The 144,179-nt window shown below is 42.6% G+C and overlaps 1 pseudogene; it reads left to right on the top strand.

The window, feature by feature from the left end:
- Positions 1-87,765: 87,765 nt before the first annotated feature.
- LOC125537229 (arabinogalactan O-methyltransferase 2-like) lies at positions 87,766-88,376 on the top strand (annotated as a pseudogene).
- The last annotated feature ends 55,803 nt before the right edge of the window (positions 88,377-144,179 follow it).

Here is a 144,179-nt window from a genome sequence, read left to right as displayed (position 1 = left end):
TGAACTTTAAGCAACTTGATCATTAACATGTTGCACAAGCTTGGGAGAGAATGAAATTAATGATACGTAATTGCCCTACTCATGGTTTAAATTTATGGGTGATTACACAAAATTTTTATGCCGGATTGAATTTTGCTTCTAGAAATCTTTTAGATTCGGCCGCGGGAGGCACTTTTATGGAAATCACCTTAGGATAAGCTACTAAACTCCTAGATAATATTATGGTTAATTATTCTCAATGGCATACTGAAAGATCTACTAATAAAAAGGTGCATGCGATAGAAGAAATTAATGTTTTGAGTGGAAAGATGGATGAACTTATGAAATTATTTGCTAATAAGAGTGTTTCTTCTGATCCTAATGATATGCCCTTGTCTACTTTGATTGAGAATAATAATGAATCTATGGATGTGAATTTTGTTGGTAGGAACAATTTTGGTAACAACGCGTATAGAGGAAATTTCAATCCTAGGCCTTATCCTAGTAATCCCTCTAATAATTATGGTAATTCCTACAACAATTCTTATGGAAATTATAATAAGATGCCCTCTGATTTTGATTCTAATATTAAAGAATTTATTACTTCACAAAAGAATTTTAATGCTATGATTGAAGAAAAATTGCTTAAGATTGATGATTTGGCTAGGAACGTTGATAGAATTGCTCTTGATGTTGATTCTTTGAAACTTAGATCTATTCCACCTAAGCATGATATCAATGAGTCTCTCAAAGCCATGAGAATTTCCATTGATGAGTGCAAAGAAAGAACCGCTAGGATGCGTGCTAAGAAAGATGCCTTTATAAAAGCGTGTTCTTCTAGTTCCTATGAAAATAATGATGAAGATCTAAAAGTTATTGATGTGTCTCCTATTAAATCTTTGTTTTGCAATATGAATCTTGATAATGATGGGACTGAATATGATCCACCTTTACCTAGAAGGCGTTCCAATAATTCTGAATCTTTTGATCTTGATGCTAAATTTGATAAAAGTGGGATTGAAGAAATTAAAATCCTAGATGTTGCTAAACCCACTATTATGGATTTCAAGGAATTTAACTATGAAAATTTCTCTTTGATTGATTGTATTTCCTTGTTGCAATCCGTGCTAAATTCTCCTCATGCTTATAGTCAAAATAAAGCGTTTACTAAACATATCGTTGATGCCTTGATGCAATCTTATGAAGAAAAACTTGAATTGGAAGTTTCTATCCCTAGAAAACTTTATGATGAGTGGGAACCAACTATTAAAATTAAAATTAAATATCATGAATGCTATGCTTTATGTGATTTGGGTGCTAGTGTTTCCACGATTCCAAAGACTTTGTGTGATTTGTTAGGTTTCCGTGATTTTGATGATTTCTCTCTAAACTTGCACCTTGCGGATTCCACTATTAAGAAACCTATGGGAAGAATTAATGATGTTCTTATTTTTGCAAATATGAATTATATGCCCATAGATTTTATTGTTCTTGACATAGATTGCAATCCTTCTTGTCCTATTATTCTTGGTAGACCTCTCTTAGAACGATTGATGCAATTATTGATATGAAGGAAGGAAATATTAGATTCCAATTTCCATTAAGGAAAGGCATGGAAAACTTTCCTAGAAATAAAATAAAATTACCTTATTAATCTATTATGAGAGCCACTTATGGATTGCCTACCAAAGATGGCAATACCTAGATCTATTCTTGCTTGTTATGTCTAGCTAAGGGCGTTAAACGATAGCGCTTGTTGGGAGGCAACGCAATTTTATTTTTATTCCTTGCCTTTTGCTCCTGTTTAGTAATAAATAAATTATCTAGCCTCAGTTTTGGTTGCGTTTTTTGTGTTTAATTAGTGTTTGTGCCAAGTAGAACCGTTGGGAAGACTTGGGGAAAGTCTTGTTGAACTTGCTGTAAAAAACAGAAACTTTAGCGCTCACGAGAACTGCTGTCATTTTTATTTAGAAAGTGCCATTTAGTTAATGACTTTTGCAGATGATTAATAGATAAATTCCTCACGTCCAGAAATTTATTTTAGAATTTTTGGGGTTCCAGATCTTTTGCTAGCTACAGATTACTACAGACTATTCTGTTTTTGACAGATTCTGTTTTTCGTGTGTTGTTTGCTTATTTTGATGAATCTATGGCTAGTAAAATAGTTTATAAACCATAGAGAAGTTGGAATACAGTATGTATAACACCCATATAAATAAATAATGAGTTCATTACAGTACCTTGAAGTGGTCTTTTGTTTTCTTTCGCTAACGGAGCTCACGAGATTTTCTACTTTAAGTTTTGTGTTGTGAAGTTTTCAAGTTTTGGGTAAAGATTTGATGGATTATGGAACAAGGAGTGGCAAGAGCCTAAGCTTGGGGATGCCCATGGCACCCCCAAGATAATCTAAGGACACCTAAAAGCCAAATCTTGGGGATGCCCCGGAAGGCATCCCCTCTTTCGTCTACTTCCATCGGTAACTTTACTTGGAGCTATATTTTTATTTACCACATGATATGTGTTTTGCTTGGAGCGTCTTGTATGATTTGAGTCTTTGCTTGTTAGTTTACCACAATCATCCTTGATGTACACACCTTTTGAGAGAGCCATACATGATTTGGAATTTGTTAGAATACTCTATGTGCTTCGCTTATATATTTTGAGTTATATAATTTTGCTCTAGTGCTTCACTTATATATTTTAGAGCACGGTGGTGGATTTGTTTTATAGAAACTATTGATCTCTCATGCTTCACTTAGATTATTTTGAGAGTCTTAATAGCATGGTAATTTGCTTAAAATCCTAATATGCTTGGTATGCTAGATTAATAATAAAACTTTCTTATGAGTGTGTTGAATACTAAGAGAAGTTTGATACTTGAGAATTGTTTTGAGATATGGAGATGGTGATATTAAAGTCATGCTAGTTGAGTAGTTGTGAATTTGAGAAATACTTGTGTTTAAGCTTGTGATTCCCGTAGCATGCACGTATGGTGAATCGTTATGTGATGAAGTCGGAGCATGATTTATTTATTGATTGTCTTCCTTATGAGTGGCGGTCGGGGACGAGCGATGGTCTTTTCCTACCAATCTATCCCCCTAGGAGCATGCGCGTAATACTTTGCTTTGATAACTTGTAGATTTTTGCAATAAGTATATGAGTTCTTTATGACTAATGTTGAGTCCATGGATTATACGCACTCTCACCCTTCCACCTTTGCTAGCCTCTCTAATACCGTGCACCTTTCGCCGGTATCATACACCCACCATATACCTTCCTCAAAACAGCCACCATACCTACCTATTATGGCATTTCCATAGCCATTCCGAGATATATTGCCATGCAACTTTCCACCGTTCCGTTTATGACACACTCCATCATTGTCATATTGCTTAGCATGATCATGTAGTTGACATCGTATTTGTGGCAAAGCCACCATTCATAATTCTTTCATACATGTCATTCATGCATCACTGCATATCCCGGTACACTGCCGGAGGCATTCACATAGAGTCATATTTTGTTCTAAGTATCGAGTTGTAATTGTTGATTTGTAAGAAAAATAAAAGTGTGATGATCATCATTATTAGAGCATTGTCCTAGTGAGGAAAGGATGATGGAGACTATGATTCCCCCACAAGTCGGGATGAGACTCCGGACGAAAAATAAATAAAAGAGGCCAAAGAAGCCCAAATAAAAAAAGAGAAAGAAAAGAGGCCATAAAAAAGAGAAAAGGCCCAAATACAAAATAAAAATAAAATGAGAGAAAAAGAGAGAAGAGACAATGTTACTATCCTTTTACCACACTTGTGCTTCAAAGTAGCACCATGATCTTCATAGAAGAAAGTCTCTCATGTTATCACTTTCATATACTAGTGGGAATCTTTCATTATAGAACTTGGCTTGTATATTCCAATGATGGGCTTACCAAATTGCCCTAGGTCTTCATGAGCAAGCAAGTTGGATGCACACCCACCGAGGGAGTCCTGGATTAGGGGGTGTCCGGATAGCCGGACTATACCTTCGGCCGGACTCCTGGACTATGAAGATACAAGATTGAAGACTTCGTCCCATGTCCGGAAGGGACTTTTCTTGGCGTGGAAGGCAAGCTTGGCGATACGGATATGTAGATCTCCTACCATTGTAACCGACTCTGTGTAACCCTAGCCCTCTCTGTGTCTGTATAAACCAGAGGGTTTTAGTCCGTAGGACGAACAACAATCATACCATAGGCTAGCTTCTAGGGTTTAGCCTCTCTGATCTCGCGGTAGATCTACTCTTGTACTACCCATATCATCAATATTAATCAAGCAGGACGTAGGGTTTTACCTCCATCAAGAGGGCCCGAACCTGGGTAAAACATTGTGTCCCCTGCCTCCTGTTACCATCCGCCTAGACGCACAGTTCGGGACCCCCTACCCGAGATCCACCAGTTTTGACACTGACATTGGTGCTTTCATTGAGAGTTCCTCTGTGTCGTCACTTTTAGGCCCGATGGCTCCTCCGATCATCAACGACGATGCGATCCAGGGTGAGACTTTTCTCCCCGGACAGATCTTAGTATTTGGCGGCTTTGCACTGCGGGCCAATTCGCTTGGCCATCTGGAGCAGATCAAAAGCTACGCCCCTGGCCATCAAGTCAGATTTGGAAGTTTGAACTACACGGCCGACCTCCGCGGAGACTTGATCTTCGACGGATTCGAGCCGCAGCCGAGCGCGCCGCACTGTCACGATGGGCATGATCTAGCTCTGCCGCCGAACAGTGCCCTGGAGGCTGCACCTGCATCAGCTCCGACCCTTAATTCGGAGCCAACTGCGCCAATCGAGGATGGGTGCTTGGACACCGCCTCGGGGGCTGCAATCTCTACGGCGATCGAGCCGAACACCAGCCCTATTCTCTGCAAAGCCCGTGACTCCAAGGAGCCGGACTCCTCTCCAGACTCCGAGCCCTCCGCGCCCCTACCGATCGAACCCGATTGGGCGCCGGTCATGGAGTTCACCGCCGCGGACATCTTTCAGCACTCGCCCTTCGGCGATATTCTGAATTCACTAAAGTCTCTCTCTTTATCAGGAGAGCCCTGGCCGGACTATGGTCAACAAGGTTGGGATGCGGATGATGAAGAAATTCAAAGCCCACCCACCACCCACTTCGTAGCCACTGTCGATAATTTAAACGACGTGCTCGACTTCGACTCCGAAGACATCGACGGTATGGACGACGATGTAGGAGATGAACATGAACCAACGCCTATAAGGCACTGGACAACCACCTCATCTCATGATGTATACATGGTGGACACACCCAAAGGAAGCGACGACGAGGAACATAGGGATGCAACGAGGGATCGTTCACTCGAAAAGCAATCAAAGCGGCGACGTAAGCGCCGCTCCAAGCCCCGCCTCAACAGAGACAGCAGCCATACAGACCCAGCCATAGAGCAGGACGAGCCGGCGGACGACGAACATGCCTTCGAGCAACCATCCGAATAGGGCAGCTTGGATAAACAAACCGAACACCCCGTCCCCGGCGAAAACAACAGTCTGGACGACCTTACGCTGGATAGGCTCATGGAGCAGAAGAACCTCCACGAAGGACTCGTCGCCACTGCGCATAGCCTGAAAAAGAAGAAGCGGAAGCTCAAAACTGCGGAAGATGCACTCAGAATCAGATGGAGCAAATTACGCAACACCGCAGACAAATATGGCTGCAGTCGCCGCACAAAAAGCTATCCAAAGCGAAAGCTACTGCCTGAATTTGACGAGGAAGCCTTAGAGCCCCCGCAGTCAAAAAATAGGAAAGCCACCCGGTCGGATAGACGACCGCATGGCCAGCATGGAGCGGCAAGCGGCGACGCACACAAGCCGGCACGCGATCCACCAAAGGATCCGCATCAAAAAGATGGCCCAGCCAGATCTATCTACGGGCCAAGAAAGCAAGCCCTAGTAAGCAATGCAACACAACAAATATCCGACATCACGGCACACCCAAATACAGAGGTGCCACACACCCCCTATGTTTCACCGATGAGGTGCTGGATCATGAATTTCCAGCGGGATTCAAGCCCGTAAACATAGAGGCGTACGACGGAACAACAGACCCTGGGGTCTGGATCGAGGATTATATCCTCCACATACACATGGCCAGAGGAGATGACCTCAACGCCATAAAATACTTACCCCTCAAGCTTAAAGGGCCAGCCCGGCATTGGCTCAAAAGCCTTCCCAAAAACACCATTGGAAGTTGGGAAGAGCTTGAGGATGCTTTCCGGGCAAATTTTAAAGGGACCTATATCCGCCCTCCGGATGCAGACGATCTCAGTCACATAACTCAACAGCCCGGAGAGTCAGCCCGAAAATTCTGGAACAGATTTCTTGTTGGGTAATGTAGTAATTTCAAAAAAATTCCTACGCACACGCAAGATCATGGTGATGCATAGCAACGAGAGGGGAGAGTGTGATCTATGTACCCTTGTAGATCGACAACGGAAGCGTTAGCACAACGTGGTTGATGTAGTCGTACGTCTTCACGGCCCGACCGATCAAGCACCGAAACTACGGCACCTCCGAGTTCTAGCACACGTTCAGCTCGATGACGATCCCCGGACTCCGATCCAGCAAAGTGTCGGGGAAGAGTTCCATCAGCACGACGGCGTGGTGACGATCTTGATGTACTACCGTCGCAGGGCTTCGCCTAAGCACCGCTACAATATTATCGAGGACTATGGTGGAAGGGGGCACCGCACACGGCTAAGAATATGATCACGTGGATCAACTTGTGTCTCTAGGGGTGCCCTCTGCCTCCGTATATAAAGGATCAAAGGGGGGGGTGCGGCCGGCCAGGAGAGGGCGCGCCAGGAGGATCCTACTCCCTCCGGGAGTAGGATTCCCCCCCCCCTTTCCTAGTTGGAATAGGATTCGGGAGGGGGGAAAGAGGAGAGAGAGAAGGAAGGGGGGGCGCCGCCCCCTCTCCTTGTCCTATTCGGACTAGGGGGGAGGGGCGCGCGGCCCAGCCCTGGCCACCTCTCCTCTCTTCCACTAAGGCCCACTAAGGCCCATATGCCTCCCGGGGGGTTCCGGTAACCTCCCGGTACTCCGGTAAAATCTCGATTTCACCCGGAACACTTCCGATATCCAAATATAGGCTTCCAATATATCAATCTTTATGTCTCGACCATTTCGAGACTCCTCGTCATGTCCCCGATCCCATCCGGGACTCCGAACTCCTTCGGTACATCAAAACTCATAAACTCATAATATAACTGTCATCGAAACCTTAAGCGTGCGGACCCTACGGGTTCAAGAACAATGTAGACATGACCGAGACACGTCTCCGGTCAATAACCAATAGCGGAACCTGGATGCTCATATTGGCTCCTACATATTCTACGAAGATCTTTATCGGTCAGACCGCATAACAACATACGTTGTTCCCTTTGTCATCGGTATGTTACTTGCCCGAGATTCGATCGTCGGTATTTTAATACCTAGTTCAATCTCATTACCGGCAAGTCTCTTTACTCGTTCTGTAATACATCATCTCACAACTAACTCATTAGTTGCAATGATTGCAAGGCTTATGTGATGTGTATTACCGAGAGGGCCCAGAGATACCTCTCCGACAATCGGAGTGACAAATCCTAATCTCGAAATACGCCAACTCAACATGTACCTTGGGAGACACCTGTAGAGCTCCTTTATAATCACCCAGTTACATTGTGACGTTTGGTAGCACACAAAGTGTTCCTCCGGCAAACGGGAGTTGCATAATCTCATAGTCATAGGAACATGTATAAGTCATGAAGAAAGCAATAGCAACATACTAAACGATTGAGTGCTAAGCTAATGGAATGGGTCAAGTCAATCACATCATTCTTCTAATGATGTGATCCCGTTAATCAAATAACAACTCTTTTGTTCATGGTCAGGAAACATAACCATCTTCGATTAACGAGCTAGTCAAGTAGAGGCATACTAGTGACACTCTGTTTATCTATGTATTCACACATGTATTATGTTTCCGGTTAATACAATTCTAGCATGAATAATAAACATTTATCATGATATAAGGAAATAAATAATAACTTTATTATTGCCTCTAGGGCATATTTCCTTCAGTCTCCCACTTGCACTAGAGTCAATAATCTAGTTCACATCGCCATGTGATTCAACACTAATAGTTCACATCACCATGTGATTAACACCCATAGTTCACATCGTCATGTGACCTATACCCAAAGGGTTTACTAGAGTCAATAATCTAGTTCACATCGTTTATGTGATTAACACCCAAAGAGTACTAAGGTGTGATCATGTTTTGCTTGTGAGATAATATTAGTCAACGGGTCTGTCACATACAGATCCGTAAGTATTTTGCGAATTCTATGTCTACAATGCTCTGTACGGAGCTACTCTAGCTAATTGCTCCCACTTTCAATATGTATCTAGATCGAGACTTAGAGTCATCCAGATCTGTGTCAAAACTTGCATCGACGTAAATTTTTACGATGAACCTTTTGTCACCTCCATAATTGAGAAATATTTCCTTATTCCACTAAGGATAATTTTGACCGCTGTCCAGTAATCTACTCTTAGATCACTATTGTACTCCCTTTCTTAACACAGTGTAGGGTATACAATAGATCTGGTACACAGCATGGCATACTTTATAGAACCTATGGCTGAGGCATAGGGAATGACTTTAATTCTCTTTCTATCTTCTGTCGTGGTCGGGCTTTGAGTCTTACTCAATTTCACACCTTGTAACACAGCCAAGAACTCTTTCTTTGACTGTTCCATTTTTGAACTACTTCAAAATATTGTCAAGGTATGTACTCATTGAAAAAACTTATCAAGCGTCTTGATCTATCTCTATAGATCTTGATGCTTAATATGTAAGCAGCTTCACCGAGGTCTTTCTTTAAAAAACTTCTTTCAAAACACTCCTTTATGCTTTGCAGAATAATTCTACATTATTTCCGATCAACAATATGTCATTCACATATATTTATCAGAAATGTTGTAGTGCTCCCACTCACTTTCTTGTAAATACAGGCTTCACCGCAAGTCTGTATAAAACTATATGCTTTGATCATACTATCAAAGCGTTTATTCCAACTCCGAGAGGCTTGCACCAGTCCATAAATGGATCGCTGGAGCTTGCACACTTTGTTAGCTCCCTTTGGATCAACAAAACCTTCTGGTTGCATCATATACAACTCTTCTTCCAGAAATCCATTCAGGAATGCAGTTTTGACATCCATCTGCCAAATTTCATAATCATAAAATGCGGCAATTGCTAACATGATTCGGACAGACTTAAGCATCGCTACGGGTGAGAAGGTCTCATCGTAGTCAATCCCTTGAACTTGCCGAAAACCTTTTGCGACAAGTCAAGCTTTGTAGACAGTAATATTACCGTCAGCGTCCGTCTTCTTCTTGAAGATCCATTTATTCTCAATTGCTTGCCTATCATTGGGCAAGTCAACCAAAGTCCATACTTTGTTCTCATACATGGATCCCATCTCAGATTTCATGGCTTCGAGCCATTTTGCGGAATCTGGGCTCACCATCGCTTCTTCATAGTTCATAGGTTCATCATGATCTAGTAGCATGACTTCCAGAACAGGATTACCGTACCACTCTGGCGCGGATCTCACTCTGGTTGATCTACGAGGTTCACTAGTATCTTGTTCTGAAGTTTCATGATCATTATCATTAGCTTCCTCACTAATTGGTGTAGGTGTCACAGAAACAGATTTCTGTGATGTACTACTTTCCAATAAGGGAGTAGGTACAGTTACCTCGTCAAGTTCTACTTTCCTCCCACTCACTTCTTTCGAGAGAAACTCCTTCTCCAGAAAGTTTCCAAATTTAGCAACAAAAGTCTTGCCTTCGGATCTGTGATAGAAGGTGTATCCAATAGTTTCCTTTGGATATCCTATGAAGACACATTTTTCCGATTTGGGTTCGAGCTTATCAGGTTGAAGCTTTTTCACATAAGCATCGCAGCCCCAAACTTTCAGAAATGACAACTTTGGTTTCTTGCTAAACCACAGTTCATAAGGCGTCGTCTCAACGGATTTTGATGGTGCCCTATTTAACGTGAATGCGGCCGTCTCTAGAGCGTATCCCCAAAACAATAGCGGTAAATCAGTAAGAGACATCATAGATTGTACCATATCTAGTAAAGTACGATTACGACGTTCGGACACACCATTACGCTGTGGTGTTCCGGGTGGCGTGAGTTGCGAAACTATTCCACATTGTTTCAAATGTACACCAAACTCGTAACTCAAATATTCTCCTCCACGATCAGATCGTAGGAATTTTATTTTCTTGTTATGATGATTTTCAACTTCACTCTGAAATTCTTTGAACTTTTCAAACATTTCAGACTTGTGTTTCATTAAGTAGATATACCCATATCTGCTTAAGTCATCTGTGAAGGTGAGAAAATAACGATATCCGCCACGAGCCTCAACATTCATCGGACCACATACATCTGTGTGTATGATTTCTAACAAATCTGTTGCTCTCTCCATAGTACCGGAGAACGGTGTGTTTGTCATCTTACACATAAGGCACGGTTCGCAAGTACCAAGTGATTCATAATCAAGTGGTTCCAAAAGCCCATCAGTATGGAGTTTCTTCATGCGCTTTATACCGATATGACCTAAACGGCAGTGCCACAAATAAGTTGCACTATCATTATCAACTCTGCATCTTTTGGTTTCAACACTATGAATATGTGTATCACTACGATCGAGATCCAACGAACTATTTTCATTGGGTGTGTAACCATATAAGGTTTTATTCATGTAAACAGAACAACAATTTATTCTCTTACTTAAATGAATAACCGTATTGCAATAAACATGATCAAATCATATTTATGCTCAACGCAAACACCAAATAACACTTATTTAGGTTCAACACTAATCCCGAAAGTATAGGGAGTGTGCGATGATGATCATATCAATCTTGGAAGTACTTCAAACACACATCGTCACCTTACCCTTAACTAGTCTCTGTTCATTCTGCAACTCCCGATTCAAGTTACTAATCTTAGCAACTGAACTAGTACCAAATACAGAGGGGTTGCTATGAACACTAGTAAAGTACACATCAATAACATGTATATCAAATATACCTTTGTTTACTTTGCCATCCTTTCTTATCCACCAAATACTTGGGTAGTTCCGCTTCCAGTGACTAGTCCCTTTGCAGTAGAAGCACTTGGTCTCAGGCTTGGGACTAGACTTGAGCTTCTTCACTTGAGCAGCAACTCGCTTGCCGTTCTTCTTGAAGTTCCTCTTCTTCCCTTTGCCCTTTTCTTGAAACTAGTGGTCTCGTCAACCATCAACACTTGATGTTTTTCTTGATTTCTACCTTCGTCAATTTCAGTATTACGAAGAGCTTGGGAATCGTTTCCGTTATCCCTTGCATATCATAGTTCATCACGAAGTTCTACTAACTTGGTGATGGTGACTAGAGAATTTTGTCAATCACTATTTTATTTGGAAGATTAACTCCCACTTGATTCAAGCGATTGTAGTACCCAGACAATCTGAGCACATGCTCACTAGTTGAGCAATTCTCCTCCATCTTTTAGCTATAGAACTTGTTGGAGACTTCATATCTCTCAACTCGGGTATTTGCTTGAAATATTAACTTCAACTCCTGGAACATCTCATATGGTCCATGACATTCAAAACATCTTTGAAGTCCCGATTCTAAGCCGTTAAGCATGGTGCACTAAACTATCAAGTAGTCATCATATTGAGCTAGCCAAACGTTCATAACGTCTGCATCTGCTCCTACAATAGGTCTGTCACTTAGCGGTGCATCAAGGACATAATTCTTCTATGCAGCAATGAGGATAAACTTTAGATCACGGATCAAATCCGCATCATTGCTACTAATATCTTTCAACACAATTTTCTCTAGGAACATATCAAAATAAACATATGAAAGCAACAATGCGAGCTATTGATCTAAAACATAATTTGCAAAATACTACCAGGACTAAGTTCATAATAAATTTAAGTTCAATTAATCATATTACTTAAGAACTCCCACTTAGATAGACATCCCTCTAATCCTCTAAGTGATCACGTGATCCAAATCAACTAAACCATGTCCGATCATCACGTGAGATGGAGTAGTTTCATTGGTGAACATCACTATGTTGATCACTATGTTGTCCGCCGTACTCCACATCCGGTCTAACGGAGCATGTTTAGGATCACAGAACTTCCTCCGCAGCATCAAGGGCTTTCCAGCCGCGATCTCTCCGGCCTGACGCAGCTCCTCCTTCATAGCTCTCATCGCAGAGCGAGCATCCTTGGCATCGGCAACGGCCTTCTCCAGGTCCGTCTGTTCCGCCCGATCTTCTTTTTCAAGAAGCTTGCAATGGTCAGCAGCGTTCTTCAGCTTCACGGCCATCTTGGCCATTTCCTTCTTGCTTCGGCAGTGAGCAGCCTATTCGGCTTTTAGCTCTTCAATTGCCTTTAAGGCAGCCGCATCACTTTTCCTGGCTTGCTCCTTGGCTCAGGCAAGTTCCGCCCAAAGATTCTCCATGGCAGCAGCACCATCTGCATCAAGCGCACACATTGTAAGATACTGGCATAAAGCTCCTCTTACCAGGTGCCGCCGGAGGAATTACATACCTTGTGCCTCATCAAGCCGCTTGTTAACAAGCGCGATGTCGGCATCTGCCACATCAAGTTGCCGCTTTAGCTCGGCAACTTCACCAGTCCGGCTGGCCACCGGACACTTCGCCACCTACATATGAAGGCGGCATGTTAGACCTGGGATTATGATCCTCTGCGTGCCGTCACTTTTGACAACGCACAGAGTCTCAGGGGCTACTATCTACACAGGGCGCATCTTATTTATGCACAACTGTCCAAAAAGGGTACATTATTTCGCGTACCTCAAAACCTGTCAGTACTCAGTAAACTCCTGACGGCCTCGTGCAATCCGCTCTCCGCGGATGAAATCCTCTCAATCACCATACCCATCAATGCACGGTGCTCCTCTGAGATAGATGCTCGCCCTAGCAGATCCTTCAGCTCCTCCGACCGCGCACCAGACGGCGCCGGACTCGTCCGATGGCCCTTTTCAAAGGCCAGACGCGGAGGGCTTTGGGGGGCCATATGACTACCTTCCGGCCCTGTCGGATTCGGAGAAACCCTCCGCGTACCTCAAAACCTGTCAGTACTCAGTAAACTCCTGACGGCCTCGTGCAATCTGCTCTCCGCGGATGAAATCCTCTCAATCACTGTACCCATCAATGCACGGTGCTCCTCTGAGATAGATGCTCGCCCTAGCAGATCCTTCAGCTCCTCCGACCGCGCACCAGACGGCGCCGGACTCGTCCGATGGCCCTTTTCGAAGGCCAAACGCGGAGGGCTTTGGGGGGCCATATGACTACCTTCCGGCCCTGCCGGATTCGGAGAAACCCTCCGCGACGATACCTCAGGGTCGCCCGCCTCGCAAGGCGGTACGGCAGGGGGAGGCGTTCCGCTCTCCATCATCTCTGGAAGAAGATCCCCCGAAGACGAGCTCTGCTGAGAAGGGCTAAGGTCCGAGATACAAGGTAAATTTTCGATTACTTTTCTCAGATATAAAGCAAGGATTTCTCTCGTTTCTTAAAAAGAAAACTCCTCTCTACTTACGGCTCGGTGGAGGGCTGATCCCCTTGAGGGCATAATTTGGCCGAAGTATCCCCCAGCACAGGACCCTCTGGCGAAGATTTCTTCCCCCGCTTTGAGGCCATGGTCCCTGGGTCTTCAGAGGCGGTCCTCTTCTTCCCCCGAGGAGAGGAATTTTCGATTCCTCCCTTCCGGACAACCTCCTTCGAGGAGGCTCTAGCTTCCTTGTCCCCTCCCTCGCTTTCCTTTGAAGGCACAACCTCCAACATCCTGACTAGCACAGGACCCGGTGTGGTCTCGGGGAGGGGGGCCGGACACCGGATTAGCTTTGCTTTCGCTATCCACTCCTATTTAAAGGACAGCTCTTTTAGGGGCAATTTTATGATAAATATACGGATTGCGAGTCCGGGCACAAGGCTACTTACTTGAGTATCCGGACGATTGCAGCTCAGACATGCGTCCTCCGTAGAATCCGGATACACTACTTGTGGTCCGAAGAACAATTTGTACATCTCCACGGGCGTCATGCCAAGAAAATGTTGGAGAACTCGTGGTCCCTCCGGGTTGAAGTCCCACAAGCGGAGGGGGCGATGTTTGCAGGGCAAAACTCGGCGAATTAACATAACCTGCGTCACCACAACCAGACTGATGTCTCTTTCTAGCAGATCTCGGATGCGGCCCTGCAACAGGGGCACGTCCTTTGCCGACCCCCAGTCCAGCCCCTTATTGACCCATGATGCCAGTCGTGGCGGGGGACCCGAGCGGAAAGCAGGCAGCGCCACCCACTTGGTGTTCCTGGGAGCTGTGATATAAAACCACGCTCATTGCCATAAGCTGGACTCCCCTTGAAAAGAGTCCTCGGGCCATGGAGCACCAGCATTCTTGCTTATAAAAGCACCTCCGCACTCCGCGTGCCGTCCCTCGATCATCTTCGGCTCTACTTTGAAGGTCTTGAGCCATAGTCCGAAGTGAGGAGTAATACGGAGGAAGGCTTCACACACGACGATGAATGAGGAAATATGGAGGATGGACTCCGGAGCTAAGTCATGAAATTCCAGCCCATAATAAAACATGAGCCCCCTCACGAAGGGATCCGTCGAGAAGCCTAGCCCCCGAAGGAAGTGAGACATGAACACCGCACTCTCACCAGGCTTGGGAGTGGGAATGACCTGCCCTTGAGCAGGCAGCCTATGCAAGATTTCGCCGGTCAAGAACCTGGCCTCTCTCAACTTTAGCACGTCCTCCTCCGTGACGGAGGAGGGAATCCATCGGCCCCGAAGGTCGGAACCGGACATTGTCGAAGGTCCGAAGCGCCTGAAATCTGGAGCCTTGGGTGTTGGAACTCGAGGCGAAGGGCGAACTCGTTTGAGATTGAAAGAAAGGAGTAAGGCCTTGGTCTCTTTATAAGAGGTTGAATACCAAGGGCCCTCCCCGTGACCGTTTGGGACTTGCCATTGATCGAGAAAACATACCAACGGGTACGGTTGGGTTACCCACGCCCATATTGATGAGAATCCCGGAATAAGGGGACACGATCTTTGTTTTGACAAGACGTGCCAAGGAAACCGCCTCGCTAAATGTGCTGAGGTGGGACAGTAAAATGATTCAAATAAAGACTTGGCCGTGGTGATGTCATGCTACGGAATACGTCAGCAGATTAGATTTGTGTAAATATTATTCTCTCTATGGCAATACGTGGAAACTTATTTTGCAGAGCCGGACACTACCTTTGTGTTCAAAATCTTCTATGAAGTACTTGGAGGAGGAACCCGCCTTGCAATGCCGAAGACAATCTGCGCGCCGGACTCGTCGTCATTGAAGCCTGGTTCAGGGGCTACTGAGGGAGTCCTGGATTAGGGGGTGTCCGGATAGCCGAACTATACCTTCGGCCGGACTCCTGGACTATGAAGATACAAGATTGAAGACTTCGTCCCGTGTCCGGAAGGGACTTTTCTTGGCGTGGAAGGCAAGCTTGGCGATATGGATATGTACATCTCCTACCGTTGTAACCGACTCTATGTAACCCTAGCCCTCTCCGGTGTCTATATAAACCGGAGGGTTTTAGTCCGTAGGATGAACAAAAATCATACCATAGGCCAGCTTCTAGGGTTTAGCCTCTCTGATCTCGCGGTAGATCTACTCTTGTACTACCCATATCATCAATATTAATCAAGCAGGATGTAGGGTTTTACCTCCATCAAGAGGGCCCGAACCTGGGTAAAACATTGTGTCCCCTGCCTCCTGTTACCATCCGCCTAGACGCACGGTACGGGACCCCCTACCCGAGATCCGCCAGTTTTGACACCGACACCCACTTAGTTTCTTTTTGAGGTTTCATATACTTATAGCTCTAGTGCATCCGTTGCATGGCAATCCCTACTCACTCACATTGATATCTATTGATGGGCATCTCCATAGCCCGTTGATACGCCTAGTTGATGTGAGACTATCTTCTCCTTTTTGTCTTCTCCACAACCACCACTCTATTCCACCTATAGTGCTATATCCATGGCTCACGCTCATGTATTGCGTGAAGATTGAAAAAGTTTTGAGAATGTCAAAAGTATGAAACAATTGCTTGCCTTGTCATCGGGGTTGTGCATGATTTAAATATTTTGTGTGGTGAAGATAGAGCATAGCCAGACTATATGATTTTGTAGGGATAACTTTCTTTAGCCATGTTATTTTGAGAAGACATAATTGCTTTGTTAGTATGCTTGAAGTATTATTATTTTCTATGTCAATATGAACTTTTGTCTTGAATCTTTCGAATCTGAATATTCATACCACAATTAAGAATAATTACATTAAAATTATGCCAAGTAGCACTCCGCATCAAAAATTCTATTTTTATCATTTACCTACTCGAGGACGAGCAGCAATTAAGCTTGGGGATGCTTGATACGTCTCCAATGTATCTATAATTTTTGATTGCTCCATGCTATATTATCTATTGTTTTGGACATTATTAGGCTTTATTATCCACTTTTATATTATTTTGGGACTCACCTATTAACCGGAGGCCCAGCCCAGAATTGTTGTTTTTTGCCTGTTTTAGGGTTTCCAAGAAAAAGAATATAAAACGGAGTCCAAACGGAATGAAACCTTTGGGAACATGATTTTCTCATCGAATACAACTCAGTAGACTTGGACCCTACGTCAAGACACGTAACAGGAGGCCACGAGGTAGGGGGGCGCGCCTAACCCCCCAGGCGCGCCCTCCACCCTCGTGGGCCCCCTGTTGCTCCACCGACGTACTTCTTCCTCCTATATATACCCACATACCCCCAAACGATCAGATACGGAGCCAAAACCCTAATTCCACCACCGTAACTTTCTGTATCCACGAGATCCCATCTTGGGGCCTGTTCCGGAGCTTCGCCGGAGGGGGCATCGATCACGGAGGGCTTCTACATCAACACCATAGCCCCTCCGATGAAGTGTGAGTAGTTTACCTCAGACCTACGGGTCCATAGTTAGTAGATAGATGGCTTCTTCTCTCTTTTTGGATCTCAATACAATGTTCTCCCCCTCTCTTGTGGAGATCTATTCGATGTAATCTTCTTTTTGCGGTGTGTTTGTTGAGACCGATGAATTGTGGGTTTATGATCAAGTCTATCTATGAATAATATTTGAATCTTCTCTGAATTCTTTTATGTATGATTAGTTATCTTTGCAAGTCTCTTTGAATTATCAGTTTGGTTTGGCCTACTAGATTGATCTTTCTTGCAATGGGAGAAGTGCTTAGCTTTGGGTTCAATCTTGTGGTGTCCTTTCCCGGTGACAGTAAGGGCAGCAAGGCACGTATTGTATTGTTGCCATCGAGGATAACAAGATGGGGTTTTCTTCATATTGCATGAGTCTATCCCTCTACATCATGTCATCTTGCTTAAGGCATTACTCTGTTTTTAACTTAATACTCTAGATGCATGCTGGATAGCGGTCGATGAGTGGAGTAATAGTAGTAGATGCAGGCAGGCAGGAGTCGGTCTACTTGTCTCGGACGTGATGCTTATATACATGATCATACCTAGATATTCTCATAACTATGTGATACATCTCCGTCGTATCTACTTTTCCAAACACTTTTGCCCTTGTTTTGGACTCTAACTTGTATGATTTGAATGGAACTAACCCGGACTGACGCTGTTTTCAGCAGAATTGCCATGGTGTTGTTTTAAGTGCAGAAAACAAATATTCTCGGAATGACCTGAAACTCCACGGAACATCTTAGAAAAAACAATAAAAAATCCTCACCAAAGATGAAGACCAGAGAAAAATCAGAGAGAAGAAATCATCACGTTTTATGATACGGAGCCACCACCAAGCCCTAAACCTCTCGGGAGGGCTGATCTGGAGTCCGTTCGGGGCTCCAGAGAGGGGGATTCGTCGCCGTCGTCATCATCAACCATCCTCCATCACCAATTTCATGATGCTCACCGCCGTGCATGAGTAATTCCATCGTAGGCTTGCTGGATGGTGATGGGTTGGATGAGATTTATCATGTAATCGAGTTATTTTTGTTAGGGTTTGATCCCTAGTATCCATTATGTTCTGAGATTGATGTTGCTATGACTTTGCTATGCTTAATGCTTGTCACTAGGGCCCGAGTGCCATGATTTCAGATCTGAACCTATTATGTTTTCATGAATATATGTGAGTTCTTGATCCTATCTTGCAAGTCTATAGTCACCTACTATGTGTTATGATCTGGCAACCCCGAAGTGACAATAATCGGGACCACTCCCGGTGATGACCATAGTTTAAGGAGTTCATGTATTCACTATGTGCTAATGCTTTGTTCCAGTTCTCTATTAAAAGGAGGCCTTAATATCCCTTAGTTTCCAATAGGACCCCGCTGCCACGGGAGGGTAGGACAAAAGATGCCATGCAAGTTCTTTTCCATAAGCACGTATGACTATATACGGAATACATGCCTACATTACATTGACGAATTGGAGCTAGTTCTGTGTCACCCTATGTTATGACTGTTACATGATGAACCACATCCGGCATAATTATCCATCACTGATCCGGTGCCTACGAGTTTTCCATATACTGGTTTTCGCTTATTTACTTTCCCGCTGCTACTGTTACAATCACTACAAAATACCAAAAAACATTGCTTTTGCTGTCTTTACTTTTGTTGCTACTACCACCACTATCATATTACTTTGCTACTAAACACTTTGCTGCAGATACTAAGTTTCCAGGTGTGGTTGAATTGACAACTCAACTGCTAATACTTGAGAATATTCTTTGGCTCCCCTTGTGTCAAATCAATAAATTTGGGTTGAATACTCTACCCTCGAAAGCTGTTGTGATCCCCTATACTTATGGGCTATCAAGACTAATTTCTGGCGCCGTTGCCGGGGAGCATATCTCTATTCTTTGAGTCAGTTGGGATTTATATCTGCTGGACACTATGAAGAACTTGAGAGATCCAAAAACCAAGATCTATCCCTCAACTACGAGGGGAGGTAAGGAACTGCCATCTAGCTCCGCACTTGATTCACCTTCTGTTATGAGTAAGCTAGCGACACCTACACCTGCTTCTGCTATTCGTTCTGATATGTCGCATGTTATTGATGATGCCACTTCTGCTATGCATGGTACTTATGATGAAACTGCTTCTATGCCTGATACTACTGTGCCCCTTGGTGAATTTCTTGATGAACAAATTGCTAGGGCTAGAGAAAAAGAAATTATTGAATCTGAATACGATGATGATAGTGATGATGAAAATATGCCAGTCATTCCTGAGGGCTATCTTTTTGGTATGGAATCTTCTGCTGCTATTTTAGCTTGCAAAGATAGATATGAGCTTAAGAGGTTATTAATTAAATGGAACAAAGAATAACTTAGAGATAAAATGAGGCCCGACCCTGCTTTTGCTACTTCACCTATATGTGTTTCTGATAAGGATTATGAATTCTCTGTTGATCCTGATATAATTACTTTGGTTGAATCTGATCCATTTTATGGCTATGAATCTGAAACTGTTGTGGCACATCTTACTAAGTTAAATGATATAACTGCCCTATTCACTAATGATGAGAGATCGCGTTACTTCTATATACTCAAAATATTTCTGTTCTCATTAAAGGGTGATGCTAAGATATGGTTTAATTCTCTTGATCCTGGTTGTGTGCATAGTCCCCAGGATATGATTTATGACTTCTCTGCTAAATATTTCCCTGCTCATAAGAAACAAGCTGCTTTGAGGGAAATATACAACTTCGTGCACATTAAAGAAGAGAGTCTCCCACAAGCTTGGGGGAGGCTTCTCAAGTTACTTAATTCTTTGCCTGATCATCCTCTTAAGAAACCCGAAATACTTGATATCTTTTATAATGAACTAACCGATGCTTCCAGAGATTACCTGGATAGTTGTGCTGGTTCTCTTCTCAGGGAAAGAACATTGGATGAAGCTGAAATTCTATTGAATAATATGTTGACAAATGAAAATAATTGGGCACCTCCTGAGCCACCTCCTGAGCCAGCTCCTGCTCCAATTACTGAACCTATTCCTAAACCAACTCCGAAGAATAGAGGTGTTCTATTTCTCAGTCCTGAAGATATGCAAGAGGCAAAGAAATCTATGAAAGAAAAAGGTATTAAAGCTGAAGACATTAAGAATTTACCTCCTATTGAAGAAATACATGGTCTTAATATACCGCCTGTTGAAGAAACATATGATCTTAATTCTTTATTTACTGAAGGACCTCCTGATCCAGATATCCCGACACAGGTAGTAAAGGTAAATTCTCTCTATAGATATGATAAAGCTGAAGTCCCTCCTACTAAAATTGCTAGTCAGTGCTTGGATGAGTTTGATAACTTTATGTTTAAGCAAGACGACTTCGATGCTTATTTTGGTAGACAATTAAAAGAAAATGCTTATATGGTTAGACGCTTGGGTGATTATATGGCTGATATTAAAGGTGAACTTAAACTTGTTAGCAAACATGCTTCTATGGTTACCACTCAAGTAGAACAAGTACTTAAGGCTCAAAAGAAGTGCTTGATGAAATGAATAGTAAGAAAAATGATTATGCTATTAGAGTGGCTACTAGAACCGGTAGAATGACTCAGGAACCTTTGTATCCTGAAGGCCACCCTAAGAGAATCGAACAAGATTCTCAAAGAAATGATATTGATGTTCCTAGTTCTTCTAAAAAGAAGAAGAAAAATGATAGAACTGTGCAAACTTCTAGTGAACCTATTGCTGAACCACCTGATAATCCAAATGATATATCTATGTCTGATGCTGAAACACAATCTGGTAATGAACATGAACCTAGTAAAAATATTAATGATTATGTTCATGATGATGCTCAACCTAGTAATGATAATGATGTGGAAATTTAACTTGATGTTGATCTTGATAACCCACAATCAAAGAATCAACGTTATGATAAAAGAGACTTTGTTGCTAGGAAACATGGTAAAGAAAGCGAACCTTGGGTTCAGAAACCCATGCCTTTTCCTCCGAAACCATCCAAGAAAAAGGATGATGAGGATTTTGAGCGCTTTGCTGAAATGATTAGGCCTATGTTTTTGCGTATGAGATTAACTGATGTGCTCAAAACAAATCCTTATGCTAAATATATGAAGGATATCATTACTAATAAAAGAAAGATACCGAAAGCTGAAATTTCCACCATGCTTGCTAATTATACTTTTAAGGGTGGAATACCAAAGAAACTTGGAGATCCCGGAGTACCTACTATACCTTGCTCCACTAAAAGAAATTATATTAAAACTACTTTATGTGATCTTGGAGCCGGTGTTAGTGGTATGCCTCTCTCTTTATATCATAGACTTGACTTGAATAAGCTGACACCTACTGAAATATCTTTGCAAATGGCTGATAAATCAACTGCTTGTTGGAAATATGCCCTAGAGGCAATAATAAAATGGTTATTATTATATTTCTTTGTTCATGATAATTGTCTATTGTTCATGCTATAATTGTGTTATCCGGAAATCGTAATACATGGGTGAATACATAGACCACAACACGTCCCTAGTGAGCCTCTAGTTGACTAGCTCGTTGATCAAAAGATAGTCATGGTTTCCTGACTATGGACATTGGATGTCATTGATAATGGGATCACATCATTAGGATAATGATGTGATGGACAAGACCCAATCCTAAGCATAGCTCAAAGATCGTGTAGTTCGTTTGCTGTAGCTTTTCCGAATGTCAAGTATCATTTCCTTAGACCATGATATTGTGCAACTCCCGGATACCGTAAGAGTGCTTTGGGTGTGCCAAGCGTCACAATGTAACTGGGTGACTATAAAGGTACACTACAGGTATCTCCGGAAGTGTCTGTTGGGTTGGCACGAATCGAGACTGGGATTTGTCACTCCGTATGACGGAGAGGTATCTCTGGGCCCACTCGGTAATGCATCATCATAATGAGCTCAATGTGACCAAGTGGTTGATCAAGGGATCATGCATTACGGTACGAGTAAAGTGACTTACCGGTAACGAGATTGAACGAGGTATTGGGATACCGACGATCGAGTCTCGGGCAAGTAACGTACCGATTGACAAAGGGAATTGTATACGGATTGATTGAATCCTCGACATCGTGGTTCATCCGATGAGATCATCGAGGATCATGTGGGAGCCAACATGGGTATCCAGATCCCGCTATTGGTTATTGACTGGAGAGTCGTCTCGGTCATGACTGCGTGTCTCCCGAACCCGTAGGGTCTACACACTTAAGGTTCGGTGACGCTAGGGTTGTTGAGATATTAGTATACGGTAATCCGAAAGTTGTTCGGAGTCCCGGATGAGATCCCGGACGTCATGAGGAGTTCCGGAATAGTCCAGAGGTGAAGATTTATATATAGGAAGTCAAGTTTCGGCCATCGAGAAAGTTTCGGGGGGTAATCGGTATTGTACTGGGACCACCGGAAGGGTCCCGGGGGTCCACCGGGTGGGGCCACCTATCCCGGAGGGCCCCATGGGCTGAAGTGGGAGGGGAACCAGCCCCTAGTGGGCTGGTGCGCCCCCCCATGGGCCTCCCCTGCGCCTAGGGTTAGAAACCCTAGGGGTGGGGGCGCCCCACTTGCCTTGGGGGGCAAGCCACCCCCTTGGCCGCCGCCCCCCTTGGAGATGGCATCTCCTAGGGCCGGCGCCCCCCTAGGGGTCCTATAAATAGTGGGGGAGGGAGGGCAGCCGCACCCTAGCCCCTGGCCTCTTCCTCTCCCTCCCGTGACACTCCTCCGTCTCCCTGTGCTTGGCGAAGCCCTGCCGAGATCACCATCGCTTCCACCACCACGCCGTTGTGCTGCTGGATCATCATCAACCTCTCCTTCCCCCTTGCTGGATCAAGTTGGAGAAGACGTCTTCCCAACCGTACGTGTGTTGAACGCGGAGGTGCCGTCCGTTCGGCGCTAGGTCATCGGTGATTTGGATCACGACGAGTACGACTCCATCAACCCCGTTCTCTTGAACGCTTCCGCACGCGATCTACAAGGGTATGTAGATGCACTCCTCTCTCCCTCGTTGCTAGATGACTCCATAGATTGATCTTGGTGATGCGTAGAAAATTTTAAAATTCTGCTACGTTCCCCAACAGTGGCATCATGAGCTAGGTCTATGCGTAGTTTCTATGCATGAGTAGAACACAAAGCAGTTGTGGGCGTCGATATTGTCAATTTGCTTGCCGTTACTAGTCTTATCTTGATTTGGTGGCATCGTGGGATGAAGCGGCCCGGACTGACCTTACACCTACGCTTACATGAGACTGGTTCCACCGATTGACATGCACTAGTTGCATAAGGTGGCTGGCGGGTGTCTGTCTCTCCCACTTTAGTCGGATCGGATTCGATGAAAAGGGTCCTTATGAAGGGTAAATAGAAATTGGCATATCACGTTGTGGTTTTGGCGTAGGTAAGAAACGTTCTTGCTAGAAACCTATAGAAGCCACGTAAAAACTTGCAACAACAATTAGAGGACGTCTAACTTGTTTTTGCAGCATGTGCCGTGTGATGTGATATGGCCAAAAGGATGTGATGAATGATATATGTGATGTATGAGATTGATCATGTTCTTGTAATAGGAATCACAACTTGCATGTCGATGAGTATGACAACCGGCAGGAGCCATAGGAGTTGTCTTTATTTATTTATGACCTGCATGTCAACATAAACATCATGTAATTACTTTACTTTATTGCTAAAGCGTTAGCCATATTAGTAGAAGTAATAGATGACGAGACAACTTCAAGAAGACACAATGATGGAGATCATGATGATGGAGATCATGGTGTCATGCCGGTGACAACGATGATCATGAAGCCCCGAAGATGGAGATCAAAAGGAGCAAATGATATTGGCCATATCATGTCACTATTTGATTGCATGTGATGTTTATCATGTTTTGCATCTTATTTGCTTAGAACGACGGTAGCTTAAATAAGATGATCCCTCGTAATAATTTCAAGAATGTGTTCCCCCTAACTGTGCACCGTTGCGAAGGTTCGTTGTTTCGAAGCACCACGTGATGATCGGGTGTGATAGATTCTAACGTTCGAATACAACGGGTGTAAGCCAGATTTACACATACACTTAGGTTGACTTGACGAGCCTAGCATGTACAGACATGGCATCGGAACACAGAAGACCGAAAGATCAAGCATGAGTCGTATAGAAGATACGATCAACATGAAGATGTTCACCGATGTTGACTAGTCCGTCTCACGTGATGATCAGACACGGCCTAGTTAACTCGGATCATGTTTCACTTAGATGACTGGAGGGATGTCTATCTGAGTGGGAGTTCATTGAGTAATTTGATTAGATGAACTTAATTATCATGAACTTAGTCTAAAATCTTTACAATATGTCTTGTAGATCAAATGGCCCACGTTGTCCTCAACTTCAACGCGTTCCTAGAGAAAACCAAGCTGAAAGATGATGGTAGCAACTATACGGACTGGGTCCGAAACCTGAGGATCATCCTCATAGCTGCCAAGAAAGATTATGTCCTAGAAGCACCGCTAGGTGACGCACCCATCCCAGAGAACCAAGATGTTATGAATGCTTGGCAGTCACGTGCTGATGATTACTCCCTCGTTCAGTGCGGCATGCTTTACAGCTTAGAACCGGGGCTCCAAAAGCGTTTTGAGAGACACGCAGCATATGAGATGTTCGAAGAGCTGAAAATGGTTTTCCAAGCTCATGCCCGGGTCGAGAGATATGAAGTCTCCGACAAGTTCTTCAGTTTTAAGATGGAGGAAAATAGTTCTGTCAGTGAGCACATACTCAAAATGTCTGGGTTGCATAACCGCTTGACTCAGCTGGGAGTTAATCTCCCGGATGACGCGGTCATTGACAGAATCCTTCAGTCGCTTCCACCGAGCTACAAGAGCTTTGTGATGAACTTCAATATGCAGGGGATGGAAAAGACCATTCCTGAGGTATATTCAATGATGAAATCAGCGGAGGTGGAAATCAAAAAGGAACATCAAGTGTTGATGGTGAATAAAACCACTAAGTTCAAGAAAGTCAAGGGTAAGAAGAACTTCAAGAAGGACGACAAGGGAGTTGCCGCGCCCGGTAAGCAAGCTGCCAGGAAGAAGCCAAAGAATGGACCCAAGCCTGAGACTGAGTGTTTTTATTGCAAGGGAAGTGGTCACTGGAAGCGGAACTGCCCCAAATACTTAGCGGACAAGAAGGCCGGCAACACTAAAGGTATGTGTGATATACATGTAATTGATGTGTACCTTACCAGTACTCGTAGTAGCTCCTGGGTATTTGCTACTGGTGCGGTTGCTCACATTTGTAACTCAAAGCAGGAGCTGCGAAATAAGCAGAGATTGGCGAAGGACGAGGTGACGATGCGCGTCGGGAATGGTTCTAAGGTCGATGTGATCGCCGTCGGCACGCTGCCTCTACATTTACCTACGGGATTAGTTTTAAACCTCAATAATTGTTATTTAGTGCCAGCTTTGAGCATGAACATTGTATCAGGATCTCGTTTAATTCGAGATGGCTACTCATTTAAATCCGAGAATAATGGTTGTTCTATTTATATGAGAGATATGTTTTATGGTCATGCTCCGTTGGTGAATGGTTTATTCTTAATGAATCTTGAGCGTAATGTTACACATATTCATAGTGTGAATACCAAAAGATGTAAGGTTGATAATGATAGTCCCACATACTTGTGGCACTGCCGCCTTGGTCACATAGGTGTCAAACACATGAAGAAGCTCCATGCAGATGGACTTTTGGAGTCTCTTGATTACGAATCATTTGACACGTGCGAACCATGCCTCATGGGTAAAATGACCAAGACTCCGTTCTCAGGAACAATGGAGCGAGCAACCAACTTATTGGAAATCATACATACTAATGTGTGCGGTCCAATGAGTGTTGAGGCTCGCGGTGGCTATCGTTATGTTCTCACCCTCACTGATGACTTGAGTAGATATGGGTATGTCTACTTAATGAAACACAAGTCTGAGACCTTTGAAAAGTTCAAGGAATTTCAGAGTGAGGTTGAGAATCAAAATGACAGGAAAATCAAGTTCTTGCGATCAGATCGTGGGGGAGAATACTTGAGTCACAAATTTGGCACACACTTGAGAAAATATGGAATTGTTTCACAACTCACGCCGCTTGGAACACCTCAGCATAATGGTGTGTCCGAACGTCGTAATCGCACTCTATTGGATATGGTGCGATCTACGATGTCTCCTACCGATCTACCGCTATCATTTTGGGGCTATGCTTTAGAGACTGCCGCATTCACTTTAAATAGGGCTCCGTCGAAATCCGTTGAGACGACACCATATGAATTATGGTTTGGGAAGAAACCTAAGCTGTCGTTTCTAAAAGTTTGGGGATGCGATGCTTATGTCAAGAAACTTCAACCTGAAAAGCTCGAACCCAAATCGGAAAAATGCGTCTTCATAGGATACCCTAAAGAAACTATTGGGTATACCTTCTACCTCAGATCCGAAGGCAAGATCTTTGTTGACAAGAATGGGTCCTTTCTAGAGAAAGAGTTTCTCTCGAAAGAAATAAGTGGGAGGAAAGTAGAACTTGATGAAGTATTACCTCTTGAACCGGTAAGTGGCACAGCTCAAGAAAATGTTCCTGAGGTGCCTGCACCGACTAGAGAGGAAGTTGATGATGATGATCATGAAACTTCAGATCAAGTTGCTACTGAACTTCGTAGGTCCACAAGGACACGTTCCGCACCAGAGTGGTACGGCAACCCTGTCTTGGAAATCATGTTGTTAGACAACGGTGAACCTTCAAACTATGAAGAAGCGATGGCGGGCCCGGATTCAGACAAATGGTTGGAAGCCATGAAATCCGAGATAGGATCCATGTATGAAAACGAAGTATGGACTTTGACTGACTTGCCCGATGATCAGCGAGCCATAGAAAATAAATGGATCTTTAAGAAGAAGACAGACGCGGATGGTAACGTAGCCATCTATAAAGCTCGGCTTGTCGCTAAGGGTTATCGACAAGTTCAAGGGGTTGACTACGATGAGACTTTCTCACCCGTAGCGAAGCTGAAGTCCGTCCGAATCATGTTAGCAAGTGCCGCATTCTATGATTATGAGATATGGCAAATGGACATCAAAACGGCATTCCTTAATGGTTTCCTTAAGGAAGAATTGTATATGATGCAGCCGGAAGGTTTTGTCGACCCTAAGAATGCTGACAAGGTGTGCAAGCTCCAACGCTCAATTTATGGGCTGGTGCAAGCATCTCGGAGTTGGAACATTCGTTTTGATGAGATGATCAAAGCATTTGGGTTTACGCAGACTTATGGAGAAGCCTGCATTTACAAGAAAGTGAGTGGGAGCTCTGTAGAATTTCTCATATTGTATGTGGATGACATACTGTTGATGGGAAATGATATAGAATTCTTGGAAAGCATAAAGGCCTACTTGAACAAGTGTTTTTCAATGAAGGATCTTGGAGAAGCTGCTTATATATTAGGCATCAAGATCTATAGAGATAGATCGAGACGCCTCATTGGTCTTTCACAGAGTACGTACCTTGACAAGATATTGAAAAAGTTCAAAATGGATCAGTCAAAGAAGGGGTTCTTGCCTGTATTGCAAGGTACGAGATTGAGCACGACTCAATGCCCGACCACGGCAGAAGATAGAGAAAAGATGAGTGTCGTCCCCTATGCCTCGGGCATAGGGTCTATCATGTATGCTATGCTGTGTACCAGACCTGATGTAAACCTTGCCGTAAGTTTGGTAGGAAGGTACCAAAGTAATCCCGACATGGAACACTGGACAGTGATCAAGAATATCCTGAAGTACCTGAAAAGGACTAAGGATATGTTTCTCATTTATGGAGGTGATGAAGAGCTCGTCATAAAGGGTTACGTCGATGCTAGCTTCGACACAGATCTGGATGACTCTAAGTCACAAACCGGATACCTGTATATCTTGAATGGTGGGGCAGTAAGCCGGTGCAGTTGCAAGCAAAGCGTTGTGGCAGGATCTACATGTGAAGCGGAGTACATGGCAGCCTCGGAGGCAGCACAAGAGGCAATCTGGGTGAAGGAGTTCATTACCGACCTAGGAGTCATACCCAATGCGTCGGGCCCGATGACTCTCTTCTGTGACAACACTGGAGCTATTGCCCTTGCCAAGGAGCCCAGGTTTCACAGGAAGACCAGGCATATCAAGCGTCTCTTCAACTCCATTCATGAAAGTGTTCAAAATGGAGACATAGAGATTTGTAAAGTACATACGGACCTGAATGTGGCAGATCTGTTGACTAAACCTCTCCCTAGAGCAAAACATGATCAACACCAGAACTGCATGGGTGTTCGATTCATCACAATGTAACTAGACTATTGACTCTAGTGCAAGTGGGAGACTGTTGGAAATATGCCCTAGAGGCAATAATAAAATGGTTATTATTATATTTCTTTGTTCATGATAATTGTCTATTGCTCATGCTATAATTGTGTTATCCGGAAATCGTAATACATGTGTGAATACATAGACCACAACACGTCCCTAGTGAGCCTCTAGTTGACTAGCTCGTTGATCAAAAGATAGTCATGGTTTCCTGACTATGGACATTGGATGTCATTGATAACGGGATCACATCATTAGGAGAATGATGTGATGGACAAGACCCAATCCTAAGCATAGCTCAAAGATCGTGTAGTTCGTTTGCTGTAGATTTTCCGAATGTCAAGTATCATTTCCTTAGACCATGATATTGTGCAACTCCTGGATACCGTAAGAGTGCTTTGGGTGTGCCAAACGTCACAACGTAACTGGGTGACTATAAAGGTACACTACAGGTATCTCCGGAAGTGTCTGTTGGGTTGGCACGAATCGAGACTGGGATTTGTCACTCCGTATGACGGAGAGGTATCTCTGGGCCCACTCGGTAATGCATCATCATAATGAGCTCAATGTGACCAAGTGGTTGATCACGGGATCATGCATTACGGTACGAGTAAAGTGACTTACCGGTAACAAGATTGAATGAGGTATTGGGATACCGACGATCGAGTCTCGGGCAAGTAACGTACCGATTGACAAAGGGAATTGTATACGGATTGATTGAATCCTCGACATCGTGGTTCATCCGATGAGATCATCGAGGATCATGTGGGAGCCAACATGGGTATCCAGATCCCGCTATTGGTTATTGACCGGAGAGTCGTCTCGGTCATGACTGCGTGTCTCCCGAACCCGTAGGGTCTACACACTTAAGGTTCGGTGACGCTAGGGTTGTTGAGATATTAGTATACGGTAATCCGAAAGTTGTTCGGAGTCCCGGATGAGATCCCGGACGTCACAAGGAGTTCCGGAATGGTCCGGAGGTGAAGATTTATATATAGGAAGTCAAGTTTCGGCCATCGGGAAAGTTTCGGGGGGTAATCGGTATTGTACCGGGACCACTGGAAGGGTCTCGGGGGTCCACCGGGTGGGTCCACCTATCCCGGAGGGCCCCATGGGCTGAAATGGGAGGGGAACCAGCCCCTAGTGGGCTGGTGCGCCCCCCCATGGGCCTCCCCTGCGCCTAGGGTTAGAAACCCTAGGGGTGGGGGTGCCCCACTTGCCTTGGGGGGCAAGCCGCCCCCTTGGCCGCCGCCCCCCCTTGGAGATGGCATCTCCTAGGGCCGGCGCCCCCTAGGGGTCCTATAAATAGTGGGGGGAGGGAGGGCAGCCGCACCCTAGCCCCTGGCCTCTCCCTCTCCCTCCCGTGACACTCCTCCGTCTCCCTGTGCTTGGCGAAGCCCTGCCGAGATCACCGTTGCTTCCACCACCACGCCGTCGTGCTGCTGGATCATCATCAACCTCTCCTTCCCCCTTGCTGGATCAAGTTGGAGGAGACGTCTTCCCAACCGTACGTGTGTTGAACGCGGAGGTGCCGTCCGTTCGGCGCTAGGTCATCGGTGATTTGGATCACGACGAGTACGACTCCATCAACCCCGTTCTCTTGAACGCTTCCGCGCGCGATCTACAAGGGTATGTAGATGCACTCCTCTCTCCCTCGTTGCTAGATGACTCCATAGATTGATCTTGGTGATGCCTAGAAAATTTTAAAATTTTGCTACGTTCCCGAACACTGCTATACCTGTCGGTATTTGTGAGGATGTGCCTGTTGTGGTTGCAAACGTTACTATTTTAACGGACTTTGTTATTATTGATATTCTCGAGGATGATAATATGTCTATTATTCTTGGAAGACCTTTTCTTAATACTGCAGGGGCTGTCATTGATTGCAACAAAGGCAATGTCACTTTTCATGTTAATGGTAATGAGCATACGGTACACTTTCCGAGGAAACAACCTCATGTTCATAGTATCAACTCCATTGGAAAAATTCCATCGATTATATTTGGAGGTTTTGAATTTCCTCTCCCTACTGTCAAGAAGAGATATGATATACTTATTATTGGGGATGTGCATATCCCCATTGAGGTAACTTAGTGCTATTCGAAATTTCTCCGGTTTCATGATTATCGGAATGAGTTTGTTAACAAGACTTGATCAACCTTGTTAGTGGATTCTTTTTGATGAGCATGAGATGGATGAAACTAGAAGCACAAACTTCTGTACCCTCTCTATACTTTCTGTTATTTATATTAAATAAAGTAAAAATAGTATTTTTCTGTCTGTTTCCTGACTTATCCGTGCAATATAAAAATATCCCGAAAACAAAAGTCCTCAGAATGCCATGCCAATTTAATATGATTTTTTCAGGAATATTTGAGGATTTACTGTGCAAAAATTACCGTGGGAGGAGCTGCCACCTGGCCACGAGGGTGGTGGGCGCGCTCCCCCCTCTAGGGCGTGCCCCCGTGCCTCGTGGGCCCACGGTGGCCCTCCTCCACTTATCCCAGCACCCATCATCTTCCTCTATCTCACACAAACCCGAAAAACCAACTCAAGCACGAGTTCCAGCCACTTTTGTTGTGATTTTCGATCTCCTTGCTCAAAGCACCTCTCGCAAAACTGCTTGGGGAGATTGTTCCTTGGTATGTGACTCCGCCATTGGTCCAATTAGTTTTTGTTCTAGTGCTTTATTCTTTGCAAATTTGTGCTGCATAGGTGACCATGTTCTTGAGCTTGCGTGTCAGATTTATATGGTTCCAAGTAGTTCTAATGCTTGATATAGGCTCTAGGCACTTGTAGGAGTAGTTGCTATCAGTTTTATTTAAGTTGGTTCACTTTTGTTTGAAGTTACTAAAAAATTTAGAATTTTTTAGAGAAAAACAATATGCTTAGGAAGATGTTCCAAGGTGGTTCCTCTAAGAAGCAAGGACTCAGGATTGCTATGCGCGATGCTGACGAGGATCCACCAAGAGACGCTCCAGTACGGCCTTGCGAATGGCCGTTGGAAAATTTTATGGACCGTGCGGGAATTAAAGAAGAATTAAAAGCATATTTGTGCAATGCCGGCCTTGAGGATTTTGAGGCTAACAAATGCCCCCAGTATCATGATCTCACAAGTTCATTTGTGAGGAGGTTTGAGTATTCATCTTCGCATAATTCTCCTTTAGTCATGTTTGATCTTTATGACAAATCTTATACCATGGACCTAGAGGATTTCACTCTTGCATGCAAACTTCCATCATGGGGTAGTGTTAGGGATCCCCGTAAATCTGAATTTAGAAACTTTCTTGCTAGTATAACTGTGGGGGAATCTAGAGATATAACGCAGGCTACCATAGGGAGCATTCACTTTCCTGCTATACATTATTTTGCTCTCTTCATCGGTAGATGCATAAATGCTAAGGATGAAGCATGTCACATGTGTGTCCCTGATCTTAGCATTCTTAGGAGTGCTGTGTTAGGGGATCAATCTTATCATATGGGAGCCATTGTAGCTCGTAGGTTGCATCATAATAGACATAATGGAGATTTCTTTGGAGGAATTTATGCAACCCGCTTAGCTCATTTTCTTGAGATAGACATTCGTGAGGGTGATATGGAGTTGCCTCCTGCATATTTAGATTATGACTCTATGGCTCCACACCAGTTTGTTGAGAGGCCTGAATCACCTCTCTTATATTGTTTAATTTTTGATAAACCATGTGTTTTCCATATTACTCTCCCTGCTCCTGCCTTCTTTGATTCACAGACAAAAGGAAGATATGTTATTACCAGAGAGGAGGCAAAAGAGTACGAGAGGAGAGCGGAGGCAACTTGACTCCACGCTGCAGCTCAGCAGGCGATAACCGCTGCACATCAGTATGATCCCAACTATTCCTCCTCATCACAGTACGACCCCAACAACTATTATTATGGATATCCGCGAGGCCAGCCGTGGCCATAGACCAACTTAGGCCAAAAGCCTAAGCTTGGGGAGTACGTATTTCTCACCGACATTACATTTATGTTCACACACACTCATTGCTAGATGTCGGTGCTCATACTTTTTCACTGTAATATCCATGCTAGTTTATTTTCTTTTTCCTGTTTTCTTCTTGTGTGTTTGTTAAACCTTAAGAAAAACCAAAAAAATTAGTAGTAGTTTATTTTTCCGCTGTAGTAGTAATAATTAAAAAGAAAACCCAAAATATTCCCGTTCTTCTTTTGCTTGTTGGGAGCTTTCCGGTGTAAATAGTTTTATTTCTTTTCTTTTCTTTGGGGGTCAGTAGGAGAAGACCATAATTAAATTGTTGAAGTGGCTCTTATATGCATTATTGTTGATTTAACCCAGAGCCCATATTGCCTTGTCTTCTCCTGTTTATTGAATGCTCGCAGATTCCAGCTTAGTCCAATGCACGTGCACTCTTATTATTATTCACACCGTTCGGTCGTGCAAGTGAAAGGCAATTATGATGATATATGATGGACTGACTGAGATGAGAAAAGCTGGTATGAACTCGACCTCTTTTTTTTTTGTAAATATGATGAGTCCCTCGTTCTTGATTCAGCTTATTATGAATAAACATGTTTGCAATGACAATTAGAGATCATAGTTGCTTGTGCCATGCTTGATTAGCTATGAGTTATAATGATTTACCTTGTATGCCAACATGCTATTGAGATGATTATGATGTGGTATGATGGGGTGGTATCCTCTTTTGAATGATTTAAGTGACTTGACTTGGCACATGTTCACGCATGTAGTTGAAACAAAATCAACATAGCCTTCACGATATTTATGTTCATGGTGGATTATATCCTACTCATGCTTGCATCCAATTTTTATTAATTTTAATGCATGTACATGGCTGTTGTCGCTCTCTAGTTGGTCGCTTCCCAGTCTTTTGCTAGCCTTCACCTGTACTAAGAGGGAATACTGCTTGTGCATCCAATCCCTTAAACCTCAAAGTTATTCCAGATGAGTCCACCATACCTTCCTATATGCGGTATCTACTTGCCATTCCAAGTAAACTTGTATGTGCCAAACTCTAAACCTTCAAATAAACATTCTGTTTTGTATGCTCGAATAGCTCATGTATCAACAAAGGCTGTCCTTATCTTCCATGTTAGTCGGGTTATTCTCAAGAGGAGTGGACTCCACTCCTCACTCACGAGAAAATGGCTGGTCACTGCGATGCCCAGTCCCATGCTTTATGCAAACTAAATCAAAATTAATTGCAAACAAAACTCCCCATGGGACCTGATGTATGTTGGAGGCACTCGTTGTTTCGAGCAAGCCATGGATTGATGCTTGTTGGTGGAGGGGGAGTATAAACTTTACCATTCTGTTTGGGAACCGCCTATAATGTGTTTAGTATGGAAGATATCGCCATCTCTTAGTTGTTACGTTGACAATGAAAGTATACCGCTCAAAATACAATTTATCTCTATTTCAAAACCGAGCTCTGGCACCTCTACAAATCCCTGCTTCCCTCTGTGAAGGGCCTATCCATTTACTTTTATGTTGAGTCATCACCCTCTTATTAAAAAGCACTAGCTGGAGAGCACAACCGTCATTTGCATTCATCACTGTTAATTTATATTGGGTATGACTATGATTGGATCTCTTTTACCATGAATTACAATGTCTAGTCAGTCCTTGATCTTTAAAGGTGCTCTGCATTTATGTTTTGCAGTCTCAGAAAGGGCTAGCGAGATACCATCTTGTTATATCATATTATGATTGTTTTGAGAAAGTGTTGTCATCCGGGATTTATTATTATGACTTGCTAGTTGATTATGCTATTTATATGAGTAATTATGAGACCTGAGAATTATTGCAAATGTGGTTAGTTATGATCTATGCTGAAAACTTGAATGCTGGCTTGACATAGTTACAACAACAAGAGCAAATAGAGTTTGTAAAAGTTTTTCTTTCTTTCTTTCAGTTTGACAACTGAATTGCTTAAGGACAAGCAAGGGTTTAAGCTTGGGGGAGTTGATACGTCTCAGTCGTATCTACTTTTCCAAACAATTTTGCCCTTGTTTTGGACTCTAACTTGTATGATTTGAATGGAACTAACCCGGACTGACGTTGTTTTCAACAGAATTGCCATGGTGTTGTTTTATGTGCAGAAAACAAATATTCTCGGAATGACCTGAAACTCCACGGAACATCTTAGAAAAAACAATAAAAAATCCTCGCCAAAGATGAAGACCAGGGGGCCCACACCCTTCTCACGAGGGTGGGGGGCGCCCCCCCTAGAGCGCGCCCCCTACCTCGTGGCCCCCCTGGAAACCCTCCGACGCCAACTCCAACTCTATATATTTGCTTTCGGAGAGAAAAAAATCAGATAGAAGAAATCATCGCGTTTTATGATACGGAGCCGCCGCCAAGCCCTAAAACCTCTCGGGAGGGCTGATCTGGAGTTCGTTCGGGGCTCCGGAGAGGGGGATTCGTCGCCGTCGTCATCATCAACCATCCTCCATCACCAATTTCATGATGCTCACCGCCGTGCGTGAGTAATTCCATCATAGGCTTGCTGGACGGTGATGGGTTGGATGAGATTTATCATGTAATCCAATTAGTTTTGTCAGGGTTTGATCCCTAGTATCCATTATGTTCTGAGATTGATGTTGCTATGACTTTGCTATGCTTAATGCTTGTCACTAGGGCCCGAGTGCCATGATTTCAGATCTGAACCTATTATGTTTTCATGAATATATGTGAGTTCTTGATCCTATCTTGCAAGTCTATAGTCACCTACTATGTGTTATGATCCGGCAACCCCGAAGTGACAATAATCGGGACCACTCCCGGTGATGACCATAGTTTAAGGAGTTCATGTATTCACTATGTGCTAATTCTTTGTTCCGGTTCTCTATTAAAAGGAGGCCTTAATATCCCTTAGTTTCCAATAGGACCCCGCTGCCACGGGAGGGTAGGACAAAAGATGTCATGCAAGTTCTTTTCCATAAGCACGTATGACTATATACGGAATACATGCCTACATTACATTGACGAATTGGAGCTAGTTCTGTGTCACCCTATGTTATGACTGTTACATGATGAACTGCATCTGGCATAATTATCCATCACTGATCCGGTGCCTACGAGTTTTCCATATACTGGTTTTTGCTTATTTACTTTCCCGCTGCTACTGTTACAATCACTACAAAATACCAAAAACATTGCTTTTGTTGTCTTTACTTTTGTTGCTACTACCACCACTATCATATTACTTTGCTACTAAACACTTTGCTGCAGATACTAAGTTTCCAGGTGTGGTTGAATTGGCAACTCAGCTGCTAATACTTGAGAATATTCTTTGGCTCCCCTTGTGTCGAATCAATAAATTTGGGTTGAATACTCTACCCTCGAAAGCTGTTGCGATCCCCTATACTTGTGGGTTATCACTATGCTCAATTCTGTCAATTGCTCAACAGTAATTTGTTCACCCACCGTAGAATACTTATGCTCTCGAGAGAAGCCGCTAGTGAAACCTATGGCCCCCGGGTCTATCTTTATCATATCAATCTCCTACTACTTAGTTATTTACTTTGCCATTTACTTTGCCTTTATTTTACTTTGCATCTTTATCATAAAAATACCAAAAATATTATCTTATCATATCTATCAGATCTCACTCTCGTAAGTGGCCCTATAGGGATTGACAACCCCTATTTGTGTTGGTTGCGAGGATTTATTTGTTTTGTGCAGGTGCGAGGGACTCGCGCGTAGCCTCCTACTGGGTTGATACCTTGGTTCTCAAAAACTGAGGGAAATACTTACGCTACTTTGCTGCATCATCCCTTCCTCTTCGGGGAAAACCAACACAGTGCTAAAAGAGGTAGCATGCCACAAATAAGTTGCACTATCATTATCAACTCTGCATCTTTTGGCTTCAATATTATGAATATGTGTATCACTACTATCGAGATTCAATAAGAATAGACCACTCTTCAAGGGTGCATGACCATAAAAGATATTACTCATATAAATAGAACAACCATTATTCTCTGATTTAAATGAATAACCGTCTCGCATCAAACAAGATCCAAATATAATGTTCATGCTTAACGGTGGCACCAAATAACAATTATTCAGGTCTAAAACTAATCCCGAATGTAGATGTAGAGGTAGCGTGCCGACTGCGATCACATCGACTTTGGAACCATTTCCCATGCGCATCATCACCTCGTCCTTAGCCAATCTTCACTAAATCCGTAGTCCCTGTTTCGAGTTGCAAATATTAGCAACAGAACCGGTATCAAATACCCAGGTGCTACTGCGAACATTAGTAAGGTACACATCAATAACATGTATATCACATATACCTTTGTTCACCTTGCCATCCTTCTTATCCGCCAAATACTTGGGGCAGTTCCGCTTCCAGTGACCAGTCTGTTTGCAGTAGAAGCACTCAGTTTCAGGCTTAGGTCCAGACTTGGGTTTCTTCTCTTGAGAAGCAACTTGTTTGCCGTTCTTCTTGAAGTTCCCTTTCTTCTTCCCTTTACCCTTTTTCTTGAAACTAGTGGTCTTGTTGACCATCAACACTTGATGCTCCTTTTTGATTTCTACCTCCGCAGCCTTCAGCATCGCGAAGAGCTCAGGAATTGTCTTATCCATCCCTTGCATATTATAGTTCATCACAAAGCTTTTGTAGCTTGGTGGCAGTGATTGACGAACTCTGTCAATGACACTATCAATAGGAAGATTAACTCCCAGTTGAGTCAAGTGATTATGATACCCAGACATTTTGAGTATATGTTCACTGACAAAACTATTCTCCTCCATCTTGCAACTATAGAACTTATTGGAGACTTCATATCTCTCAATCCGGGCATTTTCTTGAAATATTAACTTCAACTCCTGGAACATCTCATATGCTCCATGACGTTCAAAACGTCGTTGAAGTCCCGGTTCTAAGCAGTAAAGCATGGCACACTGAACTATCGAGTAGTCATCAGCTTTACTCTGCCAAACGTTCTTAACGTTATCAGCAGCATCTGCAGCAGGCCTGGCACCCAGAGGTGCTTCCAGGACGTAATTCTTCTGTGCAGCAATGAGGATAATCCTCAAGTTATGGACCCAGTCCATGTAATTGCTACCATCATCTTTCAACTTTGCTTTCTCAAGGAACGCATTAAAATTCAACGGAACAACAGCACGAGCCATCTATCTACAATCAACATAGACAAGCAAAAAACTATCAGGTACTAAGTTCATGATAAATTTAAGTTCAATTAATCATATTACTTAAGAACTCCCACTTAGATAGACATCCCTCTAATCCTCTAAGTGATCACGTGATCCAAATCAACTAAACCATGTCCGATCATCACGTGAGATGGAGTAGTTTCAATGGTGAACATCACTATGTTGATCATATCTACTATATGATTCACACTCGACCTTCCGGTCTCAGTGTTCCGAGGCCATATCTGCATATGCTAGGCTTGTCAAGTTTAACCTGAGTATTCCGCGTGTGCAACTGTTTTGCACCCGTTGTATTTGAACGTAGAGCCTATCACACCCGATCATCACGTGGTGTCTCAGCACGAAGAACTTTCGCAACGGTGCATACTCAGGGAGAACACTTATGCCTTGATAATTTAGTGAGAGATTATCTTATAATGCTACCGTCAATCAAAGCAAGATAAGATGTATAAAAGATAAACATCACATGCAATCAATATAAGTGATATGATATGGCCATCATCATCTTGTGCTTGTGATCTTCATCTCCGAAGCACCGTCATGATCACCATTGTCACCGGCGCGACACTTTGATCTCCATCGTAGCATCGTTGTCGTCTCGCCAACTTATGCTTCCACGACTATCGCTACCGCTTAGTGATAAAGTAAAGCATTACAGGGTGATTGCATTGCATACAATAAAGCGACAACCATATGGCTCCTACCAGTTGTCGATAACTCAGTTACAAAACATGATCATCTCATACAATAAAATATAGCATCATGCCTTGACCATATCACATCACAACATGCCCTGCAAAAACAAGTTAGACGTCCTCTACTTTGTTGTTGCAAGTTTTACGTGGCTGCTACGGGCTGAGCAAGAACCGTTCTTACCTACGCATCAAAACCACAACAATAGTTTGTCATGTTGGTGATGTTTTAACCTTCTCAAGGACCGGGTGTAGCCACACTCGGTTCAACTAAAGTTGGAGAAACTGACACCCGCCAGCCACCTATGTGCAAAGCACGTCGGTAGAACCAGTCTCGCATAAGCGTACGCGTAATTTCGGTTTGGGCCGCTTCATCCAACAATACCGCCGAACCAAAGTATGACATGCTGGTAAGCAGTATGACTTGTATCGCCCACAACTCACTTGTGTTCTACTCGTGCATATAACATCAACGCATAAAACCTGGCTCTGATGCCACTGTTGGGGAACGTAGTAATTTCAAAAAAAAAATCCTACGCACACGCAAGATCATGGTGATGCATAGCAACGAGAGGGGAGAGTGTGTCTACGTACCCTCGTAGACCAAATGCGGAAGCGTTAGCACAACGTGGTTGATGTAGTCGTACGTCTTCACGATCCGACCAATCAAGCACCGAACGCACGGCACCTCCGAGTTCTGCACACGTTCAACTCGATGACGTCCCTCGAACTCCGATCTAGCTGAGCTTTGAGGGAGAGTTCCGTCAGCACGACGACGTGGTGACGACGATGATGTTCCACCGACGCAGGGCTTCGCCTAAGCACAGCTACGATATGACCTGCTACCTCTTGAGCACTGCGTTGGTTTTCCCCGGAGAGGAAGGGATGACGCAGCAAAGTAGCGTAAGTATTTCCCTCAGTTTTTGAGAACCAAGGTATCAATCCAGTAGGAGGCTACGCGCGAGTCCCTCGTACCTGCACAAAAGAAATAAATCCTCGCAACCAACGTGATAAGGGGTTGTCAATCCCTACATGGCCACTTACGAGAGTGAGATCTGATAGATATGATAAGATAATATTTTGGTATTTTTATGATAAAGATGCAAAGTAAAATAAAAGCAAAGTAAAAAGCAAAGGAAATTACTAAGTATTGGAAGATTAATATGATGAAGATAGACCCGAGGGCCATAGGTTTCACTAGTGGCTTCTCTCAAGAGCATAAGTATTCTACGGTGGGTGAACGAATTACTGTTGAGCAATTGACACAACTGAGCATAGTTATGAGAATATCTAGGTATGATCATGTATATAGGCATCACGTCCGAGACAAGTAGACCGACTCCTGCCTGCATCTACTACTATTACTCCACTCATCGACCGCTATCCAGCATGCATCTAGAGTATTAAGTTAATGAAAACAGAGAAACGCCTTAAGCAAGATGACATGATGTAGAGGGATAAACTCATGCATTATGATGAAAACCCCATCTTGTTATCCTCGATGGCAACAATACAATACGTGCCTTGCTGCCCCTACTGTCACTGGGAAAGGACACCGCAAGATTGAACCCAAAGCTAAGCACTTCTCCCATTGCAAGAAATATCAATCTAGTAGGCCAAACCAAACTGATAATTCGAAGAGACTTGCAAAGATAACCAACCATACATAAAAGAATTCAGAGAAGATTCAAATATTGTTCATAGATAGACTTGATCATAAACCCACAATTCATCGGTTTCCACAAACACACCGCAAAAGAAGATTACATCAAATAGATCTCCACGAGAGAGGGGGAGAACATTGTATTGAGATCCAAAAAGAGAGAAGAAGCCATCTAGATAATAACTATGGACCCGAAGGTCTGAGGTAAACTACTCACACTTCATCGGAGGGGCTATGGTGATGATGTAGAAGCCCTCCGTGATCGATGCCCCCTCCGGCGCAGCTCCGGAACAGGCCCCAAGATGGGATCTCATGGATACAGAAAGTTGCGGTGGTGGAATTAGGGTTTTGGCTCCGTATCTGATCGTTTGGGGGTACGTAGGTATATATAGGAGGAAGGAGTACGTCGGTGGAGCAACAGAGGGCCCACGAGGGTGGAGGGCGCGCCTGGGGGGGGGGTAGGCGCTCCCTACTTCATGGCCTCCTCCTTTGTTTCTTGACGTAGGGTCCAAGTCTCCTAGGTCTTGTTCGTTGAGAAAATCACGTTCCCGAAGGTTTCATTCCGTTTGGACTCCGTTTGATATTCCTTTTCTTCGAAACCCGAAAATAGGCAAAAAACAACAATTCTGGGCTGGTCCTCCGGTTAATAGGTTAGTCCCAAAAATAATGTAAAAGTGGATAATAAAGCTCAATAATGTTCAAAATAGTAGATAATATAGCATGGAGCAATCAAAAATTATAGATACGTTGGAGACGTATCAAGCATCCCCAAGCTTAATTCCTGCTCGTCCTCGAGTAGGTAAATGATAAAAAAACAGAATTTTTGATGCGGGGTGCTACTTGGCATAATTTTAATGTAATTCTTCTTAATTGTGGTATGAATATTCAGATCCGAAAGGTTCAAGATAAAAGTTCATATTGACATAAAAATAATAATACTTCAAGCATACTAACTAAGCAATTATGTCTTCTCAAAATAACATGGCCAAAGAAAGTTCATCCCTACAAAATCATATAGTTTAGTCATGCTCCATTTTCGTCACACAAGAATGCTCTCATCATGCACAACCCCGATGACAATCCAAGCAATTGTTTCATACCTTAGCAATCTCAAACCTATAAAGTTTCATGCAATATATGAGCGCGAGCCATGGACATAGCACTGTGGGTGGAATAGAATATGATGATGTGGGTTATGTGGAGAAGACAAAAAAGGAGAAGGTCTCACATCAACGAGGCTAATCAATGGGCTATGGAGATGCCCACCGATTGATGTTAATGCAAGGAGTAGGGATTGCCATGCAACGGATGCACTAGAGCTATAAATGTATGAAAGCTCAACAAAAGAAACTAAGTGGGTGTGTATCCAACTTTCTTGCTCACGAAGACCTAGGTCACTTGAGGAGGCCCATTGTTGGAATATACAAGCCAAGTTCTATAATGAAAATTTCCCACTAGTATATGAAAGTGACAAAACAAGAGATTCTCTATCATGAAGATCATGGTGCTACTTTGAAGCACAAGTGTGGCAAAGGATAGTAACATTGTCCCTTCTCTCTTTTTCTCTCATTTTTTTATTTGGGCCTTTCTCTTCTCTTTTTTTCCTCACTTGGGACAATGCTCTAGAAAATGATGATCATCACACTTTTATTTATTTACAACTCAATGTTTACAACTCGATGCTAGAACAAAAGATGACTCTATATGAATGCCTCCGGCGGTGTACCGGGATATGCAATGAATCAAGAGTGACATGTATGAAAGAATTATGAACGGTGGCTTTGCGACAAATACTATGTCAACTACATGATCATGCTAAGCAATATGACAATGATGAATGTGTCATGATAAACGGAATGGTGGAGAGTTGCATGGCAATATATCTCGGAATGGCTATGGAAATGCCATAATAGGTAGGTATGGTGGCTGTTTTGAGGAAGATATAAGGAGGTTTATGTGTGAAAGAGCATATGATATCACGGGGTTTGGATGCACCGGCGAGGTTTGCACCAACTCTCAATGTGAGAAAGGGCAATGCATGGTACCGAAGAGGCTAGCAATGATGGAAGGGTGAGAGTGCGTATAATCCATGGACTCAACATTAGTCATAAAGAACTCGCATACTTATTGCAAAAATCTACAAGTCGTCAAAAACCAAAGCACTACGCGCATGATCCTAGGGGGATAGATTGGTAGGAAAAGACCATCGCTCGTCCCCGACCGCCACTCATAAGGAATACAATCAAATAACACCTCATGTTTCAAATTTGTTACATAACGTTTACCATACGTGCATGCTACGGGACTTGCAAACTTCAACACAAGCACTTCTCAAATTCACAACTACTCAACTAGCACGACTTTGATATTATTACCTCCATATCTCAAAACAATCGTCATGCATCAAACTTTTCTTAGTATTCAAAACACTCATATGAATTTTTTTACTAATCTTGAATACCTAGCATATTAGGGTTATTTAAGAAAATTACCATGCTATTTAAGACTCTCAAAATAATCTAAGTGAAGCATGAGAGACCAATAGTTTCTATAAAACAAATCCACCACCGTGCTCTAAAAGATATAAGTGAAGCACTAGAGCAAAACTATATAGCTCAAAAGATATAAGTGAAGCATATAGAGTATTCTAACAAATTCCAAATCATGTATGGCTCTCTCAAAAGGTGTGTACAGCAAGGATGATTGTGGTAAACTAAAAAGCAAAGACTCAAATCATAAAAGACGCTCCAAGCAAAACACATATCATGTGGTGTATAAAAATATAGCTCCAAGTAAAGTTACCGATAGAAGTAGACGAAAAGAGGGGATGCCTTCCGGGGCATCCCCAAGCTTTGGCTTTTAGGTGTCCTTAGATTATATTGGGGGTGTCATGGGAATCCCCAAGCTTTGGCTCTTTCCACTCCTTGTTCCATAATCCATCAAATCTTTAACCAAAACTTGAAAACTTCACAACACAAAACTTAAAGTAGAAAATCTCGTGAGCTCCGTTAGCGAAAGAAAACAAAAGATCACTTCAAGGTACTATAATGAACTCATTATTTATTTATATTGGTGTTACACCTACTGTATTCCAACTTCTCTATGGTTTATAAACTATTTTACTAGCTATAGATTCATCAAAATAAGCAAACAACACACGAAAAACAGAATCTATCAAAAACAGAACAGTCTGTAGTAATCTGTAGCTAGAGCAAGATATGTAACCCAAAAATTCTAAAATAAATTTCTAGACGTGAGGAATTTATCTATTAATCATCTTCAAAAAGAATTAGCTAAATAGCACTTTCCAAATAAAAATGGCAGCAGTTCTCGTGAGCGCTAAAGTTTCTGTTTTTTACAGCAAGATTAACAAGACTTTCCCCAAGTCTTCCCAACGGTTTTACTTGGCACAAACACTAATTAAACACAAAAAACACAACCTAAACAGAGGCTATATAATTTATTTATTACTAAACAGGAGCAAAAAGCAAGGAATAAAAATAAAATTGGGTTGCCTCCCAACAAGCGCTATCGTTTAACGCCCCTAGCTAGGCATAAAAAGTAAGGATAGATCTAGGTATTGCCATAATAGTAAGATAGATCATTAAAATCATATCATATTCTCTACGTTCGGCAGCAAGTTTTCTTTGAGGCAAGCAAAAGTAATCAAAATGGCTAAATTTAATGGGACAAAAGTCCCCAAGATCAACCTTGGGAGGTATAGGTTCCTCCTTTGGTCCTTCCTATTGCACAACCAATTCATCATTATAAGCATTCTTTTGATAGAACTTTGTGAGCCTATATTCAAGAGAATATCCTAGTTCATTATTCCGAATGGCCAAATCATCATTAAGTTCAGAAATTCTATCAACTAAAACATTGGAAGGAACCCTTTTTCTAAGATTTTCATTGAAAGCAACATAGTCTAGAGATTGAAAACGCATTATTTCTTCTTGATCAAAAAGGATAGCCTCTATGGGAGGACGGCAAGCGTCCACCCTATAATGCGCAAAGATTTCTTTGGCCTCTTTTATTATGAATCTAAACTCATGAGCCAAAAAGATAGCAGCGGCACGCTTAACAGAAGAATGCTCAATATTAGAAAATTCTAAGAAAATCCTTTGTATGCAAGGATGCATGTGCATGAATTGTCTTTCAAGTTCAACTACAAGCATGGCAATAGCGTCCGCAAGACTACTAGTTCTGTGAAGAATAGAACTACCCATAGAAGGTAAAGCACCGGAACAAGTAAGAAATCTTGAATAACTCCTTTTACAATAATATTACCACTACCAACACGGAATTTTTTTGTATGTAAGATGGGTGGTTCTTTAGCAGGAGCATCAGAATTTTTCATGATATTATTATTGTCCATAATGACAATAATTTTCCCAATTTCAGACATAACAGCAGAAGGTGCAAAGGGCATAAATAGGCAAATAGAGAAAGAGAGGGAGGATAGGGAGAGAGAAGGAAAATAAAACGGCAAGGGTGAAGTGGGGGAGAGGAAAATGAGAGGCAAATGGCAAATAATGTAATGCGGGAGATAAATGATTGTGATGGGTACTTGCTATATTGACTTTTGCGTAGACTCCCCGGCAATGGCGCCAGAAATCCTTCTTGCTACCTCTTGATCACTGCGTTGGTTTTCCCCGAAGAGGAAGGGATGATGCAGCAAAGTAGTATAAGTATTTCCCTCAGTTTTTGAGAACCAAGGTATCAATCCAGTAGGAGGCTACGCGCAAGTCCCTCGTACCTGCACAAAACAAATAAATCCTCGCAACCAACCCGATAAGGGGTTGTCAATCCCTACATGGCCACTTACGAGAGTGAGATCTGATAGATATGATAAGATAATATTTTTGGTATTTTTATGATAAAGATGCAAAGTAAAATAAAAGCAAAGTAAAAGCAAAGGAAATTACTAAGTATTGGAAGATTAATATGATGAAGATAGACCCGGGGGCCATAGGTTTCACTAGTGTCTTCTCTCAAGAGCATAAGTATTCTACGGTGGGTGAACTATTGAGCAATTGACAGAATTGAGCATAGTTATGAGAATATCTAGGTATGCTCATGTATATAGGCATCACGTCCGAGACAAGTAGACCGACTCCTGCCTGCATCTACTACTATTACTCCACTCATCGACCGCTATCCAGCATGCATCTAGAGTATTAAGTTAATGAAAACAGAGTAACGCCTTAAGCAAGATGACATGATGTAGAGGGGTAAACTCATGCAATATGATGAAAACCCCATCTTGTTATCCTCGATGGCAACAATACAATACGTGCCTTGCTGCCCCTACTGTCACTGGGAAAGGACACCGCAAGATTAAACCCAAAGCTAAGCACTTCTCCCATTGCAAGAAAGATCAATCTAGTAGGCCAAACCAAACTGATAATTTGAAGAGACTTGCAAAGATAACCAATCATACATAAAAGAATTCAGAGAAGATTCAAATATTGTTCATAGATAGACTTGATCATAAACCCACAATTCATCGGTCTCAACAAACACACCACAAAAGAAGATTACATCGAATAGATCTCCACAAGAGAGGGGGAGAACATTGTATTGAGATCCAAAAAGAGAGAAGAAGCCATCTAGCTAATAACTATGGACCCAAAAGTCTGAGGTAAACTACTCACACTTCATCGGAGGGGCTATGGTGATGATGTAGAAGCCCTCCGTGATCGATGCCCCCTCCGGCGGAGCTCCGGAGCAGGCACCAAGATGGGACCTCGTGGATACAGAAAGTTGCGGCGGTGGAATTAGGGTTTTGGCTCCGTATCTGATCGTTTGGGGGTACGTAGGTATATATAGGAGGAAGGAGCACGTCGGTGGAGCAACAGGGGGCCCACGAGGGTGGAGGGCGCGCCTGGGGGGGTAGGCGCGCCCCCTACCTCGTGGCCTCCTCCTTTGTTTCTTGACGTAGGGTCCAAGTCTCCTGGGTCTTGTTTGTTGAGAAAATCACGTTCCCGAAGGTTTCATTCCGTTTGGACTCTGTTTGATATTCCTTTTCTTCGAAACCCTAAAATAGGCAAAAACAGAAATTCTGGGCTGGGCTTCCGGTTAATAGGTTAGTCCCAAAAATAATATAAAAGTGGATAATAAAGCCCAATAATGTCCAAAACAGTAGATAATATAGCATGGAGCAATCAAAAATTATATATACGTTGGAGACGTATCGTGACCGAGGTGGATTATGGTGGAGGGGGGCACCGCACACGGCTAAAAGATCCAAGAGATCCATTGTTGTGTCTCTAGGGGGTTCCTCCCTCCCCGTATATAAAGGAGTAGAGGAGGGGGAGGGGGCCGGCCACCCTTGGCGCACCCCATGAGGAGTCCTACTCCCACCGGGAGTAGGACTCCCCCCTTTCCATGTTGGAGTAGGAGAGGAGAGGGAAGGAGAAAGAGGGAGAAAGGAAAGGGGGGTGCCACCCCCTTCCTAGTCCAATTCGGACTTGGGAGGGGAGGGGCGCGTGGCTGCCCCTTGGCCGCCTCTCCTCTTCCACCAATTGGGCCCATGAGGCCCATTAACCTCCGGGGGGTTCCGGTAACCCCCCGGTACTCCGGTATATATCCGATAACCCCCGGAACCATTCCGGTGTTCGAATATAGTCGTCCAATATATCAATCTTCATGTCTCGACTATTTCGAGACTCCTCGTCTTGTCCGTGATCACATCCGGGACTCCGAACTACCTTCGGTACATCAAAACACATAAACTCATAATATAACTGTCATCGAACTTTAAGCGTGCAGACCCTACGGGTTCGAGAACTATGTAGACATGACCGAGACATGTCTCCGGTCAATAACCAATAGGGGAACCTGGATGCTCATATTGGCTCCTACATATTCTACGAAGATCTTTATCGGTCAAACCACATAACAACATACATCGTTCCCTTTGTCATCGGTATGTTACTTGCCCGAGATTCGATCGTCGGTATCTCAATACCTAGTTCAATATCGTTACCGGCAAGTCTCTTTACTCGTTCCGTAATACATCATCCCGCAACAAACTCATTAGTTGCAATGCTTGCAAGGCTTAAGTGATGTGTATTACCAAGTGGGCCCAGAGATACCTCTCCGGCAATCGGAGTGACAAATCCTAATCTCGAAATACGCCAACCCAACAAGTACCTTTGGTGACACCTATAGAGCACCTTTATAATCACCCAGTTATGTTGTGACGTTTGGTAGCACACAAAGTGTTCCTCCGGTAAACAGGAGTTGCATAATCTCATAGTCATAGGAACATGTATAAGTCATGAAGAAAGCAATAGCAACAAACTAAACGATCAAGTGCTAAGCTAACGGAATGGGTCAAGTCAATCACATCATTCTCCTAATGATGTGATCTTGTTAATTAAATGACAACTCATGTCTATGGTTAGGAAACATAACCATCTTTGATTAATGAGCTAGTCTAGTAGAGGCATACTAGTGACACTTTGTTTGTCTATGTATTCACACATGTATCATGTTTCCGGTTAATACAATTCTAGCACGAATAATAAACATTTATCATGATATAAGGAAATAAATAATAACTTTATTATTGCCTCTAGGGCATATTTCCTTCATGGGGACCTTAACAAGCAGAAATATCATATGGTTAGCTGGCCTGACATTTGCAAGCCTCGGGAGCAAGGCAGCCTTGGTATCATGTGCTCCAAGCGCATGAATATCGCACTCCTCTCCCGCTGGCTATGGTGCATCTTGCATGGGCATGGCGGGCTTTGGCTTGATATCATCAGGAATAAATACCTGCGTGGCCAGCCTCTGGCTTTCTACCAACGGTCTGGTGGATCCTAGTTCTGGCAATCAGTCATCCAGCTGCTTCCCGTCCTCCGCATTGGGACATCCATATCGGTCGGGTCGGGATCAACGACCATGTTCTGGTTCGACCGTTGGGCGGGAGACACCCCCTTTGCAGCTCGCTTCCCCGACCTCTTCTACATCGCTGTCGTCCCGACAATCTTTGTTGAACGGGCCCTTATTGACTTAGGGCTTATTGACTTAGGGCGCCTCGCGTTCCGGAGGCCATTTGGGCCTCCGGAAGCTGCCGCTTGGCAGGAACTTCTTGATTGCATCGCTCTCCACGAGCCGGCGGTCGATGCAGGCCCGGATGAGGTCAGGTAGCGCCTTGAGCCCTCGGGCCAATTCTCCACCAAATCCCTCTACGCGGCCATTGCCCCCTCCTCCGCCCCGCCCCCTCCAGGCGGTGTGGCCCATTCGTCTGCCCTTGAAGATCCGGATCTTCATGTGGCAATGGATCCGTGGGCGGCTCCCGTCTGGGGTCGAGGTCCGCAAGTGCAATGGCCCCGGTTCCGGACTTTGCCCTCTCTGTCGCACTCCCGAAGATTCGAACCACATCTTCTTCGAGTGCGTGTCTGCTCAGTTCGTTTGGAGTTGTTTTAGAGAGGTTGTGGGTGGAGATTGGTGCCACACCAACTTCCCCGACCTCTTCACCGAACTCCAGACCTCCCCTCTGCCTACTCGCCACATTAGGTGGCTTGAGATTGGGGCTATCGCGTGGACTCTCTGGACGATTCGCAATAAACTTGTGATTCAGCGCACTCCTCTTCGACGGGCTACCGACGCTCTTTTCAAACTGTCTGGTTACTTGCAGCTTTGGCGGCCGCTTAGTCGCCCTCGGGACCGGGACGCCATCTCCGCCTTCATCGCCGACCTTCGATCGATGGCTGTCCGCCTGTCGCCGCCGCCCCCGCCGCCTCCTCCAGAGCCTGATTAGATGTTTGTCGGCCCCACGGCCCGGGCCCCGGCTGCGCCTCTTGTGTTTTCTTGTGTGTGTTGTGTTGGGCTTGTTGAGCTGTGTCCTCAGCAGTACCTTTGGACCTCGTGTTGTGTGGCGTGGGTGTGTGTGCTCTGAACTAGACAATGTATGTTTGCTCTTGGTGGTTTGCTTTATTTATAAAGCGGGGCGAAAGCCTTTTTCGGTGAAGTCTTGTATCTAAACTCAAAGAAATATGAAGACAAATATGAATTTTAGAAAAATCATGATATTAGAAAACTTAAAAAGAAACATTCATGTATTTTGCAACAATCCAAATTAATTTAAATATTCATGAATTTAAAAAGTTTTCATGATACATTTTTATAAAATGTTCACAAATTGTTTAAAATGATCATGGACTTTTGGAGAAGTATTCGTGAACTTTAAAAAAATATTGTTGATTCTAAAAAGAGAAAAAAGGAAAAAGGGAAACACATGAAAAGAAAAACTTACATAAAAAGATTGTAAAAGGAAAAGGAAAAGCGAACCGAATATTTCCAAACAGCAAAAAACGATGGTATAAAATGATAAAAAACAAAAGAAAATACATTGAAATTAATGAAAAAAGAACAGGCGGTTTGGACTGGGCAAGCCCAAGGAGCGCCCCACGGTGGGGGTGGATGCTATCCGACGTCCTATGTGTGAAACAGTGATTACGGGCACTCTTATTCGGTGCATCTAGCACCAAATAGTTGCTAAAATGCACATATTCGCATGTCGATTTAGCCCTTACCCATTCTTCAAGTGAAGAATTTGGTGATGAAATTGATACAACCTTTGAAGAAATTGGTTTGAAGACTGAAAGGTTGAAGTCTTTGTTTTCGTGGTTTTTTTTTATTTGAGTCATAAGAAAAACCGTATTGTTAAAAGGGGGTCTGGTACAACAGAACATAAAATATTTGTTTGCTTCCTCTCTAATCAGTTACACCAGGACGGAACGCTTGTGGAATCCTAACCCTCGATCTCTGGGACTATGTGTTCTTTCCACCGAGACCAGCACGTACGCACAACTAGCAGTAGCACTTGATTGTTTCTTCTGGAGAAGATACGTACGTACACGTACGAGGAGCAAGCACCCAAGGAGCTGGATCGATCTTGTGTCTGGCTAGCTTGGCACGCTAACCAGATCAAGGGTGTGTTAGTTTCAAAAAAAAGAAGAAGATCAAGGGTGTGTTTGGTTTGAGCCCGCACTAGCGTGCTTGGCACGCTAGCTTGGTCACCGCCTAATTGAGGGACCCGCATGCCAGCGACAAGTAGGTCGTTGTAGATCGAGCTGTTTAGACCGCTGTCGCCGCCACCGGCCGTTGGTGTGCGAGTTTTTTCGTGAAACTATGTGGATGATACGAGGGTTATCCTTTCTTGATATGTTGTCCTCCGGTCGGCTAGCCGACCGAGAGTTTCTCTTTTGGCATTCGACTACGGCTGCTACCTGTTGGAGTTTGCTGGTCTTGATAATCTGACGAGGAGGCTTCTCTACGGACTTGTTGTCCTTTAGCAAGAATAGCTAGGGTTTGCAAGTGTGTTTTTAGCCGTAATACTAGAGTTGAGATGAAGTAACAAATATGTAGCAGTTTGAATATAATGACCGAGGCACTATCGAATACTTATCTGAGATTACCATCCACTGTGCGTGTAGATAGGACATATTGTTTCCAGTTTTTTATGGTTCGAGTTATGAAAAGAATTATGGGATGGAAGGAAAGGCAACTTTCAACATGAGAAAAGGAAGCGCTACTCAAAATTGTATAGGCTATACCATCTTATGCGATGTCGGTTTTCAAAATTCTAAAACAGATTTGTAAAGGAATTACAGACGCAATGTCGCATTATTGGTGGGGTGACAGTGACAATCGGAGTAGAATGCACTGGTTTGCATGGTGAAAGTTATCCGTGCCAAAGAAAGAAGGTGGAATGTGATTTAGAGATATTCATTGTTTTAACCTAGCCTTACTTGCGAAACAGGCTTGGAGATTAATTGATAATCCGGATTCCCTTTGTTCCCATGTTCTCAAAAGCCAAATATTATCCAGATTATGATATTTTGAAGGCAACTCTTAAAAAGAGAGCCTCTTTCACATGGCAAAGTATTATATCGGGGCTGCAAACACTAAAAAAAGGTCATATATGAAGGATCAGTGATGGTAGTCGAATAAATGTTTGGGATGATGAATGGATCCCTAACTCGCCTACCAGGAAAGTGATCATGCCTCGTGAAGGCAATTTACTATCAAAAGTAAGTGATTTCATTGACCATGTTATGGGTCTTTGGGATGAAGAGTTGGTTTCTCAGTGATGCGGATCCTTGCAATTATGTTGCCTGAATTGGTTATGTCGGACTTCGTAGCATAGAACTTGCGCAAAAATGGGAGATTCTCAGTGAGATCGACATACTCTGCAAAGTGGAAAAACCAATATGGACATAAAATATCAGGAGAAAATACAGTCAGACCATGAAATTCACCAATATGGGGGACGATCTGGAGTTTAAGTTGTCCTACGAAGGTTAAATTTTTTCCTCTGGTGAACTTTGTTAGGATCGCTACCATGTCGGATGACTTTGATTAACTGACATATAAAATTTAGCAGACAATGTCCTACGTCCGGTATAGGAGCGGGGGATACCAAGCACATGTTATTCACTTGTGCAAAAGCTAAAGAGGTACGATGGTTACTGGCGGGAGAAGTTGTGCTAGAGTATTTATTGTTGCAACCAGCTGAAAAATGTGCGGTCCTTGGTTCGAGAAATTCAACGAAAACATTTGCTATTGGTTCCTTGTATTTATGGTGGGAGAGGAGAAAGTTAGTGCATAATGAAAATGTCTAGGAACCTAAGTTCATAGCAACGACATTCAGAACTTTGGTTTCTAACTATACTATGACGAGTGATGCAAAGACGATGATCAAGCGACATGGCTGGAAAAGACTAAGGAGCAACTATGTGCAGCTAAACATGGATGTGTTCTTTGACCCATACTTACTCAAGGGCTCGTATGGCTCTGTCATCAGAGACTTGAATGGTAGATAGTTCATGGTAGGAAACGAGAAAATCGATTGGTGCAGAGATGCGCTTATGGCCGAGGCACTGGCATTACGGTTTTGTTTCAATTTGGCACCTATAGTCAGGTATAACCGCATAGAGGTAAACCTCGACAACGTCGAGGTGATAGAGACAATGAAGAATGAAGATCGCTCTTTCGGTCTATCAGCGACAGTTTTTAATGATATATACCATCTTGCGTGTGATTCCTCTCATATCGTTTTTGAGCATGCTCCTAAAGAGACTAATTGTGCTGCCCATGATTTAACCAAACTAGTTAGAAGGTGTGTGTGGGGTGGATAAAAGATTCACTCGTAGAAATTGTTGATACTCTTGTAAAACATAATATGGCAATCACCTTGTAACAAAGAGTATTTTGATGTCAAAAAAGACATCATTTTCTATTGAAAGAACACACCATCGATTTGTCATAGATTTTAAAAATATTTGAATTTTTATTAAAAATATACAAAATTTGAAAATCTACATTCATTTGAAAAAATCACTATTTTTTTAGAAAACTTCTGATCTATTCATCTTCAATCATGACAGTACAATGAACACCAGAAATAATAAAAATTACATTCAGATCCGTAGATCATCTAGCGATGACCATAAGCACTGAAGCAAGCCGAAGGCGCGCCGCTGTCGTCGCCCCTCCATCGTCGGAGCTGGGCAAAACTTATTGTAGTAGACAGTCGGGAAGTCGTCGTGTTAAGACCCGTAGGACCAGCGCACCAGAACAACAATCGCCGCCGCTAAAGAGTATGGTAGATCAGAAGGATCCAAGTTGAAGACACACGAACATAGAAGAAATATGACCAGATTTGAGCAGATCCACCAGAGAAAAATCCACCGAAGACACACCTCCACACACCTACAGACGATGATAGACGCACTATCGGAAGGGGACTAGACAGTGAGAACCTTGTTCCATCTTTAGGGAGCCGATGTCGTCTCGTCATCCCGTGTAGGACACAAACCCTAATAAATCTCAAAAAGGATATAAGAAAAGGATCCACCGCGTCTCCATGGCCCTAAGGCCACCGAAGATGAGGCAGACCGGCGGCGGCCATGGCGGGAGACAAAGGAACCCTAAGCTTTTGGGGGAGAGGAGCCAAAGGAAAAATTCATGAATTTAAAATAACGTTCATAGATTTGAAAAATTATTTGCAAATACAAAAATAATGAATTAAAAGCATGTTCTTGAATTTGGAAAAAATCAGGCAGTCTGAAAAATACTTGAAAATTTCAACTAAAAATCACAAGTTTTGTAAAAGAATGATTTCTAAAACATAAAGGAAAGACAAAAAACAAAGAAAATTGAATAAAAGCAACAAAAATAGAAGCAGAAACAAGAGAAACTAGGATGAACCTTCTAAAAGGTTTGAAAACACGATGAAGGAGAGAGTCGGTCCAGTTAGGACTAGTGCCGGTGGAAGTAGCCTAGTAGGTGTGCGACGACTATATATCGCGTTAAGCGAGATGAAACGATCTCTTGCGTCGAACTGTACAGTAACGGGACAACCCAATAGCACTACTAGTTGATTGCACGGGCTGGCGGAATTCAAACATAGCTCTACTAGTTGAGAGCTCCTCGCTGGGCCAAATCCTATTCGGCGCCTTAAGCGCCGAATATAGGCCAGCTCGTACAGGGCGCACACCCCCCGATCTCACATCGTCGCTATATGGGCCGGCCCTTTTATTTCTGTTTTTAAAGTGCAAAAGCAAAAGAAAAGCGGGTGCAGTAGGAATCGAACTGGGCAGCTGCTGTTTCATCGTACACCACACAAACCACCACACCACCAAGCCTATTCTCCTTATGTGCACCTTTTCTAGTTCTTTTCTTCCTTGTACTTTTCTTTTATCATTTTTCATTTTTTTACATTTTCTGTTTTCCTTCTTTCCTTTTTCCTTTTCTTTTTCCTTTCTTCCTGGTTCGACACAAAATCAATGAATTTCTCAGATTCGATGAACTTTTTAAAAATTCGATGAACTTTTTTGAAACTTGATGAACTTTTTTGAAACTTGATGAACTTTTTTCAATCTCGATGAACGTTTTTCTCAAATTCGATGAACTTTTTTCAAACTTGATGAACTTTTTTCTCAAATTCTATGAACTTTTTTCAAACTTGATGAACTTTTTTTCAAACTCGATGAACTTTTTTCATATCCATGAACTTTTTTCTCAAATTCGATGAACCTTTTTCAAACTCTATGAACTTTTTTCATATCCATGAACTTTTTTCTCAAATTCGATGAACTTTTTTCAAACTCGATGAACTTTTTTTCAAACTTGATGAACTATTTTCATATCCATGAACTTTTTTTATGAAAAGTGATGAACTTGTTTTAAATCTATGAACTTTTTTCAAATTTGTGGTCTTTTTTATCAAAATCGATTAAATTTTTTCAAATTCGTGAACTGTTTGAGAATTCATGAACTGTTTTTCTCAAAACCGATGAACCTTTTTCAAAATCCAATGAACTTTTTTCAAATCTGTGAACTTTTTAAAAAAATGATGAACTTTTTTTGTGAACATTTCTTTAAAAAAAGTTACTCATTTTGGTGAACCTCTTTCTACATATATTTTCTGGCCGTTTGTTTTTTATCTTCAGAAGGAGGGCTACATATATTTCGGCTCGTTCTTGGGCCGGCCCGCATAACCAGGTGCGTGCGCGCTCGTTTCGTTTGCTGGCGCCACTGGCGCATAAGGCGCCGAAATATATGTAGCCCTCCTTCTGAAGATAAAAAACAAACGGCCAGAAAATATATGTAGAAAGAGGTTCACAAAATGAGTAACATTTTTTAAAGAAATGTTCACAAAAAAAGTTCATCATTTTTTTAAAAAGTTCACAGATTTGAAAAAAGTTCATTGGATTTTGAAAAAGGTTCATCGATTTTGAGAAAAACAGTTCATGAATTCTCAAACAGTTCAAGAATTTGAAAAAATTTAATCGATTTTGATAAAAAAGACAACAAATTTGAAAAAAGTTCATAGATTTAAAACAAGTTCATCACTTTTCATAAAAAAAGTTCATGGATATGAAAATAGTTCATAAAGTTTGAAAAAAAGTTCATCGAGTTTGAAAAAAGTTCATCGAATTTGAGAAAAAAGTTCATGGATATGAAAAAAGTTCATCGAGTTTGAAAAAGATTCATCAAATTTGAGAAAAAAGTTCATGGATATGGAAAAAGTTCATCGAGTTTGAAAAAAAGTTCATCAAGTTTGAAAAAAGTTCATAGAATTTGAGAAAAAAGTTCATCGAATTTGAGAAAAACGTTCATCGAGATTGAAAAAAGTTCATCAAGTTTCAAAAAAGTTCATCAAGTTTCAAAAAAGTTCATCGAATTTTAAAAAAGTTCATCGAATCTGAGAAATTCATCGATTTTGTGTCGAACCAGGAAGAAAGGAAAAAGAAAAGGAAAAAGGAAAGAAGGAAAACAGAAAATGAAAAAAAATGAAAAATGATAAAAGAAAAGTACAAGGAAGAAAGAACTAGAAAAGGTGAACATAAGGAGAATAGGCTTGGTGGTGTGGTGGTTTGTGTAGTGTACGATGAAACAGCAGCTACCCAGTTCGATTCCTACTGCACCTGTTTTTCTTTTGCTTTTCCACTTTAAAAACAGAAATAAATGGGCCGGCCCATATAGCGACGATGTGAGATCGGGGGGTGTGCGCCCTGTACGAGCTGGCCTATATTCGGCGCTTAAGGCGCCAAATAGGATTTGTCCTAATAGTTGATTGCACGGGCTGTTTGCCACCAGGATAGAAGCGCGGTCGTGCTAAACTATTAGGTCGAACCTACTTAATTCGAGTTGAGTGGGGTTTCCACTATTTCGTCTCCGTTTCTTCCAGGTTTTTTTGTTTTGTTTTTCTTATATTTTTTCACCGATTTTTCTCTATTTCATTGTTTTTTCTTTATTTTTTTGTTGTTTTCTTTAGGTTTCCTTTATTACTTTCTGGCTTTTCACTGGGTTTTTCCCTTTTCTTTTCTTTTTTGTTCCATTTTGGTTCTATCTTTCTTGTTTTTCATTGGGGGTTTTTCCTTTTTTTGTCTTCTTAGTTTCTTTTGGTTTTATTATTTCTTCTTCATTTTTCTATTTTTCTTTTGATTTTTCAGTGTTTCTTTTGGTTACATTCTACATTTTCGTATATGTCAACAACATTTTTCTAATACATGTCTAACATTTAACAAATACAAATTTACCATTTTTTAATACATAGTCAACATTTTTTCTAATACACATTTTAAACATTTTCTAAATGCTTGATTAATATTTTTCAAATACAAGACTAATTTTTTTTGAATACTTGGACAACTTTTTTTCAATACACACTTTTTTAGCTTTTCTCAAATGCTTGATTAACAGTTTTCAAATAACAAGATTCAATATTTTTTAAATACATGTCAACATTTTTTCTATATACATTTAGCATTTTTCAAATGCTTGATTAACATTATTCAAACAATTGTTCAACATTTGTTCTAATGCTTGCATAACATTTTAAATACATGATCAATTTTTTTCATCATCTTTTAATACATGATCAACATTTTTTCTATACACATCTTAAATTTCCCAGATGCTTGTTTAACATTTATTAGATACTTGTTTAACATTTGTTTTTAATTCTTGATTACCATTTCTATATACATGATAAAAAACTCATCATTTTTAATACAAAATCAACAATTATTCTATACATGTTCAACATTTTCCGAAAGCTTGATTAACATTTATCAAATAGTTTTTCAACATTTTATGATTGCATACTTAATATACTTTTAAATACTTGTTCAACATTTTTTCAAACTTTTTCAACATTTTTAGAATATTTGTTCAATATTTTAAGAATTATTTTTCAACATTTTTCAAATACTTGTTTAACATTTTTCAAATACTTGTTCAACATTTTTTGAATGCGTGATTAAAAAATTTCAAATACTTGTTCAACATTTTTAAATAATTATTCAATATTTTCCACAAAAAAATATATATTATTTCTGCAATATATATATATATATTTAGAATATTTTGAAGTATAAACAAAAGTACAAAAATAAAGCAAAAATGAAAATAGAAAACGTAAAAAAACAGAAAAATAGGTTGTGGCCACCCAAGCGCGTGGGCAGGCCCACCTCGCTGGGCCCCTCCAGCGAGTCAGAAGTTAGACCCGCTTAAGGCGAGTTATAGGCGCGTAGTAGGTATCCGTTATGTACCCAAACAACTCTATTTCAATCCCCTAAAGAGACTAGTAAAACGCCCGTGCGTTGCTACGAGCTATACTGTATATAAATGAATTAGACAAATTATTGATATTGAAACTTATTTCTCTCTCATACACCAACCTCAAGGTCGACGGCAGGTTCCCGTGATCTAGTGTAGCATAAACATGGCCATATTGGAGGGCTATACTGTATATAATAAATGGGATTTGTTTTCACTGTATGTATGATACACTTTATGATACACTGTATGAAAAATGTAACAATGCGACAGTCCAGGCTCCCACAAATTCAGACCATATTGGAGAGAAAAATGTCTAAACTATGAACCCTGTTATCTCCAACACGCATACCCAACATAAAAACTCCACCCCATGACACACCCTTATGTTTTCCTGTCGGATCCTCCCCTTCCGCTCGGTTTTCGCCGTAGTGAGACATTTCTCGCTGGAGCCCTCTCCTTTAAAACAGGATGACGCCCACCTCACCTTCGCCATCGCGGCCTCTCTCCTTCACACCATACTTCCCCACGGAGGGATTGCATTTAGACGTCGAAGAAAATCGATGGCGAGGGAGTCATGGAGGAGGGGTAGAGAACGAACCGGTGAAAGCCAAAAAAACTGCGTACAATGTTCGCTCCGCCCGGGTCATAGAGAAGTCCCCCTGGTAGAGGAGTTTGGGAAGAAGAGAACGGCGACGCAAGGACACGTCGGGAGGATCGCAAGGAAGGCACGCTGGTAGAGGAGATCAGGGAGAAGAGGACGGCAGCGCGAGGACGTCGGGATTATCGCGAGGAGGGCAGTCGATGGGAGGATTGTGTTCACATACACGTTAATGGGCCAGCCCAATGCTGTGATGTGATGATGTCAAAGGTGGGCGAAAGATAGGAGTGGTGGGATGAGGTGGAGTGAGGCGAGACTACCAACTAAGGCATTAGTAGTATAGATTACTGAGAGTTGGTATAACATACATAATCCTTATGGAAAATGTTAGGCTGAATCTTTGAGTAAGTGAATCTATCTTGTAAACTCCATTGTAGACCATGCATACACATTATTCTCCAGAAGAACTGGTGCGGATTATTTGAAGGAGCTTGATATCCCATAGACCACAGTCCTCGTGTAGTCTTGCATTGAAAGATAAAGGTATGTGTTCCAGTTAGCTTGGAATGAAATAGATAATTAAATAGAAAAGAGAAGAACTGAAATGAGGTAGAACTTCCAGTAGTGTCACATTTCATTACTCAGACTAACCAAAAGTTTCAGAACTGAGTTCTTGGAGCTCTTTGTCTTTGAGGTCATCATTCTTTATAATCTAAAACGTGAACATTTGATTGGTAAAGAACATTACGTATTAAATATGACATGTTATAGCAAGCCTAATATCAGGACCACCTCTCATGGGCACAATCAACTCCCTAAAGCCTCTTTTTTTATCATATGCATAATGCACATCACTTACCGAGGAAGATTTTAGCCTTGAAAGTGCGTTATATCGACTAGAGGGGGGGGTGAATAGGCGATTTTTATGAAAGTCTTCAAAACTTGGGAGTTATGAAGACAAACAGTGAAGATTATGCCTATTACTATGCAGCGGAAGTTAGATTACACTAGGCCAGCCATGGTCATGTATTCAATAGAGTGAAAGCACAGTGACAAACAGCTTCAGTGTAATAAGGATCAAGTAGGAAGAAGTTATGAAGCCAAACAGATCATGCATTCACGTTGTGAAGACAAATGATAAAGCAAGCATGCAATGACTTCACAATGAGTAACAGCAAGAGAAGGAAGTGAAGATGAAACCAGTGACTCGTTGAAGACAATGATATGTTGGACCAGTTCCAGTTGCTGTGACAACTGTACGTCTGGTTGGAGCGGCTAGGTATTTAAACCTTAGGACACACAGTCCCGGACACCCAGTCCTGAACACACAGTTCAGGACACCAAGTCCTCACCGTAATCTCCTTGAGCTAAGGTCACTTAGTCCTCGCCCAATCACTCTGGTAAGTCTTCAAGGTAGACTCCCAAACCTTCACAGACTTCGTTCACTGGCAATCCACAATGTCTCTTGGATGCTCTGAACGCGACGCCTAACCGTCTGGAGGATTCACAGTCCTCAAGTGTAATAAGTCTTCAGATCACACAGATAAGAAGACTAAGTGATGCCCAATTTACTCTGGCTCTGGGTAGTTAGGGCTTTTCTCCTCACTAGGAATTTTCTCTCAAAGGCTTCGAGGTGGGTTGCTCTCAAACGACAAAAGCCGTGCACTGAAATCTGAGCAGCCAACCGTTTATGGTTGTGGGGATGGGCTATTTATAGCCACTTGGCAACCCGACCTGATTTGTCCGAAATGACCCTGGGTCACTAAGGAACTGACACGTGTCTCAACGGTCAGATTTCGAACTCTCATGGCAACTTTACTTGGGCTACAAGCAAAGCTGACTTGTCCGGCTCTGGACAAGATTTGCTCTCATTGTCTTCACTCAAAGACATAGGTTTTTGATTTTGATTTAGGCATCACTTAAGTCATTCTGACTTGTTCTCCTGGACCCCACTTAACAGTACGGTGGTTCCTATGACTCAACAAAAATAAAAAGAACTACGAAAGATCTAAGTCTTCGAGTTCCATAGGCTTCATAACGTGTCTTCTGTTGTCATAGTCTTCAATGTGAATATCTTCATATACCACCTTTGACTTCAATGTCTTCATTCATTTTTAGGGGTCATCTCTGGTAGTAAACCGAATCAATGAGGGACTTCTACCTGTGTTTTCCTGCAATTCTCACAAACACATTAGTCCCTCAACTAGGTTTGTCGTCAATACTCCAAAACCAACTAGGGGTGGCACTAGATGCACTTACAATCTCCCCCTTTTTGGTGATTGATGACAAACTAGTTGAAGTTTTCAACGGGGAATATAAAGTGTGAGGTCTGTAAAGGAATTGTCATCATAAGTTGCAAGTGCTCCCCCTGAAGATGTGCATATAAGTAAATTTGCTTTTGGAATGCAAATGCACATGGCAGGTTGTACTTGTGGAGATCAGCTTCAGCTTATGATGACAATCTACTATGCATGTGAAAGTATATGAAGATAATAACATGCATAATGGAAAATGGACGTCTGCAGAATGAGATGAGTGCGGAATTTATAGTCGCACATGCAGAATTTATCTTCGCAAAAGGAGTGGTAAAACAAGTAGCAGACGACCATCGAGTTTTCGTGTTTACAACTCAAAAGAACCAAATGAAGCAAAACCAAGAGTTGCAAACACGAAGCAAGTATAACAAAACAAGGCACCCGCCCATATTGACCCGCTTGAAGACTATAAACATCATATGCTTCTCCCCCTTTTGTCAGGAATGACCAAAAAGGTTTGAAGACATAGAGTTTTCTACGCGTTCCCAGGCGCAGCAGGGTCGGTGGAGTTGTTTGGCGGTGCTGAGCTTTGAGGTGCTGAAGCGGGTGGTGGTAAAGTAGCATCATCATCTTCATCAATGATCCTCGCAGCGACGATGGCAGCAGATGAGGAATACTCAGGGTCTTCAAGTGACGGTGTGTTGCGCATCACAGCCCTCCTAGGAGGTGTGGTGTCAAATTTGAAGCGCTCTGTGAAGCCATCCTCTGCAAGTTCAGCTTCAGTGCAGATCATTGAGAGCCCTTTCCACGTACGACGGCAAGTCTCATGCGTAACGAAGGCATTCTTGGTGGCCAGGTTTCAAAGACGATTGACATCCACCAAGAGGCTCTTCATCTGACGTTTCAGCCAGTCGTGATGCCTATCTTGCTTTTGGTGAAGGGCCACAAGAAGCTCTCGGTCAGTGAGGACACGAGCACGCTTCTTGGGTCTTGGAGCGTTTGTGCTATTTGTGGCTTCAGTTGATGCTGGTGCACGTGTAGTGCCAGCCATAGGATAGACCCTGGACATGGCTTCAACACCTTCAACATTCTGCGTGAAGCTCTGGTGTTCGGCATTCTGAAGACTTATTGGTTGCTTGGCAGGCTCAGGGTATATTGCTTCAGCAGAGATATCCACATCTGGTAGGAAGATGCGATGGTTTCGAGCTGAGGGCTGATACGAAATTGTAGAGTGCAGTTTGATCAGCCTCATCACCCAAGGGGCATAGATTTTTAGACCAAATGAGTCCGAGCCTGACGCAGCAAGTTGTCGTATGAAAAGATCCTGTGCATTGAAGCATTTGCCATGCATGATATAGAATATGAGAGTCTTCATTGCACCCTCAATCTTGGCATGTGGAGAGTGTCCCTTAATGGGCCAGAGAGTCCGCCGGATAATATGATATATGGTCCTGGGCAGGTACTCTAGGTCTTCAACGAAGAACTCAGTTGGATAGGGTGCATCTTGAGGCAATGGCTTCATCATTGAGAGCATCTGACTCATATTGGGTTCAGGTCTCTGAAATATGCTCTTAATAGCTTCAGAATGAAGTTGACACCCTTCCTCGAAGAATTCGCCTGGAGTGGGCAGGCCAGTGAGCTCAATGATATTGAATGCATTGGCTTCATGATGGACATTTCCGGTCATCCACTCCAGGATCCAAGTCTTAGGATCTCTGTTGTAGCCTTTGATGTGGAGAGTGGCATAAAACTGAAGCAGAAGCTCTTCGTTCCAGTGCTCTTCATCAGTTACAAACGGCAGCAGACCTACTTGCCTGAAGCAGTCCAAAGCTTCCTCAAGACATGGCAGACCAGCAATAGTTTCAACCTCAAGGCGCTTGTGAGGGAAGATGCGACCTTGGTTGTATAAGATGCAAGAATAATAGCTGCGCTGTGAATAGCTCCAGAACCTATCTGATACAATCCTTTCCCTTGAATAGGGGTTCTTGGAGCTATCGAAAAATGTGTTGTCTGCCTTGAAGCTGTTTACATCAAAGGAGCCAGGTGCTGATGCAGGACCTGGGAACCTTGGAAGCCTTGGGACTGGCTTCTGGACATGAGGCCTGTGCTCTATGTGATAGTCAAATTGTGGACCTGCAGCAGACTCAGGAACTGAAGTGTCTGGCTCAGTGGCTTCGCTGTCCGCTGAGGCATTTGGTGGGGCGGGCTCCACATTGGCTTCAGTGTTAGTAGTTTGAGGGACATCTTCAGGCACGTTCTCTTGGGGAACTGCATCTTGATGGAGCGAGGAAGTGGGTTCTGGAGGTGCTTCTTCATTGTCTTCGGCTGATGCAGCCGGAATTTCTGCAGACTGGACTTGAGGCCGTGGACCTTTGCGAAGCCTACGGAACGCAGACGGCGCTTGTGGTGTCGGAGTGGGCTGGGCCTCAATGTCTTCTTCCTCCTGAGGGCGATCCGCCCATGACTCATCTTGTGCCATTGGCGTCAGAGGACGACCAATGCTGATGGGTTCACTTGTTTCAAGCTGAGGAAGGGCTGCATCACCTTGCACATTGTCCTGATGACCAATGTCTTCAGCAGCTAGTGGGTCGGCTGCTGGAATATCTTCAGCGTCAGGTTCCTCTGTGGGAGCAGGCTCATGAACTGTTAGTCTTCTTTCTGCATTGGGGTGAATGACAGAAAGGGGTTCAACCATCAAGGGCTCTGTGGGAGCAGCCCTAGATTTCTTAGTCTTGCGCTTCTGTTTACTGGGGGCAGAAGGAGAGGCTTCAGAGCTCTTCCTTTTTCTGGCTTCAGCTTCTGCAGCTCTTGTCTTCTTTAGCTCAGAAGCTGTTGACCGGCTCTTTGGCTTCGAGCCAGTCGTGGCGGTTGGGAAGACAATGGAAGTGGCTGCTTGTCTTGATGCCTCTGGTTCACTCACAGCAGGCTGCTTCTTCTTCTTTGCGGCCATTTTGGGGTCGATGCCTGGACGCCCAAGTGCCTTGCGCTTTTCAGCCTCGTTGTAGGCTTGAACACATTTGTCAGCCAATGACTTCATCCTTTCACGCGAGCCTTGAGCTTCAGCACGCTTCTTCAGAAAGTTTTCTTTGAGATCATGCAGCATGATTTTGAAGCTTCTCACTTCCTGCACGCTGAGACTGGCCATGTGCTTCTTGAACTGAGCTTTTTCGTGATCAATTTTCTGCTTCAGCTCAACAATGCGCTGAGCAATGGCCAGTTCTGAAGCAATTGCGCCTTGGAAGGTGACGCTAAGTCCAATAGGCAGCTGCAGATCATTGAAGCTTATGTCTGGTGTGTCAAACCATTCATCGATGAAGCTGTGGATGATGGCGACATCAAAGAGAGGCAGATTGTTGAAGATTTCCGCTTCCTCCTTGCTTTTGATGAGCTGTTCTAGTGCGTCATCGCCCAGATCTTCATCGCTTGATAGATCAATGGCTTCACTGCGCAGAATGGCAGCAGCAGTGAGCTCTTTGCCTGTGTGTTGCTGGGGATCCTTATCCTTCAGGGGCTTGGAGATGCGGGATACATCTTCAGACTGCACACTGACTTCAGGAGGTGCAGTTTTCAATGGCTTCGCCCTTGAGATTTTTGAGGCAGGGGCCGGCTTCGAAGCTTTTGGTTTCTTTGTCTGCTTTGGCTTCGGCACAGCAGGAGCTTCATCAGACTCAGAATCAGCTGGAGGGTCATTCACAGCAGTCCCTTGGACCAAGATGTGGGTGATCAGGCCCTCAAGATTGGCAAACGGACCGATGATATTGGGTTCCGCGTTGCGTGTGCCATCTGCCCTTGGTGAGGAGGGACCAGGGTTGAAGTCAAGCCCGAATTTCTTCTTGTTTAGCTTCGCTGACTGTTGGGCAAACTGAAAGTTGCGCTTGAAGAGATTGTCTTCACGACACCAGAGAAGTGACGACGGATGTGCATCATCAGGCTGTGGTCCTCTCACCATGCATGGATAGAAGCCTTGAGCAATGGCTTCGTCTCTGGACCTGGGTACGAGATTTTTGTATAATACGTCTCCCCATGGTCTCTTGATGGCGCACTTTTCGGCATACTCCTGAGTGACGAAGCGGTATTGAAACCATTGCTCTGCCCAATATCTTCGAATCCATTGGATTTGTGTCTTGCGCTGACCATAGCTTTCTTCAGGATCAGTTTTGTACATCTCTGCCAATTCATCAGGCAGATCTTTGGACGTTCCACCACGTCTCTGTCTGCCTCCCTTCCTTGCTGCTGTTTCCGAAGCCATGAATCTTAACTTGGAAGGCTTCAAGATGTTCAAAGTCTTCAAAGGCTTCCTTTTGCTTGACCAACAAGAACTGGCTTCAGGAGAGTTGATGTGATGCTGCAAGTACTCTGCAAATGAATGCAGACTATGAGAACCAAAGGATTCTCCCACGGACATGTACCTGTGACAGCATTAAGGTGCGAGGGAAGGGGAAGAGGTCATATGCATTCTCAGAAGATTTTGAAGATAAATCGGTTTAGAAGACATTGACCTCATTGTGCAAAGACATTCACTTATAGATAAGAAGTTGGTTCCAGATTTGTACGAACCCATAGATCAGTACAAGTGAGGAATCTAACTACTTTATGAAGCACAAGTGAATATACTAGGCATGTTATGAGATGCAGCGAGAGATCTAACTGGTGTGAAGAGAAACTTCTTATGGTTGAAAGTGACAGAACCAAGAGATCAAAAGAGGCTGTAAAAAGAAGTTTTATTTACCACACTGGAACTGCTAGACGGAAGGAGGTTGATGCCGAGCAGTTCAGTCCTCCGTGCCCTAACTTGGCGACGGAAAACACCTACGGCGACGGCGGAGAGGACGATGTCCGCGGTCGGCGTGAGGACGACGTTGGAGAGGTTGCGGCAGCGAAGCGCTTCGTCTCCGGCGTCGTCGAGTGCTTGCGGTGGCGCTAGGGTTCGTGCGAGGATGGAAGAAGGAGATAATGACTGCGGTAAGTGTGAATTTATAGGCTTAGAGGCGGCACTGTGCTATTACGCAGGTGCCCCTGGCGGTTCGCATTTGAGGCACGCGTGGCCAGTTAGCGGAAGTTTGGGGTTTGTTCCACGTCCCACGCACGCCTAAATTGTCGGGCGGTCGTTCCTACTTCTCCGGATCTTATGTGGAGGAATGAGCATTAAAAACGGACTTTTATGGTTGTCTCTATGTCTTCAGCTGACAAGGACACAGTGAAGACATTCGACAGTTTCAACAGAATGCATATGACTTGGAGAGATAGAGTTTGAGATAGAAAGCATAGAGAGGTTAGGGTCCGATCACATTCACTTAGTTCAAAAGATTCAACCAAGAAGACATAGCTATAAGTGAATGCTGTAGAGGACAGAACACTAGAGCATATATATATAATCATCGTAGTGAAGATAATCATGAAGATATGTTAAGTTCGAAGCCAAACCAGTGTGAAGATATTGCAAGGTAACGCCATGTGTTAAACACTTCAAAATGGAACGTTTTGTGGTGGCGTTACCCACCGTATAGGAAGTATTAGACCCAGACACGGCGCACAATTATCGTGGCGCTCCGAAGTCAAATTCCACATTAATGTATTCACACTTAGAATGTATGTCTTCATTGATTGAAGATATACTTTACTTTGTGTGTTGCACATCTAAGTCATCAATATGCATAAGTGTTAGGATGTGTGCCTGATCACAGGACATTTGAGGATTCCAAGATATTTAGCTCACACCGTAACTTGCAAAACCTCTTCTCATCCAAGGGCTTGGTGAAGATATCTGCCAATTGCTCTTCAGTGTTGACGTGTATGATAACAATGTCTTCCTTCAATACATGATCTCTGAGAAAGTGATGACGAATTTCAATGTGCTTTGTCTTCGAGTGCTGAACTGGGTTGTTGGCAATCTTGATGGCGCTTTCGTTGTCGCAGTAAAGTGGCACTTGCTTCAGATGAATGCCATAATCCTTGAGTGTTTGCTTCATCCACAGAAGCTGAGCGCAGCAAGATCCAGCAGCAATGTATTCAGATTCAGCAGTGGAGAGAGATACACAGTTCTGCTTCTTTGAAGACCAACATACAAGTGATCGTCCCAGAAAGTGACATGTGCCTGATGTAGACTTGCAATCAACTTTGTCACCAGCATAATCAGCATCCGAAAATCCAACCAAATCAAACTCTGAGCCCTTTGGATACCATAATCCTAGAGTTGGGGTGTGAGCCAAATATCGAAGAATTCGCTTCACAGCTAAGTGATGCGACTCCTTTGGTGCCGCTTGAAATCGAGCACACATGCAAACACTAAGCATGATATCTGGCCTAGATGCACATAAATAAAGCAAAGACCCAATCATGGAGCGGTATACCTTTTGATCGAACTCTTTACCATTGTCGTCAGGACCTAGATGATGTTTGGCTGGCATTGGTGTTGTGAAGCCTTTGCAGTCTTGCATACCGAACTTCTTCAGGCAATCTTTGAGATACTTCTCTTGAGATATGAAGATGCCATTGCGCTGTTGTCGGATTTGAAGACCAAGAAAGAACTTCAGCTCCCCCATCATGGACATCTGATATTGCTCTTGCATCATATATCCAAACTCTTCACTATACTTCTGATTGGTGCAGCCGAAGATAATGTCATCCACATATATTTGGCACACAAACAGTTCACCATCGTATGTCTTCGTGAAAAGAGTGGGATCCAGGGAACCAGGTATGAAGCCTTTGCTCTTCAGAAAGTACTTGAGTGTATCATACCAGGCCCTAGGGGCTTGTTTGAGGCCATACAGTGCCTTGTTGAGCTTGTATACCATATCAGGATGTTTTGGATTTTCAAAGCCAGGTGGTTGTGCAACATACACTTCTTCTTCAATCTTGCCATTGAGAAAGGCACTTTTCACATCCATTTGATATAGAAGTATGTTGTGATGATTTGCATAGGCCAGCAGTATGCGTATGGCTTCAAGCCTAGCCACAGGAGCAAATGTTTCATCGAAGTCAATGCCCTCCACTTGAGTATATCCTTGAGCAACGAGACGAGCTTTGTTTCTGACAACTTGACCATGCTCATCTTGCTTGTTGCGGTATATCCATTTGGTGCCTATTATGTTGTGCTTCCGTGGATCAGGACGCTTAACCAGTTCCCATACATTATTCAGCTCAAACTGTTGAAGCTCTTCTTGCATAGCTTGAATCCATTCAGGTTCCATGAAGGCTTCTTCAACTTTCTTGGGTTCTGATATTGAGACGAATGCGAAATGCCCACAGAAGTTTGCTAGCTGAGTTGCCCTTGAACGAGTGAGTGGACCAGGTGCATTGATGCTGTCAAGTATTCTGTCAATCTGTACTTCATTTGCAACACGAGGATGTATAGGGCGAAGACTTTGCTCTTGCTGATCTGCGTTGTTGTTTGGAGGAATGTCTTCATGCTGAGCATTGTCTTCATGTTGATCAGGTGCTGAGATGATGAGTTCTTCTTCAGGATGAGCTTCAGAAGGCATAATCTCTCCAGTTCCCATAAGCTTGATTGATTCACTAGCTGGGACTTCATCTAGCACATTTGGCAGTTGCTCTCTTTGTGAACCATTTGTTTCATCAAACCGTACATCCACTGTTTCGACCACTTTGTGATGGAAGAGATTGAAGACTCTGTAGGAGTGTGAATCCTTTCCATATCCAAGCATGAAGCCCTCATGTGCTTTTGGTGCAAACTTTGAGGTGTGGTGTGGGTCCTTGATCCAGCATTTTGCGCCAAATACTCTGAAGTAACTGACATTTGGCTTCTTGCCAGTTAGGAGTTCATAAGATGTCTTGTTCAGAAGCTTGTGAAGATAAACACGATTGATTGTATGGCATGCAGTATCAATGGCTTCAGTCCAGAATTTTCTTGGAGTCTTGTATTCATCTAGCATTGTTCTGGCCATCTCAATGAGTGTTCTGTTCTTGCGTTCGACGATGCCATTCTGCTGTGGCGTGTATGGAGCTGAGAATTCATGTGTGATGCCCAAGGTATCCAGATATGTATCAAGGCCAGTGTTCTTGAATTCAGTGCCATTGTCACTTCTGATGTGCTTTATCTTGGCGCCAAAATTGTTCATAGCTCGATTTGCGAAGCGTCTGAAGACATCCTGCACTTCAGTCTTGTAAAGGATTATGTGCACCCAAGTATATCTAGAGTAATCATCAACAATGACGAAGCCATAGAGGCAAGCAGTAGTAGTAAAAGTTGAGTAGTGAGTGGGACCGAAAAGATCCATGTGGAGCAGTTCGAAGGGTTGTGTAGTAGTCATGATTGTCTTCGAAGGATGTTTTGCCCTTGTCATCTTCCCTGCTTCACAGGCACCGCATAAATGATCTTTCTTGAACTTGACGCCCTCGATGCCTATGACGTGCTTTTTCTTCGCAAGGGTGTGGAGGTTCCTCATGCCAGCATGCCCAAGCCTTCGATGCCAAAGCCAGCATTCTGAAGCTTTTGCAAGAAGACATACTGCAAGTTGTGGTCCTGCTGAGAAATCTACCACGTACAAATCACCTTTCCGATACCCTTCAAACACTAGAGATTTGTCAGATTCCATTAGCACCAGGCAACAATATTTTCCAAACATTACAATCATATTCAAATCGCAAAGCATTGAGACAGACATTAAGTTGAAGCCAAGGGATTCAACAAGCATGACTTTATCCATGTGTTGATCCTTTGAGATTGCAACTCTACCTAGACCTAATACCTTACTTTTACCAGTGTCAGCAAATGTGATGTGGCTCTTGTCGGATGGACGTAATGTTGAGTCCATAAGAAGGCTTCTTCTGCCAGTCATGTGATTTGTACACCCACTGTCAATAATCCATTCTGAAGATTTTGAAGTCGCTGGTGTCGTACCCTACAGTACAGTTAGGGGGATAGGCTTCACGAAGAGAATTGTGAAGCATAAACATTTGACGAACCAGTGGGTTATGAAAACTTAAATCCAGATTAGGACTAATAGGGAGAGTAGCATGCGATTCAGGAATGAAGTACATATTGATCCCATTCAGGCATTTTATCTTGCGCCCTACAAGATTTTTAAGGTCCCCAGCAATAGCATCAGAAGATTTTGTTTTTCTGCTGGAGACCTTTCCCTGCAAAAGAGAGTTAAGCTTTCTTAACCACCCACATCTTCAAGGGTGGCTTAGAAGCAATAAGTCTAAGTGCAGCATCTGAGAATTTTGGCTTTGAAGCCTTAGCAAACAGTCTAGCAGGTGGACAATAATACTCATAGGAATAAGCAGAATAATTTTTGGTCACATGAACACGGTTCGATGAACCGCTCTCATACTCATGTGCCTGAGTATGGTTTCCCTGCAAAACATTTGTGTTAGTGTGACTCAGGTGAGTCCTCTGTTTGTATGAAGCCATTGGACCGTATGAAGCCTTTGGTCTGAGATTTGTCTTCTTCAAGTGAGGTGTCATGAAGACATTCACAGGAAGATTTTCCAGACACTTTTTGGAAACCCAGATCTTCTTCATAGGCGGTCCATTCCTGCAGTTAGTACCAATGTACCTGGCAAACACTTCACCATTCTGATTCTTAAACAGTTTATAGTTTGCATCAAAGGATTCATCAATGATAATGGGATTAGCACAAGTGAAGCCAGATAAGTTGGATGGATCTGATGAAAGTTCCTTTGCAGCAACCCATGTGGTTTTGGGGTACTGCTCAGGTTTCCAGTAAGAGCCATCTGCATTGATTTTCCTCACAAATCCAACACCCTCTTTCCTAGGGTTTCGATTCAGGATCTGCTTCTTGAGGACATCACATAGTGTCTGATGTCCTTTAAGACTTTTGTACATCCCTGTTTCAAGCAATGTCTTCAACATAGCATTCTCATCAGCAATAGCAGTGGTATCCTCAGCAGAGGGGTTAGTTACCATGTCAACAGTTGAAGATATTGCAACAGCAGTAGAAGTGGAACATTCAGCAACAGAATTAGCATTATCACGCTCAATGCATTTAAGACATGGTGGTTCAAATCCTTCCTGAGCGGGACTGATCTGTTCGGAGCGAAGTGACTTGTTTTCCTTTTGAAGATCTTCATGAGCCACCCTCAATTTCTCAAGTTCTTGCTTCCTTTGAAGATAATCATAGGAAAGCTTTTCATGAGTTGTTGAGAGAGTATCATGACGATCTTCAAGTTCCTAATACTTAACATGAAGGTTTTTTATGTCTTCAATTAAGGATTCAGATCGAGTCATTTCAGCACCCAACAGATCATCGCTTCTGTCTAACAGTTTTTGAATATGTTCCATAGCTTTCTGTTGTTCAGTTGCAATTTTAGCAAGTGTTTTGTAGCTAGGTTTTGAATCACATTCAGAGTCATCGTCACTAGATGTTTCATAGCGAGTAGTGCATGTGTTTACCTTGGCACCGCGTGCCATGAAGCAGTAGGTAGGAGTGGAGTCGTTCTTGTCATTTGCGTTGGTGTCGGTGATGCAGTCATTGTCTTCAGTGTTGAAGATGGACTTGGCGACGTATGCTGTAGCCAGACTCGCAATGCCAGAATCAGACTCCTCCTCAGACTCCACCTCTGCCTCCTCAGATGCGGATTCCTCCTCTGAATCCATCTCCTTTCCAACAAACGCACGTGCCTTGCCAGATGAGCTCTTCTTGTGTGATGAAGACTTTGATGAAGACTTGGAAGAAGACTTTGAGTATTTCTTCTTCTTCTTGTCGTCAGAATCATATTCTGTGCTCTTCTTCTTCCTTCTGTTCTCATTGTCCCACTGTGGACACTCAGAGATGAAGTGTCCAGTTTTCTTGCACTTGTGACATGTTTTCTTCTTGTAGTCATGAGCAGAAGCTTCATCATTCCTTGAGCTTGATCGTGAAGATTTTCTGAAGCCTTTCTTCTTGGTGAATTTTTGGAACTTCTTCACTAGCATTGCAAGTTCTCTTCCAATGTCTTCAGGATCATCAGAACTGCAGTCAGATTCTTCTTCAGATGAGGAGACAGCTTTTGCCTTCAAGGCGCGAGTTCGCCCATAGTTTGGGCTGTAGATATCTCTTTTCTCAGAAAGCTGAAACTCGTGTGTGTTGAGCCTCTCAAGTATGTCAGACGGATCGAGTGTCTTGAAATCAGGACGTTCTTGAATCATCAGGGCCAGGATGTCAAACGAACTATCAAGTGACCTCAGCAGCGTTTTGACGATTTCATGTTTGGTGATTTCAGTGGCGCCGAGAGCTTGAAGCTCATTTGTGATGTCAGTGAGTCTATCAAATGTGTGCTGGACATTCTCATTGTCATTTCGCTTGAAGCGGTTGAAAAGATTGCGAAGGACACTGATTCGTTGATCTCTCTGGGTTGAGATGCCTTCATTGACCTTGGAGAGCCAGTCCCAGACCAGTTTGGATGTCTTCAAGGCACTCACACGGCCATACTGTCCTTTGGTCAGATGACGACAGATGATGTTCTTGGCAGTAGAGTCCAGTTGAACGAATTTCTTGACATCAGCAGCAGTGACACCTTCTCCAGCCTTGGGAACGCCGTTCTCGACGACATACCATAGGTCGACGTCAATGGCTTCAAGATGCATGCGCATCTTATTCTTCCAGTAGGGATATTCAGTTCCATCGAAGACGGGGCACGCAGCGGAGACTTTGATTATCCCTGCAGTCGACATAGCTAAAACTCCAGGTGGTTAAACCGAATCACACAGAACAAGGGAGCACCTAGCTCTGATACCAATTGAAAGTGCGTTATATCGACTAGAGGGGGGGTGAATAGGCGATTTTTATGAAAGTCTTCAAAACTTGGGAGTTATGAAGACAAACAGTGAAGATTATGCCTATTACTATGCAGCAGAAGTTAGATTACACTAGGCCAGCCATGGTCATGTATTCAATAGAGTGAAAGCACAGTGACAAACAGCTTCAGTGTAATAAGGATCAAGTAGGAAGAAGTTATGAAGCCAAACAGATCATGCATTCACGTTGTGAAGACAAATGATAAAGCAAGCACGCAATGACTTCACAATGAGTAATAGCAAGAGAAGGAAGTGAAGATGAAACCAGTGACTCGTTGAAGACAATGATATGTTGGACCAGTTCCAGTTGCTGTGACAACTGTACGTCTGGTTGGAGCGGCTAGGTATTTAAACCTTAGGACACACAGTCCCGGACACCCAGTCCTGAACACATAGTTCAGGACACCAAGTCCTCACCGTAATCTCCTTGAGCTAAGGTCACTTAGTCCTCGCCCAATCACTCTGGTAAGTCTTCAAGGTAGACTCCCAAACCTTCACAGACTTCGTTCACTGGCAATCCACAATGTCTCTTGGATGCTCTGAACGCGACGCCTAACCGTCTGGAGGATTCACAGTCCTCAAGTGTAATAAGTCTTCAGATCACACAGATAAGAAGACTTAAGTGATGCCCAATTTACTCTGGCTCTGGGTGGTTAGGGCTTTTCTCCTCACTAGGAATTTTCTCTCAAAGGCTTCGAGGTGGGTTGCTCTCAAACGACAAAAGCCGTGCACTGAAATCTGAGCAGCCAACCGTTTATGGTTGTGGGGATGGGCTATTTATAGCCACTTGGCAACCCGACCTGATTTGTCCGAAATGACCCTGGGTCACTAAGGAACTGACACGTGTCTCAACGGTCAGATTTCGAACTCTCATGGCAACTTTACTTGGGCTACAAGCAAAGCTAACTTGTCCGGCTCTGGACAAGATTTGCTCTCATTGTCTTCACTCAAAGACATACGTTTTTGATTTTGATTTAGGCATCACTTAAGTCATTCTGACTTGTTCTCCTGGACCCCACTTAACAGTACGGTGGTTCCTATGACTCAACAAAAATAAAAAGAACTACAAAAGATCTAAGTCTTCGAGTTCCATAGGCTTCATAACGTGTCTTCTGTTGTCATAGTCTTCAATGTGAATATCTTCATATACCACCTTTGACTTCAATGTCTTCATTCATTTTTAGGGGTCATCTCTGGTAGTAAACCGAATCAATGAGGGACTTCTACCTGTGTTTTCCTGCAATTCTCACAAACACATTAGTCCCTCAACTAGGTTTGTCGTCAATACTCCAAAACCAACTAGGGGTGGCACTAGATGCACTTACAAGCCTCTTCAACATAACAATCGGCATCCCTTGTCAAAGCTCACACCAAAATAACTGCACGTGTAACCATTCTACCCTTTGATTGATAGACTGAAAATAAGTACACAAAAGATAGGAGCTACTCACATTCAAACTACTGCCACAAGCTCGTTGATGGTCATTGCCCCTTCAACATGTTCACACATAGTGCGTCAAAAAAATAATATTCCTCCAATCAGCCCATACAGAATGCCTCAAATTGGCATGATAAAACAAATCCAGATTGCATTATTCATTGAAATGATAAAAAATGAAAACATCTCAAACCAATATGTATGTAGAACCTGAAATTATATCTTATGTATCAAAACATCTATACAACCCTCCAAAAAGCGAAGGAGGACCATACTGTTGGGGAACGTAGCATAAATTCAAAATTTTCCTACGTGTCACCAAGATCTATCTATGGAGTCATCTAGCAACGAGGGAGGAGTGGATCTACATACCCTTGTAGATCGCGCGTGGAAGCGTTCAAGAGAACGGGGTTGATGGAGTCGTACTCGTCGTGATTCAAATCACCGATGATCCTAGCGCCGAACGGACGACACCTCCGCGTTCAACACACGTACGGAGCAGCCACGTCTCCTCCTTCTTGATCCAGCAAGGGGGGAGGAGAGGTTGATGGAGATCCAACAACACGACGGCGTGGTGGTGGAAGTAGCGGGATTCCAACAGGGCTTCGCCAAGCGCTGCGGGAGGAGGGAGATGTGTCATGGGAGGGAGAGGGAGGCGCCAGGCCTTAGGTATGGTTGCCCTCCCTTCCCCCCACTATATATAGGGCCAAGGGAGAGGGGGAGGGCGCAGCCTTGCCCCTTCCTCCAAGGAAGGGTGCGGCCAAGGGGGGGGAGGAGTCCATCCTCCCCAAGGCACCTCGGAGGTGCCTTCCCCTTTTAGGACTCTCCCCCTTTCCTCTTCTCTTGGCGCATGGGCCTCTTGGGGATGGTGCCCTTGGCCCATATAGGCCAAGGCGCACCCCCTACAGCCCATGTGGCCCCCCGGGGCAGGTGGCCCCACCCGGTGGACCCCCGGGACCCTTCCGGTGGTCCCGGTACAATACCGGTGACCCCGAAACTTGTCCCGATGGCCGAAATAGCACTTCCTATATATAATTCTTTACCTCCGGACCATTCCGGAACTCCTCGTGACATCCGGGATCTCATCCGGGACTCCGAACAACTTTCGGGTTACCGCATACTAATATCTCTATAACCCTAGCGTCACCGAACCTTAAGTGTGTAGACCCTACGGGTTCGGGAGACATGCAGACATGACCGAGATGACTCTCCGGTCAATAACCAACAGCGGGATCTGGATACCCATGTTGGCTCCCACATGTTCCACGATGATCTCATCAGATGAACCACGATGTCAAGGACTTAATCAATCCCGTATACAATTCCCTTTGTCTAGCGGTACGATACTTGCCCGAGATTCGATCGTCGGTATCCCGATACCTTGTTCAATCTCGTTACCGGTAAGTCTCTTTACTCGTTCCGTAACACATCATCCCGTGATCAACTCCTTGATCACATTGTGCACATTATGATGATGTCCTACCGAGTGGGCCCAGAGATACCTCTCCGTTTACACGGAGTGACAAATCCCAGTCTCGATTCGTGCCAACCCAACAGACACTTTCGGAGATACCCGTAGTGCACCTTTATAGTCACCCAGTTACGTTGTGACGTTTGGTACACCCAAAGCACTCCTACGGTATCCGGGAGTTGCACAATCTCATGGTCTAAGGAAATGATACTTGACATTAGAAAAGCTTTAGCATACGAACTACATGATCTTGTGCTAGGCTTAGGATTGGGTCTTGTCCATCACATCATTCTCCTAATGATGTGATCCCGTTATCAATGACATCCAATGTCCATGGTCAGGAAACTGTAACCATCTATTGATCAACGAGCTAGTCAACTAGAGGCTTACTAGGGACATGGTGCTGTCTATGTATCCACACATGTATCTGAGTTTCATATCAATACAATTATAGCATGGATAATAAACGATTATCATGAACAAGGAAATATAATAATAACTAATTTATTATTGCCTCTAGGGCATATTTCCAACAGTCTCCCACTTGCACTAGAGTCAATAATCTAGTTCACATCGCCATGTGATTAACACTCAAGGTCACATCCCCATGTGACTAACACCCAAAGAGTTTACTAGAGTCAATAATCTAGTTCACATCACTATGTGATCAGCACTCAATGAGTTCTGGGTTTGATCATGTTGCTTGTGAGAGAGGTTTTAGTCAACGGGTCTGAACCTTTCAGATCCGTGTGTGCTTTACAAATCTTTATGTCATATCCTAGATGTAGCTACCACGTTCTATTTGGAGCTATTCCAAATAACTGTTCTACTTGGAGCTATTCTAAATTGTTGCTCCATTATATGTATCCGGTATCTCTACTCAGAGCTATCCGGATAGGTGTTAATCTTGCATCGACGTAACCCCTTACGACGAACTCTTTTACCACCTCCATAATCGAGAAAATTCCTTAGTCCACTAGTTACTAAGGATAACTTTGACCGCTGTCTTGTGATCCATTCTTGGATCACTCTTGTACCCCTTGACTGACTCATGGCAAGGCACATTTCAGGTGCGGTACACAGCATAGCATACTGTAGAGAGCCTATGATAAAAGCATAGGGGACGACCTTCGTCCTTCCTCTTTCTTCTGCCGTGGTCGAGCTTTAAGTCTTAACTTCATACCTTACAACTCAGGCAAGAACTCCTTCTTTGACTGATCCATCTTGAACACCTTCAAGATCATGTCAAGGTATGTGCTCATTTGAAAGTACCATTAAGCGTTTTGATCTATCCTTATAGATCTTGATGCTCAATGTTCAAGTATCTTGATCCAGGCTTTCCATTGAAAAACACTTTCCAAATAACCCTATATGCTTTCCAGAAATTCTACGTCATTTCTGATCCATAATATGTCAACAACATATACTCATCAGAAATTCTATAGTGCTCCCACTCACTTCTTTGGAAATACAAGTTTCTCATAAAATTTGTATAAACCCAAAATCTTTGATCATCATCAAAGCATACATTCCAACTCCGAGATGCTTACTCCAGTCCCTAGAAGGATTGCTGGAGCTTTGCATACTTATTAGCATCTTTCAGGATTGACAAAACCTTCTGGTTTGTATCACATACAACCTTTCCTCAAAAAAAACGTCGAGGAAACAATGTTTTGACATCCTATCTGCAAGATTTCATAAATAATGCAGTAATCGCTAATATAATTCCAACAGACTCTTAGCATCGCTACGAGTGAGAAAGTCTCATCGTAGTCAACTCCTTGAACTTGTCGGAGAACATCTTAACGACAAGTCAAGCTTTCTTAATGGTGATACTTACCATCATTGTCCGTCTTCCTTTTAAAATCCATATGTACCTAACAGCCTTACGACCATCAAGTAGTTCTTCCAAAGTCTACACTTTGTTTTCATACATGGATTCTATCTCGGATTTTATGGCCTCGAGCCATTTATCGGAATCCGGGCCCACCATCGCTTCTCCATAGCTCGTAGGTTCATTGTTGTCTAGCAACATGACTTCCAAGACAGGATTATGTACCACTCTGAAGTAGTACGCATCCTTGTCATCCCACGAGGTTTGGTAGTGACTTGATCTGAAGTTTCATGATCACTATCATAAGCTTCCACTTCAATTGGTGTAGGTGCCACAGGAACAACTTCCTGTGCCCTGCCACACACTAGTTGAAGAGACGGTTCAATAACCTCATCAAGTCTCCACCATCCTCCCACTCAATTCTTTTGAGAGAAACTTTTCCTCGAGAAAGGACCTGGTTCCAGAAACAATCCCTTATTGCTTTCGGATCTGAGATAGGAGGTATACCCAACTGTTTTGGGTGTCCTATGAAGATGCATTTATCCGCTTTGGGTTCGAGCTTATCAGCCTGAAACTTTTTCACATAAGCGTCGCAGCCCCAAACTTTTAAGAAATGACAGCTTAGGTTTTCTCTAAACCATAGTTCATACGGTGTCATCTCATCGGAATTACGTGGTGCCCCTTTTTAAAGTGAATGTGGTTGTCTCTAATGCCTAACCCATAAACTATCGTGGTAATTCGATAAGAGACATCATGGTATGCATCATATCCAATAGGGTGCAGTTATGATGTTCGGACACACCATCACACTATGGTGTTCCAAGCTGTATCAGTTGTGAAACAATTTCCACAATGTCTTAATTCTGTGCCAAACTCGTAATTCAGATATTCATCTCTATGATCATATCATAGATCTTTTATCCTCTTTTCACGACGATCTTTCAACTTCACCCTGAAATTACTTGAACCTTTCAATAATTCAGACTCGTGATTCATCAAGTAAATGTACTCAACATCTACTCAAACCATCTGTGAAGTAAGAACACAACGATGTCCACTACACGCCTCAGCACTCATTGGACTGCACACATCAAAATGTACTGCTTCCAACAAGTTGCTTTCTAGTTCCATTTTACTAAAAACGAGGCTTTCAGTTATCTTGCCCATGTGGTATGATTTGCATGTCTCAAGTGATTCAAAATCAAGTGAGTCCAAACGGTCCATTTGCATGGAGTTTCTTCATGCATATACACCAATAGACTTCGCATGTCTCAAACTTTTCAAAAACGAGTGAGCCCAAAGATCCATCAACATGGAGCTTCTTCATGCGTTTTATACCGATATGACTTACGTGGCAGTGCCACAAGTAGGTGGTACTATCATTACTATCTTTTGGCATGAACATGTGTATCACTACGATCGAGATTCAATAAACCATTCATTTTAGGTGTAAGACCATTGAAGGTATTATTCAAATAAACAGAGTAACCATTATTCTCCTTAAATGAATAACCGTATTGCGATAGACATAATCCAATTATATCTATGCTCAACGCAAACACCAATCTCGATGGTAGAGGGAGCGTGCGATGCTTGATCATATTAACATTGGAAACACTTCCAACACATATCGTCAGCTCACCTTTAGCTAGTCTCCGTTTATTCTGTAGCTTTTATTTCAAGTTACTAACACTTAGCAACCGAATCGGTATCTAATACCCTGGTGCTACTAGGAGTACTAGTAAAGTACACATCAACACAATGTATATCCAATATACTTCTATCGACCTTGCCAGCCTTCTCATCTACCAAGTATCTAGGGTAATTCTGCTCCAGTGGCTGTTCCCCTTATTACAGAAGCACTTAGTCTCGGGTTTGGGTTCAACCTTGGGTTTCTTCACTAGAGCAGCAGCTGAATTGCCGTTTCATGAAGTATCCCTTTGTTCCCTTGCCCTTCTTGAAACTAGTGGTTTCACCAACCATCAACAATTGATGCTCCTTCTTGATTTCTACTTTCGCGGTGTCAAACATCGCGAATATCTCAAGGATCATTATATATGTCCCTGATATATCATAGTTCATCACGAAGCTCTAGCAGCTTGGTGGAAATGACTTCGGAGAACCATCACTATTTCATCTGGAAGATCAACTCCCACTTGATTCAAGCGAATGTTGTACTCAGACAATCTGAGCACAAGCTCAACAATTGAGCTTTTCTCCTTAGTTTGCAGGCTAAGAAAATCGTCGGAGGTCTTATACCTCTTGACATGGGCACGAGCCTGAAATCCCAATTTCAGCCCTCGAAACATCTCATATGTTTCGCGACGTTTCAAAAACCGTCTTCGGTGCCTCAACTCTAAGCCGTTTAACTAAACTATCACGTAGTTATCAAAATGTGTATGTCAGATGTTCGCAACATCCACAGACGACGTTCGAGGTTCAGCACACTGAGCGGTGCATTAAGGACATAAGCCTTCTATGAAGCAATGAGGACAAACCTCAGTTTACGGACCTAGTCCGCATAATTGCTACTATCAACTTTCAACTAATTTTTCTCTAGGAACATATCTAAACAGTAGAACTAAAGCGCGAGCTATGACATAATTTGCGAAGACCTTTTGACTATGTTCAGGATAATTAAGTTCATCTTATGAACTCCCACTCAGATAGACATCCCTCTAGTCATCTAAGTGATTACATGATCCGAGTCAACTAGGCCGTGTCCGATCATCACGTGAGACGGACTAGTCAACGTCGGTGAACATCTTCATGTTGATCGTATCTACCATACGACTCATGCTCGACCTTTCGGTCTTCTGTGTTCCGAGGCCATGTCTATGCACATGCTAGGCTCGTCAAGTTAACCCTAAGTGTTTTGCATGTGTAAAACTGTCTTACACCCGTTGTATGTGAACGTAAGGATCTATCACACCCGATCATCACGTGGTGCTTCGAAACGACGAACTTTAGCAACGGTGCACAGTTAGGGGAGAACACATTCTTGAAATTGTAATGAGGGATCATCTTATTTACTACCGTCGTTCTAAGCAAATAAGATGTATAAACATGATAAACATCACATGCAATCAAATAATAGTGACATGATATGGCCAATATCATATAGCTCCTTTGATCTTCATCTTGGGGCTCCATGATCATCTTGTCACGTCATCGACATGCAAGTCGTGATTCCTATTAAAAGAACATGATCAATCTCATACATCACATATATCATTCATCACATCCTTTTGGCCATATCACATCACATAGCATACCCTGCAAAAACAAGTTAGACGTCCTCTAATTGTTGTTTGCATGTTTTACGTGGCTGCTATGGGTTTCTAGCAAGAACGTTTCTTACCTACGCAAAACCACAACGTGATATGCCAATTGCTATTTACCCTTCATAAGGACCCTTTTCATCGAATCTGATCCGACTAAAGTGGGAGAGACTGGCACCCGCTAGCCACCTCATGCAAATAGTGCATGTCAGTCGGTGGAACCTGTCTCACGTAAGAGTATGTGTAAGGTCGGTCCGGGCCGCTTCATCCCACGATGCCGCCGAATCAAGATAAGACTAGTAACGGCAAGCATATTGAACAAAATCAACGCCCACAACTACTTTGTGTTCTACTCGTGCATAGAAACTACGCATAGACCTAGCTCATGATGCCACTGTTGGGGAACGTAACATAAATTCAAAATTTTCCTATGTGTCACCAAGATCTATCTATGGAGTCATCTAGCAATGAGGGAGGAGTGGATCTACATACCCTTGTAGATCGCGCGCGGAAGCGTTCAAGAGAACGGGGTTGATGGAGTCGTACTCGTCGTGATTCAAATCACCGATGATCCTAGCGCCGAACGGACGGCACCTCCGCGTTCAACACACGTACGGAGCAGCGACGTCTCCTCCTTCTTGATCCAGCAAGGGGGGAGGAGAGGTTGATGGAGATCCAACAACAGGACGGCGTGGTGGTGGAAGTAGCGGGATTCCAACAGGGCTTCGCCAAGCGCTGCGGGAGGAGGGAGATGTGTCATGGGAGGGAGAGGGAGGCGCCAGGCCTTAGGTATGGTTGCCCTCCCTTACCCCACTATATATAGGGCCAAGGGAGAGGGGGAGGGCGCAGCCTTGCCCCTTCCTCCAAGGAAGGGTGCGGCCAAGGGGGGGGAGGAGTCCATCCTCCCCAAGGCACCTCGGAGGTGCCTTCCCCTTTTAGGACTCTCCCCCTTTCCTCTTCTCTTGGCGCATGGGCCTCTTGGGGCTGGTGCCCTTGGCCCATATAGGCCAAGGCGCACCCCCTACAGCCCATGTGGCCCCCCGGGGCAGGTGGCCCCACCCGGTGGACCCCCGGGACCCTTCCGGTGGTCCCGGTACAATACCGGTGACCCCGAAACTTGTCCCGATGGCCGAAATAGCACTTCCTATATATAATTCTTTACCTCCGGACCATTCCGGAACTCCTCGTGACGTCCGGGATCTCATCCGGGACTCCGAACAACTTTCGGGTTACCGCATACTAATATCTCTATAACCCTAGCGTCACCGAACCTTAAGTGTGTAGACCCTACGGGTTCGGGAGACATGCAGACATGACCGAGATGACTCTCCGGTCAATAACCAACAGCGGGATCTGGATACCCATGTTGGCTCCCACATGTTCCACGATGATCTCATCGGATGAACCACGATGTCAAGGACTTAATCAATCCCGTATACAATTCCCTTTGTCTAGCGGTACGATACTTGCCCGAGATTCGATCGTCGGTATCCCGATACCTTGTTCAATCTCGTTACCGGTAAGTCTCTTTACTCGTTCCGTAACACATCATCCCGTGATCAACTCCTTGATCACATTGTGCACATTATGATGATGTCCTACCGAGTGGGCCCAGAGATACCTCTCCGTTTACACGGAGTGACAAATCCCAGTCTCGATTCGTGCCAACCCAACAGACACTTTTGGAGATACCCGTAGTGCACCTTTATAGTCACCCAGTTACGTTGTGACGTTTGGTACACCCAAAGCACTCCTACGGTATCTGGGAGTTGCACAATCTCATGGTCTAAGGAAATGATACTTGACATTAGAAAAGCTTTAGCATACGAACTACATGATCTTGTGCTAGGCTTAGGATTGGGTCTTGTCCATCACATCATTCTCCTAATGATGTGATCCCGTTATCAATGACATCCAATGTCCATGGTCAGGAAACCGTAACCATCTATTGATCAACGAGCTAGTCAACTAGAGGCTTACTAGGGACATGGTGCTGTCTATGTATCCACACATGTATCTGAGTTTCATATCAATACAATTATAGCATGGATAATAAACGATTATCATGAACAAGGAAATATAATAATAACTAATTTATTATTGCCTCTAGGGCATATTTCCAACACATACATAATACAATACTCCTTTCCAGCGCTTTACGTCGCCCGCCTCCCAATGCATCCCTGGTCATCTCCATGGCCTACAGGAGGCGCTTCACCTACAGCAGAATTTCAAGATAGGAATCCCTTCTTCACCTACAGCAAAATTTCGAGATCCCAACACTATCAGGCTAATACAAAGATCCATGAGAAGTGTGAATGCACCAACGTCTCCGGGTATGCATGGACCGTACGGGTAATTGATTTGGGAAACATAGGCGGCGATGCTGGCATGGCCGATGGCACATGATGCATCTATAGTGAGACCGACGGCGGCCAGTAGCACCGTGGCGGCCCAATTCGATAAGCCCGACGGTCGAGTACCTGGAAGGCCAGTAGCCCACGCCCACGACGTTGGCAAAGTAGCTTGGGATGGCATCGGCGGGTCGCTGGTTCACCCGTGTCAGTGACCTCGAGGCGCCGTTGGAGCGAAGGGGAGCATGTTTCCACTGTCGCAGATCTCCCATGCGACATCAATGGTCGATAGCATCGGTCTCTCTCGATGGACCGGATCTTCCCTGTTGCGGTATTCGGGGGAGAGGGGGTAGGCAGTGCCAAACAACGGAGGGAAAGGCTTGACCTGGCAGGTTCTTGAGCGGTTTGATAGTTCTTTTTTTCAAGGATAGTTGAATGCCCTTGCGTTGCTATGGGACATCCAAGATATATATATATATATATATATATATATATTGATCAATAACCAGAAGGTTATTAATTCTACTTCACAAACTTCGACAATGCATGCACATTTTAATTTTCAATCAAAAAACAAAGGTAACAAACTCCTATAAAAGTGGATAAAATACAAGAAATCAGTCTAACTGAAAATACCACGTCTACCTTAGAACGTCTATAATATCAATTAAGAAGTCTGCTACAAAACTTACTAACAAGTGGAAAAGGGGCAGCTAGTATCTCTCCAACAAAAAAAATCATACCATATAAAATAGATTGCCTGCAGTCAATAAAACAGTAATAGGGCATCTGAACAAAAAAATACATAGGGAAAATGGAACATGTCGTTTTGAAGATTACATTAATCATGTCAATGTTAACCACAATACTGAAGGTAGGCCATAATGGCCACATGACCATCTGCACTGTACTGATAACGGAACTGTGTGTCTTCATTGCTATCATTATAGATTAACATATTTAATTGTTTCAGCACAAAGGTTCCATAATGTCAGGGTAAATTCAAGAATCTTCCCACGCACTTAATAGACCATGTAATAGCATGTTGAAAACTACACAGGAAAAGCATGGTTCCGAGATACTTAAGTCTTGAGGTTAATCCAGTCTTACCACGAAAATGAAAAGACCATATGATGTCTGGTGCAGCTCCCTATTCATCAGTAGAGAATTCTTCGATTTATTTACATGAAGATTCTTATTGGGCATGGCTGCATCAATCCGAGTATATATATATCTGGATGATTGATTCCACACATGTGGAGCAGATATTGGAGATTATTAAGATTCTAGCTTATTCCAAACTTTATTTATTTTTATCCCAGTTCTAGACTTCTAATGTCTGTGAAATAAGAAAATCTTGACTGGAACACAAAATGGCAACAATAAGAAAAAGTTATCACCGGAGCAATGCAGTTAAGAGTTCCGGATACCTTTCAGAAAGAAGTGACATATATTAGCATATTTTATCAGAACAATTCAATCTGCAAATTAGCAAACATGGACATTCCAGTGCATAGTAGTACGAAAAAAGGTGAAAAACAAGTGAACTGTGACACAATGTAACAGCTGAATCAACAAGGACATGTTAGAATGCGAACATATGGGAGATGAGAATTCCATTAACCTCTTGTTGGACTCTTCAAATCAGATCACTGATGGCGCTTCCAGCAGCGAGGCTTCCCCACGGCAAGGCATCTTTATGGCTATTGTAGCTCTAGAGGATTATGCCATCAGTAGATAATCTACCATGACCTAAGGCTTCTCCATCCGGCCATGGCTGCAGCCGCGTCCACATCGCCGTGGATGCTCCGCCATATCCGCCTGGACGAGCGCAGGCTCTTCATCACCAACCTCTTGTTTAGCCATGATGCCACGGTGGCCACCAGGCGACTTGAAGCCACAAACGACATGCTTGAGCACACATCGCGATGTTGGGGGCCACACCCGACAGCGACACCATGCAACGCGTCATGGCGGCGTTCATGGAGGCGTTGGCGCGGTGCTAGCTCCCGGCATGGGCTGGCCTGTGCAGGGCACTGCTCCTACCCCGTGCGGTGCCCACGCCACCATCGCACCCTATACCATGCAATCAATTTGGCAGATAGAGTGCAAAAATAATGGAACAAAATTTACAGAAAAATGAACAACATGCAAGTAGCAACCTCAAAATACGAGGACTGCTCGTTTTGAAGTTTCAAAAGAGTTGATCTCAGAAAACTTCAATTGAACGCAAGGCCGAGTAGCAATGTACCCGGATCAGCAGCCAGATTTTTAGATGGTGTAGCTCGCTAATCTTCAAATCTAGTCCCCAAGAAGGAAATCAAGAGCAGATCATAAATTTAATATACAGAGCTTCCAGAAATCACACATTCACCTACATCCAAAATGAATCCTCCATCTGCCAAAATCACATGCCTAGTTCTTATAGTGTCCCAAAGGTAGTATGTAAGGCAGTGGAATGGATGATCAAATCATGAAACACAATCTAGTATTTACCAGTGATTCAGTATCCTGCACGTCGGACTGGATCTCAGAGAGCCTCTGCTTCATCTTGTCTGCTTAGATCTCACCATGTAAGACGAAACCAACAACAACGAATAGAAATAGGCATGGGAAGAGAGGGTGGCGATCTTGGCGAAGACCTCGATGACGCAGAGTCGCAGTACTGGCGCTCGTAGCCCTGGAACACCTCGTTGCTTATGATTGCTCCTCTTGATCACCTTTCATGGCATGTATTAAAGATAAATGGTAGCTAACTAGACCTGGCCGCTGCCACCGTCGAGAGGAGGTTGAGTAGTCAGCCGTTTGCGTAGGTGAAAGCTTCTATGTACGTCCTTGATCCATCGCCCGCCATCCAAGATCGACCCATGCACTTGAGACAATACTAGGCGCGCATCGAAGCAAACTTCATGGCTATGTTCCGGATCCACCGCCCCTGTCCTGCTTGACCCATCCACAGGAATCAACACCGGACGCACTGGCTCGTCGTTGATGCCGACGAGCTGTTTCATTGCGAGGTCAAGGGGGACCGCGGAAGGGCCGCACTGGTGCATGTGCTATGCGCTACTCGCTAGCGGCGTCAACTGGGAAGGGGCGGCTAGGGTTTGAACAGGGAGGAGGAGACACGGCTTGCATGGATTTTTCGTTGCTTGCGTGCGTGGGTATGAAGGTTTTGTTGGTTCTTTCGCCGGATCACATGGGGGTGGGACCACATAATTAAGAAGAACGAATCACGTTTGGGGTGGAACGTACGCAGGGAAAACCAACAGCGCACGGGAGGGAGGCTCGACGAAGTAAGACGGGAAACGGAACACTGCGTTTCTTTTAGGTATTATTATTATTATTATTAGAGAATTAGAGATTAGAGATTATTTGTTTCCTTAAAATCTATTATTTGTTTCCTAAAGCAAATTGCATTAATGAGAGAGATCCGTTGATTTGGCTAAGGTAGGAAAGAATCTATTATTTGTTTGCTAAAGCAAATTGCATTAATGGGAGAGATCCGTTGATTTGGCTAAGGTAGGAAAGAATCTATTATTTGTTTCCTAAAGAAAATTGCATTAATGAGAGAGATCCGTTGATTTGGCTAAGGTAGGAAAGAATCTATTATTTGTTTCCTAAAGCAAATTGCATTAATGGGAGAGATCCCTTGATTTGGCTAAGGTAGGAAAGAATCTATTATTTGTTTTCTAAAGCAAATTGCATTAATGAGAGATATTCGTTGATTTGGCTAAGGTAGGAAAGTTAGATCCGTGATCTTTTGTCATTAGAAAAGTGTTGAAAATAAACCGTACCGGACTACCAACTCCTCCATTAGGTTTTTTTTCGCTGGTTAATTTTCATAGGTTTTTCTTCGCTGGATTGTCTTGGGTGCGATTGGAGGTTAGTCCCTGGAGTGCGTGGGGCGGGTGGGGGCTTCGGTACACGGTTTTTTCGGTTCGTGACTGCTCAATGTGAGGTGGGACGAGGTACCAAAAAATCCATGGGAGGTGGGACGAAAAAAACATGGAAGCGAGACTACCAACTGCTCCATTAGGAGTAGAGATTATGTGGGTCTAATTGGAGTAGGCAATCAACATGTATGGTTGCTTTTTTGTCTTTTTTAAAGATCTCAAATCAAATATTTATTCTATTTACTTATATAACCTGGTTAATGATAAGAAAATGTTTATGTTTTAAAAAGTGTTTAGTATTACACATAACATGCAGCTAGAAAAATGTTTCCTATTTTTAAAAATCATGCACTTGATGTCAAAACTGCATTTACATATTAAAATATATTTGTGTAATTTAAAGGAATGTTCATATATTTTGTAACACATGTAATTAATAAAATGTTCACACAATTTTCAAAAAGTGGTACCCTATTTTCTAGTATAACTAGCAAAAGGGCATGTGCGTTGCAACGGGAAAAAAAATCATAATCTTCAATGATCATGATTACATTTTGTTGCATCACCAAGATACACTATCACTCTCAATTTTGTATCGGCGGTTTATTATGCACTCGTCTTAACCGGCATCAGCAATGCCTGAAGACAATTTATTTTCATTTGTTTTCTAGTTTTTACGTCTTAATGGCCAGTCGGTATGGTTTCATGAGGGAGACAAACAGAGCTAAATCCAGCATGCTAACTTAGTTTCTGTATCAATACTGTCACATATGTAGCATGTGACATGCTTTCACTGTTCTGATGTTTCTCCTATCCTCAAGTTTTTTAGTAAATTTTATTTGTACTGATAAACCCAGCAGTCATAAAAAAACTGAAAGATTGAAAGGCACGTATAAAGATGATCTTATAAAACTTGTTCAAAGTTTTTCTCATGACATCATTTTCTCTTAACTCGGTAAAATACGTTTCCAGTTGTACACATATGGTGCCAGCAGTGTGAATACTTTAAAACGGAATGATAAAATCACAAGTGCTGCTACATTTAATCCTACAAAAACAATTTAAGACATGTTTGTACTGAATATGTTAGATGTCAATACCAAGAGCATACCAATTTATTAAGAAGGGTGGTGAATAGTGAGCAGAACACGCTAGAAAGACAAAGCCTTTAAGATGTCCCTTTGAACATGAAATGCGGATCGTTTGTATTTACTGAGTAGGTTCTGCTCCTACCATTTACCTAAAAAATGATTCAAGTTCCCCAATTGCATATAATTTTTATAAGTAAAGATGTCAGATGTTAAATTGCTCACAGGGAATACAAATCTGCATCTCAAGCTCAAAAGTGCGGCACACAAGATTTCGTTCACTCATAGCCACACATTTTTTTACAGAATTCATACAACAATTGGTCGAATGCCACTCTAATTTAACGAGGCATTATCAAACACAATCATAAGCACAGAACAAACTCACCTACATCTATCTCTCTGAACCAGCAAAGACATCCAAAATCCCACAACAATTCCACCATATTGCCCAATGCCATGCAGCAGCCATAAAATCCCAGTCACACATATGCAGATCCTCAATTGTAATTAGCGTTCATGATCCAGGGGTCAATGGAGAAACATCCCTGTCACATACTTCCTGAGTAGTCATTAGAGTAAATCAGTAAATCTCTTTGAATTAATTGCATACATACCTGGCCTTCATCTCTGATTGATGCGCAGGATGCACCTTGGATGTGTCCAGGACCACCACATCCTCGCTCTTCACCTCTGGTCCACGGACGGACTCAATGCCAAGGAGTCCGCGCTGCTCCGCTCCATCGTGGTCACGCGCGCGCCCAGCAGGCTGCATGTGTTCGGCCTCTCGCTGCAGCTCCTCGCGCTCGCGGTGGTCAACTACGGGCAGGGCGCTGCCACCACCTTCGTCACCGACAGTACCGAGGACGCGCGGGGTGTGCTTGTTGGGCGTGGCCCCAATAGCTCGGCGGCCGTCCATGTTTCAAGGTACCCCGACCCAGCCGGGGAGGCGTGGGCGGTGCTGCGGCACGCGAGGTCGAGCCCGGTGTGCCGGCGCCCTACGGGGATGGTGCGCAAGTTGGGCCGTCGGCAGGCGCTGACCTCCTTGCCGCGGGAGGTGCTCGACGCGACATGGGGCGTGGTCGTCGTCGACGGGCCGAGCGGGGCAGGTCCCGGGGAGCTGGGGAGGATGGGCGCCATATACACCATGGCCATGCGCGCGACGGGGGCGAAGCGGTGGACGTGGCAGTGCACGAGATGAACCGGACGATTAGTACCACCTCGTTTATATTACGATTTTGTCTATACAAATCATAAAAGCGTATTATGACATGAGAAGAAAGCGCACTGTGACGGTGAACCTACGGAGTCAATCCGTACTTTATTATTAGGGATAGATATATAATGTAATTTTAAAAGTTAAAACTGATCACATACTTTACAAAATGTTTGTGTATTCATTAAAAAATGCTTATATTATAAAAAGGACAACAGAAAAATAGAAAGGAAAACAAAAGGCAAAGGTAGAAAAGGGGAGACAACCAGATAAATACATCAAAAATAGGACACGAAACTAATGTAGCACATGGACAACTACATCCGTCAAACAAAATCTCATATAAAAAAACAAAATAAAATCACATCCCCAAGAAAACACGCAAACTCTCTAACCCACTCTAGCTCGCCCAATAGGTGATTCCTAAGAGCATCTCCATACCTTTTCCTAAAATTCTTTAATCCTTCAAAAATATCGTTAGAGAATTAAGCCGTAGCTAGCCTCCCCTCACCTATAATCCCTCAAAAGTTCAAGGAGAACCTCCTCAAACCCACTTTCCCTACTCAATAGAAGTAGAAAACCAGCAATCTCCTCAGACTTTCCCTTCTCTGCCGGCATGATGGTCGCTTGCTATGATATTCCTAATTTTTAAGTAAAAAAACAGGATACTGCATTAAGCAAACTGGTATAATATTGATAATATATTATTTTTTATCTCCAGCTCTTCATCGAGGCAACTATAAGCAACTATGTTTTTACCATTAGTGACAATAACATAGTGAACGTCTTTTTATCTTTCTGTCACTTAGATAGGCTACTCGCAAATTTAAACCCAGCTGGCACAACTCCCTCTTGTAGATCATTCATGTCAAAATGGCCAATGCAAAGAGTAATAAATCAGAGAGCATATATGCCCATATCATGCAAAACGAACTCGTATGAATTCAAAATAAACCAAATATAAATCGGGTCATAAAGTGACATTTAATTAAACCATAACAAACCCACCATTTATAATATCAGATGGATTACAATCATGTTAGACTTCTGATGTGGTCATTCTATTGAAGAACAAAGAAGAGATGATGACATCTAGCTAGTGTTATGAACTCATAGTCCAAGGAGGACTACTTACACATGGACATGATGACAAACAAGGTTGATGAGGATAGCTCCAACGATGATTTCCCCCTCCTATAGTGTATAGAAAAATTCCTCCTGATTGGATCATCGTGGAATAGGAGGTGGCATCGGCGTAAAATATCCTCGATAAATAATTTATGGGTTAGGAGTTTATAAAGGCATGGGTGTTGAAGTGAAAAGGAGTTCCATGGGGGCCATGCGCCCCCTCCTCACACCCTAGCCCCAGGCCGCTAGCTAGGGACCAGGGAGCTCCCCCTAGTGACCCCAAATGCCTCTGGCTTTGTCTTGATCTAGATTCCCGCGACATATTTGTTTCTAATTTTTTCCTGTGTTTGTGGTGTTTTTATAGAAAGTACAAAAACATGCAAAAAACAACAACGCACACTGGTCGATATAAAATTGTGAAAAAATTATGCAATAATGATTTAAAAGTAGCATGAATATATAATAAATTATATATCAATATTAGAATCATTACATTTTATGGCTCTCCATATGATGGGGGCAAAGAAGAGTTTATTTGCAAACTTCATGCTGTTGTGCTAGAAGAAGGACAATAGTAGTGGTGTAGTGGATCACAAGTGGTGTGATAAGTTTAACTGTTGGGTTGAAATTTGGAGCCTGCTAGATATTAAAATGTCTAATAGACAATACACTTGGGCTAATAATCAGAGTGACTTGATCGTGTCTACTATGGATATGCTCTTTTGTAATACTGAATTAGATGGAATTTTCCCTTGTCTTCATCCATACCTCTACCTAAGATTGGTACTGATCCCACTCCTATCATTTGGGATTATAGAGTTTGAACTAATCCTAGACCTGATACCTATATATTTGAAAAATGGTGGCTATTGAGGGTGGATTTTAAACCTCTGATTGAGAAAAATTGAATAAACATGATATATGGCAGGCCAAACTTACAAAAAATTACGAAGGTCACTAAAGCATGGAGTAAAAACATAGAGGTTGATATTACGAAACTTAAGAAATGTTTGATGGAAGAGCATGATAAATTTGAGGTCAAATACAAAACTGCTGAACTCTACTAGAGAATAAGCTAGACTTAAACAATTCCATGTAAAAAATACAAAGGATTTGGCTCAAGTAAGAAGTTAAAACAAAGCATAGATCTAGGGATAGAGACGTAAAAGGAGATAGGAATACATCATATTTTTAATGTTGTAGCTAATGAAAGGAGGAGGAGAACTTCTATTCACCAACCAGAGTGCCATATTAGAGTAGTGACAAACACAATTGATATGCCATATGTGGCCAAGTCTTCCATAAGTTTTATTCTATGTTTAAAAAGAAATAGTTTTGATCTTAACCATGATTTCCTCGGTAATGAAAGAGGAAGTGTCTCAAGAAGAAAATGTTCTCCTTCGGGCTGCTTTGTCAGAACAACAAGTCAAAAAGGTTGCTTTGAATCCTATACTGATGGAACTCCTGGACCTGATGGTCTGTTCTTTTTTTACCAGCACTTTTGGGATTCAATTATAACTGACATTATTTGCTTTTCTCAGACTTCCATAAAGGAAAAATGGACATCTATGGGCTAAATTATTTTTCATTACTCTGATCCCAAAATAGGTATATGTTGTTAATATGAAGAAATTTTGACCTATTAGTCCGCTTAACTACATCTTTAAAATCTTTACTAAGGTTTCGAATAATAAGCTTGCTCTCATTCTTCATAGACTGATAGCTGGTAACCAAACTACTTTATTTAAAGGTAGGTATATCATTGTGAGTGTAGTGACTACTCATGAGGTGCGACACTCTATTCATTGTAGTCATGGAACTAGTTTAGTTTTCAATCTTGACTATGAGAAAGGTTTTGAAAGGAAAACCTAGAATTTTTTGTTGATCTAATATAAAAGGGCTATTATCCCCAAATGGATGATATGGATCCACTAGATATTACTCACGGAGGGTGTGTGGTTGTCAAGCCAAATTTTCATTTCGGCCAGTTTTTTATGACTGTCAAAGAACTGAGACAAAGGGACCCCTCTCTATTTTTGTTTAACTTAGTGGTACATGTTTTGACCAAGATGCTTAGCAAAGCTACATTTCTGAGTTGGTCATGTGCCAGTGTCCCTCTATATGACCCCTCTTGTGTCTGTGCCTACAATATGGAGATAACACCATCATATTTCTTGAAAATAATGTAGCTACAGTGGACACATAAAATGGGTCTTGCCCTATTTTGAGAAGGTATCTGTCATGAGAATCAATTATTCCAAAAGTGAAATAGTGCTAATTGGTACGAATCATGAGGATACATCCCTTTTTGCTAGTGTTTCTGGTTGCCATGTTGGAAATTTTCCCATTAAATAGCAAGCTATCCCACTTTATTATGATAAGTTTAGGAGAGTGGATGTCCAATTCTAATTGGTAAGGTCTGGAATAGAATAGCTGGGTGGAGGGGAAAACTTCTCTCTTACAGGGGGAATGATCCCCATCAAAGCTTGTTTACCTAGTATCCCTATATATCTGCTATCCTTTTTGAAATTCTCTAAGTGGACTTCAGATTTAGTTCATACCAAAATGGCTCACTTCTTATGGAATTACTTTAAGGGGCATAAAAAACTCCACTTAGCTAACCTGGGGATGATTTGCATGAAAAGGGGATTTGGTGGGCTTGGCATACCAAACTTAGAAAATATATTAACATGTGCTTACTAGGATCTTGGCTCAAAAGGAATAATCAGGAGGATGGAAAACTCCGGAAGCAATTTTTAGATAGCAAATATAACACTAGCTCTCCTAATATACTCACTTGCTCCTCCCTCAACACCTCTGTCTTTTGGTAAGGGGTTTGAGCTGTCGCCAAAGCCATTAAATTTGGTTTCAGATGGGCGGTAGGTGATGGATAGAAAGTGAGATTCTGTGAAGATAGCTAGTTTGGTACTTCCGCTCTAGTTGATCAGTTTTTGGGATGTTTACCATCTCTCCAATGAGAGGAAGACCGTGTTATTCCAAAAGTTTGGGATGGGCACATCTGAATCTGACATTCAGAACAATTTTATCCATCCCTATGATGTATAAATGGTATGAATTAGAACAAACTGCAAACAACATTGTCAAAAATAAGACATTGAAATCTAACAAATAGATAGTAAAGGTCAGTATTCAACTAGTTCCCTTTATAGTATCATTAATTTGAGAGGGGTTATGCATGTATATATAACTGTCGTGTGGAAGATTTGTGTCCCACCTAACACTACTACAGGATGTTGCTAACGTGACACTACGATCAGAGACTCTTCGACGAAGCTGTGTGCGATGCCATAATCACAGACGGTGCTGTAAAAAACCCATCAAAAAGGTGCAAAACATTTGCGATGGAGGATACATCAAACACGGTTCAGATTTTCGTTGCGTGTGTGATATAGGGCATACAATTCAACTCAATTAACTATTTGCGATGAGGAGGAACAAAGAAACGGGCAGCCAGATGAAGGTGTGTGCAATATACAGCATACGGTTCACTCGGATGAACTGTTTGTGATTAGGCAACACAAAAGAAACGGGCAGCCAGATGAAGGTGTGTGCGATATACGGCATGCTGTTCACTTGAATGAACTGTTTGCGTTTAGACAAGAGAACAGAAACAATTCAATATAGAAAGATGTGTGTGATACGCGGCAAACAGGTCTGTAATCAGAAATGTGTGCGAATACCGATAATAACAGAAACGGTTCCCTAGTGTGGTCCATGTTCATCTAATCATCATCTCCTTCTTGTGCTAGCTCGATGTTCCTTCTATGCTAAGTTTCCATTAATTGATGGAGTTTTATGCACATGCCACCATTTCCCGCCATTTCCTCACCTGTTTCCCGCCACCCAGCGATATTATGCATAGGCGGCGCGCGGCGCACGGAGGCGACAAGCGCAGCCTGTAGCACATCCACCTTTTCCAAGCATGCCAACCCACCAAAGCGTCGCCTCTGCCATCAACCTCGTCGACGAGGAAAACGAGCAGGCGCCACGGTCCGTCGAGGCCGAGGCGCTCCCCAGCAACGCGATGGACGACGCCATGATGCGCGTCATCGCCAGGGTTGAGCAGACCTTTGGCACATGGCGCTTGAGCGCCGCGGATCAAGATAGGCATGTTAGCGCCGATAGGCTGCAGCTCGCCGCACAACATGATCGATGGCGCGCTGCAGAGGAAGCTAGGAGCGTCCGTGACGATAGGCTGCGGCTCGACGCACGGCGAGACCGTTGGAGCGCCGCAGAGCGAGAGGCGCGGCGCGCCGCACAGCAAGAGCGGATCCATCGGCGCTTGCCTGCTGTTAACACGGCGTCGCAGCTGGGTACACGTCCGGTCAGTATCCCCATTCCTCGCCAGGAGTGGGCAGAGGCCCTCAGCGTTGTACTTGCACCAGAGGCCGGCCACGCCGTACTTGCACCGGACACCCGCCGCGCCGTTCGCATGGGTGCCACCGTTCGCCTAGTCCGCGGCCCGCTGGATGCCAACGCGCTGGTCCGTAGGCTCGACCGCCTCCTTGGCCCAGGTGTCCACCTGGGCGTAGTAGAGGAACATGGCTGTCACATTCTCGAGCTGGTGATATTCGACGAAATAGCCAACTTGGAGCTCGAGATCACGCTCCAGATGTACTATGAGCGTGTCGACCGCTTGGACGAATGCCTGCACGAATTCAAACAGAGCCAAGAGCTACCATAGGCAAGGGCTGCTGGTCATGGTCTCATGGGCGCATTTTATTTTGAAAAGTCATTTCGACGTGGATAGCTATGTATTCACAACAATCATAGTATTGCTCTGTTTCAATGTGTGTACTCTGTTTTCCTTTCTTATATGTTCTGTTTCAATGTGTGTATATATGCTTTCCATTCTGTATATGTGGATGATAACAACTAGATTCAAATTAGTATACAAAAACAGATAGAAAATGGAATATATATATATATATATGATAACCCACAAGTATAGGGGATTGCAACAGTTTTTGAGGGTAGAATATTCAACCCAAATTTATTGATTCGACACAAGGGGAGCCAAAAATATTCTCAAGTATTAGGAGCTGAGTTGTCAATTCAATCACACCTAGAAACTTAACATCTGCAGCAAAGTGTTTAGTAACAAAGTAATATGATAATAGTAGTAATGGTAGCAAAAGTAATATTTTGGGTTTTATAGTGATTGTAATAATAGCAATGGAAAAGTAAATAAGCGAAGCACAATATATGAAAAGCTCGTAGGCAATGGATCAGTGATGGATAATTATGTCGGATGCGATTAATCATGCAACAGTTATAATATAGGGTGACACAGAACTAGCTCCAGTTCATCAATGTAATGTACGCATGTATTCCGAATATAGTCATACGTGCTTATGGAAAAGAACTTGCATGACATCTTTTGTCCTACCCTCCCGTGGCAGCGGGGTCCTATTGGAAACTATGGGATATTAAGGCCTCCTTTTAATAGAGTACCGGACCAAAGCATTAACACATAGTGAATATATGAACTCCTCAAACTACGGTCATCACCGGTAAGTATCCCGATTATTGTCACTTCGGGGTTAACGGATCATAACACATAATAAGTGACTATAGACTTGCAAGATAGGATCAAGAACTCACATATATTCATGAAAACATAATAGGTTCAGATCTGAAATAATGGCACTCGGGCCCTAGTGACAAGCATTAAGCATAGCAAAGTCATAGCAACATCAATCTCATAACATAGTGGATACTAGGGATCAAACCCTAACAAAACTAACTCGTTTACATGATAAATCTCATCCAACCCATCACCGTCCAGCAAGCCTACGATGGAATTACTCACGCACGGCGGTGAGCATCAGGAAATTGGTGATGGAGGAAGGTTGATGATGATGATGATGGCGATGGATTCCCCTCTCCGGAGCCCCAACGGACTCCAGATCAGCCCTCCCGAGAGAGTTTAGGGCTTGGCAGCGGCTCCGTATCGTAAAACGCGATGAATCCGTCTCTCTTTTTTTTCTCCCCGAAAGTGAATATATGGAGTCAAGATGGACGTCGGTGGATCATCAGGGGGCCCACGAGTCAGGGGGGCGCGCCCAGGGGGGTAGGCGCGCCCCCCACCCTCATGGACAGGGTGTGGGGCCCCTGACGTGGATTCTTCTTCCAGTATTTTTTACATCTTCCAAAAATAATCTCCATTTATTTTCAGGTCATTCCGAGAACTTTTATTTCTGCACAAAAATAACACCATGGCAATTCTGGTGAAAACATCATCAGTCCGGGTTAGTTCCATTCAAATTATGCAAGTTAGAGTCCAAAACAAGGGCAAAAGTGTTTGGAAAAGTAGATATGACGGAGACGTATCAACTCCCACAAGGTTAAACCTTTGCTTATCCTCAAGCAATTCAGTTGATAAACTGAAAGTGATAAAGAAAAACTTTTACAAACTCTGTTTGCTCTTATTGTTGTAAATATGTAAAGCCAGCATTCAAGTTTTCAGCAAAGATTATGAACTAAACACATTCGCAATAACATTTAGGTCTCATGTTTACTCATATCAATGGCATAATCAACTAGCGAGCAATAATAATAAATCTCGGATGACAACAGTTTCTCAAAACGATCATAATATGATATAACAAGATGGTATCTCGCTAGCCCTTTCTGAGACCGCAAAACATAAATGCAGAGCACCTTTAAGGATCAAGGACTGACTAGACATTGTAATTCATGGTAAAAGAGATCCAGTCAAGTCATACTCAATGTAAACTAACGATAATACATGCAAATGACAGCGGTGCTCTCCAATTGGTGCTTTTTAATAAGAGGATGATGACTCAACAAAAAGTAAATAGATAGGCCCTTCGCAGAGGGAAGCAGGGATTTGTAGAGGTGCCAGAGCTCGATTTTAAAATAGAGATTAATAATATTTTGAGTGGTATATTTTCATTGTCAACATCACAACTGAGAGATCTCGACATCTTCCATGCTACACACATTATAGGCGGTTCCCAAGCAGAATGGTAAAGTTTATACTCCCCCACCACCAACAAGCATCAATCCATGGCTTGCCCGAAACAACGGGTGCCTCCAACTAACAACAATCCTGGGGGAGTTTTGTTTGCAATTATTTTGATTTGATTTGAGCATGGGACTGGGCATCCCGGTGACCAGCCATTTTCTCGTGAGTGAGGAGCGGAGTCCACTCCTCTTGAGAATAACCCGCCTAGCATGGAAGATACAGACAGCCCTAGTTGATACATGAGCTATTCAAGCATACAAAACAGAATGTTAATTTGAAGGTTTAGAGTTTGGCACATACAAATTTACTTGGAACGGTAGGTAGATACCGTATATAGGAAGGTATGGAGGACTCATATGGAATAACTTTGGGGTTTATGGAGTTGGATGCACAACCAGTATTCCCGCTTAGTACAAGTGAAGGCTAGAAAGAGACTGGGAAGCGACTAGCTAGAGAGCGACAACAGTCATGAACATGCATTAAAATTAATCAACACCGAATGCAAGCATGAGTAGGATATAATTCACCATGAACATAAATATCGTAGAGGCTTGTAACACCCACAATGCGGCTATATCTCCCACGTGTCGGAGCACGACTTAGAGGCATAACCGCATGGTAGGCATGTCGCAAGAGGGGTAATCTTTACACATCCCATGTACTGAATAAGAAAGGGATAAAGAGTTGGCTTACGATCGCCACTTCACACAATACATAAAATATCATACATCATCCAGAATACAATCAAGGTCCGACTACGGAACCAAAATAAAGAAAGACAACCCCAAATGCTAGATCCCCGATCGCCCCAACTGGGCTCCTCTACTGATCAATAGGAAACGAAACAACACAACGAACAAGATCTCCATCGAGCTCCCACTTGAGCCCGATTGCGTCACCTGCACTGGCATCATCGGCATCTGCAACTGTTTGGAAGTATCTGTGAGCCACGAGGACTCAGCAATCTCACACCCGTGAGATCAAGACTATTTAAACTTATGGGTAGGAAAAGGTAGTGAGGTAGAGCTGCAGCAAGCACTAGCATATATGGTGGCTAACTTACGCAAAAGAGAGAGAGAAGAGAAGCAATGCACGGTCGTGAACTAGAAGTGATCCCGAAACTACTTACATTCAAGCATAACACAAGAACCATGTTCACTTCCTGGACTCCGCCGGAAAGAGACCATCACGGCTACACACGCGGTTGATTCATTTTAATTAAGTTAAGTGTCAAGTTCTCTACAACCGGATATTAACAAATTCCCATCTGCCCATAACCGCGGGCACGGCTTTCGAAAGTTCAAAACCCAGCAGGGGTGTCCCAACTTAGCCCATCACAAGCTCTCACGGTCAACGAGGGATATTCCTTCTCCCAGGAAGACCCGATCAGACTCGGAATCCCGGTTACAAGACATTTCGACAATGGTAAAACAAGACCAGTAAGACCGCCCGATGCGCCGACATCCCGATAGGAGCTGCACATATCTCGTTCTCAGGGCAACACCGGATGAACATTACATACAACTAAAACCAACCCTCAAGTTTCCCCAAGGTGGCGCTGCAAGTGGCTCTGTTTCGAACCAACACTTAGAGAAGCACTGGCCCAGGGGGGGGGGGGTTAAAATAAAGATGACCCTCGGGAGCACGAATCCCAAGGGAAAAGTAGGTGGTGGTGAGGCAAATGGTAAAACCAAGGTTGGGCCTTGCTGGAGGTGTTTTATTCAAAGCGAACTATCAAGGGGTCCCCATAACACCCAACCGTGTAAGGAACGCAAAATCAAGGAACATAACATCGGTATGACGGAAACTAGGGCGGCAAGAGTGGAACAAAACACCAGGCATAAGGCCGAGCCTTCCACCCTTTACCAAGTATATAGATGCATTAATATAAATAAGAGATATAATAATGATACCCCAACAATATCCATGTCCCAACATGGAACAAACTTCATCTTCACCTGCAACTAGCAACGCTATAAGAGGGGTTGAGCAAAAGCGGTAACATAGCCAAACAACGGTTTGCTAGGAAAGGTGGGTTAGAGGCTTGACATGGCAATATGGGAGGCATGTTATAGCAAGTGGTAGGTATTGTGATGTCTACTACACAACCTTCTTCTTGTAGACGTTGTTGGGCCTCCAAGTGCAGAGGTTTGTAGGACAGTAGCAAATTTCCCTCAAGTGGATGACCTAAGGTTTATCAATCCGTAGGAGGCGTAGGATGAAGATGGTCTCTCTCAAGCAACCCTGCAACCAAATAACAAAGAGTCTCTTATGTCCCCAACACACCCAATACAATGGTAAATTGTATAGGTGCACTAGTTCGGCGAAGAGATGGTGATACAAGTGCAATATGGATGGTAGATAAAGGTATCTGTAATCTGAAAATATAAAAAAAACAAGGTAACAAGTGATAAAGTGAGCGTAAACGGTATTACAATGCTAGGAAACAAGGCCTAGGGTTCATACTTTCTCTAGTGTAAGTCCTCTCAACAATACTAACATAATTGGATCATAAAACTATCCCTCAACATGCAACAAAGAGTCACTCCAAAGTCACTAATAGCGGAGAACGAACGAAGAGATTATGGTAGGGTACGAAACCACCTCAAAGTTATTCTTTCCAATCAATCCGTTGGGCTATTCCTATAAGTGTCACAAACAGCCCTAGAGTTCGTACTAGAATAACACCTTAAGATACAAATCAACCAAAACCCTAATGTCACCTAGATACTCCAATGTCACCTCAAGTATCCGTGGGCATGATTATATGATATGCATCACACAATCTCAGATTCATCTATTCAACCAACACAAAGGACCTCAAAGAGTGCCCCAAAGTTTCTACCGCAGAATCACGACGAAAACGTGTGCCAACCCCTATGCATAGCTTCATGGGCGGAACCCGCAAGTTGATCACCAAAACATACATCAAGTGAATCACGTGATATCCCATTGTCACCATAGATATCCACGGCAAGACATACATCAAGTGTTCTCAAATCTTTAAAGACTCAATCCGATAAGATTACTTCAAGGGGAAAACTCAATTCATTACAAGAGAGTAGAGGGGGGAAGAAACATCATAGGATCCAAATATAATAGCAAAGCTCGTGATACATCATGATCGTATCACCTCAAGAACACGAGAGAGAGAGAGAGAGATCAAACACATAGCTACTGGTACATACCCTCAGCCCCGAGGGAGAACTACTCCCTCCTCGTCATGGAGAGCACCGGGATGATGAAGATGGCCACCGGAGAAGGATTCCCCCTCCAACAGGGTGCCGGAACGGGTCTAGATTGGTTTTCGGTTGCTACGGAGGCTTCTGGTGGCGGAACTCCCGATCTATTCTCCATTCTGGAAGTTTTAGGGTATATTGAGTTATATAGGCAGAAGAAGCACGTTAGGGGAGCCACGAGGGCCCCACGAGGCAGGGGGGCGCACCCCAGGGGGGTGGGCGCGCCCCTACCCTCGTGAGCTCCTCCTTCCTTCCTTGACGTGGGGTCCAAGTCCATAGGGTGGCTTTTGTTCCAAAAATAACTTCTCTAGTTGATTTCGTTCCGTTTCGACTCCGTCTGATATTCCTTTTCTTCAAAACACTGAAATAGGCATAAAACAGCAAATCTGGGATGGGCCTCCGGTTAATAGGTTAGTCCCAAAAATAATATAAAAGTGGATAATAAAGCCCAATAATGCCCAAAACAGTAGATAATATAGCATGGAGCAATCAAAAATTATAGATACGTTGGAGACGTATCAAGCATCCCCAAGCTTAATTCATGCTCGTCCTCGAGTAGGTAAATGATAAAAAAGATAATTTTTGATGTGGAATGCTAGTTGGCATAATTACAATGTAATTCTTCTTACTTGTGATATGAATATTTAGATCCGAAAGATTCAAGACAAAAGTTCATATTGACATAAAAATAATAATACTTCAAGCATACTAACTAAGCAATTATGTCTCTTCAAAATAACACGGCCAAAGAAAGTTATCCCTACAAAATCATATAGTCCGGCTATGCTCCATCTTCACCACACAACATATTTAAATCATGCACAACCCCGATGACAAGCCAAGCAATTGTTTCATACTTTTTATGTTCTCAAACTTTTTCAATCTTCACGCAATACATGAGCGTGAGCCATGGACATAGCACTATAGGTGAAATAGAATGGTGGTTGTGGAGAATACAAAAAGGGAGAAGGTAGTCTCACATCAACTAGGCGTATCAACGGGCTATGGAGATGCCCATCAATAGATATCAATGTGAGTGAGTAGGGATTGCCATGCAACGGATGCACTAGAGCTATAAATGTATGAAAGCTCAACAAAAGAAACTAGTGGGGTGTGCATCCAACTTGCTTGCTCATGAAGACCTAGGGAATTTTGAGGAAGCCCATCATTGGAATATACAAGCCAAGTTCTAAAATGAAAAATTCCCACTAGTATATGAAAGTGACAACATATGAGACTCTCTATATGAAGAACATGGTGCTACTTTGAAGCATAATATATGAGTCTCGCTATATCATGGTGCTACTTTGAAGCACAAGTGTGGTAAAAGGATAGTAGCATTGCCCATTTTTATTTTCTCTTTATTTATTTTATATTTTTGGGCCTTTTTTATGGCCTCTTTTCTCTTTTTTTATTTGGGCTTCTTTGACCTCTTTTATTTATTTATTTATTTTTTTCCAGAGTCTCATCCCGACTTATGGGGGAATCATAGTCTCCTTCATCCTTTCCTCACTGGGACAATGCTCTAATAATGATGATCATCACACTTTTATTTTTCTTACAACTCAAGAATTACAACTCGATACTTAGAACAAGATATGACTCTATATGAATGCCTCCGACGGTGTACCGGGATATGCAATGAATCAAGAGTGACAAGTATGAAAGAATTGTGAACTGTGGCTTTGCCACAAATACTATGTCAACTACATGATCATGCAAAGCAATATGACAATGATGAAGCGTGTCATAATAAATGGACGGTGGAAAGTTGCATGGCAATATATCTCGGAATGGCTATGGAAATGCCATAATAGGTAGGTATGGTGGCTGTTTTGAGGAAGGTATATGGTGGGTTTATGGTACCGGCGAAAGTTGCGCGGTACTAGAGAGGCTAGCAAAGGTGGAAGGGTGAGAGTGCGTATAATCCATGGACTCAACATTAGTCATAAAGAACTCACATACTTATTGCAAAAATCTATTAGTTATCGAAACAAAGTACTACGCGCATGCTCCTAGGGGGATAGATTGGTAGGAAAAGACCATCGCTCGTCCCCGACCGCCACTCATAAGGAAGACAATCAATAAATAAATCATGCTCCGACTTCATCACATAATGGTTCACCATACGCACATGCTACGGGAATCACAAACTTCAAGACAAGTATTTCTCAAATTCACAACTACTCAACTAGCATGACTCTAATATTACCATCTCCATATCTCAAAACAATTATCAAGTATCAAACTTCACTTAGTATTCAACACACTCATAAGAGAATTTTATTATTCTTGAATACCTAGCATATTAGGATTTTAAGCAAATTACCATGCTATTTAAGACTCTCAAAATAATCTAAGTGAAGCATGAGAGTTCATCTATTTCTTCAAAATAAAACTACCACCATGCTCTAAAAGGTATAAGTGAAGCACTAGAGCAAATGACAAACTACTCCGAAAGATATAAGTGAAGATCAATGAGTAGTCGAATAATTATGCAACTATGTGAAGACTCTCTAACATTTAATAATTTCAGATCTTGGTATTCTATTCAAACAGCAAGCAAAACAAAATAAAATGACATTCTAAGAATGGCAAACATCATGTGAAGAAGCAAAAACTTAGGGTCAACCGATACTAACCGATAGTTGTTGAAGAAGAAAGGTGGGATGCCAACCGGGGCATCCCCAAGCTTAGATGCTTGAGACTTCTTGAAATATTATCTTGGGGTGCCTTGGGCATCCCCAAGCTTGAGCTTTTGTGTCTCCTTAATTCCTCTAATATCACGGTCTCCCTAAATCTCAAAAGCTTCATCCACACAAAACTCAACAAGGACTCGTGAGATAAGTTAGTATAAACCATTGTCAAAACCTTATCATACTCTACTGTAGAAAATCACTAAAATTATTATTCAACATTGCATACTAAATTCCTCTGCATATTTAATAGTCCTATCCTCAAATAGAATCATTAAAGAAGCAAACATATGCAAACAATGCAAACATAACAGCAATCTGCCTAAACAGGACAGTCTGTAAAGAATGCTGCAACATCCATACTTCCCTAGCTCCAAAAATTATGAAAGAAAATTTCCACTGTAGTAAATTTATCAGAGCTTAATATTCAAAAGGTTTCAACATTTTATCACATTCTGACTTTTCTAGGGAATTATTGCAACAGCGGTAAACTTTCTGTTTTCAAACAGCAACATGTATACTTGTAACATAGGCATAGTAAAGGCTATCAATGACACTTTTATTGAAATAAAAGATGCAAAAAATTGTTATGAATAACAGCAATAAAATCCTAACAAAATAAATTGACGCTCCAAGCAAAACACATATCATGTGGTAAATAAAAATATAGCTCCAATAAAGTTACCGATGAACGAAGACGAAAGAGGGGATGCCTTCAGGGGCATCCCCAAGCTTAGGCTCTTGGCTATCCTTGAATATTACCTTGGGGTGCCTTGGGCATCCCCAAGCTTAGGCTCTTGCCACTCCTTATTCCATAGTCCATCGAATGCTTACCCAAAACTTGAAAACTTCACAACACAAAACTTAACAGAAAACTCGTAAGCTCCGTTAGTATAAGAAAACAAAACACCACTTCAAGGTACTGTAATGAACTCATTATTTATTTATATTGGTGTTAAACCTACTGTATTCCAACTTGTCTATGGTTTGTAAACTCTTTTACTAGCCATAGATTCATCAAAATAAGTAAACAACACATGAAAAACAGAATCTGTCAAAAACAGAACAGTCTGTAGTAATCTGGATCAAACGTATACTTCTGTAACTGAAACAATTCTCAAATAAATTTCTGGACCTAATTAATTTGTCTATTAATCATATGCAAAAATAATTAACTAAATAGCACTCTCCAAATAAAAATGGCAGCAATTCTTGTGAGCGCTAAAGTTTCTGTTTTTTTTACAGCATGATCAACAAGACTTTCCCCAAGTCTTCCCAAAGGTTCTACTTGGAACAAACACTAATTAAAAGCATAAAACCTCATCTAAACAGAGGCTAGATGAATTATTTATTACTAAACAGGAACAAAAAGCAAGGAATAAAAATAAAATTGGGTTTCCTCCCAACAAGCGCTATCGTTTAATGCCCCTAGCTAGGCATGATGATTTCAACGATGCTCACATAAAAGATAAGAATTGTAACATAAAGAGAGCATCATGAAGAATATGACTAGCACATTTAAGTCTAACATGCTTCCTATGCATAGGGATTTTGTGAGAAAACAACTTGTGGGAACAATAATCAACTTGCATAGGAAGGTAAAACAAGCATAACTTCAAAACTTTAAGCACATAGAGAGGAAACTTGATATTATTGCAATTCCTACAAGCATATATTCCTCCCTCATAATAATTTTCAGTAGCATCATGAATGAATTCAACAATATAACCAGCACCTGAAGCATTCTTTTCATGATCTACAAGCATAGAAAATTTACTACTCTCCACATAAGCAAAATTCTTCTCATTCGGGATAGTGGGAGTATCATAAGAGACTTGGATACTATAAATTGTTTCCACATTAAAAGTGTAATGTTCAGAGAAGGGGTAACCATAATCATGACAAGTTTTATAAATATAATCACTACTTTTTATAGCATAAGTATCATCACAATAATCATCATAAGTGGGAGGCATGCTATCATCATTATAAATTTGCATATTAAAACTTGGGGGACAAAAAATATCATCTTCATTAAGCGTAGCATCCCCAAGCTTGGGACAAATATTAATTGCAGAAAATATATTCTCAAAAACATCTCTTCATCAAACATAGCATCCCCAAGCTTGGGCCTTTTCATATCATAAGCATAATCACTCTCATCATTAATAGTATAGATAGCACCAATAGTATAGCAATTATCATATTCTTCCAAGCAAGTGCCAAAAAGATTTTCAAGATCATAAGAAGTATCATTATCTTCCTCAATTATATTTTCATGAGGCACAATAGTAATAGGAGCAGCATTATTTGGTAGAGATATCTTTTTACCTCTCTTCCTTTTTCTTTTCTTCTTCTTCACCACATCATGTGTGGGTTCAATCCTCTTTTTGGAGCTCCTTATTAATGAAATTGGTTGAATAGGAGGCTCTTCCTCCTTACCTGATTCATCATAAGAAATAATAGGAGGGTATTGGGAAGTCTCTTCCCTTCCATTAGTATTCTCTTCATCTTCTATTTCTTTTCTTTTCTTTATGTAATTGGCAATATAAGGATTTTCAATGCAATTCACCGCACAATACATATAAATCTTCTCTAGATCAAAACCAAGAAGTTTATCGAGATTAAATTTTGGAATACCCTCAGTTATACGTTTTGTTTCTTCATAACCCAAGAGCAAACTAAGTTCATTATGATGTGCAAGGGAAATCAAGTCATCACAATTTTTGGACACGATACGGTCATGAAACAATTCGCATTTGATATTTAAATGACCATGTTCATTGCAAAGTTCGCAAGTATGGGTAAGATATCTTAAATTTTCAGCACATTCATCTAGCTCTTCTTGCAACAATTTGGTTTTTAAGTACTTATGCCTCTTGCAATATCTATCTTCCCTATTTGGTGTGTACTTGCAAACCCAGTCTACTCCACAAAAATTGACATGTTTATAGGAGGTGTTTTCATCATAACTAGTGTAATCATCATTAGCATCATGGATATTCAAAGAATTCGTACTAACAACATTGCAATCATGCTCATCATTCAAATATTTAGTGCCAAACATTTTAGAGATCTCTTCTTCTAGCACTTGAGCACAATTATCCTTTCCATCATACTCACGAAAGATATTAAAATGATGAAGCGTATGAGACAAACTCAATTCCATTTTTTATAGTTTTCTTTTATAAACTAAACTCATGATAAAACAAGAAACTAAAAGACTCGATTGCAAGATCTAAAGATATACCTTCAAGTGCTAACCTCCCCGGCAACGGCGCCAGAAAAGAGCTTGATGTCTACTACACAACCTTCTTCTTGTAGACGTTGTTGGGCCTCCAAGTGCAGAGGTTTGTAGGACAGTAGCAAATTTCCCTCAAGTGGATGACCTAAGGTTTATCAATCCGTAGGAGGCGTAGGATGAAGATGGTCTCTCTCAAGCAACCCTGCAACCAAATAACAAAGAGTCTCTTGTGTCCCCAACACACCCAATACAATGGTAAATTGTATAGGTGCACTAGTTCGGCGAAGAGATGGTGATACAAGTGCAATATGGATGGTAGATAAAGGTATCTGTAATCTGAAAATATAAAAAAAACAAGGTAACAAGTGATAAAGTGAGCGTAAACGGTATTACAATGCTAGGAAACAAGGCCTAGGGTTCATACTTTCTCTAGTGTAAGTCCTCTCAACAATACTAACATAATTGGATCATAAAACTATCCCTCAACATGCAACAAAGAGTCACTCCAAAGTCACTAATAGCGGAGAACGAACGAAGAGATTATGGTAGGGTACGAAACCACCTCAAAGTTATTCTTTCCAATCAATCCGTTGGGCTATTCCTATAAGTGTCACAAACAGCCCTAGAGTTCGTACTAGAATAACACCTTAAGATACAAATCAACCAAAACCCTAATGTCACCTAGATACTCCAATGTCACCTCAAGTATCCGTGGGCATGATTATATGATATGCATCACACAATCTCAGATTCATCTATTCAACCAACACAAAGGACCTCAAAGAGTGCCCCAAAGTTTCTACCGCAGAATCACGACGAAAACGTGTGCCAACCCCTATGCATAGCTTCATGGGCGGAACCCGCAAGTTGATCACCAAAACATACATCAAGTGAATCACGTGATATCCCATTGTCACCATAGATATCCACGGCAAGACATACATCAAGTGTTCTCAAATCTTTAAAGACTCAATCCGATAAGATTACTTCAAGGGGAAAACTCAATTCATTACAAGAGAGTAGAGGGGGGAAGAAACATCATAGGATCCAAATATAATAGCAAAGCTCGTGATACATCATGATCGTATCACCTCAAGAACACGAGAGAGAGAGAGAGAGATCAAACACATAGCTACTGGTACATACCCTCAGCCCCGAGGGAGAACTACTCCCTCCTCGTCATGGAGAGCACCGGGATGATGAAGATGGCCACCGGAGAAGGATTCCCCCTCCAACAGGGTGCCGGAACGGGTCTAGATTGGTTTTCGGTTGCTACGGAGGCTTCTGGTGGCGGAACTCCCGATCTATTCTCCATTCTGGAAGTTTTAGGGTATATTGAGTTATATAGGCAGAAGAAGCACGTTAGGGGAGCCACGAGGGCCCCACGAGGCAGGGGGGCGCACCCCAGGGGGGTGGGCGCACCCCTACCCTCGTGAGCTCCTCCTTCCTTCCTTGACGTGGGGTCCAAGTCCATAGGGTGGCTTTCGTTCCAAAAATAACTTCTCTAGTTGATTTCGTTCCGTTTCGACTCCGTCTGATATTCCTTTTCTTCAAAACACTGAAATAGGCATAAAACAGCAAATCTGGGATGGGCCTCCGGTTAATAGGTTAGTCCCAAAAATAATATAAAAGTGGATAATAAAGCCCAATAATGCCCAAAACAGTAGATAATATAGCATGGAGCAATCAAAAATTATAGATACATTGGAGACGTATCATATCGCAGCATAGCAATAGAGCGAGCAACTAGCAAGCAAAGATAGAAGTGATTTTGAGGGTATGGTCATCTTGCGTGAGATCCCGCAAGGAAGAAGAACGAGTCCATGAAAAAGACAAATGGACGTAGTCGAACGGATCCTCACAAACACGACATTATCGGAACTAACCCAAAGAAGCAACACCGGAAAGAAGCAAACAACATAGTAAACAACCATCACATAATCAAGGCATGATGCACAACCAAGTATGATGCATGTACGGTTTAAAGAAGCATGGCATGACAAAATGCACAAGCAAAACTACAAGTTAAGTGGAGCTCAATATGCAATTGACGAAACACCACAACAATTATTTAGTTCTCTCCCCTTTAAGTACTCAACAACATTAAATGTTTGTTAGCATGACAAGGGGTGAAGCAAAAGTAAACTACACATCTAGGCAAGTTTAAATGAGGCCGAAACAACAAGCAACAAGTCCGGAAAAAACCTCATGAGCATATATTAGATTTGGTACTGTTCTGCCATAAACCATATTTTAGAGTTGTTAAACATGCAAAGCAAGTACACCATGTTAAACTAGGCATTTTTCTACCCCAATTACATATAAAGTTTATTAAATTTGGAGCTACAGTTATTTAGTTATGAATTAAAGCATTTTAGCATGGCATAGGAGCAAATTAATGCAAACAGCAGTTTAAACATTTTAAACATAGTTGAAAGTTGCAAATTATTAATCTAAACAAAGTTCTAAGAATTTTACATATATAATTTGTTTTAATATGATGCACCGTTTGTGAGTTATTAAATGCATAAACGACAGGGGGTTTTCTGTAAAACCGGTCTCTCTGGAATAATAATTAAATTCGCAGATCTGTAAAAAAACATATGTGGGCCGAATCTGACTGGCCCAACAGCGCACATGGGCAAAGGGGCTCCTAGGAGGCTCACCACTGGGCCATGGCCCGCTGGTGCAGAGGCTGGACCGGGCGGACTGGGCCGTGCGGGGACGTGGAAGGAGCTGGGCCTTGCTGCTGGCCTCGCGCAAGACACGACCCAGGCGCGGGTTTGCTGCGGTCAATGCGACGACAAGGGATTGCTCGTCCTCTGTTTGAATGAGGACGAGGCAGAAACAGGGTAGGGGCGCAGGGACTTGGCGACGGCGGGGAACTCTGACGAAACGGCGGAGATGAAGCGGACGGGCGGATCCGGCCTTGGGGAGTCCAATCTAGCCGGAGGCAGGGTCGAGCTCGGTCAACGGGAGCAGGACAGGGCGTGGCGTCTCCAGGCGATGTAGGCGTGGCAGCGACAGGTCTTGGCGAAGACGCAAGCAGCGGCAGAGCTGGAGCGAGGGAGGCGGCGGAGCTGGGCGTATCCGGGCGAGGAAGGCCTTGGATGACCTGAGGCGCAACGGATCCAAGAGACGGGACGGTGGTGAAGCTCCAAGGCCATGGCGTTCCTGTGAACCAGAGAAGAGGGAGACATCACGCTCAGAGAAGAGAAGAACCAGGGGAAGGGAGAGAAAGGAAAACGAGGGGGCGCGACGAGCAGTTCCTGCTGGTGCTCGACGTTAAGGTTCGCCGGCCTGGAGTTGTTGCTGGCTTGCTGCAGCGGTGCTTGTAACTCCGATGAGGTGCGAGCAGAGGAGGCGCACGGGAGAAGCGGGGCTCTGCTTGCGGGAGGCTGGGATCGAGGCTGCGGGATTTGAGCGGGGCAACTCTGGGTTGGCTCGATTGGATCTGGGAGGATCCCGATGACGATTTGGAAGGTGGCGGCGGGGGAATGGGACAAGCCCCTAAAAGTTAGGGTTTTGTCCAGATTTAGACTAGGGAATATTATATAAGGAAAGAGAGAGAGTTTAGGGGCTAATCCGTCCCTTCAATTAAAATCGAGCAGTCAAGAAAAATAGACTAGGAAGTCCAAATAAGAAAACGGTGACATTTTAGGGATGTTTGGGGATGATCCGGACCCATCGGTCATGACTGCTCGGGTCGGGATCGGGACAGCTTCGGACGCGCACTCGAGGGGGTCGGTGCACTGTGCAAGGAGGGGTTAGGTGGGCTGTGCTAGAGAGATAGACTAAGAAGAGAGGAGAGAGAGAGGCCCGGCAACTGTTTCCGGAGACCGAAAACGTCCGACGTATGACCGGCTATAATGCCGCTATAGTTAACCGATGGGGCGTCAAACGGACTCCGAATGCGATGAAATTTGGCAGGCGACCTACTGACAACATAACAACACCGCATGCCAAATTTCAACCCATTCCGAGAACATTTTCCAGCCACTTATAAAATAATATTTCGGATGTGCCGCGGGCGCGTGCAAGTGTGGTTGGGCTCAGAACGGACAACCGACGGAACTGGGGAACCCGGACGGATGCAAGTTTTTGAAAACATGAAGATGCAATGCGGATGATGACATGGCAAGAATGCAACACGCAAACAAAAGACAAGCCAACAACAATGAATAACTGGAAGACACCTGGCGCAACGGTCTCCGGGCGTTACAAGGCTATGTTGACTTTGTTTCAACTACATGCCTGAACATGTGCCAAGTCAAGCAACTCGAATCGTTCAAAGGAGGATACCACCCTATCATACCACATCACAACCATTTTAATAACATGTTGGCACGCAAGGTAAACCATTATAAACTCCTAGCAAATTAAGCATAGCATAAGCAACTATAATCTCTAATTGTCATTGCAAACATGTTTCATTCATAGTAGGCTGAATCAGGAACGATGAACTAATCATATTTACAAAAACAAGACAGGTCGAGTTCATATCAGCTTTTCTCATCTCAATCAGTGAAGGAAATATGCCCTAGAGGCAATAATAAAGTTATGTAGGATCGAAAGTATGTCTAGAGGGGGGTGATTAGACTACTTGACCAAATAAAAACTTAACCTTTTCCCAATTTTAGTTCTTGGCAGATTTTAGCTAATTTAGGACAAGTCAAGCAATCATCACATAATTCAAGCAAGCATGCAAAGAGTATATAGGCAGCGGAAAGTAAAGCATGCAACTTGCAAGAATGTAAAGGGAAGGTTTTGGAGAATTCAAACGCAATTGGAGACACGGATGTTTTTCCCGTGGTTCGGATAGGTGGTGCTATCCTACATCCACGTTGATGGAGACTTCAACCCACGAAGGGTAACGGTTGCGCGAGTTCACACAGGGCTCCACCCAAGGGTAACGGTTGCGTGAGTCCACACAGGGCTCCACCCACGAAGGGTCCACGAAGAAGCAACCACCCACAAAGGGTCCACGAAGAAGCAACCTTGTCTATCCCACCATGGCCATCGCCCACACAGGACTTGCCTCACTAGCGGTAGATCTTCACGAAGTAGGCGATCTCCTTGCCCTTACAAACTCCTTGGTTCAACTCCACAATCTTGTCGGAGGCTCCCAAGTGACACCTAGCCAATCTAGGAGACACCACTCTCCAAGAAGTAACAAATGGTGTGTAGGTAATGAACTCCTTGCTCTTGTGCTTCAAATGATAGTCTCCCCAACACTCAACTCTCTCTCATAGGATTTGGATTTGGTGGAAAGAAGATTTGAGTGGAAAGCAACTTGGGAAGGCTAGAGATCAAGATTCATATGGTAGGAATGGAATATCTTGGTCTCAACACATGAGTAGGTGGTTCTCTCTCAGAACATATGAGTTGGAATGGTGTGTGTGTTCTGATGGCTCTCACGGAATGAGAAGGAGGTGGAGGGGTATATATAGCCTCCACACAAAATCCAACCGTTACACAGTTTTTCAATCTCGGTGGGACCGAATCAATAAGCTCGGTCGGACCGAAAATGTAAACCTAGTGACCGTTAGTGATTTTCGGTGGGACTGACATGCAACTCGGTAGGACCGATATGGTTAGGGTTTGGGCATAACGTAATCTCGGTGAGAACGATTACACAAACTCGGTGAGACCGAATTTGGTAATTAGCTAACCAGAGAGTTGGTCAGGCAAACTCGGTGGGACCGATTTGCTCTTTTGGTGGGACCGAGTGGAACTCGGTGAGACCGAAAAGTTACAAAGGGGAAACACTGAGTTTACATTGCAATCTCGGTGGGACCGATTCGCTCTTTCGGTGATACCGAAAAGTTACGAAAGGGAAACAGAGAGTTTGCAACCCCATCTCGGTGAGACCGAGATCCCTATCGGTAGAACCGAATTGCTAGGGTTTGGCAGTGGCTAATGACAAGTGAAACTCGGTGGCGCCGGATAGGAAGAATCGGTAGGACCGAGTTTGGCTTAGGGTTTAGGTCATATGTGGATATGGGAAAGTAGTTGAGGGTTTTTGGAGCATATCATTAAGCACATGAAGCAAGAGGCTCATTAAGCAACACCTCATCCCTCCTTGATAGTATTGGCTTTTCCTAAAGACTCAATGTGATCTTGGATCACTAAAATATAAAATGAAGAGTCTTGAGCTTTTGAGCTTGAGCCAATCCTTTGTCCTTAGCATTTTGAGGGTTCCACTTTCACATCCATGCCATGCCAATCATTGAGCTTTCCTGAAATAATCATCTTGGAATAGCATTAGCTCAATGAGCTATATGTTGTTATGAATTACCAAAACCACCTAGGGATAGTTGCACTTTCAATCTCCCCCTTTTTGGTAATTGATGACAACATATAGATCAAAGCTTCGACAAATGATAATAAGCATGAAATATATTGTCGCTTTGAGAAGTATGTGATAAGTAAGAGCTCCCCCTAAATTTGTGCATATTTAAAATTTGCTTTGGACTGCAAATGCACAAGGAGTTAGAGTCATGGGTTACTCTTCCATGTCACATACATCTTGGTGGAGCGCTTAAAATGATAAGAATGAAATGCATGCACTCATCACCAAGAAAAGTGAAAGATCATATAAGATAGATAAGATAATAGCATTAAGCAAGCATTAAGTGTAGCTTATGATCAAACATATGATCATCAATGTCTCACAAGCATAGTATCTCAAGCACTCAAAAGCAAACAAGTTTGAAAAACCACCAAATAAAGCAAGAGAGAAAAGCAACACTCTCTCTCTCTCTCTCGAAGCCTATGATCTATACATCTTCTCCCCCTTTGGCAACAAGTTACCAAAAAGTTCCTAGAAAATGCATAGCACTAGATCGACGCTCAGGCTTGATCTTCAGGTGGTGGTGGAGTCCGGATCACTCCAAGGACGAAGGCTTCGGTAGATGCTGAAGTAGACGCTGGGGTTGGAGCTGAAGTAGATGCTGGAGATGGTGGAACTGAGGCTGTGGCTGGTGCTGAGGTGGTGGCTCTTGTGTCAGCAACTGGCACGGCAGACGACCTCGGACCTCTTGGCACTCTGGCAAAGGCATGAGTAGTAGTCCTGCCTCTCCTCTCCTGCATGTCCTCCTGGAGCTGCTCCACTGCAGACTAAACTTCCGTTACTTTGACATCCAAGTCATAGAACTTCTGTTCCATGATTCTCTCTAGGCTCTGCTGATTTTGAGTGAGGGTGGCCAGACTTTGCTCAATCCTTAGCGTGGATGCAATCAAGTAACCAAGCTGCTCTTGTTTGGTCTTCAAGAAATATTCAGATGCCTCCTCTTGAGTAGGCATCTTGGCAGCTTTCTCCTTCCTCGCCTTCTCCTTCTTTGCGTAAGCTTGTGCAGACGATGGCTCGTTCTCAGTCATCACAACTTCATTGTTCTCAAAATCTGGACGGATGGGCAAATGTTCCTTGTCCAATAAATATATGCCCGTGCCCATCTTGGAGTTGATGAGCTCCTGAATCTGAGGGGCATATCCGCAGCTCCTCTTCTGGTCTGCTGCAGTCCTCTTGATTGTTTCCACTATGAGGCTCATCACCTTGAACTTCTGAGGCACATAAAACACATGTAGCAAGTTGATAGCATGGCCTCTGATCATCTTGTGATCTCCAGACTTGGGCAGTAAGGTGTGCCTTAGTATCCAATTGATCGTCGGGAGCCCTGACAGAAGGTAATGTACTGAGCCAAACTTGAAGGTATCAAGTGCTTCATTTGGGATCTCCTTGTACATATTTGACATTGAGTTGTGGTCCATTTTCTTCTTGGCATAGATATCCAAGTCATCATCTTGCTCCTCTGGGGCATTAATGATCTGTGCCCACTCAGCAACTGTGGATTGGTACCTTGTACCCTCAGACATCCATGTGATCCTCCCATCTGGGTAGAAGTGAGCTGTGGAGTAGAACTGCATGATGAGTTTCTCGTTCCACTTTGTGAGCTTCTGCCCAACAAAGTCAGCTACTCCACAAGCTATGAAGCTGTCTTGCACTCCAGGATAGTGCTCCTCATTGTCCTTGATGTAAGTCCAATCAACCCATCGCATATCACAGACAATGGGCTTCTTATCTAGCAGCACTGTCTCATAAAAATCCTGCTGCTCCTTGGTGTGAAATCTGTAATCCATGGCAGTCCTTCTCCTTGAAGCATATGGGTCTGCTTCTCTCCACTTCCTCAGCCCTGAATCCCTCCTAAGCTTCATGTCCTCAGCCACAGGATGAGCATCGTTGTGGTCTGGGATCTTGGGCTTGAGCTTTCTCAGGACATTCTCTTCCTCTTCTTCAGCAACAGTCTCAGGCACTGGGGCCTTGTTCTTCTCAGCTGCAGGAATGCTTCTTGTGTTCCTCTTTGGCTTTGGCTTTGGAGCTGGCTTGGCCTTGGAAGCAGCTCCCCCTGATTTTATGGCATCTCCCATTAGCTTGGGTGCCTTGGGTGCTGGTGCAGCTACCTCTTCTTCTTCTTCTTCCTCTTCCATGATGGAAGCTTTACCAAGCACTCTAGCCACAGTCTTCTTCACCCTTTCCTTTCTTTTCTTGCCCTCAGCTGTAACTGGCTCTATGGGCTTCTCAGTTGACATTCTGGCCTTTGACATTGGCTGCCTGCCTACTGGCCTTTTGATTTTCAGGCCTGGCTTAGTGCCTTGAGCTGGCTCAACTCTCTTGGAAGTGGCCTCTTCCTCTGCCACATAGTCTTCATCTTCGGAATCTGAAGTCCTCTTCTTCCTCTGTCTCGTGGCAGCCTTTGGCAAGTTGCTAGAGGTGCTCCTGCTGCCCTCATCTGAAGAACTTGAGGGACTAGTGCCCTCACTCATCACCACTTGCTGTTCTGACACATTCTGGCTATCACTTTGATCAGACATGCTGCAAACTGATTGCTGACCCTGTGAACAGATTATAGATGAGGTAGAAAGGATGAGCATCACAAAATGCAGAGATTTTTGCAAAAGAATGATCCAAAAACTTAGCTTTAGTTTCCCACTGAAATCATCTCGGATCTACCGATTTTCAAACTCGGTGATACCGAAGCAGTTTCGGAACCTAAACTAGTGAACTCGGTAGGACCGAGTCACAGTTCAGTGGCACCGAGACTGCTAGGGTTTCACAGAGTTCCAAAATCGGTCACACCGATAAGTAATTCTCGGTCAAACCGAGTCTCACTTGTGCAATGGCATAAGCCAAATCGGTGGGACCGAGTTTTTCAACTCGGTGGGTCCGAGATGGTTTCGGCGGAAACCTAAACCTAGAATTTTCGAATCAAACCTAATCTATGAGCGTTTTGACTGGATAGGAGTGTTTCAATCGTGGCAAGAATCATGAAGAACACAATGTGCTAGGAATTGGATTGAGGAATAGCACAAAGATCAAGTCCATACCCTAGTTCGGCGGGGACTTGCTACGGCGGCAACGGCGGGGCAGAATTCCCGTTGACGGCGACGGAGACCAGCTACTAGAGGCGGCTGGCGGCGAGAAGACGATCCGGAGACCACGAGGGCAGAGCAGGCTATCGCGCGGGCGAAGGGGTTCGGAGAAATTTCCAAAATTTTGCCCGTGACTATATATAGCCCGACCCTGTCGGTGTGACCGAGTGGAACAACTCGGTGGCACCGAGATTCATAACTGCGTGCAGTTACTGAAACTCGGTGTGACCGAAATGTTCAAATCGGTTGCACCGAGATCGAAAACCTAGATCAACTTAATGATCTCGGTAGGACCGAAAGTGGAGTACCAGTCAGACCGAGAATCATAAAGAGGTTTTGGAAGTTTAAGTCTATGACGAATCGGGGACTCCGAGCGCTCCTCACACAGAGTGGTTCGAATCTGACTTGATCAAATTTTGTGATGCAGCATGAATAGAGTTTGAGACGAGAAAAGCATAGATAGCTAGAGGAGGTTCTTAGGCATTCTTGTCCATCCACTTGGCAGAAGAAGATAAAACCAAACAATCAAAACAACAAGTGGATGTCCTTGAATGAGTAAAATATGCAACCGGCATGCTCACACAATAAGATGGCAAATGAAATATGTGACAAGGCATGCACAACCAATTCTAGCATCTATCAAGCAATTTGCGATGACTAGGTCATCTATATATGAGTATATTGACTTAGGAGTCAAGTGAGAACACTTGATCATAGGTCATACTCATCGTTTAAGCTCAAGTGGGGTTACCACTTTTACATAAAGCATTGTTTTGTTCACATCTTTAGAGTTGCTTTAGCTCAAGTCTTAGAGTAAAGCTCCCCCTAGATGTGATATCCCCCCTAAGAGGGATGAACTAACCTTGGGTTTTGTCGATGATGACTTCATGTAGATATTGAAGATGTGGATGCTCAATGTTGATGTAGATCACTTGGAGCTATCCGTTTGAGTGAATTGCACTTTCAATACCTACATGGGTTAGTCCCACAAGGAACAAACAAGGATATCCATAGACATAGAGTGATGCACACAAAAGATGATGTCCATGAAAACTTTTAGATTACCAACAAGAGGGTTTGTGACTCCTTGAACTAGTGCAAGATGTGGAAGTTGATTGCACTTGTTCTTGCCAAAATGATAAGAGTGAAGTATGTTGACGGAGTCACCCTCAAGAACTCTCTAGTTCTTCTTCTTTTGGATCCACATCATCTTGATGAGAATCCTTGGAGTTGTCGTCGTACTTGATGAAGTGGAACTTGAAGTAGTCTTGGGAATCCACTTGACTAAGGTCTTAGGAGCTTCTTCAAATGCATCAATTTCCTCTTGAAGCTTGTCCTTGCCTTTTTGCTTGTAGTCTTGTGGTGGAAGATCATCTTGAGCTTGTGTCCCCTTGAAAGAAGCATCATACTTCTCTTGTTGAGGGACAAACTTTGTCTTGGGGTATTGATCTTCTTCCCACTCAACTCCATTGGCATTGAACTTTCGTTCAAAACCAACACCTTGATTCTTCCGGTGCATTCCTTGCTTGCGCACAATTTCCTCGAATTGCTTACTCCCGGCAAGGCTTTTGTACACTCCTTTCTCTATAATTCCCTTCAATAAACTATTTTCTTGCTCAAGTGTAACTTGGCTAAGAGAATCATTAGTGGAATCAAGAGAACTAGTAGAAGCAACAATATTGGATTTAACATGATCATTGTTACTGCTAGAGGAAGAATCTTTCTTGTTACTAGACTTGACTTGAGGCATGTAAGTAGATAAGAGTAAACGCTTGGCAATGTAAGAAGAACTTTTCTTGCGGAGATCATCATTGATTGCCTTTAAGAACTCATGCTCTTGCTCAAGATTGAGCTTTTCAAAGCGTAATTTCTCATGAGCTCTTAAAAGTTCTCGATGATCTTCGAAGATAGTTTCATGAGCTAACTTAAGAGTGTTTAGTTCTTTAGTTAGAGCCTCAATCTTCTCCTTATCATTGTCATTCGTTTTATCTTGATTAGCATGATTAATTGGTCTTTCATCATAATATTCATCACTAGAGTTGTCACCAAGAAAATCATCACCTAACAAGTCATCTTCATCACTATTGAAATCAACATACTCGGGGTGTGTTACCTTAGGACCTTTGGCCATGAAGCATCTTCCAATTCCTTCATTTGGTGAGTCAAATATGTCGTAGGAGTTGGTTGACACAAGTGCTAGACCGGCAACACCTTCATCTTGAGTATCTTCGGAGTCGGAGTGATAACTTCTCTCGGAGTGGCTGTCGGAGTCGGAGCCGGATACCCATTCACCAACATGAGATTGATGTCTTCGTCTTGTGTAGCTCCTTGATGATTTTTCCTTCCTTTCTGAATCCTTTCTTCTCCGTGAGTATCTTCATTCATAACGATCATCTCTACTCCTTCTCTCTCTTGGTGGTGATTCTTTGCTTCTTCTTCTTGGAGAATCTTCTCTTCTCTTGTAGGGAGCCGTACACTCATTGGAATAGTGTCCGGGTCTTCCACAATTGTAGCAGTTTCGCTCTTGACTAGAAGATCTTTTGTCATTGTAGGACCTTGACTTGAAGCTTCTATCTTTGCTTCTACTCTTGTAGAACTTGTTGAAGTTCTTCACCATTAAGCTCAATTCTTCATTGAAGTCTTGTTTCTCACTTGATGATGTAGGGGCTTCACATGAGGCTTTATAGGCACCACTTGATTTGTTGTGAAGTTCCTCTTTATCCTTAAGTGACATTTCATGAGCAACAATTCTTCCAATCACCTCCGTTGGCTTGAGATCTTTGTAATTGGGCATCATTTGGATCAATGTGCACACGATATCATATTTTCCATCCAAGGCTCTTAGAATCTTCTTGATGATGAATCTGTCGGTCATCTCTTCACTTCCTAAGCCGGCAATCTCATTTGTGATGAGAGCAAGCCTAGAGTACATTTCAGCGACACCTTCACCATCCTTCATCTTGAACTTGTCAAGTTGGCTTTGAAGCACATCCAACTTGGATTCCTTGACGGAGTCGGTACCTTCGTGCATATCAATCAAAGTGTCCCAAATTTCCTTTGCATTCTCAAGACGGCTGATTTTGTTGAATTCGTCGGGGCACAATCCATTGAAGAGAATATCACAAGCTTGAGCATTGTATTGCAACATCTTCAACTCATCCGTGGTAGCTTCACGGTTTGGTTCTCTCCCATCAAATAAGTCACCTTGCAAACCAACACACACAATAGCCCAAACGGCGGGGTTATGTCCAAGAATATGCATTTTCATTTTATGCTTCCAACTAGCAAAATTAGTACCATCAAAGTAAGGACCTCTACGGTGATAATTTCCCTCTACATTGAAACCAAGGCTATGACCACCAAAAGCTATGGAGATCAAAGCAAATGGAGACCAAAGCTCTGATACCACTTGTAGGATCGAAAGTATGTCTAGAGGGGGGTGATTAGACTACTTGACCAAATAAAAACTTAACCTTTTCCCAATTTTAGTTCTTGGCAGATTTTAGCTAATTTAGGACAAGTCAAGCAATCATCACATAATTCAAGCAAGCATGCAAAAAGTATATAGGCAGCGGAAAGTAAAGCATGCAACTTGCAAGAATGTAAAGGGAAGGGTTTGGAGAATTCAAACGCAATTGGAGACACAGATGTTTTTCCCGTGGTTCGGATAGGTGGTGCTATCCTACATCCACGTTGATGGAGACTTCAACCCACAAAGGGTAACGGTTGCGCGAGTCCACACAGGGCTCCACCCAAGGGTAACGGTTGCGCGAGTCCACACAGGGCTCCACCCACGAAGGGTCCACGAAGAAGCAACCACCCACAAAGGGTCCACGAAGAAGCAACCTTGTCTATCCCACCATGGCCATCGCCCACACAGGACTTGCCTCACTAGCGGTAGATCTTCACGAAGTAGGAGATCTCCTTGCCCTTACAAACTCCTTGGTTCAACTCCACAATCTTGTCGGAGGCTCCCAAGTGACACCTAGCCAATCTAGGAGACACCACTCTCCAAGAAGTAACAAATGGTGTGTAGGTAATGAACTCCTTGCTCTTGTGCTTCAAATGATAGTCTCCCCAACACTCAACTCTCTCTCATAGGATTTGGATTTGGTGGAAAGAAGATTTGAGTGGAAAGCAACTTGGGAAGGCTAGAGATCAAGATTCATATGGTAGGAATGGAATATCTTGGTCTCAACACATGAGTAGGTGGTTCTCTCTCAGAACATATGAGTTGGAATGGTGTGTGTGTTCTGATGGCTCTCACGGAATGAGAAGGAGGTGGAGGGGTATATATAGCCTCCACACAAAATCCAACCGTTACACAGTTTTCCAATCTCGGTGGGACCGAATCAATAAGCTCGGTCGGACCGAAAATGTAAACCTAGTGACCGTTAGTGATTTTCGGTGGGACTGACATGCAACTCGGTAGGACCGATATGGTTAGGGTTTGGGCATAACGTAATCTCGGTGAGACCGATTACACAAACTCGGTGAGACCGAATTTGGTAATTAGCTAACCAGAGAGTTGGTCAGGCAAACTCGGTGGGACCGATTTGCTCTTTCGGTGGGACCGAGTGGAACTTGGTGAGACCGAAAAGTTACAAAGGGGAAACACTGAGTTTACATTGCAATCTCGGTGGGACCGATTCGCTCTTTCGGTGAGACCGAAAAGTTACAAAAGGGAAACAGAGAGTTTGCAACCCCATCTCGGTGAGACCGAGATCCCTATCGGTAGAACCGAATTGCTAGGGTTTGGCAGTGGCTAATGACAAGTGAAACTCGGTGGCGCCGGATAGGAAGAATCGGTAGGACCGAGTTTGGCTTAGGGTTTAGGTCATATGTGGATATGGGAAAGTAGTTGAGGGTTTTTGGAGCATATCATTAAGCACATGAAGCAAGAGGCTCATTAAGCAACACCTCATCCCTCCTTGATAGTATTGGCTTTTCCTAAAGACTCAATGTGATCTTGGATCACTAAAATATAAAATGAAGAGTCTTGAGCTTTTGAGCTTGAGCCAATCCTTTGTCCTTAGCATTTTGAGGGTTCCACTTTCACATCCATGCCATGCCAATCATTGAGCTTTCCTGAAATAATCATCTTGGAATAGCATTAGCTCAATGAGCTATATGTTGTTATGAATTACCAAAACCACCTAGGGATAGTTGCACTTTCAAGTTATTATTTATTTCCCTTATATCATGATAAAAGTTTATTATTCATGCTAGAATTGTATTAACCGGAAACATGATACATGTGTGAATACATAGACAAACAGAGTGTCACTAGTATGCCTCTACTTGACTAGCTCGCTGATCAAAGATGGTTATGTTTCCTAGCCATAGACAAAGAGTTGTCATTTGATTAACGTGATCACATCATTAGGAGAATGATGTGATTGACTTGACCCATTCCGTTAGCTTAGCACTTGATCGTTTAGTATGTTGCTATTGCTTTCTTCATGACTTATACATGTTCCTATGACTATGAGATTATGCAACTCCCATTTACCGGAGGAACACTTTATGTGCTACCAAACGTCACAACGTAACTGGGTGATTATAAAGGTGCTCTATAGGTGTCTCCGAAGGTACTTGTTGGGTTGGCGTATTTCGAGATTAGGATTTGTCACTCCTATTGTCGGAGAGGTATCTCTGGGCCCAGTCGGTAATACACATCACTTGAGCCTTGCAAGCATTGCAAGCATTGCAACTAATGAGTTAGTTGCGGGATGATGTATTACGGAACGAGTAAAGAGACTTGCCGGTAACGAGATTGAACTAGGTATTGAGATACCGACGATCGAATCTCGGGCAAGTAACATACCGACAACAAAGGGAAAAACGTATGTTGTTATGCGTTTTGACCGATAAAGATCTTCATAGAATATGTAGGAGCCAATATGAGCATCCAGGTTCCGCTATTGGTTATTGACCGGAGACATGTCTCGGTCATGTCTATATAGTTCTCGAAAAACATATATTGTTCTTCGCTTATTTACTTTTCCGTTGCTATTGCTATCATCACTACAAAATACCGAAAACATTACTTTTGCTACCGTTACCACTACTATCATATTACTTTGCTACTAAACACTTTGCTGCAGATATTAAGTTTCCAGGTGTGGTTGAATTGACAACTCAGCTGCTAATACTTGAGAATATTCTTTGGCTCCCCTTGTGTCGAATCAATAAATTTGGGTTGAATACTGTACCCTCGAAAACTGTTGCGATCCCCTATACTTGTGGGTTATCAGGGGGCCGCCCCCCTTTCCTTCCTCCCTCCTTCCTCTTCCTTCCCTCTCCCTCTCCAAATAGGAAAAGGAGGATTCCTACTCCCGGTGGGAGTAGGGCTCCCCCCTTGGGTGCGCCTCCTCCCCTTGGCCGGCCCTCTCCTCCCCCCTTTATATATGGAGGAGAGGGGCACCCCATAGACACAACAATTGATCTCTTGGATCTTTTAGCCGTGTGCGGTGCCCCTCTCCACCATAGTCCACCTCGATAATATCGTAGCGGTGCTTAGGCGAAGCCCTGCGACGGTAGAACATCAACATCGTCACCACGCCGTCGTGCTGACGGAACTCTCCCTCAAAGCTCGGCTGTATTGGAGTTTGAGGGACGTCATCGAGTTGAACGTGTGCAGAACTCAGAGGTGCCGTGCGTTCGGTACTTGATCGGCCAGATCGTGAAGACGTATGACTACATCAACCGCGTTGTGCTAATGCTTCCGCTTTCGGTCTACGAGGGTACGTGGACACACTCTCCCCTCTTGTTGCTATGCATCACCATGATCTTGCGTTGGTGTAGGAAAATTTTGAAATTACTACGTTCCCCAACAGTGGTATCAGTGCCAAGTTTTATGCGTTGATGTTATATGAACGAGTAGAACACAAGTGAGTTGTGGGCGATAGAATTCATACTGCTTACCAGCATGTCATACTTTGGTTCGGCGGTATTGTTGGATGAAGCGGCCCGGACCGACATTACGCGTACGCTTATGCGAGACTAGTTCTACCGACGTGCTTTGCACACAGGTGGCTGGCGGATGCCAGTTTCTCCAACTTTAGTTGAACCGAGTGTGGCTACGCCCGGTCCTTGAGAAGGTTAAAACAACATTAACTTGACGAACTATCGTTGTGGTTTTTGATGCGTAGGTAAGAACAGTTCTTGCTCAGCCCGTAGTAGCCACGTAAAACTTGCAACAACAAAGTAGAGGACGTCTAACTTGTTTTTGCAGGGCATGTTGTGATGTGATATGGTCAAGACATGATGCTATATTTTATTGTATGAGATTATCATGTTTTGTAACCGAGTTATCGGCAACTGGCAGGAGCCATATGGTTGTCGCTTTATTGTATGCAATGCAATCGCCTTGTAATTGCTTTACTTTATCACTAAGCGGTATCGATAGTCGTAGAAGCAATAGTTGGCGAGACGACAACGATGCTACAATGGAGATCAAGGTGTTGCGCCGGTGACAATGGTGATCATGACGGTGCTTTGGAGATGGAGATCACAATCACAAGATGATGATGGCCATATCATATCACTTATATTGATTGCATGTGATGTTTATGTTTTATGCATCTTATTTTGCTTTGATTGACAGTAGCATTATAAGATGATCTCTCACTAAATTTCAAGATAAAAGTGTTCCCCCTGAGTATGCACCGTTGCCAAAGTTCATCGTGCCCAAACACCACGTGATGATCAGGTGTGATAAGCTCTACGTCCATCTACAACGGGTGCAAGCCAGTTTTGCACATGCAGAATACTCAGGTTAAACTCGACGAGCCTAGCATATGCAGATATGGCCTTGGAACACTGAGACCGAAAGGTCGAGCGTGAATCATATAGTAGATATGATCAACATAGTGATGTTCACCATTGAAAACTACTCCGTTTCATGTGATGACCGGTTATGGTTTAGTTGATTTGGATCATGCGATCACTTAGATGATTAGAGAGATGTATATCTAAGTGGGAGTTCTTGTGTAATATGATTAATTGAACTTAAATTTATCATGAACTTAGTACCTGATAGTATTTTGCATGTCTACATTTGTTGTAGATAGATGGCTCGTGCTGTTGTTCCGTTGAATTTTAATGCGTTCCTTGAGAAAGCAAACTTGAAAGATGATGGTAGAAATTACATGGACTGGGTCCGTAACTTGAGGATGATACGTCTCCGTCGTATCTACAATTTTTGATTGTTCCATGCCAATATTCTACAACTTTCATATACTTTTGGCAACTTTTTATACTATTTTTGGGACTAACATATTGATCCAGCGCCCAGTGCCAGTTCCTGTCTGTTGCATGTTTTTGGTTTCACATAATATCCATATCAAACGGAGTCCAAATGGGATAAAAACGGACGGAGATACTTTCTAGAATATTTGGAAAATTCCGGAAGAAAAAACCACGCAAGACGGTGCCCGAGGTGGTCACGAGGCAGAGGGGCGCGCCTGCCCCCCTGGGCGTGCCCCTACCCTCATGAGCCACTCGTAAGGCGGTTGACGCTCTTCTTTTGCCGCAATAAAGCTAATTTTCGGAAAGAAAATCACGGCGAAGGATTCAGGCCAATCGGACTTACGGATCTCCATATATACACGAAACGGTGAAACAGAGCTAGAGGAGAACGCAGAAACAGAGAGAGATAGAGAGACAGATCCAATCTCGGAGGGACTCTCGCCCCTCCCACGCCATGGAGGCCAAGGACCAGAGGGGAAACCCTTCTCCCATCTAGGGAGGAGTTCAAGGAAGAAGAAGAAGAAGAAGAAGGAGGAGGGGGGCCCCCTCTCCCCCTTGCTTCTGGTGGCGCCGGAGTGCCACCGGGGGCCATCATCATCACCGTCATCTTCACCAACAACTTCACCGCCTTCACCACCAACTCTTCCCCCCTCTATGCAGTGGTGTAACCTCTCTCTTACCCGTTGTAATCTCTACTTAAACATGGTGCTCAACGCTATATATTATTTCCCTATGATGTATGGCTATCCTATGATGTTTGAGTAGATCCGTTTTGTCCTAATGGCTATTTGATGATCAAGATTGGTTTGAGTTGCATGTTTTATTATTGGTGCTGTCCTATGGTGCTCTCTGTGTCGGGCAAGCGTGAGGGATCCTCGCTGTAGGGTGTTGCAATATGTTTATGATTTGCTTATGGTGGGTGGCGTGAGTGAACAGAAGCACAGACCCGAGTAAGTAGGTTGTTTGCGTATGGGATAAAGAGGACTTGATGCTTTAATGCTATGGTTGGGTTTTACCTTAATGATCTTTAGTAGTTGCGGATGCTTGCTAGAGTTCCAATCATAAGTGCATATGATACAAGTAGAGAAAGTATGTTAGCTTATGCCTCTCCCTCAAATAAAATTGTAATAATGATTACCGGTCCAGTTATCGTTTGCCTAGGGACAAATAACTTTCTCGTAACAACAGACTCTCTACTAAACCTAACTTAGTTGTGTCTTTATCTAAACAGCCCCTACTTTTTATTTACTTGCTCTTTATTATCTTGCATACCTATCCAACAACATCTACAAAGTACTACTAGTTTCATACTTGTTCTAGGTAAAGTGAACGTCAAGCGTGCGTAGAGTTGTATCGGTGGTTGATAGAACTTGAGGGAATATTTGTTCTACCTTTAGCTCCTCGTTGGGTTCGACACTCTTACTTATCGAAAACTGTTGCGATCCCCTATACTTGTGGGTTATCAAGACCTTTTTCTGGCGCCGTTGCTGGGGAGCAATAGCGTGGGGTGAATATTCTTGTGTGTGCTTGTTTGCTTTATCACTAAGTAATTTTTATTTGTTGTTCTTAGTTGTTCTCTATATTTAGTTATGGATATGGAACACGAAATACCAAAAAAATAGGTGTACTTTCTGCTCATGGAGATGGGGAACCTCCTAAAACCCTCGATGCTGGTTATGTGAAAGATATTATGTACTACTTTAATAATCCTGAGAAAACCCCATTCAATTATGTAATGGGAGTAACGTTGGATCAATGTGAATACTTTAGGGATTATCGCTTGACACAAAAAGGGAAACTATTATGGGATCAAGTTCATATATTGAAGTATTATGCTTGGCAATTATGCGTGAGTTATGATTATACTTGTTGCTCTAGGATGAAGGCTCCATACCTTCCCTTTTCATGCAAATTCAATGATAATAAAACCTTAGCTTCTTATGCTAATGGTATATATGATTACTATGATGTGGAACAAATAGAAGAATTTGTTGCTTTTATGGGTGCTTATGAAATTGAATCTATGTGTAAAGAGTTTGAGGATTTTGATGATGCTGTTTATAGATCTGAAAATTTAGCTATCCTCTAATATTGCTATGATAATTATGAATACAATTCCGAAATTAATGCACTTATTGAGAAAGTCTCCGATGTTCAAGAAGATACTAATATTTTGCAGGAGTCTATGGAAGAAGAAATTGATGAAACTGTGAGCTCATTGGATGAAAAAGATGAGGAAGAGAGCGAAGAACAAAAGGAGGAAGAGCAGATTGATCACCCGTGCCCACCTTCTAATGAGAGTAACTCTTCAACTCATACATTGTTTAATTCCACTTCGTGCTTACCGAAGGATGAATGCTATGATAATTGCTATGATCCCGTCGATTCTTTTGAAATGTCCCTTTTTGATGATGCTTGCTATGCTTGTGGCCAAGATGCCAATATGAATTATGCTTATGGAGATGAACTTTCTATAGTTCCTTATGTTAAACATGAAATTGTTGCTATTGCACCCACGCATGATAGTCCTATTATCTTTTTGAATTCTCCCAACTACACTATATCGGAGAAGTTTGCCCTTATTAAGGATTATATTGATGGGTTGCGTTTCACTACTACACATGATGATTTTGATGAATATAATATGCATGTGCTTTCTGCTCCTACTTGCAATTATTATGAGAGAGGAACTATATCTCTGCCTCTTTATGTTTCCAATACGATAAAATTGCAAGAAACTGTTTATACTATGCATTGGCCTTTACTATGTGTGCATGAATTGTTCTTTTATGACATGCCGATGCATAGGAACAGAGTTAGACTTCATTATTTCATGATATATGTTACTTTGTGCTCACTACTAAATTATCAATCATTGTTAATTAAAATTGTCTTTGATATACCTTGGGATCCGGGTGGATTCATTACTTGAGCACCATATGCCTAGCTTAATGGCTTTAAAGAAAGCGCTGCCAGGGAGACAACCCGGAAGTTTTAGAGAGTCATTTATTTCTGTTGAGTGCTTTCATATAGTTTAAAAACAACAAAATAAAGAGGGGAACCCAAAACTTTTTCTAAAAGAAAAGTGAAAGTGAGAGAGACGAGCATTGTGAAAGTGGGGGATGTCCTTGAACTTTGTTCATGCCTATGGGAACTTTGTGAATCTTAATTACAGAAACCTTTCAACAAAAATAATTATCCCCTTGTACAATTCCATTGTATTATAAAAATAATGTGCCAAGGTTTTCCTTTAGGATGTTTACATTTGCTTGATGGTTTGTATGGTGCAGGACAGAAACTTTGGCTGTAGTGCGCGATTTTACATTTTTAGCTGGAAAGTCAAATGGTTCTGATTCTTTTTGAACTGTCTTCCTATACAAATTTTTTATTTTTCCTAATTTTGGTAGAAGTTTTCAAGTATCATAAGTATGGTGAATGTTCAGATTATTACAGACTGTTGTGTTTTTGACAGATTCTGTTTTTGATGCATAGTCTGCTTGTTTTGATGAAACTATAAATTTATATTAGTGTATTAAGCCAAGAAAAAGTTATATTACAGTAGACACAATGCAAAAGAAACAAAATATGAATTGGTTTGCAACAATACTTAGAGTAGTGATTTGCTTTATTATACTAACGGATCTTACCGAGTTTTCTGTTGAAGTTTTGTGTGGATGAAGTGTTCGATGATTGAGAAGGTTTTGATGTGAGAAGAAGGAAGAGAGGCAAGAGCTCAAGCTTGGGGATGCCCGAGGCACCGCAAGTAAATATTCAAGGAGACTCAAGCATCTAAGCTTGGGGATGCTGGGAAGGCATCCCCTCTTTCTTCAACAAGTATCGGTATGTTTTCGGATTCGTTTCGTTCATGCGATATGTGCAATCTTGGAGCGTCTTTTGCATTTAGTTTTCATTTTTATTTTATGCACCATGCTGGTATGAGATAGTCCTTGGTTGATTTATAGAATGCTCTTTGCACTTCACTTATATTCTTTGAGTATGGCTTTATAGAATGCTTCATGTGCTTCACTTATATCATTTGGAGTTTGGGTTGCCTGTTTCTCTTTACATAGACAACCGCCATTTGTAGAATGCTCTTTTGCTTCACTTATATTTGTTAGAGCGTGGGCATATCTTTTGTAGAAAGAATTAAACTCTCTTGCTTCACTTATATCTATTTAGAGAGATGACAGGAATTGGTCATTCACATGGTTAGTCATAAAATCCTATATAAAACTTGTAGATCACTGAATATGATATGTTTGATTCCTTGCAATAGTTTTGTGATATAAAGATGGTGATATTAGAGTCATGCTAGTGGGTGGTTGTGAATTGTAGAAATACTTGTGTTGAGGTTTGTGATTCCCGTAGCATGCACGTATGGTGAACCGTTATGTAACGAAGTTGGAGCATGAGGTATTTATTGATTGTCTTCCTTATGAGTGGCGGTCGGGGACGAGCAATGGTCTTTTCCTACCAATCTATCCCCCTAGGAGCATGCGTGTAGTACTTTGTTTCGATGACTAATAGATTTCTGCAATAAGTATGTGAGTTCTTTATGACTAATGTTGAGTCCATGGATTATACGCACTCTCACCCTTCCACCATTGCTAGCCTCTCTAGTACCGCGCAACTTTCGTCGGTACCATAAACTCACCATATACCTTCCTCAAAACAGCCACCATACCTACCTATCATGGCATTTCCATAGCCATTCCGAGATATATTGCCATGAAACTTTCATCATCATATACATGACTTGAGCATTCATTGTCATATTGCTTTGCATGATCGTAAGATAGCTAGCATGATGTTTTCATGGCTTGTCCGTTTTTGATGTCATTGCTACGCTAGATCATTGCACATCCCGGTACACCGCCGGAGGCATTCATATAGAGTCATATCTTTGTTCTAGATATCGAGTTGTAATATTGAGTTGTAAGTAAATAAAAGTGTGATGATCATCATTATTAGAACATTGTCCCATGTGAGGTTATCAAAATAAAAGTGGCCAAAGAAGCCCCCCCCCCCCAAAGAGAGAGAGAGAGGCCAAATAAGCCTACACAAAAAATGAGAGAAAAAGAGAGAAGGGGCAATGTTACTATCCTTTTTACCACACTTGTGCTTCAGAGTAGCACCATGTTCTTCATATAGAGAGTCTCTTGAGTTATCACTTTCATATACTAGTGGGAATTTTCATTATAGAACTTGGCTTGTATATTCCAACGATGGGCTTCCTCAAATGCCATAGGTCTTCATGAGCAAGCAAGTTGGATGCACACCCACTTAGTTTCATTTAGAGCTTTAGTGCATCCGTTGCATGGCAATCCCTACTCACTCACATTGATATCTATTGATGGGCATCTCCATAGCCCGTTGATACGCCTAGTTGACGTGAGACTATCTTCTCCTTTTTGTCTTCTCCACAACCACCATTCTATTCCACCCATAGTGCTATGTCCATGGCTCACGCTCATGTATTGCGTGAAAGTTGAAAAGGTTTGAGAACGTCAAAAGTATGAAACAATTGCTTGGCTTGTCATCGGGGTTGTGCATGATGTGAGTATTTTGTGTGAAGAAGATGGAGCATAGCCAGACTATATGATTTTGTAGGGATAACTTTCTTTGGCCTTGTTATTTTGAAAAGACATGATTGCTTTATTAGTAGGCTTGAAGTATTATTGTTTTTATGTCAAATGATAGACTATTGCTTTGAATCACTCGTGTCTTAATATTCATGCCATGATTAGATATGTGATCAAGATTATGCTAGGTAGCATTCCACATCAAAAATTATCTTTTTTATCATTTACCTACTCGAGGACGAGCAGGAATTAAGCTTGGGGATGCTGATACGTCTCCGTCGTGTCTACAATTTTTGATTGTTCCATGCCAATATTCTACAACTTTCATATACTTTTGGCAACTTTTTATACTATTTTTGGGACTAACATATTGATCCAGCGCCCAGTGCCAGTTCCTGTCTATTGCATGTTTTTGGTTTCGCAGAATATCCATATCAGACAGAGTCCAAACGGGATAAAAACGGATGGAGATACTTTTTGGAATATTTGGAAAATTCCGGAAGAAAGATCCACGCGAGACGGTGCCCAAGGTGGTCACGAGGCAGGGGGCGCGCCCCTACCCTCGTGAGCCACCCGTAAGGAGGTTTACGCTCTTCTTTTGCCGCAAGAAAGCTAATTTTCAGAAAAAAATCACGGCGAAGGTTTCAAGCCAATCAGAGTTATGGATCTCCATATATACACGAAACGGTGAAACAGAGCCAGAGGAGAACGCAGAAACAGAGAGAGACAGAGAGACAGATCCAATCTCGGAGGGGCTCTCGCCCCTCCCACGCCATGGAGGCCAAGGACCAGAGGGGAAACCCTTCTCCCATCTAGGGAGGAGGTCAAGGAAGAATAAGAAGAATAAGGGGCCCTCTCCCCCTTGCTTCCGGTGGCGCCAGAGTGCCACCGGGGGCCATCATCATCACCGTCATCTTCACCAACAACTTCACCGCCTTCACCACCAACTCTTCCCCCCTCTATGCAGTGGTGTAACCTCTCTCTTACCCGTTGTAATCTCTACTTAAACATGGTGCTCAACGCTATATATTATTTCCCTATGATGTATGGCTATCCTATGATGTTTGAGTAGATCCGTTTTGTCCTAATGGCTATTTGATGATCAAGATTGGTTTGAGTTGCATGTTTTATTATTGGTGCTGTCCTATGGTGCTCTCTGTGTCGGGCAAGCGTGAGGGATCCTCGCTGTAGGGTGTTGCAATATGTTTATGATTTGCTTATGGTGGGTGGCGTGAGTGAACAGAAGCACAGACCCGAGTAAGTAGGTTGTTTGCGTATGGGATAAAGAGGACTTGATGCTTTAATGCTATGGTTGGGTTTTACCTTAATGATCTTTAGTAGTTGCGGATGCTTGCTAGAGTTCCAATCATAAGTGCATATGATACAAGTAGAGAAAGTATGTTAGCTTATGCCTCTCCCTCAAATAAAATTGTAATAATGATTACCGGTCCAGTTATCGTTTGCCTAGGGACAAATAACTTTCTCGTAACAACAGACTCTCTACTAAACCTAACTTAGTTGTGTCTTTATCTAAACAGCCCCTACTTTTTATTTACTTGCTCTTTATTATCTTGCATACCTATCCAACAACATCTACAAAGTACTACTAGTTTCATACTTGTTCTAGGTAAAGTGAACGTCAAGCGTGTGTAGAGTTGTATCGGTGGTCGATAGAACTTGAGGGAATATTTGTTCTACCTTTAGCTCCTCGTTGGGTTCGACACTCTTACTTATCGAAAACTGTTGCGATCCCCTATACTTGTGGGTTATCAAGACCTTTTTCTGGCGCCGTTGCTGGGGAGCAATAGCGTGGGGTGAATATTCTCGTGTGTGCTTGTTTGCTTTATCACTAAGTAATTTTTATTTGTTGTTCTTAGTTGTTCTCTATATTTAGTTATGGATATGGAACACGAAATACCAAAAAAATAGGTGTACTTTCTGCTCATGGAGATGGGGAACCTCCTAAAACCCTCGATGCTGGTTATGTGAAAGATATTATGTACTACTTTAATAATCCTGAGAAAACCCCATTCAATTATGTAATGGGAGTAACGTTGGATCAATGTGAATACTTTAGGGATTATCGCTTGACACAAAAAGGGAAACTATTATGGGATCAAGTTCATATATTGAAGTATTATGCTTGGCAATTATGCGTGAGTTATGATTATACTTGTTGCTCTAGGATGAAGGCTCCACACCTTCCCTTTTCATGCAAATTCAATGATAATAAAACCTTAGCCCCTACTTTTTATTTACTTGCTCTTTATTATCTTGCATACCTATCCAACAACATCTACAAAGTACTACTAGTTTCATACTTGTTCTAGGTAAAGTGAACGTCAAGCGTGCGTAGAGTTGTATCGGTGGTCGATAGAACTTGAGGGAATATTTGTTCTACCTTTAGCTCCTCGTTGGGTTCGACACTCTTACTTATCAAAAACTGTTGCGATCCCCTATACTTGTGGGTTATCAGAGGATTATCCTCATTGCTGCACAGAAGAATTACGTCCTGGAAGCACCGCTAGGTGCCAAACCTGCTGTAGGAGCAACACCAGATGTTATGAATGTCTGGCAGAGCAAAGCTGATGACTACTCGATAGTTCAGTGTGCCATGCTTTACGGCTTAGAACCGGGACTTCAACAACGTCTTTAATGTCATGGAGCATATGAGATGTTCCAGGAGTTGAAGTTAATATTTCAAGCAAATGCCCGGATTGAGAGATATGAAGTCTCCAATAAGTTCTACAGCTGCAAAATGGAGGAGAATAGTTATGTCAGTGAGCATATACTCATAATGTCAGGGTATAACAATCACTTGATTCAACTGGGAGTTAATCTTCCAGATGATAGCGTCATTGACAGAATTCTTCAATCACTGCCACCAAGCTACAAGAGCTTCGTGATGAACTATAACATGCAAGGGATGGATAAGACGATTCCCGAGCTCTTCGCAATGCTAAAGGCTGCGGAGGTAGAATCAAGAAGGAGCATCAAGTGTTGATGGTCAATAAGACCACCAGTTTCAACAAAAAGGGGAAAGGGAAGAGGAAGGGGAACTTCAAGAAGAACAGCAAACAAGTTTCTGCTCAAGAGAAGAAACCCAAGTCTGGACCTAAGCCTGAGAATGAGTGCTTCTACTGCAAGCAGACTGGTCACTGGAAGCGGAACTGCCCCGAGTATTTGGCGGATAAGAAGGATGGCAAGGTGAACAAAGGTATATGTGATATACATGTTATTGATGTGTACCTTACCAGAGCTCGCAGTAGCACCTGGGTATTTGATACTGGTTCTGTTGCTAATATTCGCAACTCAAAACACGAACTACAGATTAAGTGAACACTGGCTAAGGACGAGGTGACGATGCGCGTGGTAAATGGTTCCAAAGTCGATGTGATCACCATCGGCACGCTACCTCTACATCTACCTTCGGGATTAGTTTTCGACCTAAATAATTGTTATTTGGTGCCAGCGTTGAGCATGAACATTATATCTGGATCTTGTTTGATGCGAGACGTTTATTCATTTAAATCTGATAATAATGGTTGTTCTATTTATATGAGTAATATCTTTTATGGTCATGCACCCTTGAAGAGTGGTCTATTTTTGATGAATCTCGATATTAGCGATACACATATTCATAATGTTAAAGCCAAAAGATGCACAGTTGATAATGATAGTGCAACTTATTTGTGGCACTGCCGTTTGGATCATATTGGTGTAAAGCGCATGAAGAAACTCCATACTGATGGACTTTTGGAATAACTTGATTATGAATCACTTGGTACTTGCAAACCATGCCTCATGGGCAAGATGACTAAACGCTGTACTCCGAAACTATGGAGCGAGCAACTGATTTGTTGGAGATCATACATATTGATGTATGTGGTCCAATGAATGTTGATGCTCGCGGCGGGTATCGTTATTTTCTCACATTCGCAGATTATTTAAGCAGATATGGGTATATCTACTTAATGAAACATAAGCCTGAAACATTTGAAAAGTTCAAATAATTTCAGAGTGAAGTTGAAAATCATCGTAACAAGAAAATAAAGTTTCTATAATCTGATCATGGAGGAGAATATTGAGTTATGAGTTTGGTCTACATTGAAACAACGCGGAATAGTTTCGCAACTCACGCCACCCGGAACACCACAGCATAATGGTGTGTCCGAATGTCGTAATCATACTTTACTAGATATGGTGCGATCTATGATGTCTCTTACTGATTTACCGCTATCGTTTTGGGGTTATGCTTTAGAGACGGCTGCATTCACGTTAAATAGGGCACCATCAAAATCCGTTGAGACGACACCTTATGAACTGTGGTTTGGCAAGAAACCAAAGTTGTCGTTTCCTAAAGTTTGGGGCTGCGATGCTTATGTGAAAAAGCTTCAACCTGATAAGCTCAAACCCAAATTGGAGAAATGTGCCTTCATAGGATACCCAAAGGAAACTGTTGGGTACACCTTCTATCACAGATCCGAAGGCAAGACATTCGTTGCTAAGAATGGATCCTTTCTAGAGAAGGAGTTTCTCTCGAAAGAAGTGAGTGGGAGGAAAGTAGAACTTGATGAGGTAACAGTACCTGCTCCCTTATTAGAAAGTAGTTCATCACAAAAACCGGTTCCTATGACGTCTACACCAATTAGTGAGGAGGTTAATGATGATGATCATGAAACTTCAGATCAAGTTGTTACTGAACCTCATAGGTCAACCAGAGTAAGATCCGCACCAGAGTGGTACGGTAATCCTGTTCTGGAGGTTATGTTACTAGACCATGACGAACCTACGAACTATGAAGAAGCGATGGTGTGCCCACATTCCGCAAAATGGCTTGAGGCCATGAAATCTGAGATGGGATCCATGTATGAGAACAAAGTGTGGACTTTAGTTGACTTGCCAGATGATCAGCAAGCCATCAAGAATAAATGGATCTTCAAGAAGAAGACTGACGCTGACGGTAATGTTACTGTCTATAAAGCTCGACTTGTTGCAAAAGGTTTTTGACAAGTTCAAGGGATTGACTACGATGAGACCTTCTCACCTGTAGCGATGCTTAAGTCTGTCCGAATCAGGTTAGCAATTGCCGCATTTTATGATTATGAAATTTAGCAAATGGATGTCAAAACTGCATTCCTGAATGGATTTCTGGAAGAAGAGTTGTATATGATGCAACCGGAAGGTTTTGTCGATCCAAAGGGAGCTAACAAAGTGTGCAAGCTCTAGCGATCCATTTATGGACTGGTGCAAGCTTCTCGGAGTTGGAATAAATGTTTTGATAGTGTGATTAAAGCATATGGTTTTATACAGACTTTTGGAGAAGCCTGTATTTACAAGAAAGTGAGTGGGAGCTCTGCAGCATTTCTGATATTATATGTGGATGACATATTGTTGATTGGAAATGATATAGAATTTCTGGATAGCATAAAAGGATATTTGAATAAGAGTTTTTCAATGAAGGACCTCGGTGAAGATGCTTATATATTGGGCATCAAGTTCTATAGAGATAGATCGAGACGCTTAATTGGACTTTCACAAAGCACATACCTTGATAAAGTTTTGAAGAAGTTCAAAATGGATCAAGCAAAGAAAGGGTTCTTGCCTGTGTTACAAGGTGTGAAGTTGAGTAAGACTCAATGCCCGACCACTTAGAAGATAAAGAGAAAATGAAAGATGTTCCCTATGCTTCAGCCATAGGCTCTATCATGTATGGAATGTTGTGTACCAGACCTGATGTGTGCCTTGCTATTAGTTTAGCAGGGAGGTACCAAAGTAATCCAGGAGTGGATCACTGGACAACGGTCAAGAACATCCTGAAATACCTGAAAAGGACGAAGGATATGTTTCTCGTTTATGGAGGTGACAAAGAGCTTGTCGTAAATGGTTACGTCGATGCAAGCTTTGACACTGATCCGGACGATTCTAAATCGCAAACCGGATATGTGTTTTTATTGAACGGAGGAGCTGTCAGTTGGTGCAGTTCTAAACAAAGCGTCATAGCAGGATCTACATGTGAAGCGGAGTACCTAGCTGCTTCGGAAGCAACAAATGAAGGAGTCTGGATGAAGGAGTTCATATCCGATCTAGGTGTCATACCTAGTGCATCGGGTCCAATGAAAATCTTTTGTGACAATACTGGTGCAATTGCTTTGGCAAAGGAATCCAGATTTCACAAGAGAACCAAGCACATCAAGAGACGCTTCAACTCCATCCGGGATCAAGTCCAGGTGGGAAACATAGAGATTTGCAAGATACATACGGATCTGAATGTTGCAGACCCGTTGACTAAGCCTCTTCCACGGGCAAAAGATGATCAACACCAAGGCTCCATGGGTGTTAGAATCATTACTGTGTAATCTAGATTATTGACTCTAGTACAAGTGGGAGGCTGAAGGAAATATGCCCTAGAGGCAATAATAAAGTTATTATTTATTTCCTTATATCATGATAAAAGTTTATTATTCATGCTAGAATTGTATTAACCGGAAACATGATACATGTGTGAATACATAGACAAACAGAGTGTCACTAGTATGCCTCAACTTGACTAGCTCATTGATCAAAGATGGTTATGTTTCCTAGCCATAGAAAAAGAGTTGTCATCTAATTAATGGGACCACATCATTAGGAGAATGATGAGATTGACTTGACCCATTCCGTTAGCTTAGCACTTGATCATTTAGTATGTTGCTATTGCTTTCTTCATGACTTATACATGTTCCTATGACTATGAGATTATGCAACTCCCATTTACCGGAGGAACACTTTGTGTGCTACTAAACGTCACAACGTAACTGGGTGATTATAAAGGTGCTCTATAGGTGTCTCTGAAGGTACTTGTTGGGTTGGCGTATTTCGAGATTAGGATTTGTCACTCTGATTGTCGGAGAGGTATCTCTGGGCCCACTCGATAATACACATCACTTAAGCCTTGCAAGCATTGCAACTAATGAGTTAGTTGTGGGATGATGTATTATGGAACGAGTAAAGAGACTTGTCAGTAATGAGATTGAACTAGGTATTGAGATACCAACGATCGAATCTCGGGCAAGTAACATACCGGTGACAAAGGGAACAATGTATGTTGTCATGCGGTTTGACCGATAAAGATCTTCATAGAATATGTAGGAGCCAATATGAGCATCCAGGTTCCGCTATTGGTTATTGACCGGAGACATGTCTCGGTCATGTCTACATAGTTCTCAAACCCGTAGGGTCCGCACGCTTAAAGTTCGATGACGGTTATATTATGAGTTTATGTGTTTTGATGTACCGAAGGTAGTTCAGAATCCCGGATGTGATCCCGGACATGATGAGGAGTCTCAAAATGGTCGAGACGTAAAGATCGATATATTGTATGACTATATTTGGATACCAGAATGGTTCCGGGTGAGATCGGGATAATACCGGAGCACCGGGAGGTTATCGGAACCCCCCGGGAGGTATATGGGCCTTAATGGGCTTTAGTGGAAAGGAGGGGAAAGGAGCAAGGGAGGGGGCGCCCCCCCAAGCCCAATCCGAATGGGGAGGGGGGGTGATACGTCTCCGTCGTATCTACTTTTCCAAACACTTTTGCCCTTGTTTTGGACTCTAACTTGCATGATTTGAATGGAACTAACCCGGACTGACGCTGTTTTCAGCAGAATTACCATGGTGTTATTTATGTGCAGAAACAAAAGTTTTCGGCATGACCTGAAACTTCACAGAACAACTTTTCGGAAATAATAAAAAATCCTTGCAAAAGATGAAGGCCAGGGGGCCCACCACCTGTCCACGAGGGTGGGGGCGCGCCTGCCCCCCTAGGGCGCTCCCCCTACCTCGTGCCCCCCTGGAGCTCCTCCGACCTCAACTCCAACTCTATATATTTGGTTCCGGGGAGAAAAAAATCAGAGAGAAGAATTCATCACGTTTTACGATACGGAGCCGCTGCCAAGCCCTAAAACCTCTTGGGAGGGCTGATCTGGAGTCCGTTCAGGGCTCTGGAGAGGGGAATCCGTCGCCATCGTCATCATCAACCATCCTCCATCACCAATTTCATGATGCTCATCGTCGTGCATTAGTAATTCCATCGTAGGCTTGCTGGATGGTGATGGGTTGGATGGGATCTATCATGTAATCGAGTTATTTTTGTTAGGGTTTGATCCCTAGTATCGACTATGTTCTGAGACTGATGTTGCTATGACTTTGCTATGCTTAATGCTTGTCACTAGAGCCCGAGTGCCATGATTTCAGATCTGAACCTATTATGTTTTCATCAATATATGAGAGTTCTTGATCCTATCTTGCAAGTCTATAGTCACCTATTATGTGTTATGATCCGTTAACCCCGAAGTGACAATAATCGGGATACTTACCGGTGATGACCGTAGTTTGAGGAGTTCATGTATTCACTATGTGTTAATTCTTTGTTCCGGTACTCTATTAAAAGGAGGCCTTAATATCCCTTAGTTTCCAATAGGACCCCGCTGCCACGGGAGGGTAGGACAAAAGATGTCATGCAAGTTCTTTTCCATAAGCACGTATGACTATATTCGGAATACATGCCTACATTACATTGATGAACTCGAGCTAGTTCTGTGTCACCCTAGGTTATGATTGTTACATGATGAACCGCATCCGGCATAATTCTCCATCACCGATCCATTGCCTATGAGCTTTCCGTACATTGTTCTTCGCTTATTTACTTTTCCGTTGCTATTGCTATCATCACTACAAAATACCAAAAACATTACTTTTGCTACCGTTACCACTACTATCATATTACTTTGCTACTAAACACTTTGGTGCAGATATTAAGTTTCCAGGTGTGGTTGAATTGACAACTCGGCTGCTAATACTTGAGAATATTCTTTGGCTCCCCTTGTGTCGAATCAATAAATTTGGGTTGAATACTCTACCCTCGAAAACTGTTGCGATCCCCTATACTTGTGGGTTATCAAGACTGTTTTCTGGCGCCGTTGTCGGGGAGCATAGCTCTATTCTTTGAGTCACTTGGGATTTACATCTGCTTATCATTATGAAGAACTTGAAAGATCCAAGAACCAAGATTTATCCCTCAACTACGAGGGGAGGTAAGGAACTGCCATCTAGCTCTGCACTTGATTCACCTTCTGTTTTGAGTAAGCTCGCGACACCTAAACCTGCTTCTGCTATTCGTTCTGATATGTCGCATGTTATTGATGATGGCACTTCTGCTATACATGATACTTATGATGAAACTACTTTTATGCTTGATACTACTGTGCCACTTGGTGAATTTCTTGATGAACAACTTGCTAGGGCTAGAGAGAATGAAAATATTGAATCTGATAATATTGAAGAAAGTGATGATGAAGACTCACCTGTTATTCCTGAGGGTTATGTTTTTGATAAAGAAGCTTCTTTAGCTATTTTAGCTTGCAAAGATAGATACGAGCTCAAGAGGTTATTAGGTAAATGGAAGCAGCAATCTCTTAATGCTAGAATGAAACCTGACCCTGGTTTTGCTACTTCACCTATCTTTGTTACTGATAAGGATTATGAATTCTCTGTTGATCCTAATATAATTACTTTGGTTGAATCTGGTCCTTTTCATGGCTATGAATCTGAAACTGTTGTGGCACATCTTACTAAATTAAATGATATAGACACCCTGTTCACTACTCATGAGAGAACTCGTTACTTATATATCCTTAAAATATTTTCGTTCTCATTAAAGGGTGATGCCAAGATATGGTTTAATTCTCTTGATCCTGGTTGTGTGCGTAGTCCCTAGGATATGATTTATTACTTCTCTGCTAAATATTTCCCTGCTCATAAGAAACAAGCTTCTTTAAGGATATATATAATTTTGTGCAAATTGAAGAAGAGAGTCTCCCACAAGCTTGGGGGAGGCTTCTCAAGTTACTTAATGCTTTGCCTGATCATCCTCTTAAGAAAAATGAAATACTTGTTATCTTTTATAATGGACTAACTGATGCCTCCAGAGATTACCTGGATAGTTGTGTTGGTTCTGTTTTCAGGGAAAGAACACCGGATGAAGCTGAAATTCTATTGAACAATATGTTGACAAATGAAAATAATTGGACACTTCCTGAACCAACTCCTGAGCCTATTCCTAAACCAACTTCGAAGAAGAGGGGTATTCTATTTCTCAGTCCTGAAGATATGCAAGAGGCAAAGAAATCTATGAAAGAAAAAGGTATTAAAGCTGAAGATGTTAAGAATTTACCTCCTATTGAAGAAATACATGGTCTTAATTTACCGCCTGTTGAAGAAACATATGATATTAATCCATTACCTATTGAAGAAACTCATGGTCTTGATAACCCGACATAGGTAGTAAAGGTAAATTCTCTCTATAGATATGATAAAGATAAAATCCCATTTACTAAGTTTACTAGCCCATGCTTAGATGAGTTTGATAAATTTATGGTTAAGCAAGAAGACTATAATGCTTATTTTGGTAGACAATTGAAATACAATTCAAATATGCTTGAACACTTGGGTGATTATATGGCTAATGTCAAAGGTGAACTTAAACTGATTATTAAACATGCTTCTATGGTTACCACTCAACTAGAACAAGTACTTAAAGCTCAAAATGATTTGCTAAATGAATTGAATAGTAAGAATAATGATAATGCTGTTAGAGTTATGACTATAGGTGGTAGAATGACTCAGGAACCTTTGTATCCTGAAGGCCACCCTAAGAGAATTAAGCAAGATTCTTAGAGAAATAATGTGGATGCACCTAGTCCTTCTAATAGGAAGAAAAATAAAAATGATAGGACATTGCATGCTTCTAGTGAACCTGTTATTGAAACACCTGAGAATCCAAATGACATCTCTATTTCTGATGCTGAAACACAATATGGTAATGAACCTGAATCTAGTGATAATGTTAATGATAATGTTCATGATGATGCTCAACCTAGTAATGATAATGATATAGAAATTGAACCCGCTGTTGATCTTGATAACCCACAATCAAAGAATCAACGTTATGATAAGAAAGAATTTGTTGCTAGGAAACACGGTAAAGAAAGAGAACCATGGGTTCAGAAACCCATGCCCTTTCCTCCCAAACCATCCAAGAAAAAGGATGATGAGGATTTTGAGCGCTTTGCTGAAATGATTAGACCTATCTTTTTGCGTATGCGATTAACTGATATGCTCAAAATGAATCCTTATGCTAAGTATATGAAAGACATTGTCACAAATAAAAGAAAGATACCAGAAGCTAAAATTTCCACCATGCTTGCTAATTATACTTTTAAGGGTGGAATACCAAAGAAACTTGGAGATCCCAGTGTACCAACGATACCATGCTCCATTAAAAAAAACTATGTTAAAACTGCTTTATGTGATCTTGGAGCCGGTGTTAGTGTTATGCCTCTCTCTTTATATCGTAGACTTGATTTGAATAAGTTGACACCTACTGAAATATCTTTGCAAATGGCTGATAAATCAACTGCTATACCTGTCGGTATTTGTGAGTATGTGCCTGTTGTAGTTGCAAATGTTACTATTTTAACGGACTTTGTTATTCTTGATATTCCCGAGGACGATAGTATGTCTATTATTCTTGGAAGACCCTTTTTGAATACTGCAGGGGCTGTTATTGATTGCACTGAAGGCAATGTCACTTTTCATGTTAATGGTAATGAGCATACGGTACACTTTCCGAGGAAACAACCTCAAGTTCATAGTATCAACTCTATTGGAAAAATCCCATCGATTATATTTGGAGGTTTTGAATTTCCTCTTCCTACTGTCAAGAAGAAATATGATATTCTTATTATTGGGGATGTGCATATCCCCGTTGAGGTAACATAGTGTTATTCGAAATTTCTCCGGTTCCATGTTATTCGGAATGAGTTCGTTAACAAGACTTGATCAACCTTGTTAGTGGATTCCTTTTGATGAGCATGAGATGGATGAAACTAGAAGGCACAACCTTCTGTACCCTCCTTTTACTTTCTGTTATTTATATTAAATAAAATAAAATAAGTATTTTTCTGTCTGTTATCCGATTATCCGTGCAATATAAAAATACCCCGAAAATAAAAGTTCTCCAAATGCCCTGAAATTTAAATATGATTTTTTCTAGAATATTTGAGAATATTTGGCACTGAGAACACATCAGGGGGGTCATCCACCTGGCCACGAGGGTGGAGGGCGCGCCCTACCCCCTGGGCGCGCCCCCCTGCCTCGTGGGCCCACGGTGGCCCTCCTCCACTTATCCTTTCACCCACACACTCCTTCTTCCTCCCCCAAACACGAATATCCAGCTCAAACCCGAGTCCAAGCTCATTTTGCTGCCATTTTCGATCTCCTTGCTCAAAGCACCTCTCACAAAACTGCTTGGGGAGATTATTCCTTGGTATGTGACTCCTCCATTGGTCCAATAAGTTTTTGTTCTAGTGCTTTATTCATTGCAAATTTTTGCTACCTAGGTGACCATGTTCTTGAGCTTGCATGTCAAATTTATATGGTCAAAAGTAGTTTTGATGCATGATATAGGCCCTAGGCACTTGTAGGAGTAGTTGCTATCGATATTATTGAGTTCGGTTTACTTTTATTTTGAAGTTACTAAAAATTTCAGAATTTTTCAAAAAACAATGAAGAGACTTTTGAGGGGCTCATCGAGCCGAAGCTCGAAGGAAAAGGCACAAAAGCCCAAATATAATCCGCCTCGCACCACGGAGGTTCGGTCATGTGAATGGCCTTCCGATGATTTCTTGAGAGCAGCCGGGATTTATGAAGATTTTTATGAATTGGCTAAGAATGCAGGCCTCGCCGCTTTCCTCCACGACCAACGCGATCAGTATCTCTTACTCACAAATATCTTTGTGCAAAACTTCCATTTCCATTCTAGGAGCTCACCACCTATGGTGGAGTTTTATTTATATGATGAGCATAAGGAGATGTCACTTTATGATTTTTGTCGGGTTTGTTTGGTCCCTTTCGAGGGCACGACAGAGGGACCACATCACAGCGATGTGGATGGGTTATTGATATCATCACTGTAGGGGAAACGAGGAAGGTTTCCGATGCACGAATCACTAGCATACATTTTCCTGTTTTACGCTATTTTGCAATATTTGCTAGTCGTTGCTTAATTGGTCGCGGGAACTGTGGAAACCTTAGTGTTCCTGATATTATTATTTTGCCCCACGGTTTATTCAGTGATAACTCTATTAGTATGGGCGGCATTATTGCTAAACGTTAAGTCTGAACCATACAAAGGGCCCCATCTTTGGAGGCATCTATGCTTCACGCCTAGCTGCACATTTTAATATACCTATTAGGCATTATGAGAAGGAAGAAAAATTGCCGCCTCGTGTTTACTTAGATTATAAGAGTATGGTAGCGCACGATTTTATTGTTAAGAATAGGGAAGGGGAGCTTAAATACAAATTGTTCTTTGATAAACATCATCATGAGACTATTACCCTGCCTGCTCCTTCCTTGTTTTATTTATCTGCAGGCCAGTACCTTGTTCCGTTAGAGGCCATTCACGCCTATTGGAACCCTACATCAGCCACAGAGCCAGAGCCGGAACCACAGGTTGATCCTCCACGACAGTCTAATTACCATTGGGATCCGGAAATGATTGCCAACCAATGGCAGTCAGAGTCTTCTTCATCTCAGTATGACCCCAACTATTATTATGGATATCCGCCAGGCCAGCTGTGGCCATAGACCAACTTAGGCCAAAATCCTAAGCTTGGGGGATTACGTATTTCTCACCGACATTACATTTATGTTCACACACTCATTGCCAGATTTCGGTGCTCATACTTTTTCATTGTATCATCCATGCTAGTTTATTTCCCTTTTTATGCTTTCTTCTTGTGTGTTTGATAAACCTTAAGAAAAACAAAAAAATTAGTTGTAGCTTTTAATTAGTTTACTTTCCATGCTTTAGTAGTAATTAAAAAGAAAACCCAAAAAGATTTCCTATTCTTCTTTTACTTGTTGGGAGCTCTCCCGTGTAAATAGTTTTCTTTCTTTTATTTTCTTTGGGGTCGATAGGAGAATACCATAATTAAATTATTGAAGTGGCTCTTATATGCATTATTGTTGATCTGACAAAAGAGCCCATATTACCTTGTCTTCTCCTATTTATTGAATGCTTGCATATTCCAGCTTAGTCCAACACACGTGCACTATTATTATTATCCACATCATTCGGTCGTGCAAGTGAAAGGCAATAATGATGATTATATGATGAACTTATTGAGATGAGAAAAGCTGGTATGACCTCGTCCTCTCTTGTTTTTGTAAATATGATTAGTTCATCGTTCCTGATTCAGCCTATTATGAATAAACATGTTTGCAATGACAACTAGAGATCATAGTTCTTGTGCCATGCTTGATTAGCTAGGTGCTTATAATGGTTTACCTTGCGTGCCAACATGCTATTAAAATGGTTGTGATGTGGTATGATAGGGTGGTATCCTCCTCTGAATGATTTAAGTGACTTGACTTGGCGCATGTTCACGCATGTAGTTGAAACAAAATCAACATAGCCTTCACGATATTTATGTTCATGATGGATTATATCCTACTCATGCTTGCATTCGGTGTTGATTAATTTTAATGCATGTTCATGACTGTTGTCGCTCTCTAGCTGGTTGCTTCCCAGTCTTTTGCTAGCCTTCACTTGTACTAAGCGGGAATACTGCTTGTGCATCCAACTCCATAAACCCCAAAGTTATTCCATATGAGTCCACCATACCTACCTATATACGGTATCTACCTGCCGTTCCAAGTAAATTTGTATGTGCCAAACTCTAAACCTTAAAATAAATATCCTGTTTTGTATGCTCGAATAGATCATGTATCAACTAGGGCTGTCCGTATCTTCCATGTTAGGCGGGTTATTCTCAAGAGGAGTGGACTCCGCTCCTCACTCATGAGAAAAATGGCTGGTCACTGGGATACCCAGTCCCATGCTTTATGCAAATCAAATCAAAATAATTGCAAACAAAACTCCCCCTAGGACTCTTGTTAGTGGGAGGCAGTCGTTGTTTCGAGCCAGCCATGGATTGATGCTTGTTGGTGGAAGGGGGAGTATAAACTTTACCATTCTATTTGGGAGCCGCCTATAATGTGTGTAGCATGGAAGATATCGCCATCTCTTGGTTGTTATGTTGACAATGAAAGTATACCGCTCAAAATATTATTCATCTCTATTTCAAAACCGAGCTCTGGCACCTCTACAAATCCCTGCTTCCCTCTGTGAAGGGCCTGTCTATTTACTTTCATGTT

The sequence above is a fragment of the Triticum urartu genome, chromosome 2A, assembly GCF_056163025.1.
Source record: "Triticum urartu cultivar PI428250 chromosome 2A, HENAU_Tu73, whole genome shotgun sequence".
Taxonomy (NCBI): Eukaryota; Viridiplantae; Streptophyta; class Magnoliopsida; order Poales; family Poaceae; genus Triticum; species Triticum urartu.
This window is presented reverse-complemented; position numbering and strand designations above follow the sequence as displayed.